Source organism: Thamnophis elegans, chromosome 1 (genome assembly GCF_009769535.1).
Source record: "Thamnophis elegans isolate rThaEle1 chromosome 1, rThaEle1.pri, whole genome shotgun sequence".
NCBI lineage: Eukaryota > Metazoa > Chordata > Lepidosauria > Squamata > Colubridae > Thamnophis > Thamnophis elegans.
In genome coordinates this window covers 7493188-7637366 of record NC_045541.1, presented here as the reverse complement: position 1 = coordinate 7637366, position 144179 = coordinate 7493188, and the positions used below count along the sequence as shown (strand labels likewise).

Below are 144179 nucleotides of genomic sequence, written 5' to 3'. Positions count from 1 at the left end.
CGGTTTCTGTGCTGTAACCAGGTCTGAAGCCGGACTGGAAGGGGTCCAGGTAATCGGCTTCCTCCAAGGACCGCTGGAGCTGATAGGCCACCACCTTCTCAACAACCTTCCCAATAAAGGGGAGGTTGGAGACTGGACGGTAGTTGTTAAGTACGGCTGGATCCAAAGATGGTTTCTTCAGGAGGGGTCTCACCACCGCCGTTTTAAGTGCGGCGGGGAAGTGCCCCTCCCGAAGCGAGGCGGTAATAACCGCTTGGATCCAGCCCCGTGTCACCTCCCTGCTGTTAGCAACCAGCCAGGAGGGACACGGGTCCAGTACACAGGTGGAGGCACTCACAGCCCTCATGGCCTTGTCCACGTCCCCGGAAGTAACATCCTGAAACTCAACCCAGCGATGGTCAACCAAATCGTCCTCTCGTGCCTCGGCTGGTTCTGCAAAGGTGGAGTCCAAATCCGACCGAAACCGAGCAACTTTGTCCGCCAAGAACTGGGCATAATCTTCAGCCCTACCCTGCAAGGGGTCTCCCGTGGTTTGACACTTACCCCCTCTCTTTTGTGTTACCGCTATCCAGCTTTCCTCCTGACCTACTTGTTGCCAGTTTGGTTGTAACTTAGATTCATACCACCAAATTTTGGGTTCAAAGATCCAATTCATGGGACAACACTCACTCTCCTTGTCATTATAACACCGAATTTGTGTCCAAGTTCCATCAGGTTCAAAGATTCTAGGCGGTTCAATCCATAATTCTCCCCCAACCGCCACTAGGGTTATATTCAAAAGGATATAAGTCACTGGTTTTTTTTGGTTTTTTTTTTAACACCAGTTTCAATGGTTCCTTTTGAAAGGCTTTCCATGTTTCCGACTCCTCCAAGTTGGCTCTCTTCGCTCTGGTGTAGTGGGTCCAGCCTTTTTCTTTCGTCCGGATGGCAGTGTCTGTGGTCAGCAACACCAGGAATGGTCCATCCCACTTTGGCTTTAGGGAATCGTCCTTCCAAGTCTTTATCCACACCTGGTCTCCCACTTCAATGGAATGTACTTTGAAGCTCAATGGAGGAGTCTGTATTAAATAGCCCGTTTTCCTGAAAGAATCAAAAGTCTGGGACAGTATTTGCAAGTATTGTATCAACCCTTTGTCTTTGCTAGGTAAATTCCCCATTCGTATCCCAGCATTCCTTAGTGGCATTCCAAATAATATTTCATAAGGTGAGACTCCCACATCCCTCCTGGGTTGTGTTCTTATCCTAAACAGGGCTATTGGCAAAGTTTTCATCCAATTCATTCCTGTTTCTAAATACAATTTCTTTAACATAGTTTTAATCTTTCCATTCATATTTTCCACCTTCCCACTAGAGGGCGGATGCCATGGACTGTGTAGGTCCCATTTTATTCCCAATACGTTAGCCACTCCTTGAGTAATTTTCCCCGTGAAGTGTCTTCCCTATTCACTATCAACTCTCTGAACAATCCCATATCTTGGTATAATATGTTCTAATAATAATCTAACAACAGTTCTAGCAGTTTCATCAAAACAAGGGTAGGCTTCTACCCATCCTGTCAGATGATCTATAATAACTAACAAATATTTCATCCTTCCCATCCTATTCTCCATCCTCATCCACAGTCAATATACTTGCTGTTCCCTCTCTCTTTCTATTTTCTTTTGTGGACAGTTTCTAGAAAAATGTCCGTCCTTTTCACATCTAAAACACCGAGTCCTTCCACTTTGTCCTGCCCACATTCCTCTTCCCCTTCCTTGCCACCTTCCTTTCCATTATCCTCAATTTCCAAAGTCCCTTCTCTTTCTTTTCTGGTCTCCTAACCTCTTATCCATCATTACTCCTACAACTGACAACAACACTTTCTTATCCTTTCTTCCATCTCTGTTCACATATACTTTCTGAGCTTCTGTCACAATTTCCATTCCACATTTCCCATCTTTTAGATTTTTTTTTCTAAAAGGGGCAACAACTTGTGTCTTGAATAAATATCTTAAATAAGATCATTTGTTTTAGGTGAGTTTTGCTGGTTGGATTAGACAAATTAACTCTCCCACCGCAATTCCAGTGTTAATTATTAACTAATATTTTGAGTGTAAAGGGCCTGAAATATAATTTTCAGATGTCTGCTCTGCTGTCTCATTTACGGAGGACTGACATTGAAGGACGCATAAGAATTTTAGGAACAATGTGCTTGTTATTTCAAGTAAATCAGTATCATTCCTTTTCTGATGTATTTTGCAGTCCTTCATCCCCACATAAAGTGAAATTGTGAGAAATGACATCATGTAAAAAGATACCTCAGACACCCAATTCTGTTACCCAATCCATTTCCCCCCTCAGACATGCAAATACAGTAATAATAAAATATGCTTAGGAAGGAAGTAGCATTTCCCCAGTGTATAAAATGTTTTCAAAAAGCTTTACTTCCTTCCCTCAAAATTCCTCATTTTTATGAGGAGACACACAAAACACATTATGGCATAAAATAATTACTACGGAGGATAGCTTCTCCTCCAAATTAAAGAATATTTTCTTATAGCATGATCAGCTCAAAGAGAGCCATTTTAAGGCCATTTTTCTTTAAATGAAAACTATTTAGGATAATCTCTTTTTCATCAGGGAAGGTCTGTCTATCTTCAGGTTCTCCATCCATTTATCACCTCCATTCTCAGTCATCTCTAAATACTTGGATCGCACACCACTGGAGAAAAGTATATCAAATTAGTCACTCCTCAATCTTAAATGCTGGCAAGGAGAGACTCAAAATTCTTTACTGCCTATTAATTCAAATAATTCTAGTTTGGGTAAGGATAGAATCTAAGGACTTAAAGACACTTCTGATGATCATATGTAGCACCCTTATTACGACTGCTTAGCTCACATTATAAAAATACCTGAATTGCAGCTGATATGGCTAAAGAAATAGAAATATGGAAATACTGTTGTGCTGTAAGAGTCTGAGAACTTCCATTTCTCATTCTGCTCTTTGGCCAACATAAATAAGGCTTTATTTCTTGTAAGCTTTTCAATTGGAAGCCAGAAATCAATACAATGAAGAAGAAGAAGAAAAAAAAAAACACCAAAACTTTTTGGACACAAATAGTTGGTTGCATAATAAACTGCAAACAAAACTCCATTTTCTTTATGGTATAGTACTGGCTTCATTTAAATACAACCTGCCTATTTTTCCCTGTCTCATTGCAAAGCACATTTAGGTGAAGGGAGTACTTAGATCAACATCTCGACTCCCTTTGGTATTTGCTAATACAATTACCCTGAGAACAGAACCCGAGGCAATCTAAATAGAGTACTTTGGGTCCATGCTCTGAAATATATTTGGATCAAACTTTTGTGTCAGTTCTCTGCTTTTAGTAAAATATGAGTTAGTTCAGATTCCATTCAGATGGAAGCATATTCTCATTTAGTAGGTTAAAACACGTACAAATGCAAACAAAATCTTTCAAAATCATTTATATAGGTTTAGTTTTACATCTTAAACCTCAAAACTTTCCCAAAAATAACAAAATTAAAATTATATTCAGAGCAGAAAAGAAAATATAAGAAAACCAAAACAATGAAAAGCAAAGCTACATGAGCAGTCCACCCAGTAGCCCCTCCTTTCTCAGACAGAAGGGTAAAGAGAAAAAAAAATTGTTAAAGAGAGCAGAAAAGCCAAGCTGCACTTCCCCCCCTTTCCTGATACTTGCTCTTTAAAGGGAAAAATATCCTTAAGTTAACAACCAACTTAAAATGGATTAGCTCAGGGTTTAATGATTCATTGACAAAGAGGGGGAATGGGAGGAAGCTGCAGACAGCTATTCTGCCTTTTAAAACATGTTTCTTCCTTATTACATCCAGAGAAATATTCTGCCTTTTCAATATTCCCTAGGTCATTACATTTTCTGGGAGAGGGCTGGGTGATAACTTCCTACAATCCCTCCTTTTTCAAAACATGTGAGTGGAACGCACGTGTTCTTGACAAAAGAGTAAAATTGGTCAGATGAGGGAGACCTAATTCTCCCAATGGAAAGGCATTGAGACAGCAGAAGGATCCCTTCAGTGGCTCAATTTACAGTATCCAATTTTCCATGCCAATTAATACCAGATATCTCTTCTGTGAGCTTCCAGCAAGCAACCACCCCCCTCAAATCTTCCAAAATTCTGCACAGCCATGCTTTCCCTTTAAATTACAGGCTGCCCATTCCGAAGAGATGGTTCTTGAATCTGCCCTAGCTCTTATTTTTGTGAGGCCAAATTGAGTTTAGCTAATGTGCAATCCAGGCTTTTCAGTATTTTTATTTTAAATTATACACAGTGAGCCCGGGGACTCCTACTCATGAGACCACCAGTGCAACATAATTTTGAATGGGATCTCTCTCTCTCTCTCTCTCTCTCTCTCTCTCTCTCTGCATTCTCTCAACAAATTTTCTCCATTTCTTTAAGCAAAAGGGAGTCAGTACATTTACCACCAACATGCTCACCTTCGCACTGCAATCAGACTGCTTGTGTAAATTAATTTCACACACAAATATCCCATTTCATTCTTTCTCCATGCAAAGCAGTTATTACAAGTATTTCAGGGAGCTGTACATAAGCCAATGAGCTCCATTTTCTATTATTAAGGGATCTCAACTTCCCTCCAGGTCTGAAAATGATTACACACACACACATACACACATATCATGATACAAAACTTTCAGGCCTGGGGGAGGTTCTGTCACTTTAAATCTTCAAATGTCTTTCCTTGGAGAACTTATGGCTCATTCTCCAATCAGTGGGGAAACTCAGAGAGCAGCTTAAATCCTAACTACTCTTCCCTCCCCCAGCTTCAAGCCCAAGCTGAGAAGTTTATTTATTCTGCTAGCTTGGTTAAACATATCACAATCAATTCAACGCCATTCAATTCTACATGTTATTAGTATAAATTCACATCTAAGAATTTTTTTTTTAACAGACATTACATCAAATTAATCAAGTCCAATTACCTAGGTCTTCCCATTCAGTCAGGCTTTACCTTATTACCTGCTAAATTTCTTACTTTTGCTCGAAGTTATGCCCGTTGTTCTATCTCTTTAAGCACTATTTTGTTAATACCTGTCTCTGCCCTGTGATGTTCCGTTTCTATCTTGATCTCCCAGCAGCGCTGGCATAATTTTAAAGATCCAAACTCTTAGCTCTCCCAGCAGAACGCTGGCATAGTTTTAAAGAGCAAGATATATAGATATTTTATTAACACATCATTTGCATCTGGGTGGGGCTCGAGCTCTACTTTTCTTTTAAAAGACACTATTGCTGCTGTGGCAGCTTTCTAACTATCCCTGTGGACTCCTCAGTCATTTTGGGTTAAAAAAAAAAAACACAACAACTAAACAAAACTCAGATAGAACTTCTCTTCAGTTCATCTGATGGTGGCCAGTTCCTGAGTTTGTTACAACTTGATGGACTAAGCTTATAACCCTAGGATCCAGAGTTCCCTCTGGGGGCCATCCTACACCAAAAGTGGGCCATTCTGACTCACAAAATATTTTTAAATTAGCCTGGGTTGCTGGGGGCCCCATAATCCCCATTATATGCCTTCTTAAAATTCTTCAATATACACTGGAGGGGTGTTCTCAGGACACTACCTCCTCCTCCCATGTTCTAAAACACTACCACTGACCCGCGGTGCTGGATACTCGACAGTCACCAACAGAAACTGCAGTGGTTTAACCTCCCATACAACCTAACACGGACTTCATTAGGATCGACGTCCCGAGTCCAGGGTGGTGATCAGGCACCCTCTTCTACTCTCTAGAGGAGTAGGTACACAACACTATATTAGCAGGTCTTGTATTCCCTCTCGTCCTGGCCAGGATTTGTTCAGATTTTCTCCTTTCCCTTACTCAGTCGACTTTGTATTACCCCCCCCCCCATCTCTCTTATGGGTGGTCAGCCTATCTTGAGTATGTGCTCCTGTGTCCCTCCCAGCAACTCTTTTCAATTCCACACGTCACCGTCTCCGGATATTAACAATATCCCCATCACTCACTCCGTCCTGCGAATCTCCCCTGAGATTCCTCAAAAGGACTTCCACCCGGCCCCGTTGCTAGTTCTCACATCCACACACTCCCTGACCGCCCTGGGTCTTGTATTCTGGTGTTTTCAAAACCAGTACTCACCAGGGTTCTGTGCACAGATGTTTCCCGGTCGATCTCCAAGTCGTCTCTTCCCCTTTATTCAACCCCCCCCTACTCCTCGTCTATCACACAAATTTTACGGGCTTTCAAGAGCTCCGCAGTTCTCTAGGTAGTTCCCCCTCCTCTCAAATTCGGAGAGGGGTGCACCCAAGGGAGACCCCCCTAGAGCCCAGCAAGAGATTGAATCCCGGAACGAGCCCCCAGCTGTTTGCAGAATTTTGAACCAAAAATCCAAAGACGAGTTTCGGAGTGAAAGAATAAAGTTACTTTTTATTATCCAAAAATCAGAGCTAATTTGAAAACGGTTTGCAAAGCGTTGGTGGGTCTCACCCTGACTTCACCTGAGTCACAAAGGAGAGCCACACCCTTTACAGAAGCGTAATAGCAATTATACCCTCCCTAACTCCTCCTATACCTACGTCAGCTATACCTGACGTGGCAGGTCACAAATCTAATTAAACAACACAATTACCCTAACTTTACCATGTAAACTTCCAATCCTTAATTAATGTTTGAGAGTTAAACAGTTGTAACTCCTGATTTAATCAACGCTTAGTTACAAGTCTGTGGTTGCTGATCTTATTTAGTGTTAAGGGTACTGATTTAATCAACGCTTGGAGTTGGACAGTTTGTCTTACTGATCTAATCATTGCTTTTAGTTTACTGATTTAATCATATGGTTAATTATTGCTTCTATACGTATGCCTGCTGTTGAATAAGGAAATTTTAAAACTTTTTCTGGAACATCCCCATTCAATAGGATTTCAAGATGTTACAGAGGCTGCACAGTCTGGGAAGGTGAACAGTTGTGTTTTTTTTCTACAGACTGCATAGCTACAATAACATAATAATTTAGCTCATTGTAGTAACAACTAATAATAACTGGATCTAATACATAGAAGCTTGCCAAGAGAGATCTAACCTAGAATTAAAAAGAAATCTCCTGTCAGAGAACAATAACCCTAATCAATAGGATAGCTTGCCTCCAGAAATTGTGATGCTCCAACCCTAGAGGTTTTTAAGAAGAGATTGGATGGCCCTTTGTCTGAAATGTAGGGTTTCCTACTTGAGAAAGGGGTTGGACTAGAAGACCTCCAAGATCCCTTCCAACCTGGTTATTCTGTATTCTACTACTATTAAGTTAAGTAGTTTCCTCACTATTGCCCAGTCTTCTACATTCAATTAAATAAATGAATATATTTTTTTTTTGGGGGGGGGGTACAATAGGATCAAAGATCTTGCTAATGTATCAAAAGGATCTAGAGTGCAATTCTGCTAAAAAAAATAGATTTTCAGAATGTTCTGTTTTCTTACTAGCTTTTTGTTCTAGAAAGGGGAATCTGTACAGAGCCAATATGAAATAATTGCACTCTAGATTTTAAATTTTGTTGTTGATGTTATCATCCCCAATTCTGTCACATCTTATCTATGAAAATATTTTGGCCTAAAAATGCAAGTGTAAAAGTAATATGAAAAGCAATGTGGTATTCGTAGATAACCATTCTTTTTATTTCAAAACTGTCTGCATTATTTTGTTATGCTTGTTTTTTGGAAGTATCATATCTTCTGCACATATTCTTTCCTTTAGTCTTTATTTTAATGAAATATCTATTTGGCTCACCTGGGAAAAAGAGAAATTACGAAAACCGGTCAGCTCTTTTGAGCTGGAAAAGAATAAAAGGACAGGATATCTTAACGGGAAGCTTTCAAATAACATAGCTAAAAAAACTTTTGTAAACAGACAACAGTATGATTTAGATCATGAAGTTAAATAGTTAAATATGACATTAAATAGTATTATATAATGTTTATACACCAATTTCCAAATTTAATTTTATTTCAGCTAATTATAGTATTATTCAGCAACATAGAAGAACTCTAGAAGGGAAATAATGTGTAATAATCAAAGTATGTTTAGAATGATATATTATTGATCTTTCAGTCACTGAATTAGTAAGAAAAGTAAATTTAAATTGTCCCAGTGTTATTTTCGAGTTACAGTTTCTTTGGTGATGGAAACAAATAACCAAATCTATTGTGTATTTACTTAAAAACAAATCTCATTATATCTAGTGGGGCTTATCTCACAAAAGAGTAAATATTTTTCAGCTTTCCTATATATTATGATACACTATTAAAACAGAGAAGTTACATACTTTAGCTAGCAATATTTGTTTCTTCTTAATTAGGGGCTATGAATATTAATTTTCAGAGCATTTTAAGTTTTTAATTTGTTCTCAGTCCATATAATAAAACCTTTCCTTTGCTTATTATGATTGACAGTTTCATTTTCTGCTTTTAAGTATGTATATATCCATTTTCCTTAATGGCAAATGCTATAATAGACCAAACTACCGAACCTTTGACTAAGCAGTTTCATTTATTTATTTATTTCATGTTCTTGTAGTAAAATAACTTTATTGTTATGGATTTCACTTTTCAAGTTCTTTTTAATGAAAAAAGAAGGAAACTCTAGAACCAAACCTACCCCATGGATCACACATAGGCTGAAATCTTGAATCTGGCTTATTTTCTTGTGACTTTCGAAGTCTTTGATTGCACAATTCATTTATTCAAGCAATCCTTCATGTAGGCAGTAGAGGAAGCCCAGTATAAATCTACTGGACAAGTGGCTGAAATAAATCTGCAAACCCCCTAAGCATCATTGTCCATGCATATCTCTGATATCCTGGAGAGTTGACACTCTACAAGCCCCCATCCCAGAGATCAGTCAGGTATCACGCTGGGCCATAAACCGTGACCCGACAAAAGCGTGCCGACAAAACTGTGTTGCTAAAACCGCGACATCATCAACGCGCCGACAACAGCACGCCGACAACAGCGCGTCGACAGAAGGGTGATTTAAGTTAAGGTAAGAGTTAGGTTTAGGGTTAGGTTTAGGGTTAGGTTTAGGGTTAGGTTTAGGGTTAGGTTTAGGGTTAGGTTTAGGGTTAGAGTTAGCGTTAGGGTTAGGTTTAAGGTTAGGGTTAGCGTTACGTTTAGGGTTAGAGTTAGGGTTAGCGATAGATTGAGGTTTACAGCGCGCTTCTGTCGGCGTGCTGTTGTCGGCGAGATTCAGCGCTCATTCGTCAGCGCGGTGTAGAACGTGCGGTTTTGTCACTGCGGTTTAGTTGGGCGCAGTTTTGTCGGTCGCCCTTTTGTCGGTGAACCCCATAAACAATATACAGGAGTGTTTCATGCAGGTAGGATCAGATGGGAAATGAAAGAACCTATCACATCACTGTGAGGGTCAAAACAGAACCAGGAACTAGGGAAGCCTGTCAAGGAGGAGTGTAGATTACAATTGATCCAACATCTCTGAGCAAATTATGTGGGTTCTTGAAAGAAATTATCCAATTCATTTCTGTTCCTTCCAGACAGCAGAAAAGTCAAGAATTCTTCCAAATATGTTAGAGGACTTCCTTTGATTCTCCATCAAAGAAGTCAAGGGCTTCTGAAGGGCTGTGATTCAAATCTGCTTTTTTTATACCATGCTTACAATCACCATGTAAGTGGTTAGGAGTAGATTCATATTTACTATGGCTGTAAAAAAAAAAAACATTGGGAGGGGGAACATTATGAAGCATAACTCTCCAAACCCATTGCTCGAATCCTCAAAGCAATGCTTCCTTCAAAGGCTCAGCATAGCTGCCTTGCTTTGGCTACAATTATAACAAAAGGCCATGTGTATATGCACACACATACACAGAAAAAAAGGGGGGGGCCTTGAAGCAGCTGCACCAAGTTTTCAAAAAGACGTAATTCTCCAGGAACTCTTTTGCAGAGCCTCTTCAAACAGCTTTCCACAGTCTCACTTTTAGGCAATGAGAAAGCATCCCGTCTTGCACGCTGGGTCAAAACATCAATCAGCTGAGGCATGTTTCCGTCAGGCCCATTTGGAAAGGACTTCAGAAGCCGCCACTTGAAAAAGCAAAGCCTCATAATGTTATGCCTCAGGACTTCCTCCCGTCTTCCAGAGCGGAAGTCACGAGCCACAGCTAAGTCTGGATAAATTACTCCTGGAAGCTATGATGATCCCCTGTGGATGCTGAAATGTAATCCCTCTTTCTGAGGTTGCTATCTTCTGACTCTGTCATCATGTGGGAATTGCAGGAATGGCCTTTGCTAACTGCCGGCAGCTTCTGGGCTCTCCAAGTTAGTCACATGATGTCCTCTCCTCGGTTTGATGTGTGCAATCCGCGCGATGCTCTTGAGAACCTTCTGGGTTCTGCTTCACTGGTCCAGAGAAACTCAAGCTGAGACACCAGAACTGTCTCCAGCTCTCTTATTTTTTATTTAAAGAGCAAATAAATAAAAAACCCTAGAGGATTCCAGGGATGGTTCCCAAATTGTAAATTTTAAAGTTATCATACAGGACCGGAGAGTAATCTTTATTTAAGTACAATGGAATAAAATTCAGTTTCTGATTTGATCCCCACCTATTACTTTGTTGGGAAATAGCTTCCAAGATCCTATTTCAAGGCCGTGGCACGACAAAACCGCGCTCGACTAAGCCGCGCCCGATTAAACCGCGTCACTGACGTCATCAACAGGGCGACAACAGCGAGCGCGGAGAAAGAAGGGCGCTTTAAATAGCGCTTTGAAAGCAAGCCGATTCAACTTAAGGTAAGGGTTAGCTTTAGGGTTAGGTTTAGGGTTAGGTTAAGGGTTAGGGTTAGGGTTAGGGTTAGGTTAAGGGTTAGGTTTAGGGTTAGGTTTAGGATTAGGTTTAGGGGGGTTAGGTTTAGGTTTAGGGGTTAATTTTAGGTTTAGCATTTACAGCGTGCTTCTGCCTCCGCGCTGTTGTCGCCCTGTTGATGACGTCGGCTACGCGGTTTCGTCGAGCGCGGTTTCGTCGAATGTGGTTTTGTGGTGGAACCTTTCAAGGCTTGGTCTATATTGCACCCACTTGAATTAAACCCTTCCCACAGTCCAATTCAGTGCTTATAATAAAAATTATAACTATTTATTTATTTATTAGATTCTCCAGCTGCATTATACCCCTAAATGGCTCACAAGCAATAGTAAAACATTTTTAAAAATCCTTAAAATCCAAATTAAAAATCTCCTATACCCTCCAAACTCAATATACCTTCCAAAATCCAGGGGGAAAAAAAATCATAGCTTCACTGGATGACAACCATTCCAATATAGTACGAATGCACTTATATAAGCTTCATATCCCTTCATTACGCATTTTACTAGATTATTTCTGTAATGAATAATCTCAAACTAAAGCAGAGATTGATGATTTGATATTGTCCGGATGGCGCAGTGGTTAAATGCAGCACTGGAGGCTACTTCAGCTGACTGCAGTTCTGCAGTTCAGCTGTTCAAATCTCACCGGCTCAGGGTTGACTCAGCCTTCCATCCTTCCGAGGTGGGTAAAATGAGGACCCGGATTGTTGTTGGGGGCAATATGCTGACTCTGTAAACCGCTTAGAAAGGGCTGAAAGCCCTATGAAGTGGTATATAAGTCTAACTGCTATTGCTATTGCTATTGTTTGGTTTATATGGCAATCTTTCACCCTAGTTAGAAGCAAAAACTTCTGGAGGTTATTAGGTAGCTAATCTCTGCTTATGGGAATATGTTTGATTGTCTACTTTCTTTATCACATTGTTTTAACGGAAGAGTTCTCCGCGCCTCAAACACCCCCCTCCCCCCATTACTTGTCTATTCTACAGGAGGAAGGAGATTCATACGAAATGAAATGTTTCCAAATAAGAAGAGAAAGCAGTTTTGTCAAATATGCTGCTGGCATAATTGGAAAAATTCATGAAAACATCTGCTATGCCATCTCACATTTTATTAATGTGATTGGTGCATCCTCTTCAAATGACAGTTGTTAACCATTCTCTGTGTGTGCGTGCATATGTGTGTATGCACAACAATGCCTTTGAGCCATGTGGCGCAGTGGTTAGGGTGTCAGTACTGCAGGCCACTTCAGCTGACTGTTATCTGCAGTTCGGCGGTTCTAATCTCACCGGCTCAAGGTTGACTCAGCCTTCCATCCTTCCGAGGTGGGTAAAATGAGGACCCGGATTGTTGGGGGCAATATGCTGACTCTGTAAACCGCTTAGAGAGGGCTGAAAGCCCTATGAAGGACCCGGATTGTTGGGGGCAATATGCTGACTCTGTAAACCGCTTAGAGAGGGCTGAAAGCCCTATGAAGCGGTATATAAGTCTAACTGCTATTGCTATTGCTATTGACTCCTGATCACTTGCCAGAGCAAATCCCTGCAGTTTTCTTGGCAAGATTTCAGAAGTGATTTGGCATTGCCTCTTTCCTAGGGCTGAGAGAAAATGACTTGAGCCAAGCTCTTCTTTGTCCTAAGAAGGATTAGAACTCCTATTCCCCCCAGTTTGTAGTCTTACGTACCAAACAGGCTGTCAACAATAGGACTGCCCTGTGCGATATGTGCAAATAGAAAATAGTATTATAAATGAAGGTGAATATACGTGTCCCAAGATAATGTTGCAGGATCCAATCTGAGACCAGAGGTTTTGTCTTCTGAGCTTTTGGACTTGTGCTGGAGCCTATCTTCAGGGAACCTCTCTCTAGCAGTGTGTGTGCTGTTCTGTACATGGTATTTATCAGTGACGTGCGGTGAGGTTTATGGCTGGTGAGGCACTGACACAGGGGTTTCAAAATTTTTTTAGACTTGTGGACTTCAACTCCCAGGATTCCACAGCCAGGCATGTTCAGTTCTGATTTAAAGCGACAGCATGTTTTTCTCCTTTGTGGAAAAGTTTTCCTTCATTCTTTTTCTTCTCCCTCCCCCTCCTTCCTCCCTCTCTCCCTCCCTCCCCCCTCTCTCTCAAACAGACACACGGACACAGAGAAGTTGGATCCCTCTCTCACTCACTCACTCTCAAACAAACACAAAAGTTGGATTGGATATATTTTTCAATAGCTTGAAAGCAGCTCCTCTGCCATACCCCCCCCCTCATTCCCCTGCTGCCTTCCGATCCGAGCCTTTGATTGCAGGTGGAGCCACATTGCCTTTTCACACTTGTAATCAGTGAAGCTGGGCTTATATACTTTTATCTGTGTGTATGTGTGTGTGTGTGTGTGTTTGTAAAGGCAATATAGCTCTGCATGCAATCAAACTACACTTGGGGAGGGATCTACACTTGAGGATGAAGTTTGAATTCCTCCCCCTCCCTCCAACCCACACACGTACCTTTTCCAGCTGTTTCAGAGAGGATTTCAACTCTGCTCTTGCCTGCCGTCATGAAAAGAAAAAAAAATGTAAAAGGAAAAAGGCAAGAGCTGAAGTCAGGCTGGGCTAGTTGCTGCCAGAGTCATCGTGTGGATGACTCTGCTTAACTGTTTAAAAAAGCCTCTAAAAAAACACCCTCTACAGGAGGCAGGAGAACGACATGCCTCATTATGTCAGGAATTTTTCGGCTTTTAACCCTTACTTAGCTCTGCTCGAGTGATCATAAAACACCAGACTAGATCAGGCACATGGTTCTCCCGCCTCCTCCTGTAGAGGACACTTTTTTAGAGGCTTTTTTAAACAGTTAAGCACTAAGCAGAGTCATCCACTGTGATTCTGGCAGCAACTAGCTCAGCCTTTTTCCTTTTACATTTTTTTTCTTTTCATGATGACAGTGGTAAGGCTCTGCCTCCCCTGACTGCACGTCCCTGGTATTTATATGGTGCCTACTATATGTGGCTTTTTACATGCTAATTGGAGTGTGGTATGCTGGTGGTAAATCAGCACTCCTGTTGACTGACAAAGGGCCTGTTTCCCAGGCTTCAATCACTTCCCTGGTTGTTTTTGTTCTTGCTCCTCCAACAATCTTAATAGCTGCAAAGTTGAATACGTCAAGTACTTAGAAGGCAAAGACTAGGCAGCACAAGCAAAGGACAGCCAATGGCTTAAAAGCCAGCCAACAACACACTCCAATCAGCATCTAAAAAGCCACATAAAATAGGCACCATATCAATACCACATACAGAACAGCCAGAGGTGGGTTCCTACCAGTTTGCACCTATTCGGTAGAACCGGTTCGTCAAATCTACCGAACCGGTTAGAAGAGGTTCCACCAGTGGACCCGGAAAGCAGGCCACACCTACAGAAGAGGTTCCAAATTTTTTTGAAACCCACCACTGCTAAAGGGTTAGGGGTGCAAGGATCTTGTAACTTGACTGCTTTAAGACTTGCATGCTTCAATGCCAGAGTTCCTGAGCCAACGTGACTGGAGAAGGAATTCTGGGAGTTGAAGTCCACAAGTCTTAAAGCTGTCAGGTTTGAAGACCCCTAGTTTTTTTTTTAAAGGGTTAGGGGTGCAAGGATCTTGTAACTTGACAGCTTTAAGACTTGCGTGCTTCAATGCCAGAGTTTCTGAATAGCTACTTGGACTGACCTAAGTGCTAATTCATAATTTCATATCTGGTCACATGGGCGGCAAGCCACTCCTACAAAGGAGGCCACACCCACAGAGTAGGTTCGAACAATATTTGAAACCCACCACTGAGAACAGCACACACACTGCTAGAGAAAAATTCTCTGAAGATGGGCTCCAGCACAAGTCCGAAAGCTTGGAAGACAAAACCTCTAATCCCACTGACCGACCCAGATTGGATCCTGCCAGAAAGTTGTATTGAATTTTTGTTTCTAAAATCCATTCTGTTATTGCATCTTCTCCTCCTTTTATTCATATTAGGATGACCTGAACTGGATGTCCTCTGAAGGCCTTTGTAATGTCAACAGAATACTGGATCACAGGCAGATCATGAAGGAGTACTGGGGGATGTGTCCCCCAAAAACATATTGCACAAGAAGAGGCACACTCTTTCTTTATTCGGAAGTTGTAGCCAAACCGTGGAAATGGAAGTTGCAGCGTGGATGTCGGAACAAAAGCCAAAAATTAAGCGTAGATCTTCACACACTTCAAGATTTGGCACGGGCTATCTTAGTGTATGGAAGCAAACAGGTATTGTTCATATATTTAAGATGTACACATGTTCCGTTAGGCTAAATGGCATTTATTTGAAACATTTCTATGCCACTTGTCGTTTTAAAAATTCCAAACCAGTTTACACTCATTAAACACGCAGAAGAGAAAAACAGGATGAAAATAAGAGATGCCTATCTCTGCAGCAGTTTGCTCTTAAAAGGAACAGGCCACATGGTCAAGGCTTTCCAGACATTTTAACGCTTAGCTTTTCCAGAAGAAATCGGTTCCACCACAAATCCGCAAAGCCCTTATCCGCGGAGACATAAGCGCGAAGACTAATTTGCGCCGTTCGAAGCGCTAAGGAAAATGCGACCCTACCGCGATGACATAATCGCGGAGGGCAAATCTGCGCATTCCCAAGCACTCAGTACCCTAAACCTAACCCTAAACCTAACCCTAAACCTAACCCTAAACCTAACCCTAAACCTAACCCTAAACCTAACCCTAAACCTAACCCTAACCCTAACCCTAACCCTAACCCTAAACCTAAACCTAACGCTAAACCTAACCCTAAACCTAAACCTAACCCTAAACCTAACCCCAAACCTAACCCTAAACCTAACCCTAAACCTAACCCTAAACCTAAACCTAAACCTAAACCTAACCCTAAACCTAACCCTAAACCTAACCCTAAACCTAACCCTAAACCTAAACCTAACCCTAAACCTAACCCTAAACCTAACCCTAAACCTAACCCTAACCCTAACCCTAACCCTAACCCTAACCCTAAACCTAACCCTAAACCTAACCCTAAACCTAACCCTAAACCTAACCCCAAACCTAAACCTAACCCTAAACCTAACCCCAAACCTAACCCTAAACCTAACCCTAAACCTAACCCTAAAACAAACCCCTAAAGCTAATCCTAACCCTTACCTTAATTGAAATCGGCTTTCTGCCGCGGCGCCGTTTTAAAGCACCCTTCTGTTGCCGCGCTGCTGTCGCGGCGGTGATGACGCGCGGTGATGACGTTGCGGCTTTAGCGACGCGATTTTATCACCGCTATTTTGACGAGCGCGGTTTTGTCGTGCCACGAAGAAATCATAGGCGCCTGCATAGAGCTCTGGATACAGTATTCTCTTATTGGACGTTAACGTCCATATTTTTGCTATTGAAGCTTTAATGCATAATTTTATTTCTTTGCTCTTTTAATATCACTGAATTATGTACAGACCTTGTGGGCTGACATGACAGATAAGTTGGACAGATGGATAGATATTCCTGAAATCACAAATACTAGGGAAAGGGAAAGGCAGAAGGAATAAGAATATTTAAAAGATACCTAAACCGTGCCATCACTGGAGTCTGAAAAATAATGGAAGGGAAGTCATTCCACAGGGCAACTAGGAAGCCCAACATCCTCTCACAGCAACTTGCAATCCACGTTTCTCACTTTACTATGCCTTGCCAGCTAACTCCAAGCAAGTAATAAATTCTATCGACTATTGCTAAATTAGGTTTGGCATTTCACATGACGAGAGTGAAGAAGTTGAAATTAAACCTAGTTAACATTAAGGGATTATGATCAGTGGAAAACCGTTTTCTCCACATTTAAGGTTCTGTGCAATTGACCTAAAACAATAAGTCCAGGAATTGGGAGTGCTGTTTTGACCCCTCCCCATCTATTTTTTTTTTTTTTTAGTGCAGGGACATCTTGCGATTTCGAAAACAAAAGATTATCAAAGAGAAACTAAGAGATGTGGAACTGCAGAATAACCTTGCAGCTGGTCCAAGCCTACCCTGGTTTTTTTCTTGGAGGATAATAAAATATTTGTTTCATTTAAAAAAAAACATCTTGCAATCTTTGTAAACAGGGTGGCCGAGGCAGAAGCAGTCCATACAAACAATTCTGTCCAATATCCCAGCTGCAACTGACCCTTAGCTGGTGATATAGTGTAATCATAGACCAGACTGAATGTTACAGTATTATTAGGTCATCCTAGAGAAGTCTGGAGGTGGCGCAGTGGTTAAATGCAGCACTGCAGGCTACTTCAGCTGACTGTTATCTGCAGTTCGGCTGTTCAAATCTCACCGGCTCAAGGTTGACTCAGCCTTCCATCCTTCCGAGGTGGGTGAAATGAGGACCCAGGCTGTGGGGGCGATATGCTGACTCTGTAAACCGCTTAGAGAGGGCTGAAAGCCCTATGAAGCGGTATATAAGTCTAACTGCTATTGCTATTGCTATTTAAGTGTTGCAAAGTGGAACATCCCATTTGCTTACCACTGCACAACACTGGAATTGTATTATGCCCAAGGGTGCCGATCACTTTTTAGTGGTTCACCGACAAAAGCGCGACGACAAAAGCGCGACGACAAAACCGCGGCGAGAAAACCACAAGGTTGAAACCGCGCCCACAGAAGAGCGCCGACAAATGCGCGACGACGAAAGCGTGCCATCAAAAAACAACAAAAACAATGTAATAACCCTAACCCTTACCCTAACCCTAACCCTTATCTTAACCCTAATCGCGCTTTTGTGGGCACGGTTTTGTCGGCGCTCTTTTGTGGGATCGCTTTTGATGTCGTGGGTTTTTCGCCGCGGTTTTGTCGGTGCACTTTTGTCGGACGCGCATTAGATGGGTCACACTTTTTAGTATAGTTTAGAGGGGTGTTTGAACATTTCAAGGCTGGCTGCTTGTCTTTCTGAGGGACTGCCCACCTCAATAAGTTACTGTAATGTCTCAATATGAAATATTAAAGTCAATAGGAAAGGCTGCCTTAGAGAAGCCCTCACATTTGGGGGTCCTTAGTGGAGCACCAACCCCACTTAAGAGAAAAAATGTAATTTATGATGATTTTTTACTTCTTTTATCAGATTTTACATTAGAAATGCTAGCTTTGGAAAGCAGAAAAGTGTTGTGTGTATTAAGTTAACACTAATACTAGCAACAGGAGCAGCAAATGTCAGTTTCACATCTAATTAAGCAAGAATCACTTCCATAGGAAAGAGGTAGCTGTGTATAAACATCTGTTGCTTCATGGCTTGGTTCCCCACAATTGTTTTTAAAAGTATCTTTGGGGAAAGTACTTTTGACTCATTCTTTTGTGAAACCCCTTGTTCTTCTGCCCAGAATTATGAGTGTCGGGTTTCCCTAAGAAGACAATCCAGCTCAGGCCGCTGTTTATACATTTGGGAGTTTGAAACAAATGCCCTTCAACGGCTCCTTTAAATGAGATCTCAAAGAGTTCAGGAATTCCTCCAGATGCTTCGGCTAGGGATTGCCAGAAGCGTTTGGCATATCTGAATACATTTCCCTTCCAGTCAATTCTCTGTTGAGTACTCTGGGAAGAGATCCATTCAGAAATACCGTCCAGCCCAGTGCAGACACCATGCCTCGACTGTGGACAAAAGATGCCTCTAAAAATCACTGCCTGTGTTACAAGCCCATCAGTGTACCCAAGCATTGCATCCGTCAAAGATTAAAGGAGCAGAAAAAGAGGACCGCTGTGATGAATCAGATGAAATCCTGTGCCGATTGCCGCCAACAATTAAGAGTGCAGCAGGGGTACTCCAGGGGCTTTCAATGCACGCTGCCATAAGAGGAGGCGGAAAATTAAGATAGAGCATAGACTGAGATCAGGCACAGGGTTGCATTCTTACCAGGAAATCGCCGTAGGAGGCTGCCTTTCTAGACCTCCCCTTTCAAAGTTACTCTTGAGTCTCCCAAGATGTGGATATAGGGTGTAGAAAATTGCTGCTTTTCTAAATCAATTACTGACCAGGGAAACAATTTTGATTTGTTGGTTAATTTATTAAATATGTGATTTACCTTCCCACTTGCAGTATATAAGATATGGAGAGTTTGCTTGACGCTGCGTTGTATCTAAATTATTATTTTTTAAATCCCTCCCTCCCCTAAAGGACTAACCTCATGCTAAGAGTTGTGATCTATGTAATGCAACCTGTAAGTTACTAGTCTACCCTACCTCAGTCAGGAAAAAAAAAATCTTGGACTGGATATAGCAGAGATCTGTCTTAAATAATGAATTGTTGCCTGACATCTACTTCAGAAAGACCGACTCAAAGGTTATCTGTAGATTGTGAGGAATTTGGGTGGGTGGGAGGCAGATTGGGCTAAGTTGCCTGTGGAGGTTTGGTTTATTGGATTTATATGCCGCCCTTCTCCCAAGGACTCAGGGCGGCCTACAACATTAAAAAAACACACATATTACAACAGTTTTAAAAAAAATTAGATAGAGTATACAAAAAAAAAAACCAATTAAGATTAACAATAACATTTAAAAAATAGATTAAAATTAACAATAATCAATCATTTATTTTATTTTGTTCAGGCCAGGCCGGCTTGCTGGAAAAGCCAACTTTTTAGGGTGCGTCGGAAAGACCGGAGGTCGGGGATTATACGAAGCTCCGGGGGCAGCTCATTCCAAAGTCGCTCCCATAGAGAAGGCTCTCTCCCTGGGGGTCACTAGCCGACACTGTCTGGCCGAAGGCACCCTGAGGAGGCCCACTCTGTGGGGTCGCACTGGACGGTGGGAGGCTACCGGTGGCAGTAGGTGGTCTCCAGGGCCGGATTTTCCTGTAGGCTAACTAGGCTTCAGCCTAGGGCCTCAAGATCAAGAGGGGCCTACATTCAAATTGTTAGCAAAATTAAAATTACACTATTCTAAAAACAGTGAACACTAAAACACTGAACCGAAAATAAGGAGAAATTCTACGCATATGACTAATAAACAAACATAAAAATGTATTGGTTAAGATTGTTCCAGCGCCGCGGCAGTTGGGGAGCCCGCCCACGTTCCCGGCACCGGCAGTCGGGCGAGAGGCGCGGCCGCTCCCAGTAGCCGCCCCGTCGACGCGGAGCCCACCAGCGGCCAGGCAGGTGAGGGCAAGGGGGCCGAGCCGGGCAGCTGAGCGCAGCAGGGGAGGCGGCTGGCCTCACTGCCTTTGCCACAGAGCAGAGCCGCCCTCCGTCGGGAGGCCAGCTATATATATTGATATATATTGATATATCACAGTAATGATGTATTATATTGTCTCTCACGTAATTTACAAACTTAAAAATGGGAGGTGAAAGGGCCTCATAAGTGGAATAGCCCAGGGCCTCTTTTCATCTAAATCTGGCCCTGGTGGTCTCGCAGGTACTGGGCCTAAGCCATGGAGCGCTTTAAAGTTCATAATTAGTCCCTTGAATCACAACCAGAAGACAACCGGCAACCAGTGCAGGCCGCCTAAAAGGGGCGCAACATGGGAGCACCTAGATGCCCCCATGGTAACCCGCGCAACCGCGTAAACAGCTGCTAATCCCAAATGGAGAGCTGAAGTAGCTCTACCCAATTGTTCTGGCCTTTTCTCCTTAACAATTTTTTTTCCATTAAAAAAGCGAGGAAGGAAATATTAGTAAAACACGGGAATATTACATATGTCAAGTAAATGTGTCCCGTTCCATAAATCAGTGTGTTTTAGTGTTAAAGGCCTCATCTAGATGTACCCCAAAGATAACATCCATTATAAGCACTCTCCATGGGCTGCCATCCTGTGTCACTCCTATGAGTGACATCTACCAGGAATTGCGTTGAGGTCTCTCTCCATTTTCATGAAAAGGAGCTAAAACCAAGAGCACCCAAAGGTAAAGTCAAAGAATTCAAGATGGCAGCCACAACCATTAAAGGAAAACCTCACTTATAGCAATAGCAATAGCAGTAGACTTATATACCGCTTCATAGGCCTTTCAGGCCTCTCTAAGCGGTTTACAGAGAGTCAGCATATTGCCCCCAACAATCTGGGTCCTCATTTTACCCACCTCGGAAGGATGGAAGGCTGAGTCAACCCTGAGCCGGTGAGATTTGAACCGCTGACCTGCTGATCTAGCAGTAGCCTGCAGTGCTGCATTTAACCACTGCGCCACCTTGGCTCTTCTTTTTATATGCATTCGTGAAACACCCCCCACCCCAGAGGTGGGTTCCTACCAGTTCGCACCTATTCGGTAGAACCGGTTCGTCAAATCTACTGAACTGGTTAGAAGAGGTCCCACCAGTGGACCCGGAAAGCAGCCCACACCCGTGGCACGACAAAACCGCGCTCGACTAAAGCGCGCCCGATTAAACCGCGTCACTGACGTCATCAGCAGGGCGACAACAGCAAACGCGGAGAAAGAAGGGCGCTTTAAATAGCGCTTTGAAAGCAAGCCGATTCAAGTTAAGGTAAGGGTTAGGTTTAGGGTTAGGTTTAGGGTTAGGTTTAGGGTTAGGTTTAGGGTTAGGGTTAGGTTTAGGGTTAGGTTTAGGGTTAGGTTTAGGGTTAGGTTTAGGGTTAGGTTAAGGGTTAGGTTTAGGGTTAGGTTAAGGGTTAGGGTTAGGTTTAGGGTTAGGTTAAGGGTTAGGGTTAGGTTTAGGGTTAGGTTAAGGGTTAGGATTAGGTTTAGCGTTAGGTTAAGGGTTAGGTTAAGGGTTAGGTTTAGGGTTAGGTTTAGGGTTAGGTTTAGGGTTAGGTTTAGGATTAGGTTTAGGGGGGTTAGGTTTAGGTTTAGGGGTTAATTTTAGGTTTAGCGTTTACAGCGTGCTTTTTCTCCGCGCTGTTGTCGCGCTGTGATGACGTCAGCTACGCGGTTTCATCGAGCGCGCTTTAGTCGAACGCGGTTCTGTGGTGGAACCGCCCACACCTACAGAAGAGGTTCCAAACATTTTTTGAAACCCACCACTGCCCCCTCCCCAAAAGAGCAGGGCTACAATCATCTGGTCACAGCCATCATCTTGCATTACTTTCGGTTGAAAATGTTCTCTTTGAACAAGTATTTTAAATGGCACAATTTGAAACACTTAAATTCCTTTTTTTTTTAATAGTTAGATTTAGCCCCTACGAACATGAATGATGATGAGGCAAAGTTTGAAATAAACTACTAGTAGTGCTAAGCTCCTTTCACATTAAACCGTTAACTTACTAGCCTTAGTGAAGATTTGCTGCCGAAACTATAAAGTACTGGAATGGAAATGCCTATACAAATACCCTGGAGCGCAAGGGTATAGAACTGAAACTTGAGAACTGAAAATAACTGGCTGATACGAAAGAAAACAAGCAGGTCTACGCATGCCTGCTTTGACTCAAATCCACTTGAGTCATTTTCCTTAACAAAGCCCCAGTACATGCTAGGAGTTAGGAGTACAAAGTAGCATTCAGCTTAGTTAGAAACCAAGAGGTTTTGTCAACTCTCGGCTTTTCAAATCTTGGTTCATATCATGAAAGGGAGGATAAAGGGACTGAAGAAGAAGAGGAGGCCTGCCTTGCCACCGCAATCTGGAGAAGGGAATTTGAATCAGGAAGCCTGTTTTCACGGGGTTAACCAATCTCAGTACCTTGAGATTTTGAAATAAAATAAAATAGAAACTAAAGAAAACCTTGATTTATTCCAGCTTCTGATTCAACGAAATGGTTTCAGTTCTGGGAAGATTTAATAGCAATTTGACCATAAAATTAAGCATTCAAATCAATTTCTCCTCAATAAAGAAAGGAGAAAGGATTCTGAACCAAACATCCTCCAGTCACCTCTAAGCACAATTCATTCTAGAGCCGAGGTGGCGCAGTGGTTAGAGTGCTGTACTGCAGGCTACTTCAGCTGACTGCAGTTCTGCAGTTCGGCTGTTCAAATCTCACTGGCTCAGGGTTGACTCAGTCTTCCATCCTTCCGAAGTGGGTGAAATGAGGACCCGGATTGTTGTTGGGGGCGATATGCTGACTCTGTAAACCGCTTAGAGAGGGCTGAAAGCCCTACGAAGCGGTATATAAGTCTAACTGCTATTGCTATTGCTAGTCTCTTCCTCGGGCTTCATCTGATCAGAGACAGGATGTTTTCTAGAGCCCCACGGAATCCGAGAAAAGTTGAAAATAACCCAAAATATTTTTCTACATTACATTTATCTATTGGGATGGATTCTTGTTCACAAGTACATATAATACAGTATGATCATAGTCAAAAATGTAACTTCTGTTCCCATGTATTCTTAAGTGTCCGAGATTAGACTCAATGTCAGCATGCAGTATACCTAGTAGTCAGTGACGTGCGGTGAGCTTTATGGCTGGTGAGGCACTTTTTAGACTTGTGGACTTCAACTCCCAGAATTCCACAGCCAGGCATGCTCAGTTCCGATTTAAAGCGACAGCATTTTTCCTCCTTGCAAAATAAGTTTTCCCATTCTTTTTCTTCTCCCTCCCCTCCTTCCTCCCTCCCTCCCTCCCCCCTCTCTCAAACAGACACACGCACACAGATAAATTGGATCCCTCTCTCACTCACTCTCAAACAAACACAAACACAGAAGTTGGATTGGATATATTTTCCAAAGGCTTGAAAGCAACTCCTCTGCCATACCCCCCTTCCCCTGCTGCCTTCCGATCGGAGCCTTTGATTGCAGGTGAATCACGTTGCCTTTTCAGTGAAGCTGGGCTTATATACTTTTATCCAGCTGTGTGTATGTGTGTGTGTGTTTGAAAAGACAACGTGGTTCTGCATGCAATCAAACTTTTTGAATTTCTCCCCCCTCCCCACACATGCACCTTTTCCAGCTGTTTCAGAGAGGATTTCAACTCTGCCCTCATGAAAGGCCAGAGCTCTGAGTCAGACTGAGCTAGTTGCTAACAGAGAACTCTAAAAAGCCTCTAAAAATGCCCTCTACAGGAGGCGAGAGAACACGTGCCTCCTTTGCATACGAAACCTTTTGCTTTTTTAACCCTTGCTTAACTCTTAAAGGCGAAAAATTGCTTATGCACAGGAGGCCCCTAATTCTCTGGCCTCTTCCTATAGTTAACACTAAGCACTGTTCCAAGTCACTGTGACTTAGAATCTGGCAGCAACTACCTTGGCTTAATTATTTTTAAAAAATTCTTTAAAATTCTTTCCTTTTCCTCGTGACTGGTGAGGCCACGCCTCCCCTGCCTCTAGTGACTGCACGTCCCTGCTAGTAGTACCAGGATTCCTGTGACCTGACCAGGCCCTTTGTTCCCTAGTTAGGGAATTGAACTTCCTAGTAATCCATTGCTGGTGGTTAGTGCTCCATCATTGGCCCAGGTCTTGTACCAATCCAACATCGTTACGTTTAGGAGGGAACTCCATGCTCTTCTCATTGCTGTCATTTCATTTCCCCTCTGTTGTCTCAGACAGAAAACAAATGGCACATTGAGGGGTGTGGAGTAGAAATAAAATGTTAGCTGCCAGAAAGGAAACCTGATACTCCTTTCATGAGTTGAAAACAAATTAAATTAAAAAAAAATGCAGTGGGAAGCTTATTAATGCACTATGAAATAAGCACTTCCTTAAAAACAAAGATTAGGACGGCCTATCAGCATGAAAGTCATTTTACCCAGCGGCTGACATTGCTTTATTTCCATTCAACTTAAAGTCACTTTAGAATCACTTAGGTGAGATCAGTGATGTATAACGTAGATAAAAAATAAAAGTATTTGTGGGTCATAAAAAAGTATTTCTCCTTTTCTCAGCCTTGCTTCAAGAATTAAAGTATGTTGTCTGTAAATATTACTTTAGGGCTTAGGCAATGTAAATAGTTAGCAATAGCAATAGCGGTTAGACTTATATACCGCTTCATAGGGCTTTCAGCCCTCTCTAAGCGGTTTACAGAGTCAGCATATCGCCCCCACAGTCTGGGTCCTCGTTTCACCCACCTCGGAAGGATGGAAGGCTGAGTCAACCTTGAGCCGGTGAGATTTGAACCGTCGAACTGCAGCTAGCAGTCAGCTGAAGTGGCCTGCAGTACTGCACCCTAACCACTGCACCACCTCGGCTCTTATAGTTCCCCTATAAGTCTACTATAACTGGGCTGAAAAAATCCACATAACCCACAGAGGCAGAGGAGAGCAAAATAAAATTCTAACTCTCTATTGCCATCTTGTGTTCTTCTGAATATTTACATCCCAGATATGGGAGGTTATTTCCCACTATCACAACTTGCATTTCCTCTTCAATGTGAAGATTCGCCATCAATCCTCTAAGGCAGTGGTTCTCAACCTTGGATTGGATTGGGTTGGATTTATTTCATTTATATGCCGCCCTTTTCCCCGAAGGGGACTCAGGGCGGCTCACAATTCAAGTCAGGGAAAGGGGTACAGACAGGGGGTAAAAAACAAACATAACAGTACACAATTTAAAAAACATACAACAACCATACCATTCGAGGAGGGGGGCAGAAGCTCTTTAGCCCCAGGCCTGTCGGAACAGCCAGGTTTTAAGGGCTTTGCGGAAGGCCTGGAGGGTGGTGAGGGTCCGAATCTCCACGGGGAGTTCGTTCCAGAGGGTCGGAGCAGCCACAGAGAAGGCTCTCCTCCGGGTAGTCGCCAGTCGGCATTGGCCGGCGGATGGAATTCGGAGGAGGCCTAATCTGTGGGATCTGATCGGTCTATTGGAGGTAATTGGCAGCCTTCCCAATGCCATGGCCCTTTAATACAGTTTCTCATGTTGTGGTGATCCCCAACCATAAAATGGGTGTCTCGGTTCCTAAGACCATCGAAAATATGTCTTTTCCCGGGGGTCTTAGGCGACCCCGGTGAAAGGGTCATTCGACCCCCCACAAAGGGATCCCGACCCACAGATTGAGAACCACTGCTCTAAGGAAAACAGTCATTTACTTTCACAAATACATCAGCTTTGTAAGACAGTCGCACTACAGAAACCAGAAGGGGGGTTGCATGTTACATACATTTGCAAATGTTTCTGGAAGTCTCGCAGGAATTTATCTAACTGATGCTGGACGATAGGTGCTTGCTCCTAATCCAGTGAGACATGGGATGCAGAGACAAGTTGTTAGCCGCCCTGAGTCCCTCAGGGGAAAAGGGCGGCCTATAAATAAACTCAACTACAACTACCCCTACGCATATTTATGAATCCTCACCTTGACCTGGATTTTCCTGAAGTCTACTTTACTTAGTTATTTATAATGTGTGAGCTGGCCATCTTACTATAGGTATTCCTATGGGAGGTCCCTTCTCTCAAAGAGAGAAAAAGACCACTTTTCTGGTGGATATGAGGTTGTTTTACGATGGTACAGATTTCATTTCAAACAAATTTGAAAGACTAAAGTATTCTTGCTTTGTTGTATAAAAAATTGCAAAGCTTTCAAGGCCAGTTGCAAACTGTCGAAAAGGCTGATTATTCTCCAGCTATTAGCCAAAAAGGCAACATTCTGTCGGGGCATGACAAAACCGCGAAGCCTTATCTGCGGAGACATAAGCGCGTCGCTAAAGCCGCGACGTCATCATCGCGCATCATCACCGCTGCGACAACAGCACGGCAACAGAAGGGCGCTTTAAAACGGCGCTGCGGCAGAAAGCCGATTTCCATTAAGGTAAGGGTTAGGATTAGGTTTAGGGGTTTGTTTTAGGGTTAGGTTTAGGTTTTAGGGTTAGGGTTAGGGTTAGGGTTAGGTTTAGGGTACTGAGTGCTTGGGAATGCACGGATTTGCCCTCCGCGATTATGTCATCCTTAGTGCTTTGAACGGCGCGAATTAGTCTTCGCGCTTATGTCTCCGTGGATAAGGGCTTCACGGATTTGTGGTGGAACCACATTCTGTTGGAAAGAAATGTCTATCTGGGTTCAGTTTAAGTGGGGAGAAAAACACTAGAAACATTGAAGCTGCTTGGAAAGATGGTTTAATGGTGGACAGGATCACACGGTTTGAGATCCTGGGCAAAAGAAAAGAACATGGGTGGGAGAGAGAGAGATTTATACCCTCTCTTGGTCCCCGCCTTGGAACTTCCTGTTCCTGTGTAAGAAATGTATTCTGATTGGTTGTCAGACTCCCATGGGGCAATGCAGGGGCAACTTTGTAGTGTCTTGAATCCCAAATTTGGTTGAATTTGCTGGGTGATGTAATCTCCCCCCTCCCTTCCCGGTGCCATGTAGTGAGTTTTGTTGCTAGATAGATAGAGGGCTAATCCTACTTTTGTTGGATCATGGCTGAGGGCATTTGCTTATGAATAGACCTAGCTATCTCTTTATCTCTTAAGTGCTGACATATGCTGTGGGCTATTCAGGAGGGTGGGGCTATTAAGGTGACCAGACGTTCCACTTTTGGCGGGACAGTCACGATATTTCACAATTTGTCCCGCGGAGTTTTAAAAGTCCCGATTTTTTTAAAAAATTTTTTAATGAAGAACACCACCACCACCACCACGTCAATGGTGTCCCTCTTTACCAATGTTAAAATCTGGTCACCTTATATTAAGAGTGAGTCTGCTTTCTGCCTAAAAAAAGTGTTTCTCCATTTCTCATCGAGGGAAATATAATATTCTGCCTTTTCAATATTTTCAAGAATATTTCATTCTTCTAGGAGAAGGACGGGTGCTAACTTCCTACAGTTCAGAGTTGATTTTTTTTTCCAATTCAAAATACACTGAAAATTCAAATTATTATTTTTTTAGCGTGTGCTGCAAAAGCCATATATGCCTGGCTGCTTTCTAACATGCTCTTTCAGTATACAATATGTCTACCTTCACACACACTTGGGTCTTTGTAGTTTTCCATTCTTTATTTATTTAGTAGGATTTATATGATGTTCCGTTCTGAAAGAATTCTGAGCAGTTTACTGGGGTTTTTTTTTTTCCAGTAAGAAGGTTAAAATAAGAACCAGGTGCAATAAAATAAACATTAGCAATTAAACTGAAATCATAAAAATTGGCATTTGAGAACACTCAGACATTCCCAAGCACAACCCATAATGAGGCTCTCTCCTTTATCTGTCTGTCTGAACCCACCACATCGTTTCCTCTCTAACTCAGTGAGCTGGTGACACTTTCAAAGAAATGTTTGGGGGGGGGGGAACTGAATAAACTCTATTGTTCCTCAGTTTTATGTAGAGACACCCATTTTAAGCTTTCGATATTTTGTTTTCATATGAAAGCTGTGCCAAGATAAGAAAGGAATTGCTCAGCAGCCATATCTGTACTTCCTGAGAGATTCAGACGGTGAGATGGACAGATCGATGAGACCAGGCTATTCAGCTAAGAGGTACCTCCTCAAACTCTCCCAAAGCTGGGACCCAAATGCTTTTGCAAAAGCTTCAGAATGCAGGTTAGTATTGTAAGAGAATAAAGCCAAATTATTAAGACGGTAATTCTCACCTTATCTGATGAAACCAGAAAATAAAATGGTAGAAAGTACCGTATATTTTCAGGTCAGTCTTGACCTTCCTTACATAATCAATTCAAATAAATAGGAGAAAACAGCATTGTACTTGAGAATACATTGGGCCCAAATTGCTGCATTCCTAGAGGACAAATTGTGCTTAATAATAATTTGCAGAGAGAAAATATTTGGCTCTTTCCTCGTATGCTATGCCCATCCTCTGTTGAAATAATTAAAACATATGCTTTGCGAGACAAAGGGTCTCCATTTCAATCCCTTTCCTGTTCCCAGATGATGTATTGTAGACAATACTCAATAGATAGATCAATGTTGAGTTATTTTACCCAACGGCAGGTATATGCTATATATTTTTCAGGATATATCAGTGATCCCTTGTTGTTTAAGGAAAATGCAGCCGCTCTCAGGAAGAAATTACAGGATCTATCAGCTATTCCACCAAAGTATAATCTACATATTTTCTACACTCCATGCTTGTACTCACGAAATGAACTGGAAGAACAGACCTATTCAGGTAGAGTACAAATACATATATTTTAACAGAATTAGTTACGATCGGATTTTAATTTTTGCAAAAACATCCATAACAATTTAGGATGGTGGCAAAGGGGCAACAGGCATGATACCATCACACAAAAGCCATAATTATATGCTTACATCACAATGATGATAGAAGTATGTTAAATTATTAGCTCTCCCTCTGCCGCTCTGCAGATGTCTCCAAGATTGTTGGCAGGAATGGTTTGGACTATCTGCTATATTTTGCTCCTGGTTTGGCCATGTTTTTATATTCATGAGATTGGAATTACTGCATCCTGGTTGACATTGGTTTTCAAACTTCAAATGTGATGGTGGGGGAGATTCTGGGGATGTGTGACACATTTTTTCCCCATCTGCTTGCAAGTATCTTTCCAAGTACAATTCAAGGTCTGAATATTAACTCTAACTCCGTAAGGCAGAGCTCTCCAACCTCCAGGCTGGGGCCTACTACTGGGCTGTGAGCAGTGGTGGGATTCAATTAATTTAACAACCGGTTCTCTGCCCTAATCACCACCTGGGTAGGTGGGGCTCGGTGGTCATATGACTGGGTGGGCTTGGCCAACTCAAAGTCACTCAGGTCGATGGGCACTTTGCCTTAGCTGTTACAACGTAATAAGGGTTAACCGGAGAGGCAGTTTCTGTAAGCAGGTCAATACAGATTAGGCTAGAAACAACACCAGAATGTTTCCTTCCTGTCTTCCTTACAGGATTAGCCCCGTAAAGTGGGGAAAAAAGGAGGTTTCTTCCAACAATCGGTTCTCTGAACATCTTAGAAAGTTACCAACCGGTTCTCCCGAATAGGTGCGAACTGGCTGAATCCCACCACTGGCTGTGAGCCATTTGGAACTGGGCCGCGGCAGCAGCAACAATTGTGTGGGCACATATCCCCACTTGTATTAGCAGGAGGCAAGCACAGGTGAGCACGGTCCATTTGCATAAGCGGTGGCACACATGACTGCTGCTTGCGCAAATGGAGCTCCACACATATGCATGCGCTTGCAGGCCACTTCTGCGGAACCATCCCCCCACACACACACAAGTCCACAAAACCAGAAAGGTTGGGGAACTCTGTCCTAAGAGGTTTTGGAACAGGATCCTGGAGTACCAGTGGTGCGTTTCAAAAATTGTTCGAACCTACTCTGTGGCCTCCTTTGTGGGAGTGGCTTGCCACCCATGTGACCGGATATGAAGATGCCGACGACACTTGTCAGAACCACCTTAAATTACCTCACACACAGCACTGGCATGCATAAGAATAGGATGTAAACTTGTTTTTTAAAAGGCATCTTTGGTTTGCGTTAAAACAACTTCAACACACGCAATGTTCTGATTGCACCACAAACGCAGTAGTCATCCTTGCCTTTCACAGAGGCACTGAGTTTTATAAATATGAGCATGACAGTGTAGAATAATCATATCCAAGGACCAGTGGTGGGTTTCAAATAATTTTTGGAACCTTTTCTGTAGGTGTGGCCTGCTTTCCGGGTCCACTGGTGGAACCTCTTCTAATCGGTTCGGTAGATTTCACGAACCGGTTCTGCCGAATAGGTGCGAACTGGTAGGAACCCACCTCTCTGGAGTACTGTATCCTGTTCTGTGTAATAAGCGTGCCAAACTGTTAAACTCTTGGGTGATAGCCTTGTTACTAAGAGTTATAGTCCATTTACCCGTGACTGACAGAGATGATCATATCTGGTGCATCATTTAACTACCCAACATACATATAACTTCTAAATTGCTGAGAGACTAATGAGATTGAGGCAGTATATACTGTACATTCTCTAAAAAAATAAAATAAATGTTGGTGCCAGTGGTGGGTTGCAAATCCCGTTTCAACCGGTACGGTTGGAACGGGGCCAGCGTCGTCCTCATGGACGCACGCAGCACGCGCGCATGCATCTAAGCACCTCTGTGACACTCCAGCTGCTCTGCGGAGCATCACAGAGGCGCTGTACGCACCAGTGGTGAGATTCAAATAATTTAATAACCGGTTCTCTGCCCTAATGACCAACTGGGTAGGCGGGGCTCAGTGTTCATGTGACTGGGTGGGCGTGGTCAACTCAACATCACTCACACCAATGGGCGCTTCGCCTTAGCTGTTACAATGTAATAAGGGTTTACACTGGAGAGGCAGTTTCTGTAAGCAGGGCCATAAAGATCAGGCTAGAAACCACTAGAATGTTTGCTTCCTGCCTTCCTTACAGGATTAGCCCTGTAAAGTGGGAAAAAACAAAATGGGATTTCTTCCAACAACTGGTTCTCCGAACTGCTTAGAAAGTTAACAACCGGTTCTCCCAAATGGGTGCGAACTGGCTGAATCCCACCACTGGTACGCGCCATGCACGTGCGTGGCAGCGCAGAACTTTAAAACACAGGTAAGAAACCTGGGTGGGCAGGTGGGCCCTCCGGAGCACCGTACCGGAACGGTATCTGGTGCTCCGGGCTGGCTCCGGTATGCCCGTATCGGGGCGTACTGCCTGCAACCCACCACTGGTTGGTGCATTATTCTTCTTTATTTCACTAAGGTACCCTGAGAACATCTTCCATAATATATCATATTGTCACATCATGTCATAATATTCATAAAAAAGAAAAAACTATCAGTATTTTCTAATTCAACTGAATATCTCTAGTTTTCAGCTAGAGCAGTACGGGTAGTCCTTCACTTACGACAGTTCATTTACTGACTGTTCAAAGTTACAACGGCACTTTAAAAAGCGACACGACTGTTTTTCACAGTTACAGCCATTGTAGCAGATCATGTGACCAAAATTCAGATGCTTGGCAACTGCTTCATATTTATGACGGTTGCTGTGTCCCAAGGTCATATGTTTACCTTCTGCAACCTTTTGACAAGCAAAACCAATGGAGAAGTCAGATTCATTTAATTCATTTAGCATCTGTGCAGGGGTGGGTTCCTGCCAGTTTTAACCTCTTCTATAGAAGAGGTTCCACAAATCTACAGTGCCGTTTAGAACCGGTTCCAGCTCCCTCCCCACGCCCATCCGCACATCATCAAGATGAAGAGCGAGAGGAGGAATTCTGGGAGTTGAAGTCCACAAGTCTTAAAGCTGTCAAATTCGAACACCCCTGGGGGTTTCTTTTTCCTAAAGGGTTAGGGGTGCAAGGGTCTTGTAGCTTGAAGTTTGAAGTTTAATAACATTTGTATGCCGCCCAATCCCATGGGACTCTGGGCGGATAACAATACAGTAAATTAAAAAAAAAGAAGAAGAAAGAAAAGATAGATTAAAAAAAACACTTCATGCACTCCATTCTGAGTGGGGTTGGACCATATTTTGGGGTCAACAGCCCCAGGCCTGCCAGAACAGCCAGGTTTTAATGGCTTTACGGAAGGCAGCTTTAAGACTTTCATGCTTCAATGCCAGAGTTTCTGAGCCAACATTTTGGTTGCTAAGCAAGAGCATTATTAAGTGAGTCTCACCACATTTTACAAGTTGGCCATGCCCACCCAGTCACATGGCTGCCAAGCCACTCCCATCTGGTCACATGGCTGGCAAGCCACTCCCACAAAGCAGGCCACACCTACAGAAGAGGTTCTAAAAAAAATTGAACCCCACCACTGCACCTGTGGCAAGAAATGAGGCAAAACTCACTGAACAAATGTCTCACTTAGCAATAGAAATATTGGGCTCAATTGTCGTAAATCGAGGACTACCTGTACTGTTTTTTAGGAAAACATCAAGTTTAAAGTTTCTAAAGCAAATGAATAGGATGGTCGTTTGTTAAGCCTGATTTGTGAAAGCTGCCCATCCTATTTAGGAGTGACCCACTGAATATGCGCAGACCAGTGGTGGGATCCTATTTTTTTTTTATTACCAGTTCTGTGGCCATCGCTTTATGGGCATGGCGTGGCTTCGTGGGCATGGCAGAGGAAAGATACTGCGAAATCCCCATTCCCTCCCCACCCCACTAACCTGCTTTCCAGCTCTGTTCTCCTGTTCAGGGCAACAAAAGAAGATCAGCTGGGAGGCAGCAGGCCAGCCTTTTTGCCGATTCTCCGGACTACTCAAAATTTTCACTACCGGTTCTCCAGAACCTGTCAGAACTGGCTGAACACCATCTCTACCTTAGAAGTATTTATGAATAGCACAGACAAGATTAGGCTGAATCGTAATTATTGCTTGATGTACAATGCAGCCACTCTGGTCATTTATTTTGGTTCCACCACAAATGCGTGCACAACAAAAGCGCGCCTGACTAAACCGTGGTGTCTAAAGTGCGGTGACAAAACCGCGCGATGAATGAGCGACTAATTAGCCCTAAAGCGCGCCGACAAAAGCGCGCCGACAGAAGCGCGCTGTAACGTAACCCTCAACCTAACCCTCAACCTAACCCTCAACCTAACCCTCAACCTAACCCTCAACCTAACCCTCAACCTAACCCTAAACCTAACCCTAAACCTAACCCTAAACCTAACCCTAAACCTAACCCTAAACCTAACTGTAAATCTTACCTTAAATGAAATCGCGCTTCTGTCGGCGCGCTGTTGTCGGCGCGCTGTTGTCGGCGCGCTGTTGTCGGCGCGCTTTTGAAATCGCGGTTTAGCGCCGCGGTGTTGTCGGCGCACTTATGACGTTCGCGCTTTTGACGGGTCACGTTTATTTCTGGACTGTGATGTTCCTTACTTCTTAGGTCTTGGTCCTCCATTGAGTAAAAAGTCAGAAAATAAAGCTTACGCAGTGAAAGGTGACACAGAAGATAATGCCAGAGAAACAGGTCGAATCCCTTTAAGAACTTCTGTAAGAAAACTGAGTTTCCATCTTCAACCACAGCATTCCAGAGGAAGCATCTGGAATCAGAACGAGGCACACTGGCAGATCTCGGAGGTATTTATACTTTCGTTCCCCATCGAATAGTTTCTACAGCTCCCAACTGTTTAATGATGTCCTGCTCCCATCAATAAAATAAACAAAGAGTTGAATGCTCTTGCAGAGATGCAAGCGTGGCTTGAATGCCTCAAGAGGACATATGTGGAGATGTGTGCATTTGCTGACCTGTTACACTGTTCCTATTGCCACCGGGTACTGAATGGCGTACATCTGCTATTCCATAATTGTTTTTCATCAAGATTGAATAACTGTTAGGTCACAGTTCCTTGCCAGGGACAATAAACAGACTCCGTTCAAAACAGAGTATCAGACCTCAGCAGGAAAACCTCGTGACGCGCCTGTCCCCGAGGCCCTTGCTGAAAAAGAAATAGTTGTGGCTTGTCTAGGGTCCACTTTAGTGGGGCTTTAAAAGGGAGACAGCAATTAAAAAGCCCCTTTACTTTAGTTAGGTCTCTAATAGCTGGCTGGAAAGGAGTATATCATAGAACGAGCAAGGGTGTGATGATGTCATGGGATAGGAGAGAGGGAACCTAGGGAAATTGGAGATGAATTGCAGCCTATCCTTCCCTCCTTTGTTTTAAGGTTATATTATGTTTCACATACAATTTACTGCAATCACAAGGAGTATTATAGGAAGAAGCTGCAATAATTTGACTTCTACTACAGTGGTGGGTTTCAACAATTGTTCGAACCTACTCTGTGGGTGTGGCCTTCTTTGTGGGAGTGGCTTGCCGCCCATGTGACCAGATGGGAGTGGCTTGCCGCCCATGTGAAGATGCCGACGACACTTGTCAGAACCACCTTAAATGACCTCACACACAGCACTGGCATCCATAAGAATATGATGTAAACTTGTTTTTTAAAAGGCATCTTTGGTTTGCGTTAAAACAACTTCAACACACGCAATGTTCTGATTGCACCACAAACGCAGTAGTCATCCTTACCTTTCACAGAGGCACTGAGTTTTATCAATATGAGCATGATAGTGTAGAATAATCATATCCAAGGACCAGTGGTGGGTTTCAAAAGATTTTGGACCCTCTTCTGTAGGTGTGGCCTGCTTTCCGGGTCCACTGGTGGAATCTCTTCTAACCGGTTTGGTAGACTTGACAAACTGGTTCTATTGAATAGCTGCAAACTGGTAGGGACCCACCTCTGTTCTACTACTACTATTACTATTACTGCTACTACTACTATTGTAATTGTTTGGTAGCAAACGCTTATTTGCTTCTCTCCTCCTTCTCATTTTTTATAATATGTTAGCCACCATATGTCTCCCTTTTTTTAGTGTGTAGGGATATCTGCATGTTAGGGAAAAATAGAGAGATTCAAAACAAAATGCCCCCCCTCTCTCTCCCTCCCTCCCTCTCCTCTCTCTCCACCTCTCTCCCCTTCCTCCCACCTTCCCTCCCTCTCCCTCCTACCCCTTCCTACGTGTGTTTCATACATACAAAGATAATATGCTTAAGTAAATTATGAAAGTGAGGCCTAACCGAGTACGATTGTTCAAGAGTAGGAAGCTTTCAAATATATGGATAATTCATTGCACCTCCCCACATGAACCAAATAAAACCTTTAAACTGTAACTACTGCTGAAGCAATGAGAACAGTATAACCACTAAATTTCCTCCTCTTTTATAAAGAGGAGAAAAATATCCTTTGTCCTTTTGCTTTCCTTTTCTCCTGATATTGCATTCTTCTGAAATAAAGGCAAGTGTTTTACCTTTCAATGGCAATTTGGAAAGTTAAGTAAACTACCCCAAATGAGGCTCCCTCTGTTATCTGGATTTCAAAGAGAAAGTAGGTTCTACAGCCTTTAGTTCATTTTTATCTCTTTTGGCCACCAAGAGGCATGACATTGCTGGTTTCACCTTATTGGGAATCATCAGATGTGGGTGGCAAGATGTTATTCTGTGAGGCTCAAATTCTTTACTGGGACTTGAACTCATGTCCATTTGCACTTGAATGAGTATATACAATGCAATAGCTTTATATGTTACCAGGCTGCTTACATTTAGCAGTTTGCAGGGAGGGATACACAGAAGTTACTAGAACATTACTATATTATAAAATTATTGTATTAACCAATTTCATTGTATTTATCTTGTACAATGACAAAACAGGCTATATGCATGCATGCATACATACATATATACATACATACCAGAGGTGGGTTCCTACCAGTTCGCACCAGTTCAGTAGAACCGGTTCGTCAAATCTACCGAACCGGTTAGAAGAGGTTCCACCAGTGGACCCGGAAAGCAGGCCACACCTACAGAAGAGGTTCCAACAATTTTTGAAACCCACCACCACCACTGACACACACACACACACACACACACACACACACAGACTCACATAGAGAGAGAAAGAGAAAGAAAGGAAGAAATAAATAAAGAAAAAAAGAAAAAAAGAAAGAAAAGTGAGAGAGAGATGAAAGAAAAAAAGGAAAAAGAGACAGAGAGACAAAAGGAAGGCAAGAGAGAGAGAGAGAGAGAGAGAGAGAAAACACATGGCCGGCAAGCCACTCCCACCAGGTCACATGGCTGGCAAGCCACTCCCACAAAGGAGGCCACACCCACAGAGTAGGTTCGAAAATTCTTTTGAAACCCACCACTGATACTTACATACATATATAGCCTGTTTTGTATGTATATGGAGAGCTTTATTTAGCTAGTGAATTGTTCTCTGTTGGCATCAAATAGAAGTGCTGGCGTTCCATTTAATGAAGCTAGATAAAAGGAAGTTTTACTTTACACAATACTACCCCACCAGCGTGAGAGTTTTCAAAGGGAATTAAACAGATCTGTGGAGAATACATCAGTAGCTGCTTAATGGAAGTTGAGGCTACTACTTCTACTTAATCACCGCTTCATTATCTTTCCAGTATTAGAGATAGTATTCCTCTCAATAATAGCTGCAGAGCAACACGACCAACATAATGCTACGAACTTCATATTGTGTTGTGTGAGCTTTTTGTTGGTATCTGGTTGACCATTGTGAGAACAAAGGGATAGGACAGAAGTGTCTTTCATCTGGACAGGCTAGCAATTTATAGCGCATCCAGTCATTGTTGTGGCGCTACTGTATATCACTTGCAGCTTTGTTCTTCCCATGGCGGTGGTTAGATGATGTTATAAACTGCCCGTGCAAGAGGATTCTTTATTTTCTTATGAATAGAACAGTTGGCTCCCCCCCCCCCCCCCGTGTCTTTGCTGGTTTTTAAACCCAGCTTTTCAAGTGGTCTTATTTACCTCCTTCTAGGACAGAGGGATAGAATGTCACCAAGGTGGAAAGACGAAGAAAGAGCCACATAATAACTGTGAAATGCCAAACCGATCCGTAAATTTTCCATTATTGGGAAACACGCGAATTGACACTTCTGAATTTTGGTGTGAGCAATCCCATGTGAATTTCTATGGTGGCTCCTTTCCAGGAAAAAAGATCAGCTACAGCGGTAAGGAGATGCTGCAAATTTATGAGCCAAATTGAAAGCCCCCGCTATATAGTTTTTTTTAATTTGAAGTGACAGTCGGGAGTTGAGAACCATTAATGGCACCAATCTTTCTGCCATTCAAATAAAAGTATTTAGAATTACAGAATGTAGAAATAAACGCAGGAGTGACCATTTTATTTTAGAAAGATCTTTGTATATTAAACGGATCAATGATGATGTAAGGAACAATTGATATATACATGAGTTGAAATACTTAACCACTATATGGATTAATAATTAATAATGGGAAACTATTCTTGGAATTCTGGATGATTGGTGACATTATGGTCAATTGAAAATATGAATGTAAATTAATGGGAATTCTTTGTTCTAATCTTTGCTTTTTCTCCTTAGAGATAGGTGACACTATAATAGTTTAAAGACTCATTGTTTATTTGATAGATAATTATGAATTTAAGGAAATAAGGATTGTTACAAATGAAAGAATATTAATGGTAATTTGAACACATAATGCTCAATGAGAGCATTAATAAGAGCCGAGGTGGCGCAGTGGTTAGGGTGCAGTACTGCAGGCCACTTCAGCTGACTGTTATCTGCAGTTCAGCGGTTCTAATCTCACCGGCTCAGGGTTGACTCAGCCTTCCATCCTTCCGAGGTGGGTGAAATGAGGACCCAGACTGTGGGGGCGATATGCTGACTCTGTAAACCGCTTAGAGAGGGCTGAAAGCCCTATGAAGCGGTATATAAGTCTAACTGCTATTGCTATTGCTAATGACAGCGAAATATTCAGTTATGTTTAATGCAAAACCAATAGCAATAGCAATAGCAATAGCAGTAGACTTATATACCGCTTCATAGGCCTTTCAGGCCTCTCTAAGCGGTTTACAGAGAGTCAGCATATTGCCCCCAACAATCCGGGTCCTCATTTTACCCACCTCGGAAGGATGGAAGGCTGAGTCAACCCTGAGCCGGTGAGATTTGAACCGCTGACCTGCTGATCTAGCAGTAGCCTGCAGTGCTGCATTTAACCACTGCGCCACCTTGGCTCTAAGATTAAGAATAACCAGTGATGTTATTCTTAATCTTAAAAATTGATGCACAAAAACTTGTAACCAAACGACATGCTTGATGAAATGGAGGAAAGTTGTTCCTTTTTCTTCTCTTGCTTTGTTTTGTATGTGTTGTTTTGTTTAAAAAGAATAAAAATATATATTTAAAAAAAAGAAATAAGAAATAAATGCAGGGATTAATCATGATGCAGGATGGTTGCATTTGTATATTTGTGTCCATGACACATTGAACCACAAACCGAAATGCCAACTACATTGTAGTTACTGTCTGGTAAAAATTGAGTGTGCATAATGTAGTGGTCCAGAAATGGGACTAGAATCAGGAACACCTAGATTTGCACTGGAGAAAGGAAGAACTATTTAATTAGCAAACAAATAAAGGTTCATAATATTATGTGGAATTTTTTTGTGTGTGTTTTAGTATATTTTATTTTCATTTTCATACACTCACATGTATACCCCATACAGTATTAAACAGTAATTGCATCAATTCCTCTTGTCGACAATGCTCCAGAAAATAAAAGCCCAATATACCTCTTCCGTTCTCCATACACCTCTTTCTTCCACCACCCTCCAACTTTCCATCTTCCCTCCATCATCCCCCTCTACCCTACTTCCCCTCGCCCTCTACCACTCCTCTCTCCAGATCCGCTCCCCCCCTTCCCTTTCGCCTTCCCCCTCACCCTCTCTCCCATCCCTCTCTACCCATCTTTCTTCTTTCCTACTCCTCCTCCCCTCGGTGTATTTCCACTATATGTTAATGTATTTGGCTTATCCTATTTTTAAAGAGAAAAATTAGAGAAAAAACAGTATACATGTGAAGTCACATTGCATTGAGATCTAACACATCATGTCTAGCCTAATGTATATCCCTCCCTCCCTCCACCCTCCCCCCGACCCCCCTCCTCCCCCCCCGACTTCCCAGAACCCGTACACGGTATAGATTTTTAACAAACACAGTCTAAAATCTATTGAGAAAAAAGAAATAAAGAAATTAATAACATCTCTACATTGATCTTAGCTTCTTCTTGAATATTATATGGATTGAGAACATTGAGCTAATTGAGTAAAACACAGCCAGGTAACAGAGAGTTAGCATGGTATGCAAACACAGTCATTATACCTCCCTCTGCTGGAATTTTTAAAATTAAGTAGAAAAACCAACAAATATCACCACGGGGCTACACTCTGCTATATTATACTTGCTTTCTGGTAAATAACCTCTTTTATATCGGAAGCAAATACTGCAACATCTGGAAGAGAGAGAGATACAAAAGAATTGGAAACTGGTTTTTGCCAGTCGGTATCATGTTTGGTTGGAAAGCACATTGTACAGTAATATAGAGTTTTATACCCCCAAAAGGTGGTGGTGGGGAGCATATCAGGGAAAAGAGTATGCTAGGTTTTTTTTTGCATCTAAAGTTGTAAAACAGTCATGCGGGCTCCGTTTCCAATGTAATATCTGCAGCCTATCACAGAATCGGCACTGATTCAATCTTCAGTTCAGCTATCGCAGTTTCCTTCATAGATTTTGATGAGAACGAACCATGGCTAGAGAGAAGGAAGGCAAATTTGGATCTCTGTTTCCCTGTTTGTTTCGTAGTTAACCAAAATCACCTGAAGAGCACAGCTAGAGGAGGAAGGGGACTCTCTGAAGACACAGAAGCATTCCCCCTGATTAATCCAGGAGGTAGCAGAGAGCAAGATGAAATCGCAAAGAAACACAGGAAGGAGGTCAGTTCTTCTGCCCATCTGCCAAATCCTACTATTCTGGGGTTGAAGGATGACTCTGAATGCCTAGGAACCATAAAAATAGTTCAAATATTCAGAATTTGTTAGCTTTAAGAAGGATTAATTCTGGAAAAAACTACACATATGTATATGGAATAAGTTGGATATTACAAAGTGCGCTATTTTGCTGAAGACAGAGGTCTGATGCAAGACTGATTTGCCTGGGAGATTTCAAGTATGCCCTTGTAGGTCTCCTGCATGAAAAAAGATCAGGAAGCAATTGTTCCAAGGTTAAGAAAATATTAAATCAATGACTTAATAAGTCTAGAAATGGAGGAGAGGCTACCAATTTAATAACTATGGCTAGTGATCTAGTCATCAGCCCTCGACATGGCCTCCTATTCTAACCTTGTATCATAGGTCAACTGAAATGCAATAGTGCGTCCAATAATTAATTATTCCCCAAAGTATATCCCAATAAGGGGAAATTGTGCTCTGGGGTGCAATATGATGTAATTCAGTGTCCCTGAGGCTGCATTTCAATTTTAATTGGAGGGAAACTCCAGTGAACAGTTGATCAGGCTGTGCGTCTCATTAAAATCAAAGGGAATTAAGCCTGTTTAACGGTTTATTGCACTGCGTCTTGAATACCTTTTTTTTCATGTTGTATATATAACAGACATTCTCCTAAGCATGGTGAAAATCTTAACACGGCCTTCCCCACTGGGTGCCCTCCAAGGGAATTGGACTTCAGTTTCTTCTAATCCCCAAGGCTTATATTGGCCATGCTAGTTGAATTATGGGCGCAATGCCCGGTATCAAGAGGGATAAGGCTGGGAAAAATGACACACATACACACCAGTGGTGGGTTTCAAAAATTGTTCGAACCTACTCTGTGGGTGTGGCCTCCTTTGTGGGAGTGGCTTGCCACCCATGTGACCGGATGGGAGTGGCTTGCCGCCCATGTGACCGGATATGAAGATCCCGACGACACTTGTCAGAACCACCTTAAATTACCTTACACACAGCACTGGCATGAATAAGAATAGGATGTCAACTTGTTTTTTAAAAGGCATCTTTGGTTTGCGTTAAAACAACTTCAACACACGCAATATTCTGATTGCACCACAAACGCAGTCGTCATCCTTGCCTTTCACAGAGGCACTGAGTTTTATAAATAGGAGCATGATAGTGTAGAATAATCATATCCAAGGACCAGTGGTGGGTTTCAAAAAATTTTTGGAAGCTCTTCTGTAGGTGTGGCCTGCTTTCCGGGTCCACTGGTGGAACCTCTTCTAACCGGTTTGGTAGATTTGACGAACCGGTTCTACCGAATAGGTGCGAACTGGTAGGAACCCACCTCTGATACACACGCTCCTTTTATAAAATCTGTCCATGGCAGGGTAAGTGCGTGTTTTTAGGCACATGATTTTGACGTGTTTTCTGTCATTTGCTGTGCAAAAACTGTCAAAGATGTGTGGCATTCGCTATATTAAAAAGTGGCTTGAAGCTCTGTTTTTCTCCAGGTGCCAGAATTTTGCAAGTTGCCTCAAATAGCTGAAAGCTCACCCAGCGCTCAAAGGGAAAAAATAAAACCCAGTGAGCTTTCAAAAGAACTCGTGATCCTTCCGCTGCTGGTTCAGTCGGAGTCTCCAGCTAAAGCAAAAAGCTCAAGAGGTACAGCCACACCCTTTGAATTGTGGGAAGTTATCATCCAGTCCTCTCCCAGAAAAATGAAATATCCTAGGAAATATTGAAAAGGCAGAATATTTCTCTGGATGTGAAAAGAAAGAAACATGTTTTAAAAGACAGAATAGTTGCCTGTAGCTTCCTGCCCATCCCCACTGTTAATGGGCCATTAAGAAGGCCAAGCTAGTCCCTTTTACATAATAAAGACTTCTCCACTGCAGCCCCAGGGGGGATGGGAGTAAAGGCATGATAATATTGGCCCTTTACTCAACTGACCACATGGCATCTGAGAACCAAATCTGGATTCAAAACGCAGCCTAGAGAGTTTCCCCTGCATGGCTCCATGGGAGTCTGACAACCAATCAGAATACATTTCTTACACAGGAACAGGAAACAGAGAGGTGGGACTGAACAGGTTATCAAAAGCCTAGCAAACCCCTCCCTCAGCCCTTCTCTTCTTCTCCACCAACACTGAAGCCTGTGATCACCTTTTCTGTTCAGGGCTCAAGCCATGTGGCCCTGTCCAACAATAAACCATCTTTCCAAGCAGCCTCCATGTCTCCAGTGTCTTCTTCCCCACTTGGAGCCGAACCTAGAAGGACATTTCTTTCAACAGAATGAAGGGGACTTGCTCATTACGAGTAGAAAGTCAGCAAAACAAACTTCCAGAATGAGTCTAATGGCTTTATGTCTGCTTAAAATACCTACCTATGGATAGGTTTGGCTTAGGTGGCTGTTTCCTTCTTGGCTGAAACACGATGCACACATCAAAGGCTCATTTCAAAGGGTGCTGCTCTCACCAGGAAAACATTTGCCAAACTCCAAACACATCTTTGTCTTGTGGGTCTCTCTGTTTTTATCTTGCCCTCTCTTTCACATATCTTTAAAAAAACCAACAATCTGACAATCTTAATCTCCTTTTCCCAAGAATTTCCTTGATTTTCTGGACTGGCATTGCCTGTTGACACTATCTTAACTAACTTGTTTTCTTTACTATTGAGCAGCAGACCAGCCTCTTCAGCGAGAGAGATTTTAAATTTTTCCTCGCTTCTAACCACCAAGGAGGTTTCACGAGCATAGATATTCATGACATAATAATTTCTTCCATTAGCTTACATTTATTCAAACTCTTGCACAATCCCCCAAATTATCCCATTTTTTAAAATTATCATAATTCACTGGATTATGATATGGAACTACCACAACCTATGAATTTCTATTTTCAGGTAAAAGTGTGTACAATGACCTATACTCTCCCATTCATAGCTTCTGATATACAGTTTCAATCCTTTGTTCATAGTTAAACCCGAATCTTTACTTCCCTGCCTGCATCTATCAACTCAGTTCCACAAAATCAGTTTAACTTTGTCCAGATCTATTACATTCCCTTTCTCTTAATTTCACAGATACGTGTTCTGACCCCCTCCTCCGTCCAGTAACGAATGCGGAGACAAGCTTAACTGGAATGTCCTTTAATTAGCAAAACACCAAAACCTCGGTGGTTGAAAGCCAAGCAAGCAAATAAGGATCTTGGCAGCAACTCAGTCAAACTCAGGCAGCAATAAACACAGATAAGGCTTGGCAGCAATCCAGCCTGCCAAGCTCACAGAACTGTCCTCCGACATTCAATCCTGCGTTGACTTCTGCAAAGAGGGCTGTGTGCATAAGTAGCTTTTATAGTCTGGAGAGGAGCCTAATGACCACCAGCTGAGTACAATCACCTCCTGTAATTGCGTAATTGTTCCTGATGCCTAGTAGCTCTTTGATGGCGTGCATCCAGGAACAACTCACTGCTGGCTTCTGGATCACTCTCCCTTGTCTCCTCCCCACTGGTCCAAGGCTCAGGCACCACCTGGTGGCCAACCAGTCTCTCTGCGCCCTGCTCGGAGTCGGAACCTTGTCCAGGGTCCTCCACATCCTCCAGAGCCTACTCATAGGGCCCCTCGCTGTCAGAGTCTGGTGGCAGCTCCAACGACTCCTGCTGGGCCACAACAGATACACAATATATGTAAACTCATATTTGTGGCAGATTTACTCCAAGGATATGCACAGTGTTCAAGCCAAGTTCTCTTATCTAGATTAACCTTGCAAGCTCAGAGATATATATGGTGTACTATTGCACTAGTTCAACTCTTACTTTTTTTGTATACGGATTTGCACATTTCTTTGGGGATCTCAATTTCAGTTATTTAGTCAATATTGTGCAAAATCCATGACGTTTTCCATTTTACTACAAGTTTACTTTCAGATCTCCTTTCAGCTTAGCTTATGCATTACAACAATAATGCTAAACAATTGCAGAAATGAACTAAAACTTAGCAATACTGATTACAGTGTGCATTGCAGTTTTCATTGTCAGCATTATATAATTCGTGTTTCCATACTTTCTGCAAGGTAGCTATCATATGTAGTTACATACTATATCTTTTGGAGTATAAAACACACCTTTTTCCCTCAACAAAGAAGGTGAAAATTTGGGTGGATCTTATGCACTGAATACAGCATTTTTGGCCTACTGAAAACCCACCCCATTGCAAAAATGGACGTGCAGAGGGTTTGGGAGGCTTGCAAAGTGCTTCTGGCGGCTAGGGAGGGTAAAAAAAGCAAAAAAATGGGCCATTTTTGCCCCCCCCACCCGCCAAGAGCACTCTACAAGCCTCCCAAACCCTCTGCATGCCACCCCCTTTTTTTTGCAAAAAAACTTTTTTTTTTAATTTAACTCTTCAAAATCATGGTCATCTTATAGCAATAGCAGTTAGACTTATATACCGCTTCATAGGGCTTTCAGCCCTCTCTAAGCGGTTTACAGAGTCAGCATATCACCCCCACAGTCTGGGTCCTCATTTTACCCACCTTGGAAGGATGGAAGGCTGAGTCAACCCTGAGCCGGTGAGATTAGAACAGCCAAACTGCAGCTAACAGTCAGCTGAAGTGGCTGCAGTACAGCACTCTAACCACTGCGCCACCTCGGCTCTATACTCCGGTACGTCTTATAGTCCAAAAATACGGTACATATTGACCTGAATTCAGTTTATTTCTGGGTAGACATATAGATAATTGCATTATATGTGATTATACATTAATCATAAACTTTTAGCATGTTAGTTTTAATTAGGGTATGTTCATAATTTGATTGTGGAGCAACAACTACTGTGATCTGTTCTCTTACTTTGCAGGGACTTGTTCCAAAGGAGTCAAATCTGAGACTGACGTCATTGATAAGCATTCAGCCCTTTTGCCAAATGATCTAGTTTTAGACACCAAGCATAGAAACCAGCAGAAGCAAACTATCGATGGTGGCTTCCTAAGGGCTTCCCAAGATACTTTTTACCTACCCCTAATAAATCCAGACAAGTTTGCACTGAATAATGGGAAAAAAAGAAAGAGAGAAGTGGCCACCGGAACTGACAACACAGAACAAATAGGTCAGATAAATTTTAGTTAATAATAGAATGAGCTCAAATGGCCATTAATTAGAACTGCTTGATTTTAAACACCTTTTCTTCAATGGTTCCATTTTCTAAAGATTACAAATAGCTGAGTTTTCTTAAATTATATGTCAGACTCGCAAATTTACAGATAGGAAAACTGCAGATAGTCATGAATATAATCACTAAAATACAGGTAGTTCTTAACTTACAACTATTTCTTTAGTGACTGTTTGAAGTTACAACAGCATAGGAAAAAAATGACTTATAACCAGTCCTTGCACATATGATACCATCACAGCATCCACATGACCAAAATTTGGGTGCTTGGCCACTGGAATGTATTTATGATATGCTGTGGTCATATGATCATTATTTGCAACTTTCCCAAGCAAGTTCAGATGACATGGGGCTGCCCCTGAAAAGTGTTCGGAGACTACAATTGGTCCAGAATGCAGCCGCGTGAGCGATATTGGGTGTACCAAGATACACCCATGTTACACCTATCCTCCGCGAGCTGCACTGGCTCCCTATCGGTCTCCGAACGCGCTTCAAGGTGCTGGTTATCACCTTTAAAGCCCTACATGGCCTACGACCCGGATATCTGCGAGACCATCTTCTGCCACACACCTCCCAACGGCCGATAAGATCACACAGGATGGGCCTTCTCCGGGTGCCGTCGACCAGACAATGTCGTCTGGCGACTCCTTGGGGGAGGGCCTTCTCTGTAGCCGCTCCGGCCCTATGGAACGAACTACCCCCAGAGATCCGGACCCTCCCCACTCTCTCTCGGCCTTCCGAAAGGCTACTAAGACCTGGCTATTCCGGCAGGCCTGGGGCTGTTGACCTCTTGAATGAGGTCCAGCCCTGCCTAGACTGAGTGCATGATGTTTTTTTTTTTAATTCTGCTTTCTTCTTTATTTTTTATCTTTTTAGAGATTTAATTCTGTAAGCCGCCCGGAGTCCTTCGGGATTGGGCGGCATATACATTCATTAAATTTGAATTTGAATTTGAACAAAGTCAATGTGGGAAACAGGATTCACTTAATAACTGCATAACAACTGCAGTGAACTGTGTAACAACCATGGCAGAAAAAAAGGGTGAGAACTGGGTGCAACTCATTTAACAGCCTTGTTAGCAATCATGGTTATAAGTCAAGGACTACCTGTAAGGGTTTGTTTAGAAGAAACAGCAAGCTACAGAGAAATATTTAGGATTTTAAATGTTGCTAATTTCCAATAAGGGTTAAATCTGAGATTTTTCTCTTAGTCTGGAGAATTTATTTCCATTGATATAATATTATTCCTCTTTCTCTCAATCTTCTTATTTTCAAGAAAGCCATAAAAGCACTTCACTCAATATCCTTCTGGCCGGTCCTAATGGAGAAATTGTCTGTCCATCACTCTTGAGATCTGTTGAAAATACAGATAATCCCAGGGAATTTCAACTAGCTGCAGATGAAGAAGGTAAGGACAAAACATTTGGTTTAAAAAGAACAAATTGCTCATATAATGTAAATGTCACGCAACAGGAATAAAGAGTGTAGCGAGATTAATAGATCTTCAGGCAATATTGCTTTTGGTACTAACAAAAATGCTAATGTATGTGTTCATTTATGTAAATTATTGTTACTTAATGAGGAGGTGGAGCTAAGATAGGGAAGAGGCATCATCCCCTGTAAAGTGCTCCTCCAAAGGAGTACTTTTTATCATCATACTTTTGATATTTGTTCAGTACAAGCAATATTTTCTTTATAGTAAATCTCTAAATAAGTGTTGATCGGTTAATAATGTTCTATCAAATCAATAGCACTTAGCTTATATAGCATTTCACACTGCTTTACAGCCTCTCTCTAAGCGGTTTACAGAGTCAGTATATTGCACCCAACAATCTGGGTCCTTGTTTTACCGACTCGGAAGGATGGAAGGCTAAGTCAACCTTGAGCCGGTCAGGATCGAACACCTGGCTGTGGATAGATTTATCCTGCAATACTGCGTTCTAACCACTGTGCCACCAGGACTGTGCCAGTGTTTACTCTTCGCGACCATACTGAGAGATTTTCTCCATTGCCACTGTAATTGAGTCTATCCCAGTGGTGGGTTTCAAAAATTGTTCGAACCTACTCTGTGGGTGTGGCCTCCTTTGTGGGAGTGGCTTGCCTCCCATGTGCCCGGATGGGGGTGGCTTGCTGCCCATGTGACCGGATATGACGATGCCGACGACACTTGTCAGAACCACCTTAAATTACCTCACACACAGCACTGGCATGCATAAGAATATGATGTAAACTTGTTTTTTAAAAGGCATCTTTGGTTTGCGTTAAAACAACTTCAACACACGCAATGATCTGATTGCACCACAAACGCAGTAGTCATCCTTACCTTTCACAGAGGCACTGAGTTTTATAAATATGAGCATGATAGTGTAGAATAATCATATCCAAGGACCAGTGGTGGGTTTCAAAAAATTTTGGAGCCTCTTCTGTAGGTGTGGCCTGCTTTCCGGGTCCACTGGTGGAACCTCTCCTAACCGGTTCGGTAGATTTGACGAACCGGTTCTACCGAATAGGTGCGAACTGGTAGGAACCCACCTCTGGTCTATCCACTTGTTATTGCTTGTTCTTTTCCCTTTCCTTTCCCCTTTGCCAGCTCTAGAACCTTCTCCTGAGAGACAGATCGTTGCATGTGTCTGAAGTTGGATAATTGGAGCCTGGTCATTTGCACACTGAGCGAAAACTCTTAAATTGATTTGTTCAATGCCCCCCTCGTTTGTTTCCTTGGCTGTCTATATTATTCCCAGGAGTCTTCCCCAACACCAAAATTCAAAAGTGTCAATATTCTTTCTATCCTGCTTCTTCAAACTTTCACTTCAATAGAGTGTCACAAGGAATACCATTACCTGCTCTGTTTTGATCTTTCTAAAGCAGAAGGCAGCTTATTTTTATCCTGGTCAGGTGGTGATATTCTGCGTCAGCCAGCCAAGCCTTTCAGGGGTCCTTTGATGTAATTTTCAGAATTTGATTGAGGTTGTTGGTGTGCAAAGGGGAAGAAAAATAATCTTGTTTTGTTTAATTTGTTTTATTTGTTATGCTCCACACTCTTTTCCAATACATATGCACATATATTAGCATCTGCACAAAATTAACAGAGCATTCCTGTGATTCTGTTAACAGGGGTGGTTTGCTAGTTAGATAGGAGCTATTGATTTGCACAGAGAAATGCTTTCCATCTCAGCCTATCTTTAGTAACCATCAGCAGCAATTTCATTCTATAATCTCCTTGATCTCATCCATCTGTGTTATTCCTGGTCTTCCCATTCTTCTATTTCTCTCAGCTTTGCCAAGCTAACTGTCTTTTTCTAGAGCATCTGTCTACATTATATATCCAGAGTATTGATATTGTTCCTGCTGTTCATTGCTTCAATTTTTTGTGTTTGGCTGATTGATTCAGATAGACATTAATGTAATGTCTGGCTCACATAGCTGGGCATTCTATGTGTGCGTATGCACGCGCACACCAGTGACGTGCGGTGAGCTTCATGGCTGGTGAGGCAAGCAGGACCCGCTCTATGGCAGACGGCGCCGGGACGCGGCAGCAGGGCTTTAAAGGGCTCCTCCCTCCCCAGCCAGCCAGTCCACCCAGCCCATTCCTCCCCCTGCCACCGCTGTGCCCAACAGGCCAGGCGTCTCGCGTTTATGGTGGTGGACATAAACGCGAGACGCCTGGCCTGTTGGGACACAGTGGTGGGAACGTCCCTGCCTCTGCTGTGCTCCGCCGCCTTGCCCCCCGCCTCCTCCAACCCCACCGCTGTGAAGAAAGAGACACACGCACACACATAAACACACACAAATTCCTCACAATAAAAAATTACAAATAATTTTGAATGCCCCCCCCCTCCCTCCGTCCGATCCTGTGGAAACTCTTTCAACTCTCCTCTTGTCTGCCTGCCATGATGAAAATGTAAAAAAATTAAATAAAAAAGCAACAAGCATGATTTGCTGCTCCCAGATCAGGAGGCAGGAGAATCACGTGCCTCCTTTGCATAAGGATTTTTTTCGCCTTTTAACCCTTGCTTAACTCTGAGCAAGGGTTAAAAGGCGAAAAATTCCTTATGCAAAGGAGGCCCATAGTTCTCTCGCCTCCCCCTACAGTTAGCACTAAGCAGACTCAGAGTCACTGTGACTCTGGAGTCTGGCAGCAACTACCTTAGTCTTTTTAATTATTTTGAAATTTCTTTTCTTTTCCTCATGGCACTGGTGAGGCCCCGCCCTTCATGGTATTGGACCTGGGTACTTGAGAGACCACCTGCTGCCAATTACCTCCCAAAGACCCATTAGATCACACAGAGTAGGCCTCCTCCGGGTTCCGTCTAACAGCCAATGTCATCTGGCCACTAACCGGGGGAGGGCCTTCTCTGTGGCGGCTCTGGCCCTTTGGAACGAACTCCCCGCAGAGATTCGGACCCTCACCTCTCTCCAGGCCTTCCGAAAAGCCGTTAAAACCTGGCTGTGTTGGCAGGCCTGGGGTTGATGAGTTCCCTTCCCCTCTCGATCTGTGTGGCTGTTGGTTGTTTTTAAATGGCCTGTACTTTTGTAGTTTTTGTGTTTTTCCCTTCCCCTCCTTGGGTTTGTGCGCCGCCCTGAGTCCCATCGGGAATAGGGCGGCATATAAATAAAATGAAACTCGAAACTCGAAACTGCCTCCCCTGACTGCACATCCCTGGCACACAGACACACAAACATCCCAGCAAATAAAACAGCAACACAATACCACTTTAAAGATAGCATAACATCTATCATTCCAGTCTTCATGGGATTGTCACTTCCAGCCACTTACTACCATATACTCCATGTTGACCATAACCTCCACATTATCCAGTCCATGTGCAATTATAGTACAATACTCATTGGTCTCTCCAATATACACAGGAAACACCACCTGTCCAATATGAGAGCATTACCTTATCAGAATACAACAACAAGACCAGAGCCAAGATTGATTTGATTTGATTTGATTTATTGCATTTCTATGCCGCCCTATTCCCAGAGGGACTCAGGGCGGCTCACAAACCAAAGTAAGGGGGGGGGATACAGACAGGAGGGGGGGGAAAAACAACGGACAACAACTACAACAATTTAAAAACAATCAACAAGCACACAATTCGAGCGGGGACGGGAACTCGTCAGCCCCAGGCCTGTCGGAACAGCCAGGTTTTAAGAGCTTTGCGGAAAGCCTGAAGGGTGGTGAGGGTCCGAATCTCCACGGGGAGCTCGTTCCAGAGGGCCGGAGCAGCCACAGAGAAGGCCCTCATCCGGGTGGTAGCCAATCGGCATTGGCCGGTAGATGGAATTCGGAGGAGGCCTAGTCTGTGGGATCTAATAGGTCTGTTGGAGGTAATTGGCAGCAGGCGGTCTCTCAAGTACCCAGGTCCAATACCATGAAGGGCTGGTTCCAGTGATACACATTGCAGGATTTTCTGCAGATATTCTTTTTGCAATAGCGACTACTATTAACACTCTTGTTAATAGGCAAATCAACCATACAAATAAGAAACGATGACTATTCCCATCACAGGCACAAGAACAAATCTAAACGGTGCTTCTTTTTCTCTGTATTGTCATATCTGACTCACTAGAATGACAACAATGCGCACTCAGCATTATTCTCATCAATGCTCTTTCTCTTACTTTTCATTTTTTTTTGGGGGGGGAAACTAGTTTCATTACTCTTTTCCAGTGATTGTGTTTATCCGATGCTGTCTAAGTTGTGTTCCAATATTCACCGACACCATTCAAAACATCAGATAAATAATGCATTAACCCAGCTGTCAAAGCCTTTGTAATCTCCTCAGGATACAGTACATCTTACTGAGCTAGCATGGAAGTTTCCCTAAAAGGGAGTTGTAGGCCTCTAATTGTAGAGATATAATATAGGGAGGCTCACTCTGGCGCAAACTTTGGATTCTAACGCTGCAATCCTTTATAGAATCACACCGAAGTTTGTGAATTTCCAGGGAACATCAGTGAGCTCTGTAAAGCAGTGAGGTGCTGCTATTCTTATAATTGGGCTTCTGTGCCTTTGAACGATATACAAAACAGAAGATTAATAATCCCAAATAAACGAGATACTTGAAAGAATAAAAAAATATATGACTAAAAACCCCAACTGGAGAGATATATTTCATTTCATTTCATTTTATTGAGTTTGTATGCCGCCCTATTCCCGAGAGACTCAGGGCGGCTCACAATAAAAAAGGGAGGGGATACAAAAAATAAAAATAAAAACAACAATTTAAAATTCAACAACAGCCGTAACCTCGAATGGGGCTGGATAGTTCAACAGCCCCAGGCCTGCCGGAACAGCCAGGTCTTAATTGCTTTGCGGAAGGCCGGAAGGGTGATGAGGGTCCGGATCTCAACGGGGAGATCGTTCCAGAGGGCCGGAGCAGCCACAGAGAAGGCCCTCCACCGAGGAATCGCCAGCCGACATTGGCCGGCAAATGGAATTCAGAGGAGGCCTAGTCTGTGGGATCTAATAGGTCTTTGGGAGGTAACTGGCAAGAGGCGGTCTCTCAAGTACCCAGGTCCGATACCAAGTAGGGCTTTAAAAGTAACAACTAGCACCTTGAAGCGTGTCCGGAGACCAATGGGCAGCCAGTGCAGCTCGCGGAGGATAGGTGTAACGTGGTGCACCCACAATCGCTCGCGCGGCTGCGCTCTGGACAAGCTGAAGTGTTCGAACACTCTTCAAGGGCAGCCCCATGTAGAGCACGTTACAGTAGTCCAGTCTTGGTCCAGTCTCTGTAGCTTCTCTGTAGCTTCTCTGTAATACAGAAGTTTTCACTGAAACTATATTCAGTAATGCTTTGCTTTGCTCAAAACTAAATCAAGGATCTTCCAAGCAGTGAGGCATATTAGTTAGAGGCATGGCCCTTCTGTGCTTTTCTGATGAGTTTTGCCAGGGCCGTATAGCCAGCCACCTATAGGCATTAACAACCTGCTATTTCGAGTCTGTGATTAGAACAGACTGTTGTTTGGGTCTCCTATTGTGGAAAATGTTCTGGGATGCAGAAACATCTCTATTGGCACTTTGTAAGACAAAAAAGGCAAAATAATATCCCGGGCTGCCTAAGAAGAAGAGTGTACAAATTATAGCAATAGCAATAGCAATAGCAGTTAGACTTATATACCGCTTCATAGGGCTTTCAGCCCTCTCTAAGCGGTTTACAGAGTCAGCATATTGCCCCCAACAACAATCCGGGTCCTCGTTTTACCCACCTCGGAAGGATGGCAGGCTGAGTCAACCCTGAGCCGGTGAGATTTGAACAGTCGAACTGCAGAACTGCAGTCAGCTGAAGTAGCCTGCAGTGCTGCATTTAACCACTGCACCACCTCGGCTCTATTATTAGTAATAGTAGTAAAAACAAAAAAGTTAGAATAATGGAGTCCTATTCGTCCTCTATTGTGTAAGATATGAGCTCCACAACTAAAGTTTATTCCTTTTTGGTATTGTGCAATGCTGTAAGTTAATCAGATGCCAATTTCTCTGATCCTTGGTGGCTGTGAGCTGAAGAAAGAGATTCTCCCTACAATTAAATTGCAAAGCAGCTTCCGGGTAGAGGGGAAATGGTGGGCTCTGTGCCTCCACAAACAGCAGAGAGAGTATGGCAAAGAAAGCCAATGGTGCTTCTCTGGACAAGGAAAGTCCAGGAGATTGCCCACTTTGCTCCAAAAGTCTGTTCCTCATAAGAAGACCCACACTGCTACACACTGGCCAAAGAAGCCAATGCAGTTCTAGGCTGCATAAACAGAGGGATAGACTCAAGATCACGTGAAGTGTTAATACCACTTTATAATGCTTTGGCAAGGCCACACTTGGAATACTGCATTCAGGTTTGGTCTCCACCCCGTAGAAAAGATGTGGAGACTCTAGAAAGAGTGCAGAGAAGAGCAACAGAGACGATTAGGGGACTGGAGGCTGAAACACATGAAGAACGGTTGCAGGAACTGGGTATGTCTAGTTTAATGAAAAGAAGGACTAGGGGAGACATGATAGCAGTGTTCCAATATCTCAGGGGTTGCCACAAAGAAGAGGGAGTCAAGCTATTCTCCAAAGCACCTGAGGGCAGGACAAGAAGCAATGGATGGGAATTAATCAAGGAGAGAAGCTTCCTAGAACTAAAAAGAAATTTCCTGACCATTAGAATAATTAATCAGTGGAACAACTTGCCTCCAGAAGTTGTGAATGCTCCAACTCTGGAAGTTTTTAAGAAGATATTAGATAACCAATTGTCTGAAGTGATATAGGATTTCCTGCCTAAGCAGGGGGGGGGGGTTGGACTAGAAGACCTCCAAGTCTCCTTCCAACTCTGTTATTCTGTTCTGTTAAGATCTAAAGAGATTTTGCAGGCATACTGTGAGTCTGAGTAACAGCAGCCAAGGAAGAGATAGCAAGCTAACCAGCCTGCATAAAGACACTGGTTTCGCAAACAACCCACCCTCCGCTTTTTAAATAAATTTGGAACGCAATTATCTTAAAGTTAAAGAGACCTTCAGAGGAGCCGAGCAATCAAGCCATCCAGTGAGTGATACTTCACCCCGGATTAAGGATGAACCAATTTAAAGGATTTAAAAGTGATTAAGGGCAAAAAGTTGCCAAAGGTTTAAACAAAGACATTTTGAGTGAGCATGAGCTCTCTATTCTGCCTTAAGGCCAAGATTCCCAGCACCAACTTGATTTGGAGATTTGCCCTTAGATACCCAGATCCTGCCATATACATCTTTATTTGCATCTGTTTTTTTTTTTCTATTAACTGCAAGATTTAAGGAAATCAATTGCAAGCAGGAGGAAGGATGCTGAAACGGTGCTTGTCAATTTATTATTACCATCCATGGTATGAGTGATACAAAGTAAACAGTTGTTGGAGAAAAGAAATATTTCTGAAGGAGCCATGATAGTCACCTAGGCAGAAGTGGGGACTCTCACATCCTAAAAATGTCCCTGAGCATTCTCATTCTCATTCCCAAATTAAATTAATATTCATTGTTGAACCATGGAAATTCTTGATACTAACCTCCTTTTTTCAGATGTGGTTGCTTTGCTTCCCAATAGCTGAGATGCAGAACATCAAACAAATAACATTTGGCCAACAATTCATCACCATACCAGAAAAAAAGCTTTACCTGGTCCCGTTTTGTGCATGGCATGTCTTGAATTTGCCAAACAATGCAAGATTTCAAAGCCAGAGGCTGGCCTGAGCTGGCAGAAAGGGATTGATCTTGGAAGATCCTGTATCTTAATGAATGAAGGCGTCTGCTGTCTCTGTTTCTTAGGAAGAAAAGGCACATAAAATAAAAATGGTGTTTAACAAATCCTAGATTTGGGCTTGGGTTTTGAAAGGACAATACCTCTCCTTCAGTTTTTTTTTTTTTTAAGCTTAGACAATAATTAGAGAAGAGCCAAGCTGGGGACTTTGATCAAGACTCATATAATGCTGCTACCTTGGATCTGGTGTATTTCTTGGCTCAAGCAGTGAAATTGCACAGCTTGAGCAATTAATTCTCAAGCCTTTGACAAAGTCAGATGGATTCTAGTAATGGCCTGGTTCATTAATGTTTGCTTTCCCTTTGTACTACTTTTTCTTAGAAAAAGGGGCCATACTTTTATACGGCTCTCAAACCCCAGAAGCCATGTTGCCAATTAGCCCAATGCAGGAGATGTTCTCAAATGCCATGGTCTTTACTCCAACCAGAGCCATAGTGATGTGCAAGATTAACTGGGTACAAATTGATGCAATCTTCCTGCTGTGCAGCTGAAAAGTGGGAACAGTGTGAATCATACAGTTTCTGGCTGAAAGATTCTTTCGCCACTAGATTGCCTTGAGCAAAGTATACTTTTACCACCCAGTTATTATCTGAACCTTGAGACTGACAGCCTTATAAGGTAAAGCTCCCTTAAAGTCAAGCTCAACTTCAGGTGACTCACCTATGCGGTTTTCATATCATGGGATATCTGTTACTATTGCCTTTTTTCTTGGATTTTTTTAAAAATCCCTATCTAGGGTTCTACTGAGATTGTTATAAAACTGTTCAAGAAAGTTTTTTAAAAAAAATATAAATCAAAAGCAGCTATTTTGAACTGAATGCCTATTACTGAGAGAGCCGAGGTGGCGCAGTGGTTAGAGTGCAGTACTGCAGGCCACTTCAGCTGACTGCTATTTGCAGTTCAGCGGTTCTCACCGGCTCAAGGTTGACTCAGCCTTCCATCCTTCCGAGGTGGGTGAAATGAGGACCCAGACTGTGGGGGCAACATGCTGACTCTGTAAACCACTTAGAGAGGGCTGAAAGCCCTATGAAGCGGTATATAAGTCTAACTGCTATTGCTATTGCTATTGCTACTTATGATACAGACAAGCACGGGGCCGCTTAAAGTATTCACATATTAGATATAATTATGCTTGAAATAAAGTACATAATAATATTGTAGTTATGTGATGTCAGTTTTTCCCTAAACAAACAAGTCAATACAGTGCAAGGACTACATGCTATTATTTCAGAATTACTCACTTATACAATAGCCAGATTCTTTGTCCAAATCATCCTTATGTTCTTCTGTTCTGCATTTGGTGACCAGTTAATTTTTTCCATTTTAAATTTTAAATTAACTTCTAAGTTTCATTGCCTTCCCATTATTGCAGAGGTGGGTTCCTGCCAGTTCTAACCTCTTCTATAGAAGAGGTTCCACAAATCTACCGCACCGTTTAGAACCGGTTCCAGCTCCCTCCCCCCACCTACCTGCACCACGCTTGCCCCGCCCACAACTCACTGATTGGCTGGCTCACTAATCGCCCCGCCCACCTCTAAGAGTCCTATCTAAACCTTAAAGTCTTAAGGCTGTCAAGTTTGAAGATCCCTGGGGTTTTTTTTCTAAAGGGTTAGGGGTGCAAGGGTCTTGTAACTTGACAGCTTTAAGATTGCACACTTCAGTGCCAGAGTTCCTGAGCCAACGTGACTGGAGAAGGAATTCTGGGAGTTGAAGTCCACAAGTCTTAAAACTGTCAAGTTTGAACACCCCTGGGTTTTTTTTTTTTCTAAAGGGTTAGTGGTGTAAGGGTCTTGTAACTTGACAGCTTTAAGACTTGTGTGCTTCAAATGCCAGAGTTTCTGAGCCAACATTTTGGTTGCTAAGCAAGAGCGTTGTTAAGTGAGTTTCACCACATTTTGCAAGTTGACCACACACACCCAGTCACATGACTGCCAAGCCACTCCCACCCAGTCACATGGCTGGCAAGCCACTCCCACAAAGCAGGCCACTCCTACAGAAGAGGTTCTAAAAAAATTCTGAAACCCACCACTGCATTATTGCTATTCTACACTGGTTACGATTTGATTTTAATGAGACTTCTCATGTACATTTTAATTGATTGCATGCTTATTGGATGCCTATAAACCAGGAGTGTCAAACTTGTGTCGTCATGGTGGTGTCATGACATATCACGATGTTTTTCCCCTTTGCTAAACCGGCCAGCGTGTGATACATCTGACCTGCAGACTGGGGATGTCAGCCTCTGCTTTGCTGCTGCTTCAGCTGCCATTGAAATGGGGAGGGGGGCATGGTATTTGGGGAGGGACTACTACTTGTGCTGGAGGAAGATTCTGGAGTTTCTGCTGCCTGTCTTACTGCGCATGCGGAGGAGGTTTCCCGCCAAGGCCAACGGCACCGACATTCCATCTTGGTGATGCCTTTCGACGTTATCTCACACCTGACACTTGGGAGAATTATGATTGGACTGTAATTGGGATGCCAAGGGGTGGGGAATGGGTTATTCTATATATCATTTGCTTTTGCGCCTAAATAATCAGTCTTCGCTTTGCTACGCTTCTGATCATTTGTAATTAGTAAAAGTACACTTGATTTCTATCAATGGAGTCTTGTGGTTTTCTTTCCTAATTATTCAATGGAGGAGTGCTGACAGGGAGTTTGACATCCCTGCTATAAACCATCATGAATCCTGATTGGTTTAGCAGTGTAAAATAAAATGAATGAATGATAACTTGGGAAAAATATAAAATGTTTAGAACAAGCCATGCTCAAAGCTGCAGTTGACCTCAAGAGCTCCTAAATAAGGGAGCAAAGATTTGGAGTTCCCCAAATTTTCAAGCATCCTTATCGCTTGGCGCTTTCTTGGTGTACCTGAATGGCTGCAAATAGAATATATATAGATAGCCTCTGCTGCAGAATATATTTTATTTTAAATGTGTTTTAATACAGTTTCTTGGAGACTGTGCCTATTTCTATTGCTTCATTCCTTTTGGAAGAATTGATCTGCCGTCTCTCACTGTAAAAATAAATTCATGTGGCATTTTCAGTCAGAGTATATACTGTATCAAGCTCAAAATTCATTAAAGAAAGTCCTTTAATTTTTCATGCCCGAGAGTATTTACCCTTGAACTCATGCCAAAGAATTAACATTTAATTAAATCTTCACAGCATGGTGTTGGTTCCCTCAAATCCAATTTTAGCCTGTTTACAGGAAATCTTTATTGGACTGCTTTCTCTTTAATTGTGGTTGCCTTTATCCACATTCCTGAGATTGCAAACATTTCTACTGCAATAAATAGAAGCTGGTTAAACAATATAATCCAGAGACTAATAAGACAGAGAGGATTGGTATTTAAATGCTTTGTTGTTTTTTTTAAGATAACATATTTATCTACTTGAAAGTAGCATTGGAACTTCGTGTTTGCATGTCACTGTGGTAGTTAATGAGATTCCAGATACGTTGTCTTTTCTTTTTGCAACTACCCAGCTATAGCCTTGAGATAGCCCTTGCTCTAAATTAGGATATTTATCTTTTTAGTTGAAAGATGTAAATCACAATTTTAGGTTTTGCAGTGGAGAAGCACCAGACATGTAAGTAAGCACAGATTCCCTGCTGCAAGCATGAATAAGTTAATCAAGGCCATCTTCTTGGTTCCAAAGGTTTTATTTCTTTTAAAAAACACAAATATTTCATCATTCGTCAATCATTAAAACATTGAAGTACAATTTTTTTTGTATGCCCCTCCCTCCCTCCACCCCCCCAACCCCCCTCCTCCTTCCCCCCCCCCCGACTTCCCAGAACCCGTACGCGGTATGGATTTTTAACTAACACAGTCTAAAATCTATGGAGAAAAAAGAAATAAAGAAATTAATGACATCTCTACATTGATCTTAGCTTCTTCTTACTGAACTAACTTTAAACAGTTTAAATCATTTCTGATCTTAAGCATAGGCTAACTGGAATTTCTTGGTCCCGTATTTATTTTGTATATAGTCAATCCATTTTTTCCAGTCTCGTTTATATCTCTCATTTGAGTGATCTTTAAGATATGCCGATATTTTAGCCATCTCGGCTAAGTTTGTGACTTTCAATGTCCATTCTTGGATTGTAGGCAAGTCTTCCTTCTTCCAGTATTGCGCCACCAACAGTCTTGCTGCCGTTACTAGGTGCAGAATCAAGTTAGTCTCTACCACTGTAAAGTCAGTACATATACCTAGTAAAAATAACTGAGGAGTAAACTTTATCCTTCTTTTAAAAATATTTTGCATAACCCACCATATTTTTATCCAGAATGCCTTAACCTTTTGGCAGGTCCACCATATATGATAATATGTAGCATCGAGAGAACCACACCTCCAACATTTAGGCTGTACATTCGGATGCATAGAAGCCAACTTTTTAGGATCTAAATGCCATCTATAGAACATCTTGTAAAAATTTTCTCTCTCTCCTTCTTTGCAGCCGGGAACCATCCCAACTCTGCTCCTCCACTGGCTTCAAGCAAAAGAAGGTCCATCCCTTGTAATACAGGTAGTGTATCTCGCAGAAGTGTCCTAGCCTTATTGCTTGGTCTCTGTAGCAGCTGTGTGTGCAGCATAAACTTATTATGAGTATTCACCTGTGTGTGTGCAAAGAAGCTAGCCATCACTTTTCTGCAAAAGGAGCTTTTAAAGCATGGGTTAGGTATTTCCCAAATGAATATGAATTTTTTTTAAAAAGGTTCTAGTGCTCACTACTCAATGCCGCAGTGCCTGTAACTCTGTTGTTGTTGTTGTTATTTTTTCCTCTTCAATTGATAGTCCTTCCTTGCCTGCATTACATATCCATTCTTTCCCTTTTTAACAGTAGACATGGTACTTTAGAACTATTGAATATTCCATAATATCAAGAATCAAAGGCTTCCTGCCACTTAGTAATATTTAGAAGATCTCCACATCAGTCATCTCCAGAGGTGTCTGTTAGACTATTTAATACAAATTTGTGCAGAAATTAAACACATTTTATTCAAAGAGTAAAGTACATTTGATTAATTTGTCAAAGCAAATATTACTTAATTAAGGAACTCAGTGATTACTTCCTAATTCATAAATATTAATTATGATCAAATGCTGTTGCCTAACACATTAAAGTCTTTACTTATTTGATGGTTTAGTTTTTGGAAATGGAAATCTTACAGTTTGAGATATTAATTAAGGATATAATAATTAAGGGGTATACTTCTCTGGCTTAATTAAGCAGGAAATGTTAGAATCCTTGGATTCAGCCATTGATTGATGCAATGCACTCAGCAATTTTAATTATTTATGGTTTTGGTTTTAGGAGAGGATGAACTATCTATTGAAGTAAGAAGGCCTGCTTCCAGTAGTCTGCCACAGATTTGCTCTGAAGATCAAACATCAAAAGAAAAGGTATCACCAATTACAGTGTTTGATCTGTGATATATAGGTGGTAGAAATATTGTATTTGTATTTATTTGTCTTGTATGCCGCCCACTCCCGAAGGACTCCGGGCGGCTCACAATAGACAAGGGAAGGGGGAAAACTAGACAAAGACAACACTTTAAAACAAAACCGCAACATTCACAATTTCCGTGGAGCTGGATATTTCACAGGCCCCCCAGCCTGCTGGAGCAGCCAGGACTTGGTGGCTTTGCGGGTAGTAAGGGTCCGGATCTCGACAGGGAGATCATTCCAGAGGGCCGGAGCTGCAACAGAGAAGGCTCTCCCCCGGGGGGTCGTCAGCCGACATTGGCTGGCAGATGGAATCCGGAGGAGACCTAACCTGTGAGATCTAATCGGTCTGAGGGAGGTAATCGGCAGTCTCTCAGGTACCCAGGTCCGATGCCATTACTGATTACTGGTAGTCCTTGATTTATAATTGATCACTTAGCAACTATTCAAAGTTATGACAGATCTACCCAGGGCTGATTACAACCTGGATTCAAAGTTTCAATGACTACCCGTGACCTGTCAAAACCGCGGTCCACTAAAGCGCGCCCGATTAAAGCGCGTACCTGACGTCATCAGCAGCGCGACAAATAAAATTAAAAATAAATGAAATTAAAATTAATTTTGAGACAAATATTTCATCCCTCAAATGATAGGATAGGCCTTGACACATTACATTTAAAGACCACTCATACTAACCTAATATTTGGGACATTCCCTACCACTACCTTAATGTATGTCTGCTTTGCCTGTTAGAAATAACCCTTCTGTGTGGAGCTGTTTGCAATATCAGTATATTTGTAAAATAAAGATAAAGTGTGTCAGCCCGCCTTTGAATGTGCTTAGTATATATAGAGAAAGATTCCAGTTGAAGCATACAAGAGACCATAATTCTGTTTTGGAGACTATAATCCAAATTCCAGATTCCTGGCACTTTCATACAACTAAAGTTCAGTGGTTCTTAAAGGAAAGTTCCAGTATTTCCAGGTGCTTAACTGCTTGTTTTATAACTTCATTTAATTGCATTAGTTTAAGGAGTGATTTTGTATGAGATGGTATTGCTGCAGATCAGAAGTATGCTAAACTGTACTTTAAATTCCCATAATCCTTCACCACTTTATTTAAAGTTTGTTGAGACTTAACACATTTATAGGCATCAGGATGGGAACACTGGGATGTTCCACGTGGCAACAACTTTTCTGGAGCATCAGGCAGGGTTCAGGTTTTTTTTCCCCACCAGTTATTATGAACCTTGAAAGGGAATAGCAATAGCAGTTAGACTTATATACCGCTTCATAGGGCTTTCAGCCCTCTCTAAGCGGTTTACAGAGTCAGCATATCGCCCCCAACAATCCAGGTCCTCATTTCACCCACCTCGGAAGGATGGAAGGCTGAGTCAACCCTGAGCCGGTGAGATTTGAACCGCTGAACTGCAGATAACAGTCAGCTGAAGTGGCCTGCAGTACTGCACCCTAACCACTGCGCCACCTCGGCTCGGAAGATATGCCCTGGATTGAAACAGTCTGTAAGACAAGTCTGTCTTGTTCTTCCTTCTCCTGCAAGAAGGCAGATCTCCCTGGCCCCTAAAATCCACCTGGCGAAAGGACCTCATGAAGCTGAACTGAATCCCAGCACGGGAAATCTCTCTTCAGCTGTGGGTTGACTTTGCTCTTCTCGTCTGGGGAAACTGAGTCAAGGCAAAGCTCCCACCCCAATGGCTGTTACCCAGATGCTTCTTTCATCACTTTTCAATAATGGCTTTCCCTCCCCAATCCGGCACTTCCTGTTTTTCTCATTTCATTTCAGCTTATTACCTGAGGGAGAAAATTATGAGAACGCAGGAGCCAAAAGAGCAGTCGGTGATTTGTACTCAGCATCTGCCTCTGAGACGGAATCAGGCCCATCTTACAGAATCATAGGGTCAGAAGGGACAGTACGGTGCTGACACATACTTAAGTGGTGGCTCACCAGGATACCTAGATTCCTCTCCTGGGCACTGCCGTTGAGCCAGGGGCTGCCTATCCCGTACCTATGCATCTTGTTTTTCCTGCTTAAGTGCAGAACTTTACTTTTCTCGCCATTGAACTGCCATCTTGTTGGAACTAGAGCCGTGCCTTCTTTTCAGGCCAAAAATGTGCTCTGTTCCTCAGAATAGCTGTTGCAGCAACAACCACATTAAAAATAAGCACCACACCAGAGGTGGGTTCCTACCAGTTCGCACCTGTTCGGTAGAACCGGTTCGTCAAATCTACCGAACCGGTTAGAAGAGGTTCCACCAGTGGACCCGGAAAGCAGGCCACACCTACAGAAGAGGCTCCAAAAATTTTTGAAGCCCACCACTGGTGGGTGTGTAATCTCCCGCAGTTATCTACCCGTTAATAATGATCTAGTAATATTTCCTTATTCATTTTAGGGACCTTTCCTTACATAATTAGTGCTTTCTTTCATACTTTTGGATTTCTAATTTCTGCTTCCGTTAGTTGGCAATTGCTAAAACCAATCCCACGTGAAAAAGTATTCAAAGCCTTCTTGATTTTAATTGTCAATTTATTTATTCCTGCACATTGTAATATTTATTCATTTACGTATCTCTGTTTTTCCACTGTTGTGCAAACACAATTCCAGCAGCTGCTAACATGTGTAAAATTAAATATATATTATACTCCCTTTCAAAGAGCCAACAAAATATTTCTGGTTTTAATTCCATATCTTGCTTTACGATTGCTTCTAACCACTAACTTCTGAATAGCTACTTGGACCAACCTAAGTACTAATTCATAATTTCATATCCGGTCACATGGGCAGCAAGCCACTCCCATCCGGTCACATGGGTGGCAAGCCACTCCCATAAAGGAGGCCATACCCACAGAGTAGGTTCCAACAATTTTTGAAACCCACCACTGCACCACACTGATGTGATACTATTGCACACCAAGGTGGAATTAACAATTATTTAATAGGAGTTTAGCCTCATCAGAATAAGCAAAGGTGAAAGTTGATTGGAGAAAGGAAAAGGGGAGCAAGGTTTGCATGCTAATAAAGTATGGGTAATCTCAACTTATGACCTTAGCGATTATAGCCATAGCAGTTAGACTTATATACCGCTTCATAGGGCTTTCAGCCCTCTCTAAGCGGTTTACAGAGTCAGCATATCGCCCCCACAGTCTGGGTCCTCATTTCACCCACCTCGGAAGGATGGAAGGCTGAGTCAACCTTGAGCCGGTGAGATTAGAACCGCTGAACTGCAGATAACAGTCAGCTGAAGTGGCCTGCAGTACTGCACCCTAACCACTGCGCCACCTCGGCTCCCCCGCCACCTTGGCTCCCCTGCCAGTTGTGTCCAATTCTAGAGGTGTGCTCATCTCCAATTCACAACCAAAGAGCCAGTGTTGTCCAAAAATGATTCTCTGGTCATGTGGCTGGCATGGCTATATCCCGAAGGTGCATGGAACATGGTTACTTTCTCACCAAAGTGGTATATGTTTATCTACTTGCATTGGTGTGCTTTTGAACTGCTAGGTTGGCAGGAGCTGGAACATGGAATGGAAGCTGACTTCATTACCTGGGACTTAGTCTCAAATTACCAGCTTACCAGTCAACACGTCTAGCAGTGGTCGAGTGGCTCACATTTACAAGATGATTTATGACAGTTTTGCCAAAAACTGTTGTCATATAACTCCTTGTGTAGGTGTGGCGGTCACCCATGGCCCAGTGCATAACAGGGCATGCTCAGCCACGCTGAACCACATAGGAAAAAACAAGTCCCAAAAGATAAAACATCCTGACCAGGATATGACCATATATAGACAGAACTTCCCTGAGCAGTAGATTAGCAATTGTAGTTTGACAGGCTGTCTTAAATCACATGCTGCCTTTGTCCTATCTCAATAAAAGGGGCTACCAGACCCCAATCTGGGTCGCCTCATCCCGAGAAAGCTCGTGTCCGTGTCTTTTTTCAACATTGGCCTCATGGGCGAACCACGGGTACTTCACAGAAAACCAATAATTTCCTCTGATTTTTGGCAAAAAACGCCCCATAGCAAATAATGGATTCACTTAAAAACTGTGATGTTCATTTTACAACTGCGACATGAAAAAGTTCATAAAATCGGGTCAGCCACATGATGACCCATTTACAACTGCCATGATTTACAGCCATAATTGTAAGGCTTAATGTAGTCGTACATCAAATACTATCTGTGTATGAAACTAAATTAAGACAGGATAACATAAAAATAAGATTAAATATTTACCGGACCTCTAGGGTTTTGTTCCACAAGAAGCAGAAAACTCAATGGCACAAACAAAATAACTTGTTAAAATGCAGAAATGAAAAAGAAATCTACCTAAAGTGCTGACTTGATAGAAATATAGTTTGCAGGAAAGGACGTAGGATGGATCTTTCCAAGAATGTTGCTATTTTATGTGCTGTAAGTGCTCGACACAACATAATAGACTATATATTGTTTTCCCCAGCACATACCTTATTAAAGAGTCAAGAGAATAACGTAACTCAAATTTGCTTATCTTTTCAAAAGGAACTTCCCCTAACTCAACAGACTCAACATTTACCAAGAAATGGGACTAGCTTTGAAAATCACGAAGTCATCACAGGTAAATTTACCTCAGCTTCTCTCGTAAAGTATTTATTTTTGCTTCAGGAACAGAAACTGGAATTAAAGCTGTATCTTGTCTTCTGCACTAGGAAATGAGGGTGTTTCTGCTGAGTTTGGAGAAAGACATCAGCCAAGTCAAACTGGTCTCTGCAGAAACAGCCTCCCACAGCAGAGTGAGGAGGAAAAGGGTTACTCCAGCTTGTTGCAAACACACAGCATGAAGCAGAGGAAGGCTAGTGATATTATGCAAGGTATTGTTGATTAATGCATTAAGGCTGTAGTTCTATATACCCATATATACTGAGAACTCCCTTGAATTGAACAATGCTAGCCTTGCTGAGTGATTATATATTGGATTCCATTGGAAAAGCATACTTGTGTCGCATCAATTGTTTTGTTACAGCTGTACCCAACAAAACTAGCTTCAGAAGCAAAATGCTTAGGCATTGGCCCTCTATAGGCATCACAAGTCCTATGGAGAAACCCCTAACTTGTAAATATCCATTCTGATTATGCAAACAGAACTCAAAGGAGTTTTCACTTTCCATATAGCAATAGCAATAGCAGTTAGACTTATATACCGCTTCGTAGGGCTTTCAGCCCTCTCTAAACGGTTTACAGAGTCAGCATATTGCCCCCAACAACAATCCAGGTCCTCATTTTACCCACCTCGGAAGGATGGAAGGCTGAGTCAACCCTGAGCCGGTGAGATTTGAACAGCCGAACTGCAGAACTGCAGTCAGCTGAAGTAGCCTGCAGTGCTGCATTTAACCACTGCGCCACCTCGGCTCTTGATATCCTACCATGCTCAGATAGTTCCCAAATTCTCCATCCATTCTATCCTCACAAACCACATGTATACATCAACACATATATTGCCTTTGTTTTTTTTTATTGAAAAATTTTAAAAACTTTTACAAATATTTACCTCCCTCCCCCACCCTTTCCACCCGAACCCATCTCCCCCCCCCAACCTCCCCCCCCCGGCTTCCCAGAGCAAATACAGGGTATAAATCTTTAACAATCATATTCTAAAATAAACTAAAAGAAACTTAGCATCATCTTTCATTTGTGCTTTACCTCCTCTTTTGTTAAGCTAACTCTAAGCAAATTATATCATTCCTTGCTTTTTCAGTCATAAGCTATCTGGAATTTCTTAGTCCCATATTTATTTTGAATATAATCAATCCATCTTCTCCACTCCAGTTTGCATTTCTCATCTGAATGATCCTTAAGATATGCTGATATTTTAGCCATCTCTGCTAAGTTTGTTACTTTTAATGTCCATTCTTGAATAGTAGGCGAGTCTTCCTTCTTCCAGTATTGCGCCACCAACAGTCTCGCTGCCGTTGTAAGGTTCAAAATCAAATTAGTCTCTATAAACAGTACAATCAGTAGTTATACCTAACAAGAATAACTGAGGGGTAAACTTTATCCTCTTTTTAAAAATATTTTGCATAATCCACCATATTTTTATCCAAATTGCTTTAACCTTTTGCAAGTCCACCCATATATGGTAATATGTAGCATCAACACAATCACACCTCCAGCATTTAGGTTGTAAATTCGGATACATGCAAGCCAATTTTTTAGGACCCAAGTGCCATCTATAAAACATCTTGTAAAGTTGCCTTTGTTTTTTAAAAAAATCTTCTCATGTCTCTTTTGAAGATCAATCACATGAGCTCCATCCAACCTTAACTATCCCAGTCTTCCCCTTCCTCTTGTTCTATTCAAGTTGCTTTGCAACTTGATCCTCATTCATTATTTCTAATGAGTGAGTCTCCTCAACATACTTCTATTCTTCTGGCTACCTTTTTGATCCACAGTTATTCAGTACTCATTCATTCTCGATCCTACGTCTCCCTATTTTACCATGCACATTTCTTAAGTAACCTGTTCCCACTGCATTCAACTTGTTTCTCCCAATATACCAATTCTCACTTCTCTATATCAAAGTGAGCAAGAAATAAGCTTTTTTGTCTGACAAACATTCATTCCATGAAATGGACCACATGCAACCTACTAACTTTTTACTAACATTTGTATATCTTGGATTGGATTGGATTTATTTCATTTATATGCCGCCCTTTTCCCCGAAGGGGACTCAGGGCGGCTCACAATTCAATCAGGGAAGGGGGTACAGACAGGGGGATAAAAAAAATGAGACATAACAATACAAAATTTAAAAACACACAACAACCATACCATTCGAGAAGGGGGGCAAAAACTCTTTAGCCCCAGGCCTGTCGGAACAGCCAGGTTTTAAGGGGTTTGCGGAAGGCCTGGAGGGTGGTGAGGGTTCGAATCTCCACGGGGAGCTCGTTCCAGAGGGTCGGAGCAGCCACAGAGAAGGCTCTCCTCCGGGTAGGCGCCAGTCGGCATTGGCCGGCGGATGGAATTCGGAGGAGGCCTAATCTGTGGGATCTGATCGGTCTATTGGAGGTAATTGGCAGCAGGCGGTCTCTCAAGTACCCAGGTCCAATACCATGAAGGGCTTAACATTTCTTAACATTTCTTAACATTTTCTCAGCTTTAATAAACATTCTACCAACGTACACTAATTCATCTTATTCTAGTTTTCACCACTGATGTACAATTTGCAATCATTTATTCCATTTACTCTATGAGACACAACTACAGCCCATGGTGATTGATACATTAATTTTCAGATCAGTAGTTCCGGTTATAATCATACAGTCAATCGAAAACTTGTATTATCAGCGGATAAAACTGCTTCAATAAAATACACAGTAAAATGTAACCTGACAAATGTAGCTGTAATCTTTCCCCAAAGAATTTCGTATACATTTACAGGTATCCCCAAATAACCAGAGACATCACATGTCTTTGATTTGCTCCTGGCTCATTATGGAAATATTGAATAATTCACTACGCGTTTTATTTATTCTCACAGGCTTTACTTCTATCAAATACGGCTCTTTCTATATTCAGCAACCAACCGTCAACTTTGTAGGCGAACAAACTATTTGATAACTCAAGCTTATTCACTGTCATCTGAATCAACAAACATGCAGTAAATACTATTTCACATTCATGCAGTCTTAATGACCTGCTGAAAAGTAAAAATCTGAAGCACTCACGGAACCCCTACCTGACACCGAGCCATACAGCACTCATCACATTGTTACCTCTTGTTATCATTCAGGCAGAAATCTGCCACAACACATTCCTGGGTACACATAATAAGATAATTCCCTTATAGTTTTGCATTCGTTCTTGTTACCTTTCTCTTTATTTTTGGAAAACAATAACCATATTCTTCCAATTATCAGGCACAGCTTCAGCTTTCACATAGCTATTACATTAATCCACAGTCATCCAATAAATAAACCACATCTTTATTTTAACACGTCTCCTGTTAAACTGCAACCATATCATTTTCCAGTGTGCTCAGAGCATAGATGACTTCACTTGCATAATTTTTTTTTTGAAAGTAACATTTATAGCATTAATTTCAATTTCATTCTTTGGCATATTATCACTCCCATATAAATCTCTAAAGTATTCCTTCCAGCATTTCCTCACCCCCCTGTCATCCCAGATCATTTCCAAGTCTTTTTTTTATTTCCACGCACTTTGTAGGAGGATTTTTGTTTATCCTTCTTCACTCCCCTGCCGAAGTTATTTTTTTTCCCATTTCTTAACAGTTCTTTGCTTTCTTTACATTCTTTGCAAATCTCTTTTTCTCTGTGTACAATAGAAGTCAGTCATCCTCTATTTCTCCAGCAATTATTCTCTTATGTGAATCCAATCTCCCTTCGTTCAGTTGACAGGCTAATCTCTCTCATAATAATTTTCCATAAAATGATTTACTTTCTCTGTCTGCAGCTTCTCTCTATTCTCTTTCCTTTTTTGCCAATGTCCTTTTTGCCCAAAGACCTACTCTTGACAGCACTAGAAAAAGTGATCTATCTCATATTTAATTATCTTTCATTATACTTGTAACCTTCGCTAATTCATTATAAACAATTAAACCAATTATTACTCATAGCCATTTAAATAAATAACAATTAAATCAAACATGTTTAATTTCTTTTCCATTTTTCGCCAGTAAACCTACGCTTAAAACACAAATTTGAAACAAATAAACCCTTTCTAAGCAAATATGCACCAAATTATTGCAATTCTCCTTGGCTCTTGGAATTCTTGAGCACAAACACATTTTCTATATACTCTGTTACTCTCACTAATTCCTTTATGCCTCCTAATGGAAAAATGTTTAAATGGATCACATTTATTTCAAATGTTGCAGAATTTTTTAATATACTCATCCATTACCATCCTTCGCTGGGCTGTACCAAATGTAACAAGTAATTATCATCAACCTGAAATGTGACTTTTATAACCCTTCACACAGTGCAAAATGATACTTAGCCACCCTTTTTGACATTCATTTGAGTCATTTCATTCATAGTAAACATTAATTCATTTTTCTTGTATGCATTTATCATTCTACAAATCCAGGCCACCTTTACTGAGATCTATTAATCCCTTTGACTTTCAGGCATATATTCTTTAGGCAAGAATTTGGAAAATTCACATTCAGATTCAACATTTTTCTTTCATTTATAATGTCATGCTTTCTACTTTTTGCTTCTACACATTCCAAGTAACTATCTTCCTTATGCTGTGGTCATCACGAATTGGGCTCTTAGATTAACTACAAGTTTTAATCATACTTATGACTTGGAGACAGTGGTGGGTTTCAAAAATTGTTCGAACCTACTCTGTGGGTGTGGCCTCCTTTGTGGGAGTGGCTTGCTGCCCATGTGACCGGATGGGAGTGGCTTGCTGCCCATGTGACCGGATATGAAGATGCCGACGACACTTGTCAGAACCACCTTAAATTACCTCACACACAGCACTGGCCTGCATAAGAATATGATGTAAACTTGTTCTTTAAAAGGCATCTTTGGTTTGTGTTAAAACAACTTCAAGACACGCAATGTTCTGATTGCACCACAAACGCAGTCGTCATCCTTACCTTTCACAGAGGCACTGAGTTTTATAAATATGAGCATGATAGTGTAGAATAATCATATCCAAGGACCAGTGGTGGGTTTCAAAAAATTTTGGAAGCTCTTCTGTAGGTGTGGCCTGCTTTCCGGGTCCACTGGTGGGACCTCTTCTAACCAGTTTGGTAGACTTGACGAACCAGTTCTACCGAATAGGTGCGAACTGGTAGGAACCCACCTCTGCTTGGAGAATTGCGTGCAAATAGTGTTGATACTACTAGTCGTTTGATGCATATCACCCAGAATATCCAATAGTTCCAATGCAAACAGAACTTGATTTTAACTCAGCATACTTTTGCTCTCATCCCAGCAATAAAGAGATATGTGGGATACCAATAATCCTGAGTTTTTAAATAAAACTCTATGGAGATTCTCAGTTATCCAGGTCATGGTTGTCCCAAAGGTGTTTTTACAGGAGGCAACTGGATTTTTCTTGTTCTTCTTTGAAGACATTTTGCTTTTCATCCAAGAAGCTTCTTCAGCTCTGACTGGATGGTGGGGAATGGAAGGAGTTATACTCCTTGCAGTGGTCATTTGCATTCTTTTAGAGAGTCATGGAGGACACCTGGCGGGTTATCTGTGTCCTCAGCGTCACTTGACTTGTGCAAATGTGCGTGGAACCTTCTTGGCTGCAAGATGTTTTCTGCCTTGTGTCCCTTGACTGTTGACAACACAAACTCATCCCGAACAGCCTGTCAGTGAAGGGACACAGGGAATCAGCCAAGAAGGCTACACAGACATTTGCACTACTCCTGTAAAAGCTCCTTTGGGACAAAATAGTTTAAATAGTACTTTAAGCTATTTTTATTTAGAAGGGGGACATTGATGTTGTTTATGTGCATATATGTATGTGTTGCGTATGCATGTGTACGCTAATAATGGTGTCATTCTGTTGAACAACAAGGCTGAGTACAGACATATGAAAAGAAGAATTTCTTTTTAATGCCAATTGTTGTTTTGCTTCCTTAATTATTTCCCCCTTACCATACATGCTTCATGTTTTATGCAAGAATGTTGAAACTTTGGGATGCTCTTTCTATACTGTGATTTTGCCTAGCATTACAGTCAGCAATATCTTTTCAGATTGACACACACCCTTGTTGACCTAGAATCGTGCAAAAAAGCCAGGTCTTCCGTGCTTTTTGAAAGACTGGCAAGGTTGTTGGGCTGTTCAAATCTCTTAAGGGATACTATTCCAGATGGCAGGAGTTGCAATAGAGGCAGGGTGCCTTCTATGTCCTATCAGAAGTTATTGCTTAACGGACAGAACCAGAATTTTCCATGCTCATATAACATGTATAACATGTAGAAATAGCAACAGCAATAGCAGTTAGACTTATATACTGCTTCATAGGGCTTTCAGCCCTCTCTAAGCGGTTTACAGAGTCAGCATATCACCCTCAACAATGTGGGTCCTCATTTTACCCACCTCGGAAGGATGGAAGGCTGAGTCAACCTTGAGCCGGTGAGATTTGAACAGCCGAACTGCAGCTAACAGTCAGCTGAAGTAGCCTGCAGTGTTGCACTCTAACCACTGCGCCACCTCGGCTCTTCATGCTTTTTAGTTGCATATTACCCATAATCAAACAATTGTTTTCTGTAAGCAAATGTTAATTGTCTATGTGTATAGTCACCATACAGACATTGTTAGCTAAGCTATGTCATTTGGTGTACTGAATATATGCGCTGAATATATATTTACTGCCATCATGTGTTAAATGGATTTGTAAATGCCATCAGTTGTACAACTTGTGTTCAGGCTGAATTTAACACAAAATTTCTCAGGATCCTTCCTAATTAGCCACAATGATTTGTTTTGTGTTTGCACAAGAATGCATCAGGAAAAAAGTTAAATTAAGAGCCTGAGCATATCCCCCTAGGAATTAACTCTAATCCCAATTTACTTGCAGTAAGTTTAAGCAGCTTCTGCAAAGGAAGATCAGTCAAAATATAAACTTTGATGAATTCTGAGGAGTGTGAGTTATCTAGGGCACAGTTATTACAAAGCCAGCTGGTTTAAGCTGTGATAGAACAATGTAGAATATATAGCAGCTCAAAAACATCTCCATGTCAACAAGATCAGAATAGTTGGGACTGGAGCCATTGATTGTTTCTCATCTACAGAAAAGTGAACGCAATCAGCTTTCTCAATTGCTTATGAACATGTTAATTAGGTAAGAGCTAATATTTATCTATTCATACCTACCTCTCTGCCAGGAATTCAAAGCAGTGTGCATATAAGGTCACCTGTTTATAGAATCATATCTATGACACTGTAATTAAAATGTTCGCAGATTTACAGTTCCAAAAACTGATGAAAATTATGACTGAAAAGCTTCTAGACGTGATTCACACATTAAGTCGAATCAGCATTTCAGAAACCTGGGCTGAAGTGCTGGTTCTAAGCACTGCTCCCTGGTTTCTCGAAGCCTCTTCACTTTCCCCTACTTTACTCCGGAAGTTCTTGGCGGGTTGAAAGAATTGGAGAGTGATTAAGAGATTGACATTTATTTATGTTAATAATGAGTGTTCCTGTTCTTTCCTTGTGAAATCAAATTAGATTTCTTTCATTCCTCCATCTTGTGAACAATAATTTTAACACCCTCATTTGGGCTGTAGGGAGGTGAACACTTGGCACTATGGATTTAAATAATATAAACACCTGTGCAAACCAGTGACATATTTTATATGAACTGGACTAAAGCACAAGGCATATTGACCAAAGAGCCAATTTTGTTTAAGAAACAACAATTATTTGAGTGCAGATAAGAACTTACGGTACAGCACTTTGAATTGGAGGGGGGGGGGACTTGCCTGTTTATATTATTTTTCTCCACAATATACACCAGCAATACTGACATAGTTCATTGTTCTGACCCCCCCCCCTGACGGCTCGTTAACAAACGCAGGCAGACAAACTTAAAAGGAAGTCTGTCTTTATCAGTTTTCAGTTCCAACTGGCTTCGAGCCCAGAAAATAACATAAACACAAATCTCCGATAAGAATTCAAAACAAAAGCTCTTACTAACTCCGCAGTTCTTCCACAGTCTTCACAGATCAAGTTTACATGAAACACCAAAGCCCTTGTCCAAGTGTAACAGGCATAAATCACGATTAGTAATCAAACAATGTTTTACCAAACACGGAACACACGAAGGAACGTTGACTCCAGCAACAGGGGCGTGGCAGCATCTCTCCTTTTATCCCCAAACCTCCTCCCACAAGCCCCAGCTGCATCCTGAATTTTGTATCCCGAAAAAACTCTCAGCAGAACTGCTGAGTCACAACACTGAATTTTGTATCCCGAAAAACCTCTCAGCAGAACTGCTGAGTCACAACAGTTCATATATTGCATTAAACCCACATAAGATCAATAGGTTTTTTACTTTAACCTCCTATGTGACCCCTAGCCATTGTAGTTTGAAAATTATAGTTTATGATTTTACAATCCTGGCTACCTGGATTAAACCAACAATATCTTATAGTATGAAAAACAAAACATTAGCTACTTCCTAGTCACAATTTCTCCATTTATCTTAAGAGCAGAATGGCATTTAGAAGTAAAGTACATGCACCTTTCACAATAGATGTATCATACCTGTCAATCAGATGTTGTATAAAGTCTGAAAAGATTTAGTTTCCTATACCTATCCTGAACTTATTCTCAGATTAAAATTTAGTTAATTATTTATTTTGCCGTCTTTGAACATTTAGAAGTGTTTTTTCAATATTTTGCTCAAAAAAAGGATCAATAAGAAATACTTTGATGTAAAAATGGGATGGGTTTAATGGTGAAACCATATTACAGGTACCTGGATCTAGAACAGGTTAGATTTCTTCTGCTTAATTTGTAGAATTATATTACATAAACCAGAATTCAGTCTTTCATGTATGTTTTTTTTCCCCATCCACATCCAGACACAGATGAAATCTCAACTCAGAATAGAAGTCACAGTATAAAAGTGCAGCTAAGGAATGACAGATGTTAGTTTTTAGAAAAGGAAAACAAATTTTAAATTAGATTTCTAAGGGACTTGAGCTAAGGCCTGTTTGTACATATCAGACAATAGGTAACCAAAGACCGTTTTCTTCTCCTGCTGCTGCTGCTGCTGCTGGCAGTGCTAAAGAATTGGTGCCGTGCATTAGCAGGGGAATTTCATTCTCTTGATCTGTGATTTTCCAACATTTGTTAGCTAAACTGCTTAACAACCCCAGCTACCTATGGCTCACACCAGGGAAGTTCCTAAAGCACACCTTTGTGTGAATCTTGGGCTTTATCTCTCGTTGATTTCTACTTCTGAACTTCACCCACGTAGAGATTCCTGTGAGTAAGATAAGCCTGCAACAGTGAGACAATTTCTGAAAACTCCCTACGGAGTTGTATCCAAAGAGCTCATTTTGTGTTAGTATTTCCCTTTTCTTCTTCCTACAAACAGCTAGCCCAACGAAGCCCAAGGGAGGGGATCTTCCCATCTGTCAACTGACTTTTCTAGTTCTACAGATATGCAGGAAAGGAGAGCTGCGCAGAAGATTTAAAAATCTAAGGGCACCTCAAAGGTGCGTGAAATCTGCTATTCTTCATCACCCTTTACGGTTCACCGACAAAACCGCGAAGCCCTTTTCCGCGCCGACGTAACCGCGGAGGGCAAATCCGCGCCGTCCGAAGCGCTCAGCAAAATGCGACCCTAGCGCGCTGACATCAGTACTACATTTTACTGTCTGTAATTGATAACTTTATTCCATTTGATGCAGCAAAATAAACTTTTACTAGCATTCAAAAGCTAACCCTAACCCTAACCCTAACCCTAAACCTAACCCTAAACCTAACTTATTTAGTGACATAATAAACTTAATAATAAATAATAATAAATAAATAATAATAAAACTAGTCCTAAACCCTAAACCTAACCCCTAAACCTAACTTATTTAGTGACATAATAAACTTAATAATAAATAATAATAAATAAATAAATAATAAATAATAAATAATAATAAAACTAGTCCTAAACCCTAAACCTAACCCCTAAACCTAACTTATTTAGTGACATAATAAACTTATATTTCAAAAGCTTCACTGTTTCTTCCTTCGCGCTTTCGTCGCCGCGCTGATATCGACGCGGTAATGTGGGCGCGCTAATGACGACGCGCACTTGTCGGCGCTTATTTGTCGCCGCTATTTTGACGAGCGCGGTTTTGTCAGGCCACGGCCCTTTACATCACAGGGGAAGAGAGTGACCAGTGAGGTTAGGGAAGCTATCGCTGATCATTTCAACTGATGGGGGAATGGGTCCTCCCCTCCCTTCCAGTCCTCTATTTTTGCTGCCTATAACCTTGTAGGGTGCAGGAGAGGGGATATAGCAAGGAACTTGGAGAGTTTGGGAGGAGATTTGCAATCAGGCATGCCTCATTTCTACTGCAGAATAAAGTTCCTACCCCTAGTGATGTGCCTAATGAGAGAAAGCAGCAAAACTGATAGAGTCAACCACATGCCTTATTATTTACCATACATTTGCATGCCCACAATCAAGACAGCATTACTTGACAGTGACTCAGAAGGGAGACAACAAATGTGGAAGAAGGATGAGCATGAAGGCAGTTAATTTTTGCTGATTGATGAATGGGTAGATAGCTTTTAACTCAGCAAAAGGGAAGGGCCTTTAGGCTCTCTTTAAATGGAGCTTCCCTAATTTCTCACAGCGAGAAGGGTTATAAACGGATACCACTAATATGCCCCCTTAGGGTGATAGATTCTTGGATCTGAACTTGTAAAGTTTCCAAATGCAGAGTAAAGTTGACTTTCCTACCCCTAATAATGTGCATAACAATGTGTTAAATGCATAACGAGGGTGTCTGTGTACGTATAATATACATAAATCCAAATCCATGCTAGGAAGTAAGTGCATGATGCGACCTTGTGTCAAATGTCTCAGTCCTTATCCAGAAACAATTAATTGACTTGGTGTCAAATCTCTCTCTATCCTTATCCACAAATGGTTTGCTTTTCAGTCCTTTGCACCAGCCAGTATTCATCAGTAAAATATGTTACACGTATAAATTAAACAATAGTGCTATGGCCTTATTTTTAAAACATATGACATAATTTGAAATCCAACTCTAATGGTTTTAGTAAATCATTAACCCATTTTAGATTTTTTTAAATGCTTTTTGATTACTGTATATTGTTATGTTATTGAATTATTCTTGAACTGCTGTCCGTTTAAACTTCAGGATAAATAGACAATTTATTTTTCGCCTTCTAAAAACAGCTACACACAAGCCCTGCCATATTAACTAATCTCCAAATTATTTTGCATATTGAGTAAGAACTCTTGTGTTTTTGTCACTGTGATCCTCAGTGGAATGGAACTAGAATACTTTGATTTTACCCAGGTTGTTATCATTCACACAAAATTCTCCATGTCACTTCTACTACTTTAGGCAGGAGATTGATGTTTGTGTGAAGCAAGTTGCTCTGCAGTTCCATCAGTCAGAAAGTGGGAGTTACCTCTGACAGATTCCTGCCTCACCAGCATTGGCACCAGAAGGAGCCATATCACGCGCCCCTCCTACGGGATCTTCCCATCTCCTGCCTTACAAGTGGTGCCTGGCAAAGAGCCAGGAAAATGTGGAAATGACAGTGCCAGGATGCCATAAATTCCCCCCCAAAAAAAAAATTAGATTTCAAACAACCCAAAGTCTAATTCAGTACCTCAGTGATTTACTGCCATTTAGACATGTCGGCAACATTATATTTCTCGCTCATTTTTGGCAATTATCTGGGCACATAGTGAAGCAATCAAAATATTCCATCACTCTGTGCCAAAATACCTTTGAAGTGTAATTCTCCATTTTGTACAGTATCTTTGTCCTACTATTAGCCCTGGGAAGCCTGACTATGAATGAAAGTTTCTATCTCTTAAATGGCCTATTTATCACATGGAGGATGAGGATACAAATCAGTGGTGAGATTCAAATAATTTAACAACCGGTTCTCTGCCCTAATGACCAGCTGGGTAGGTGGGGCTTAGTGGTCATGTGACTGGGTGGGCGTGGCCAACTCAACGCCACTCACGCCGATGAGCGCTTCACCTGAGAGACCGCCTCCTGCCAATTACCTCCCAAAGACGGATTAGATCCCACAGACTAGGCCTTCTCCGGATTCCATCTGCCAGCCAATGTCGGCTGGCGACCCCCCCCGGGGGAGGGCATTCTCTGTTGCAGCTCCGGCCCTCTGGAACAATCTCCCCGTTGAGATCCGGACCTTCCGTAAAGGTATTAAGACCTGGCTGTTCCGGCAGGCCTGGGGCTGTTGATTTTATCCAGCCCCACTTTAAGTTATGAATGTTGCTGTAATTTTAAATTGTTGTATTGTCTTATATGTTCCCCCTCCCTTTTTTATTGTAAGCCGCCCGGAGTCTTCCGAGAGTGGGCGGCATACAAAACTAATAAATACAAATACAAATACCTTAGCTGTTACAATGTACTAAGGGTTAACCGGAGAGGCAGTTTCTGTAAGCAGGGCAACAAAGATTAGGCTAGAAACAACACCAGAATGTTTCCTTTCTGCCTTCCTTACAGGATTAGCCCTGTAAAGTGGGAAAAAAACAAAATGAGATTTCTTCCCGCAACCGGTTCTCCGAACTGCTTAGAAAGTTAACAACCGGTTCTCCCGACTAGGTGCGAACTGGCTGAATCCCACCACTGATACAGATCTAATTTAATCAGAAGACTCTGACTTTAAATCTATCGCATCAGGGTTAGTTGCCTTCTCTCTAAGCGCTGATAAGGAGGTGCAGGTTCTCACAAACAGGCCATTATTGGGAGATAGTCCCTACCTGTAGTTTGGTGACATTCTCTGTACTCTCTGGAGCTGCTATATAGTGATAACCATAAGAACGACGGCTTCCAATAGGCTAGAAAGATATGGTTCTGTATCCCAGGGCTAAAAATAACTATGATTTATGCTGCCTCTTCTTGCAACCACTCCTACTACATCAGATATTATCTGCTGTCACACATTACATGGCTATTTATTTATTGGACTTTTTATCTGATTTAATGTTGGGCTGTTCATAGTATTTAAATGTTTTTGCCTGATTTAATGTTTTTTTAGCCGATTTAATGTTTTAGCTGTTTCTTATGCTTTTTTCCTAGTTTTGAACAGCCCCCCACCCCCACCACAGTCCATTGAAATTGGATGGCCAATACATTTTAAATAACAAGAAGTCTTGAGTACTCTGTTGAAGAGATTATTTTGTCTTTTTTACAGGGTGCCCACTAAGGCTGCACACAAAAAATAATTCTTCATATTTTTGTGCAAAGGTATCAGATCAGTACCTTCAGACTGAAATCTTGTGTCCATTGACAAGGCACCAAATTTGGCATTTCTTTCTTTCGGAGAGATCTTTTATGTAGATCTTGTAGGATCTTCTCCAATAGAGTCTTCTATAGGCAGTGGTCTCCAACCTTGGCAACTTTAAGACCTGTGGACTTCAACTCCCAGAGTTCCTCAGCCATCAAAGCTTGATTACGGCAGTGGTCTCCAACCTTGGCAACTTTAGGACTTGTGGACTTCAACTCCCAGAGTTCCTCAGCCAGCTTTACAAGTCTTAAAAGTGGCCAGGGTTGGAGACCCCTGCTCTAAAGGATCTAAGGGGGCAGGACAAGAAGCTGGCTGAGGAACTCTGGGAGTTGAAGTCCACAGGTCTTAAAGTTGCCAAGGTTGGAGACCACTGTTCTATAGGATCTGTAGATGTAGGATCTTCTACAGTGCTCATAAGGTATCTAAGAGGCTACTGAAAACAGTGTGTAAATTGTAGCTGGTTTCTCTTGACCAACTTCTTCTATAGCAGTTACATGATACAACAGAGCCAGAAGAGAACAGAATACCTCAAAATATATATTTTAGTACAAAGAGTGCTCTATTTATAAACAGAGGTTATGTTCCAAGCGGCTATTTGTAAATATATTTTATTTGCATGTCCAAACAAGCATAGATATTGTTATGTCCACGCAGGGACAAGCATATCCCTGCATTGTCCTCCCTCTTGCTCTTCTGAATTCCCACCACGATTCACTTTTTCCAGCCACTGCATGGCTCCAAAGTTGGTCAGTATGTCGGCGCCACTGTTGTCCATCCTTGAGCTCCACCTGATATGAATGGGGACCCGTAACTTCTGTGATATGTGCCGGCACCCATATAGGTTGACCGGTATAATTTCAGGCATATACTCGGTTACCTTGCTCAAATGTTCTGACCGTATTTTCCCAGTCTGAAAGGGTTTCTATCGAATAATCTGGATGTATTCTATCTAAGTTTGTTCTCAGGCGGCGACCCGTAAGTAATTCGGCTGGGCTCCTACCAGTGGCTACACAGGGAGTGACGTGTTGGTTGAACAAATGCTTATTAAGTTTCTCCTGGTAGCCCCCGGGGCCCATGTGAGTCAACGCCTCTTTCGTCGTTCGCGCCATTCGTTCCACCTGTCCATTACTTGCGGGGTGAAATGTCGCGACAAGGGCGTGACGTATTCCTTGATTTGCTAGGAATACCTCGAATGCAGTTGCCATAAATTGAGGTCCATTGTCTGTTACCAACACGCCCGGCAACCCATGTCTTGCAAACATTTTGTTTAATACCCTGAAAACAGCATCCATTGTAGTTGACCTCATCATGACCACCTCCAGCCATTTGGAATACGCATCGACGACAATTAGAAAAGACATTCCATTTATCGGCCCCGCAAAATCAATGTGAATTCTAGACCAGGAAGGGCTCAGTCCAGTGCAGAATAAAGCATCTGTTATTGAGGGTCGGCTGCCACGGCGTTCACCTTGCTCTTCTTCATCTCCAGCTGAAGGATATGCCCAGTTGGAGGCCTCAGAGAGCATTAGTAATCCATCTGATGTAGTTGAAGAAGCGCCGAGAATGCGGTCAATGGGTGGGGGCCCGACAGAAGTACAAGAGAGCCACAGGTCAACACGAAGCCATCGAAGACCAATGTATCTGGACGATTATGTTTGTGTAATACAAAATTAATGGAACATCCCGCGGGTGGGAAGGGGTATTATGTCCACGCTTTTCCTACTGCCTTGCAAGTGCAAGATGGATTTTAAAGTTATTGGTTAATTAGAGTTTCCCTTAAAAGGAGCTGTTGGCCAGAAACTAGATGTTGGTTTATAGTCTGCTCTTATCTTGAATAAACAGCATTGTTGGAATGTGGCTCCTCGTCTGTTCCCCACGCACAACATTGCAGATATGCGGCACACTGAAAACTCTCCTCAACTCTGGGGACAATGTCGGTTGTAATGGACAGGTTTATTCGTAATAGCAAAACTTCATAACTCCAAAGTTTGTAAGAAGAGCAATGTCTGTATTTCTTTAAAACAATATTTCCTAACTAGATGTCCTTTGGTTCTTTTAGGGGTTAACTAGTCCCTGTTGTCATTCTGGGCAGGGATGAAGTTAGATGAAATGGGGTTTATAATATTATACACCTGAAGGATATCAAACTGAGTCAGCTGACTTAATACAAAATCTTTGCATCTGCTCCTTTTCAATGTAAATCAAAGGGAACAGAGGAAACACTGTATGATTTTATTGTCTATTCTTGGATCAAGAGCTCCCTCTGTGGGTCATAGCCCATTGTTAACGTATCAGTCTGTTCAGTTTAGGATTTTGTCTAGTTCAGTATTTCTCAACCTTTAAGATATGTGAATTTCAGTTCCCAGATTTCCCCAGGTAGTATAGGCAGAAAAAACCCTGTAAAATTAAGCTTTTTTAATAAAGAGAATCCTCCAGTGACTTCAATTTTAAAACTACAACTCACCGCGCTTTGTGGGCATGCAGGGGGCTGGGATGGCAAAGCTGTTTCCTTCCAGTGTATAAGGATGTATAAATTCAATGGGAAGAAACAAAATCGTATCTATTCTACATCAAATAACCAACAACCTAAATTATATCTAGTTTGCTAAATAAAGTTGCACCTAATCCCACCTGTTAAGGGATCTGTCTATGTGACTAGGGTAGTCGCATATAAATTAGAAAAATATAAATTATTCTAATTTATATTAGAAACAGATATTAGAAATCCCTGCCATCTAATTTTGGCAAATGAGGTCACAGCATTCCCTCTCCTGCTGAGCAAATACAGTATAGTTAACATCACATTAAATTACTAAAAATTTACTGCTGTTCATGATACCAGGATGAGTTGCTTGAAGAGATCATTTCACTCTGCTTAACTTTGGCCAACTTTCTCAGAAAGGGATGACTTTTCTGGCTGATGATTTGCATGTTTACCTGGTCCCTTGCCAAGATTCAAAGTGTAACCTGCTAAAAGGTAGCTCTTTTACCACCCCTCTTCCTTCGTAGATGAAGGCGAACAACTAGATTCCTCAGCTCGATCAACTAATCTCCTCCACTATAAACCACGTCTTGCTCCTTTGAAGATTTCTACATCTGAAACGTAAGTATATGGGACAGCTACTAACTTGTAGAAGAGCTCAGTGTAACAAAATAAGACATAGACCTGATGCATTAGGAAACTTGGACAAACATTTTAAATTATCGATAGTTAGAAGATGTATTTCGATACCTGAGAGGTATACTATGGGGTTCCACCACAAATGCGCGCACAACAAAAGCGCGCCTGACTAAACCGCGGTGACTAAAGCGCGGTGACAAAACCGCACGACGAATGAGTGACTAATTAGCCCTAAAGCGCGCCGACAAAAGCGCGCCGACAGAAGCGCGCTGTAACGGAACCCTAAACCTAACCCTAAACCTAACCCTAAACCTAACCCTAAACCTAACCCTAAACCTAACCCTAAACCTAACCCTAAACCTAACCCTAAACCTAACCCTAAACCTAACCCTAAACCTTACCTTAAATTAAATCGCGCTTCTGTCGGCGCGCTGTTGTCGGCGTGCTGTTGTCGGCGCGCTTTTGACATCGCGGTTTTAGCACCGCGGTGTTGTCGGCACGCTTATGACGCTCACGCTGTTGTCGGGTCACGATACTATGGATGTAGCAGAGGTGTGTTCCTACTGGTTCGCACCAGTTCGGTAGAACCGGTTCATCAAATCTACCGAACCGGTTAGAAGAGGTTTCACCAGTGGACCCAGAAAGCAGGCCATACCTACAGAAGAGATTCCAAAACTTTTTGAAACCCACCACTGGTATGTGGGTAATGTTCTGGTGGTTGTATATTTGCCTATTTTCCAACTAGTAGTCTTTGAGACACTCCAACTATATTGGACTATAAACTGTAGAATTTCAGACTGTCTAAACTGACTGCCAGTTTTGAGAATTTTGAGTCCAACACATCTGGTAGATGCTACATTGCTAAAATAGATAAGAACAGTCAACTTTTGCAATATTTGGGAGAGGTTAGATTTCTTTTTAAGCTCTATCTCTATTGGTTCATATAATTATAATATTATTTTCTTTGCCATAGACTGCCCTGAGTTCTTTTAGAGTAGAGATGCATAAAAAATACCAGTAATAAATGAACAAGAAACAAACAAGCTACTTTCATCAAACAGTATCAAAAACCTCAGGGTCTCTTCAACCAACTTGGGCCACAAATTTGTGCTGTACTTCTGTGGATCCAAAACAGGATGGACTTTCAGGACTATCTATTTCCACCCACCATATTTTCATATAAGAATATGCATATTTCACATGCAAGAATACAAAGATTTCATCAGACTGAATGTGCAGTAACTCTAGGGAATTAAATCAGGTGGTGCTTCCCCAGAAAAGCTTGTGGCTTTGAAAAGACCTTTTGGGAGATTCAGAGATTAAAATGGCGTAGGACCATTTTAATGGGGTTCTCAACCTGTAGTTGAGCTTGATGATGTCACTGGCAATCTGAAGGCTTGAAGAAATGTTAGGATTTAAATTTTGAGTTAAGTCTTGGGGGTCCATACCCATGGTCCTTGGCCACAAAAGATATTTAAAGGGGGTCTGTTATGAAGGAAAGGTTGAGAACCACTGGGGTAGAATATTTCTGTAACTATCAACTGGGAGGTCCATTAATATTACATTTTTTCCCTTTTCCCAGTAATGATGAGACGGGTTAGGGCTCATTCCTGAGTTATAGCTCAAGAAATATCAGCACTTGAAAGTGGTTCACCGAAAAAAGGGCGAACGACAAAACCGCGCCCGACTAAACCGCGGTGACAAAACCGTGTGTTCTAAAGCGCTCCAACGAATGAGCGCTGAATCGCGCCAACAACAGCACGGCAACAGAAGCGCGCTGTAAAACTAAACCTAACCCTAAACCTAACCCTAAACCTAACTCTAAACCTAACCCTAAACCTAACCCTAAACCTAACCCTAAACCTAACCCTAACCCTAACCCTAAACCTAAACCTAAACCTAACCCTAACCCTAAACCTAACCCTAACCCTAACCCTAACCCTAAACCTAAACCTAACCCTTACCTTAAGTTAAAGCGCCCTTCTGTCTCCGCGCTGTTGTCTCCGCGCTGTTGTCTCCGCGCTGTTGTCTCCGCGCTGTTGTCGCCTCATTGATGACGTCACGGTTTTAGCGATGCGGTTTAGTCTGGCGCGGTTTTGTTGTTCGCCCTTTTGTCGGGTCACGCTTGAAAGTAAACACTAAGAGAACAGTATTAGGAAAAGGTCAATCCAAACTATCTGTCCTTTGATTGATATTGCTAATTTTACAAGGTGGAAGAATGATGATGTGCTTGGGAGCTTTCTAAGAGTTTATCTGATCTAAATATGATACTCTGATTGTATTATCAAAGAAGGCAAGCTCCAGATCCTGAACATGCTTCCATAAAGCCTTTTGACTACCCTGAAGACGTTATGGAGAATCCAAGAATTGACCTGTATGCTTCTGAAATCTTTGGCATGGAGGAAGATGTGACAGCATTGTCAGAGTCAACCAGCCAGCCACCTGGGATTGCCCGCCTCAAACAGGTATGGGCTGGGGTTTCAGTCTTGTGCCTGCAACACAAATAAAACTGATCTGGATCTGGGTTATTGAGGAAATGGGGAGGGAAGAGAGAAACAAAGGTAGATTGGATGACATGGACTTATTTGGTGATAAATTTCAGAGTACCATTATCTCATCATTTTTAGAAAAACTGGAACTTGTCAAATGTAATGCTTCATGTATTCTTTCTGCCAGCAGTGGTTCATTTATTATTTATCCTTTAATTGTCAATACACATAGGAAGGTTGGTAGTTGGTTGGTCAGTTAGTAGATTTGATGAAAGAAATGTCCTTCTGGGTTCGGCTCCAAGTGGGGAAAAAGACACTGGAGACATGGAGGCTGCTTGGAAAGATGGTTTATTGTTGGACAGGGCCACATGGCTTGAGCCCTGAACAGAAAAGGTGATCACATGTTTCAATGTTGGTGGAGAAGAAGAGAAGGGCTGAAGGAGGGGCTTGCTAGGCTTTTTATAACCTGTTCAGTCCCACCTCTCTGTTTCCTGTTCCTGTGTAAGAAATGTATTCTGATTGGTTGTCAGACTCCCATACCCATAGGGCCATGCAGGGGCAACTCTTTAGGCTGTGTTTTGAATCCAGGTTTAGTTGAGTTCTCAGATGCCATGTGGTCAGTTGAGTAAAGGGCCAATATTATCATGCCTTTACTCCCATCCCCCCTGGGGCTACAGTGGAGAAGTCTTTATTATGTAAAGTAGACTAGCTTGGCCTTCTTAATGGCCCATTAACAGTGGGGATGGGCAGGAAGCTACAGGCAACTATTCTATCTTTTAAAACATGTTTCTTTCTTTTCATATCCAGAGAAATATTCTGCCTTTTCAATATTTCCTAGGATATTTCATTTTTCTGAGAGAGGGCTGGGTGATAACTTCCCACAGATTGATGCAGTTCACTTCAAGGGTGCTCAATGCAGATGAGAAAAAGATACTGCTTTCTGGAAAAATTACAATAGGGATGAATTGGACTAAGCCCAGCCTCTGCTTTTCTTCATGCACTCGCTTCCCAGACAGAGGGTAGGGTGACATTAAAAAGGAAATGTTTTCTGATTCTTCTTTTCTTGTTTCTAGGCTGAAGGAGATTTAAAGATCAAAAGGACTGAAAGACCAAAAAAACAGCCAATACAGAAAGCTGGAGATGGGTTGAAAAAACAAAAAAAGAGTTTGAAGAAAGAGAAACACCAAAGTCAGACAGAGTTTGTTGTAGGTACGACTTTTTCTGTTGCATAACAATTTAGGAAGAAGGGGAGAGGGAGGGAGAAAGAGAAGAAGGACAGAATTTCCTAACAGTTTCTCAATAAGCAAGGGCTTGATTGATGGCCAGGTAACCTGCTTTACCAAAACTAACCCTTTGTCAGGTTCAAGATAAACTGAAAGAAAGATAAAGGACAAATGGGAAACTGTCTATCCACCAAGGAGCAAGGAGTTTTAGTGAGATTATATTTAGTTGCATTATTATTCTAAAGCTGAAAATACTCATTTAAATTGGCAGGGGCAAGATTTTGGCACATTTATGCCATCTTCGCTCTCCTTTCCTGATGAAGCTTCCTTGGTTTTCCTTTAGTTTTTTCTGGCCACGACGATAAAGCAGTCATTAGTAAACTAGGGCATTGGTGATGTTACTTAGTTGGGTATAAAACATCTGCAACCAAAAATTAAATATGGGACCAAAAAATTCCAGATAGTTTATGACGGAAGAAACAAGGAATGATATAATCTGTTTAGAACTAGCCTAGCAAAGAGGAGTTAAAGCTCAAATGAAAGATAGTTTATAGTTTATAGTTTTATTGATTTGTATGCCGCCCACTCCCGAAGGACTCCGGGCGGCTTACAATAAAACAAGGGAGGGGGAATAATACACAAACAACATTAAAATATACAACAGTCACAATCTCTGGGGGAGCTGGATATTCCGAGAGCCCCCCCTCCCCGGCCTGCTGGAGCAGCCAGGACTTGGTGGCTTTGCGGAAGGCCGGGAGGGTAGTAAGGGTCCGGATCTCCACGGGGAGCTCGTTCCAGAGGGCCGGAGCTGCAACAGAGAAGGCTCTCCCCCGGGGAGTCGCCAGCCGACATTGGCTGGCAGATGGAATCCGGAGGAGACCTAACCTGTGAGATCTGATCGGTCTATGGGAGGTGATACCAACTTTTTTAAAGTTTATTTTAGAATATCTTTGTTAAAGATTTATACCCTGTATTGGTTCTGGGAAGTCGGGGGGGAGGGGAAGGTTGGGGGGGTGCTGGGGGGCAGGGTAGGGGGAGGGAGGTAAACATTTGTAAAAGTTTTTTTCCCCAAAAATTTTCAATTAAAAAAAACATCTAGAATCAAACAACCAGCTCAAAGACCACCAAGGACTCCACAGTTCAACCCTGAGCTACATATAATCTCTTCTATTAGATATCATTGGCGATGCCTCTGGGGAAGGAACGCCATTGTAAGCATTCAAAAGATTGTGTGGATCAGTCAGACCTGTTGCCAAAATAACAACGGTGCACCATTTAAAGTACAATTTTTTTTCCAAATCATCTACAAATAAAGCACCATAGAAGGACTCACTCTCCTTCCACATACAAAAAAGTAGTTAATGTTTTGGGGAAAATGCATCAGAATTTACATGAGGGAAGCACCTCTGTGTGACGTGATAAATCAGCACATCTTTTTCAGGCTCCCACAAGATGTGGGATTTTTGACAAGCCAGCTCATGAACTTCAATGGCTTTTTTAAACCAGTTTCATTTTTCCCCGGTTGAGGCAGAAACCTAAATAAAGATCAGCTGCTTTAAAGAATAGATTGGAGGTGCTGCTCCCCTGTGAGTTCTAAGGTTCTTAATTTTCTAAGTGCTCAGCCCTAATGATCTATTGGATAAGTTCTCTTAACAGAAAGCTTTGGTGGGTTGACTGCCCATTTTATTAAAAATAAAAGTATAAGAGTAGATAAGGTGCTGATTCACAACAGATCGGGGTGGGGGATGAAGCAGATGGAACAAGGTTCCTTCTGCGAGACCACCTACTGCCACCGGTAGCCTCCCACCGTCCAGTGCGATCCCACAGAGTTGGCCTCCTCAGGGTGCCATCGGCCAGACAGTGTCGGCTAGCGACCCCCAGGGGGAGACCCTTCTCTGTGGGAGCGCCTTCCCTCTGGAATGAGCTGCCCCCGGAGCTTCGTATAATCCGCGACCTCCGGTCCTTCCGACGCGCCCTAAAAAGTTGGCTTTTCCAGCAAGCCAGCCTGGCCTGAACAAAACAAATCGAAGTATTGATTATTGTTAATTTTAATTTGAATTCTTTTAAAAAAAATGTGTCATTGTTAATTTTAATTGGGTTTGGGGATATCCTATTTAATTTCTTTTTAACTTTTGTAGCATGCGTTTCTTTTAATGTTGTATGCCGCCCTGAGTCCTTGGGAGAAGGGCGGCATATAAATCGAATAAACCTCAACCTCAACCTTAAGGTATAGATTTGGGGAACAGAAAAACTCAATTGTTTATCACTTTGCTCCCAAATGCCTGTGCAGGTACTATGGCACAATTCTCTGTAGCATTGGCCTAAATCCTACAATTAATAATTTTTAAAATCTTTGTGAAGTCATCCCCCACACACCCACAAATGATTTACAAAAGGTAATTTTAGTCCCAACTACAGATCTGTGGAATAAAGCGGAATAAAAATACATCTTCCTTACAGGGAAGCCCAGAGAGAGAAAAAATATTAGGAAAACAATTGCTCACTCCAAGGGAAAACCCACAGTTGTCAAACGAACATCCAGTGTGGAAGAACGAACCCACGAGAGAGATTCAGGGCAAGAAGACATTGAAGCAGAAACTATTAGATGCCTTGTAGAGGAACAAGGAGAAGAAGGAGGAGGAGGTGACCAAAGTCTTCCTGATTCTAGCATTTTTATGGAGGAGCATCCCTTGACACTTGATATGAACCAAACATTTGGTGAAGAGGTTGCCGATACTTCTGGGTTTCATCCAGGACCTGCTAGTGAAACGTCCATTGCTACCTACAAAGCAGTCTCCACTGGAAATGGTTCCCAGGCTGATGCAGAGCAGGGAAATCAGCTAATGGAGGTAAGGTTTACTTTCACACACACCAGTGGTGGGTTTCAAAAAAAATTTGGAACCTACTCTGTGGGTGTGGCCTCCTTTGTGGGAGTGGCTTGCCGCCCATGTGACTGGATGGGAGTGGCTTGCCGCCCATGTGACCGGATATGAAGATGCCGATGACACTTGTCAGAACCACCTTAAATTACCTCACACACAGCACTGGCATGCATAAGAATGTGATGTAAACTTGTTTTTGTAAACAACACACTCAATGTTCTGATTGCACCACAAACGCAGTAGTCATCCTTACCTTTCACAGAGGCACTGAGTTTTATAAATAGGAGCATGATAGTGTAGAATAAACATATCCAAGGACCAGTGGTGGGTTTCAAAAAATTTTTGGAAGCTCTTCTGTAGGTGTGGCCTGCTTTCCGGGTCCACTGGTGGGACCTCTTCTAACCGGTTCGGTAGATTTGACGAACCGGTTCTACCGAATGGGTGCGAACTGCTAGGAACCCACCTCTGTTTCACACCCACCCACCAGAATAAAGGGTCATTTAAATTTCCCTTACATAATCTGTGTTTACGGAAGCTTATGGTAAAAAATGAGAAGCTAACTGTTCATCGCCACCTTTGCTCCGGATTGTGAGGGTTGTAAATTCAACCCTGTGTTTGATGAGGGGTGAATCGTGGTTTTTCCTTGGAGTATACCTTATGATTAAGTAAAATAAACCCGAGATAGATTCTAAGAAAACACATTTTTTATTGTAAAATAAATAACAAACAAACTTACTGGCTAATAACTACATTCCGGTAAAGTTCCTAGCCTACCTCCTCATGGCAGGCAAACAGAAAGAGAAAAAGAAAGAAAAAGGCAAAGGAGACATGCGTAGTAGGCTTACCGTGAAGAGTGAGCCTACCGTATGTCTTAGAATATAAGCACAGCTGGCAAAACAAAAAAACACCGTGACACAGATTTATCTGAATTAGTAGGGGACACTGTTTATTGTTTGCCAGGCTAACAGCAGATTCTCATGAATGTCTTATGAAAAGTAAGCTCCATTGTCTTAGTAGGATTTCCTCCAAGTTCCTTTATGTGTGGAACTACAGCGCTTACTGCAGTGGTGGGTTTCAAAAAAAAATTTGGAACCTACTCTGTGGGTGTGGCCTCCTTTGTGGGAGTGGCTTGCCGGCCATGTGACCGGATGGGAGTGGCTTGCTGCCCATGTGACCGAATATGAAGATCCCAACAACACTTGTCAGAACCACCTTAAATTACCTCCCACACAGCACTGGCATGCATAAGAATATGATGTAAACTTGTTTTTTAAAAGGCATCTTTGGGTTGCGTTAAAACAACTTCAACACACGCAATGTTCTGATTGCACCACAAACGCAGTAGTCATCCTTCCCTTTCACAGAGGCACTGAGTTTTAGAAATATGGGCATGATAGTGTAGAATAATCCTATCCAAGGACCAGTGGTGGGTTTCAAAAAAATTTTGGAAGCTCTTCTGTAGGTGTGGCCTGCTTTCCGGGTCCACTGGTGGAACCTCTTCTAACCGGTTCGGTAGATTTGACGAACCGGTTCTACCGAATGGGTGCGAACTGCTAGGAACCCACCTCTGTTTCACACCCACCCACCAGAATAAAGGGTCATTTAAATTTCCCTTACATAATCTGTGTTTACGGAAGCTTATGGTAAAAAATGAGAAGCTAACTGTTCATCGCCACCTTTGCTCCGGATTGTGAGGGTTGTAAATTCAACCCTGTGTTTGATGAGGGGTGAATCGTGGTTTTTCCTTGGAGTATACCTTATGATTAAGTAAAATAAACCCGAGATAGATTCTAAGAAAACACATTTTTTATTGTAAAATAAATAACAAACAAACTTACTGGCTAATAACTACATTCCGGTAAAGTTCCTAGCCTACCTCCTCATGGCAGGCAAACAGAAAGAGAAAAAGAAAGAAAAAGGCAAAGGAGACATGCGTAGTAGGCTTACCGTGAAGAGTGAGCCTACCGTATGTCTTAGAATATAAGCACAGCTGGCAAAACAAAAAAACACCGTGACACAGATTTATCTGAATTAGTAGGGGACACTGTTTATTGTTTGCCAGGCTAACAGCAGATTCTCATGAATGTCTTATGAAAAGTAAGCTCCATTGTCTTAGTAGGATTTCCTCCAAGTTCCTTTATGTGTGGAACTACAGCGCTTACTGCAGTGGTGGGTTTCAAAAAAAAATTTGGAACCTACTCTGTGGGTGTGGCCTCCTTTGTGGGAGTGGCTTGCCGGCCATGTGACTTGGTGGGAGTGGCTTGCTGACAGAAGCACTCTAAAAGACCTGGGGAACAATCAGAACATTGTTGTTACAGCATTTGAGTAAAATAGGGTGATTTGAGTTCTAACGTGACCCGTCAAAACCGCGTTCCACAAAAGCGCGGTCGACGAAATCGCGTATGTGACGTCATCACAGCGCGACAAAAACGATCGAAAAATTGAAATAAAAATTAAATTACAGCAAGCCGATTCACATAAAGGTAAGTGTTAGGTTAAGGGTTAGGGTTAGGGTTAGGTTAAGGGTTACGGTTAGGTTTAGAGTGTTAGCGTTACGTTTAGCATTAGGTTAAGGGTTAGCGTTAGGTTTTTCGTTAGGTTAAGGGTTAGGTTAAGGGTTAGGTTTAGGGTTAGGTTAAGGGTTAGGTTTAGGGTTACGTTTAGGGTTAGGTTTGGGGGGGTTAGGGTAAGGTTTTCGCTTTATTTTTACATTTTTCGATCTTTTTCGTCGCGCTGTGATGACGTCACATACGCGCTTTCGTCGACCGCGATTTTGTCGTCCGCGGTTTTGTGGTGGAACCGAGTTCTAATCTCCATACCAGGATAAGTCCCATTGGGTGACCTTTGGCCAATCATCTCTCAACCTAACCTATTGAACAGAATTGTTGTGAAGGTAATAGTGTGGGGGGGAGGGTTGTTTAAAGGCCCTTAGAATAAATGTAATAACGCTTGCTATAAACGTGATAAAATTTGCCTGAGTTTTGACAGTTTAAATAAATTCCGTCTTCTTCAGATACCAAATATATTGGAAATGCCCTTCTCTACATTAGTGACATCCAGGCCAGGTTTAGTGTTTGAGCAGCCTAATCCTCTTTTACACTCCTTTTTCAATTGAACAGGATTTGTCTCTGCACAAAGAAGAGCTGAAACTATCCCGGGACAGGTTAATAGCAGAGAGGGCAGAAAAGCGACGGCTGGCAGTGGAGACAAAGCGAAAAGAACAGGAAGAGCGGAAAAGAAAAGAACAGGAAGAGCAGGAGCGTATGGAGAAAATGAGAGAAGAAATGGAACAGGAGAAGCAAAGGAGGATTGAGGAGTTTCGGTGAGCAGAAAGAAATTCGACTTCGGCGCCCTTCCCTTTCCCACCACCATGCAAAAACTGCCAAGAAACCATGGATACCTGTTGTGGCCCAGCAGGAGCCATTGGAGCTGCCACCAGACTCCGAAAGCGAGGGGCCCTATGAGTCGGCTTTGGATGATGTGGAGGACCCTGGACAGGGTTCCGACTCCAAGCAGGGCGCAGAGAGGCTGGTTGGCCACCAGGAGGCGCCTGAGCCTTAGACCAGTGGGGAGGAGACAAGGGAGTGTGATCCGGACGTCAGCAATGGGGAGGAGCCAAGGGAGTTGTTCCTAGATGCCCGGCACCGGAGAGCTAATAGGCGTAAGGAACAATTACGCAGTTACAGGAGGTAATTGCACTCAGCTGGTGGTAATTAGGCTCCTCTCCAGACTATAAAAGAAATGCTTGTGCACACACCCCTTTTGCAGAAGTCAACGCATTAACTAATGTTGGAGAACAGTATTGTGAGCTTGGCAGGCTGGATTGCTGCCAAGGCTTATCTGTGCCGGTTTGCTGCCAAGGACCTGTCGGTCTATTAATAAATTCCATAAAGTATCTTTGGCTTGGAGTGCTTTGGTGTGGAATGAGGGGGGTCAGAACAGATACCTATGGTAGCCTTTTCTGTCCCCATTTTTCCAAAGTCTTTTGAAGCTTCAGAAATTAAGAATAGACAAGGACCATCATGCATCAGTCAGTATTCCCTCCAGATAACCCAGTGAAGGCTGTAGAAATGGTTCTTAGCTATCATGCTACTCCTAGAGTTATTGGAACAAGTTTTTCTGCCCCACCATATAGGGGAAAAAAGGGAAAAGTAAATTGCAAATACAATGGCTCTTGACATATTTTCAAGCTTGGGCTTGAGAAGAATCGTTTCTAATTTTTATTTCCAGTCTTACCTGTTTCATCTACAATACATTCCAGGGCAATACTTAATCTGAGTCCTACTGGACTTTTATGACCAACTTTTATTTTCTCTCAGTTTAAGAAAACAGCAGCTTGAAGCAGAGCGGCAGCAGCAGGAAGAAGAGGCAGAAAGGGAACGACAAGCTGAGAAGGCGGCCCAAGACCAGGCTCGGTGGCTACAGGAGGAACAGCGCCGGAAGTTTTTGGAGATACAGAGGAAGAAGCAGGCACAGGAACTGGAACGGGCAGGTAATCTAAGATGTGTCATGATGTCAGAGGCAACCCCAGCTCTGTGGAGATTCTTAGCCAGACTGCCATGGGACTCCTCTTTCAAACTTCCGAGAAAGTTCAAACTTCCGAGAAAGTTCCTACCGTTAAGTGCAGAGGTGGGTTCCTACCAGTTTGCACCTATTCGGTAGAACCGGTTTGTCAAATCTACCGAACCGGTTAGAAGAGGTTCCACCAGTGGACCCGGAAAGCAGGCCACACCTACAGAAGAGGTTCCAAAAAAAATTTTTTTTAATAAATGTTTTTTAATTTTAATTTAAAACAGGTACAGCATCTTTCTTTACATCTGTAAAAAATGTATCAATCAATTACAGATAAGTTTTGGTACATCTCCTCCACAGTCAACCAACATAGCTCATATTAACTCAAGCATTATTATATATCCATTTTCATTTAACTGTAATTATTATTTAGAAATATTAATAAAAGTAATAATCTTGAACAATACCTGCCCACACCGGTGGGAAAAGAAAAAAAAAAAAAAAAGGGCAAATAAAAAATAAAAATTAAAATAAAAAATAAAAATAATACAAAAAAAGACAAAAAACGACAAGAGACAAGGCAGGAAAACAAAACAAAACACAGGTGTCTATTATGAAAAAAAAAAGAAGTATATCAACTGGTTACAACATGCTTTGGTGCTTCTCTTCCATTAACTCATATTAATTCAAATATCTTAACTCGGATATTTACCGTATCAACATCATTATACCTCCAGTTTTAATTACCTATGGTTATTTAAACATCCTTCATCCTTAGCTATGCTAAAGAATTAATCCATAACACATGCTGACAATTCATTTACTTATTTGTAAAATCCTCTATTATCATCAAATCCTCATGTCCTATTTTAGCTGGACATCCATAATATTTAATTATATCATATATCATAACATTTTCCCAGTATTGATTAACATTTGATTGTATGTATTTTATTTAGTTTTTTAATAGTGATAATTATTGTAGTTAATACTCTTTATGTATAATCTAAAGATGTTTTCTCATATCCAATTGTTAGTTATCATATCAACTCCACATTATATACATTACTATCAATATCAATTATTATTCAACTATATCTGTTACAAAAAAAAAACAATTAGGTTTAGCTAGTTTTCAATTGTATTCTTCAATCTATCAGCCAGTTCCAAATTATATATATTACTATCCATATCAGTCATTATTCAGCTATATCTATTACACATTAAGGTAATCAGATTTAGCTAATTTTAAATTACGTTCTTCCATCTGTCAGCCAGTGTCTCTCCAATAGCAAAATCTTCTCAATCCAATTGCCACACGTTGGATAAATTTACCAAATGTTTTCATAAGCAAATCCAGACAAAGATATTTTCGCACCTTTGGACTCTGAATGTCAGTGATGAAATAATAATGTTGTCCTGGGCTTGTAAAATTTTCCAAATTAACTTTAATTCTCAAGGGTGGATTTTCCATTCCTCCTGCACTCTGTCTCTTTAAATGAGTCTTCTTTATAGCTCCCCCCCTCCTTTCTTCCTCTGAGATAGACCAGACACCATTTCTCACATTTTCCATTTGTATTTCAGGAACATTTAAACATTCAACGATCTCAGTTTTTACTTCATATTTTAAAATCAGATGATCCAATTTTCTTTCCAGCCTTTGATAAGAGTCAAAAAGCCCTCTACATGCGGAAAAAAGAATCTGAAATGAAATCTTAGAGGTATTTTGAGACACCATGATGTGTCGCAGTTAAAAATTGCAAGCTCTTTTTTTTTTTTTCCACAGACTTCGAAGCACTTTTCTTGGTCTCTTGCAGACTGTGCAATCTTATCTGATCGTAAACAGAGCCAAGTAATAAAGTAATAAAAATGTCGAATCGTGACGGGCTAATTAGTAAAAAATAAATTTTACGATCCACTTAGGGAGAGTCAGAGGGGGGAGGATGTCGAGGAGTTTCTTGAAGCATTTAAGAAGTAAAGTAACCACCAGCCATAAATCCATTAAAAAAAGCCAATTCGCCGCTAAATTTTCCTATTCTTTGGTTTCAGTTAGCTTAAGTTTTTAACGCGAACAGTCTCTCTTGGATAATAAAATCAGCTTACCAGATGACATCACTTCTACCATTCTTAGGGGCAACCTGCAGTTTCAGTTAGCACGCAGCTAATCCAGAAAGGAATTGGCACGAGGAGTTAATACCCCCCCCCAGAGACTTGCGGGTGTCTCTGAGGTCCTGGGTCTCTCCTCACCTTCACTGTCGTCTCCGGGACAGCTAGAGTTCAAAGAACCCGTCCAAAAATCCTTCGGTATAGAGGAATTTCAGGAGTAGCCTGAAACTCCATCTTCTCACTGCTAAGCCCCGCCTTCTTCCATTTCAAAATTTTTTGAAACCCACCACTGGTCCTTGGATATGATTATTCTACACTATCATGCTCATATTTATAAAACTCAGTGCCTCTGTGAAAGGTAAGGATGACTACTGCGTTTGTGGTGCCATCAGAACATTGCGTGTGTTGAAGTTGTTTTAACGCAAACCAAAGATGCCTTTTAAAAAACAAGTTTACATCATATTCTTATGCATGCCAGTGCTGTGTGTGAGGTAATTTAAGGTGATTCTGACAAGTGTCGTCGACATCTTCATATCCGGTCACATGGGCGGCAAGCCACTCCCATCCGGTCACATGGGTGGCAAGCCACTCCCACAAAGGAGGCCACACCCACAGAGTAGGTTCGAACAATTTTTGAAACCCACCACTGGTTAAGTGCCTGGCTTTGTGATACTTGGGGATCGTCAAGGAAGAGAGCAGGGTCCACTAGATGGGAATGCTACTTTAGTATATCTTACAATGCCTTGGGCTTTTAAAAAGCAAACTGTATTTGTGTTTGTTTTGAATAGAGGGATAATATTAGTCAAAGTTGCCAATCAGTTCAAATATACCCATATTTCTTTTCAGTTTATCCGGTGGATTTTAAGAATTCTTATTTTTAATTCCACATTTTATTTATTTCTTTCTCCAAAGAAATCTTTAAGACAAATTTTGTCATCGTGCACAACTCTCTTATTAATTTTCAACATTTTATACTGTTTTTTTCCTAAAAACAAAATGATTGTTATAAATATAATAAATTGTACAGAAGTTTAAACCAGTTTAAACTAAAAACAATTTTGATGTTAACAGCAACACAATAGCTGAAGGAAATAAAGAAGTGTTCAATTTCTGGTGAAAACACCAAAGAGTTCAACTTCTTATCAGCTAGAGGTTTATTTTGATTCCACTTCACCACACTCCTGTTTCATCTCCACAAGAGCAGATTGTACCACAGTGCAAAAATATGAATGTTTTGCAATAAAACATCAAATCAATCGTGCACTTGAGGTTTCCCCTAAATACAGTGTTTTCCTATCTTTTCACTTCAGTTACTTTATTTCTCCAGAAATAGAAATAGCTATTCGCTCACTCGCTCGCTTGCTCTTGTTCATCAGAAGCAGAAAAACGCAGACAAAAAGAAATAGAGATGCAGCTGGAGGAAGAACGGCGACTGCTAGCAGAGATGGCCGAGGAGCAAAGGTTGGAATATGAGAAGAGGAAAAAGGAGGAAGAAGAGAAAATGAGGCTTGAGGCTGAGGAGAGAAGGAGAAGAGCTGAGGAAGAGGCTAGAGTTGCTTTGGAAGAAGCAAGAAAACAAGCGTTATTACTCGCAAGGTAGGCAGAACTTCCTAGGAAAAATTCATTCTTAATAGTGAATGCCCGTTTTTGGGTGTTACAATACTGGATCTACCAGAAACATAACTTAACATCAGATAGTTTCAGTCTTCCTCTTAGTTTAAGTCCGGAAGGGTCGTTTTAAGTGCTCCGGAGGCTTCTTGGATCGGGAGGCACTCCAAATGGTCACTCACGCCCTAGTCACCTCAAGGCTGGATTACTGCAACGCCCTCTACATGGGGCTACCCCTGAAAAGTGTTCGGAGACTGCAACTAGTCCAGAATGCAGCCGTGCGAGCGATATTGGGTGTACCTAGGTACACCCACATTACACCGATCCTCAGCGAGCTGCACTGGCTGCCATTTGGTCTCCGGATGCAATTCAAGGTGTTGGTTATTACCTTTAAAGCCCTACATGGCTTAGGGCCAGCATACCTCCGAGACCGCCTACTGCCACATTCCTCCCAACGGCCGGTGAGATCCCACAGGGTGGGCCTCCTTCGGATGCCATCAGCGGGACAATGCCGGCTGGTGGCTCCCCAGAGGAGAGCCTTCTCTGTGGCTGCTCTGACCCTTTGGAACGAACTACCCCCCAGAAGTCCGGACCTCACCCACTCTCGTGGCCTTCAGAAAAGCTGTTAAAACCTGGCTATTCCGGCAGGCCTGGGGCTGTTGACCTCATTGTTGAGGTCCAGACCCGATCGTAACGAATGTATGCGTGTTGATTTTAATGTATTTTTATTTTTATTTTCATTTTTTATTATTTCTTTCGTTGTAAGCCGCCCGGAGTCCTCCGGGATTGGGCAGCCTATAAATCGATTTAACATTCAACATTCAAACATTCAGGGAAGTCTGCTGAAGGTCTCTGAAGCCTCCAGAGAACTCAAAATGACCCTCCAAGCAAACCGGAAGTCACTTCTGGTTTACTCGTAGGATCTTTTTTTGCCCTCTGGAAGCTTCAGGGAAGCCTCCTGAAGGTCCCTGAAGCCTCCGGAGGGCCTCCCGGGGGAGCGGGGGAAGCGGAGGAGGCTTTTTTCGCCCTCCCCAGGCTCCTATAAATCCTCTGGAGCCTTAGGAGTGCGAAAAAAGGATGCAAAAAAATGGGGGGGGGGTCACGCCTGCAGTGCATTTATGCACACTGCGAGGGGCCGTGCATTGCATTATGGGTGCAGCACGCCCGCGCATGACTCCCCCTGTGAACTGAGTCACATTTCTAGATTAGACCCTCTTCCTGCATCCAGTAAATATAGTATTATATTCAACAGTCACATTACATTCACTGGGCCAGGAGCAATACTCAGTCTTTACCCCCCACCCCACCCCAAAATAAATGGAAAGAATCTTAAATCACTTTCAGGCTGATTTCATAGGCAGGAATCATCATGAAGCTATATCTTTCATTTAAATGTCCAGGCAACCAAACAGTATTCATCATAGTGATGATAGAGGAACCGAGGTGGTGCAGTGGTTAGGGTGTCAGTACTGCAGGCCACTTCAGCTGACTGTTATCTGCAGTTCAGCGGTTCAAATCTCACCGGCTCAAGGTTGACTCAGCCTTCCATCCTTCCGAGGTGGGTGAAATGAGGACCCAGACTGTGGGGGCAATTTGCTGACTCAATTTGCTAAAAATCTGTAAACCGCATAGAGAGGGCTGAAAGCTCTATGAAGCGGTATATAAGTCTAATAAATAAATAAATAAATAAATAAATAAATAAATAAATAATAAATAAATAAATAATGTGTACTGCCCTTTGGGGGCAATTTGCTGACTCAATTTGCTAAAAATCTGTAAACCGCTTAGAGAGGGCTGAAAACTCTATGAAGCAGTATATAAGTCAAATAAATAAATAAATAAATAAATAAATAAATAAATAAATAAATAGTGTGTTCTGCCCCTTACCAGTAAATATGCTCCTGTAGTTTGTGATAAGAATGTTTTTTTAATTAGCAATACTCTTCTACCAATTGATAATTATTAATGCTTAATGTTAATGGCAGTGAGTTTCCTGTGAAATTCCCCCTAATTTCTAGCTGCTCTCAAATGCTGTGGCAAGGATTTTTAATGGAACACATACTGTAATTCTTATTTTACAAGTTACAAATTGGTGATTATTGCATTAATGCTGCATATTGCTTGAGATCAAGATTTAAGAAAGAAGGCTTGAAACTAGTTTGCCCATAACTGAAGGTATCATGAGGAAGCTTTGCTCTGTATCCCAACAGGGGATGAGTTATAAGAAGTCCCTATATCTTCCTTGTTCAGCTTTTCAACCCACTTCAACTTTCCATCTCTGTTCCCTATAATATTGTTAAAATTACAAAAATTCTTTTATTAATTTATCTGGTTACAGACACATGGCAGAACTGGAGAAGGAGCAACAATTTCAGTATCAAGTACTTGTAGAAGCCTGTGGACTGGGTCGAAGACAGGAGATTTCGCGTCCGTGGGTTTATTCCTACTTCCAGAATCCTTTTTTTACAACAGATGATGATTAAATTCCTAAAATCCATGGTCAAATATCTTTTTGGGTAGTGTGATAAAATCAAGCTTACATTCTGAGAAGTTTTCCAACAGACTTAAGAAGTAAAACGTAGAACGACTAAAAATTCTTTTCTCCAAATTTTGTCTGACACATCTAGACGATGTTCTAAGTAATTTTTAGCCCATACTGGGATGTGTGTGGATATATGTAAATATAATCTATTTGCTGTTATTGCAAACATGCTGAGTTTCCTTTAATACTGACACAACCACAATCAAGCTAGTTTGATGAGTGGTAGTAAATGCCATCTGTGGGTCCTACTTTTGATTGGTTCCTATGCTCTAAACTTGCTAAATTATTTTTTCTCTATTTCTTTTTTAGGCTATAAGTAGGCTTTTTCCTTTGAAAAATCCTAAAGCATACAAGACTGTCTTTTAGGTTATGAATCTCGAGATTAAATTTAAAATATGAACTATATTTTTATTTGTAAAATAGAAATGTAGACGTTCCTGATGAGTAACATGTTTGAAATAGCTAGGTAATCTCTAGAAATAGGGGCCTTGGGATTTCTATTTAAGAGACAATCACACTCTCATTTCTGCAGTGTTTTGTGTTTTCACTGTGAATGAATTTTTATGGTCCTAGAAATTGGTCTGGTGTAACGTACTGCTCCGGTGTAAGGAATTCTCAGCTGCACATGTTCTTCTAAAGCAAGTTCGGCTGGCTCCAAAATTTTCTTTCAGACTAATTATGCTATTACTTTTATTTTAAAAAATGAAATCTGATTTTAAGTGTTTAATCTTTAGTAACTATGGGTTTTATTATAGATATTTAAAACTTTTCTCTTGCAAACTGCTGCCTGCCCTCTAGGGGGAACAGCAATGTTAAGGGGCAAATAATCATGTTACAAGGATCATGTTACAAATCTTCCCCACTTTCATTCAAATATTTAATGCTAAAGATATGGATAACACTTAAGCCCAGATTTTGATTTTTGAAAACAAGTTTTAATTTTTAAAAAAAGTTTGGCATGCGTACAAAAAAGGCATCAGAAGTGGGACATGGAAACTACAAGCATTGGAGAAGATCCATTTAACACTTTACAGTTAAGTGCCTGAAAATTAAATACAATTAAATGGCTTGTTAAAGAATGCTTAAGAACATTGCAGTCCTAATTTCTGACCTTTCCCATTCCCCTGGCAACAAAAATAAACCCCGAGGTAGAACAGCGTTTCTACTCCTGCCAATCAATATTGCAAACCTGAGCTAAAAAAAATTTCTAGCATTGACAGGTTTTCTATGACAGTTCTGCAATTGGCTAAAAGAGATATGAAGATAGAATGTTTTGAATTAAGACAATCACTTAGGGGGAAAAAACGGTTTTGTTGATCAGGCCTCATTCCAGAACACTATTTCACATAATTTCCAAACACGGATAATTTATTTCCAGAAAATTAACTTATTTTCAGAGGTACTTACACTCTAAGATTGCCAATGGGAGCTGTCTGAAAAATAAACTAGTTTACTTCTTTGTACAAACAGGATTTAATGCCAGGTTTTCAATCCTAAACCTATTGAAGTCTTGAATTCTAAAAAGTGAGGATATTGATTTTGGATCAGTGTTTTTTTCAGTGTTTCTAACCTTTATCACACTAATAGTGCATGCATATGGGATGCACGTAACTCCTCAAAGTATCTAAGTTTTAAAAGACCCAATACAGATTACAAGGTAGTATTAACGTATTAACACTAATTAATGTTATTTGGTATTAATTAAGAAATCAATAGGTTAGGTTATTCATATCTGAGTCCCAATATTTTCTGTGATTCTTTGAAACTGAAGAATTGGTACACCCCTGTTTTTTAAACACCAACCAATGAAGGTGTTTGGATAGCATTTTTATTTTTTCCATATTTATTCTTCATTACTTTACCATTAATTTTCAGAGTTCCGGATCTACAAATTACAAAATACAACTCCCAGTGAAAGATAAATTCTTGATTTCTACTTATATACTGCGAGCAAGCAGCAGGGAAAGTGCTAATTCTCAAAGGCGAATCAATTTTTTTTCCTGTGTAACATCCTCCAGCATTGATTTAAAAAAATGATCTTCTTTAAATATTCACTAGTTTTTCAAATAATCTTCCAAATATATATCTTAAAAGAAAATGCAGAGGTTTATGAATTTGTTTCCTCTTATTTATTTAATGGGAAGCCAATACAATCTATGTCCATTGAAAAACCACATTCCAGGCAAACAGGTACAACATAAAAATCATAACTCTTGCTGCATGAAGGTGTACATTAATTAGAACTTTCCTAGGATCTTCTGTTGACAAAACCCCAAACAATTTCCATATTCAGTGAAGCCATTTCAAAGAGAATGTTACCATAAAGAAACCACATTTTTGCCACCAGTATTTGGATACTTCCCAATAAAATCTGCAGAGAACTCTTCTTAATATTAGGGCACAATCCTTCCGTTTATATTTCAAAAAAGTTTCCATATCTTCTTCTCTTAAAATCCACAAATAAAAATTCACACACCTAAATTTCAGGCTAACGTGAATAGTAAAAACCTGCCCACAGGTAAATAGTCAAGGCTTGGATACATGGCCCTCGCCAACACGTAACTGCAAGTGTAGACAGCTGCTTTTCTAAAAAGGAAATGGGAAAAAATTGGAAAGCACAACTGCAGGAGGATCACCAAAGTCAGACACAATTGACAGTGTATAAGGAGCACAAGAATTAAAAACAGACAACTTGGAAATAATATTTAAAAACATAGGAATGTGGTGTTGGTTTTAATTCAGTGTTATATACCACATTACAAAAGAACTATTATTTAAAAATAAAAAAGGAGAAAGGGAAAGGGGGGGGAAACAAACATTCTAAATTGTTGAATGGCCTCCTGTCTGTTCCTGATAAACCTCAATCACATCTTCTTCTTCCATTCCAAGCTGTAAAATAAGAACCACAATTTTATTTTGAAAAATCCAAAGTATACACAGTCATATTGGAACGCTTACCATGCACACTGGTTTTGTGGATATTTTTTTTTGCAGAAGAGTTGACAAATAAGTAAACAGTATATATTTAAAGTCACAAGTCTCATCAGTTAGCCATGCCCTTACTGGGATTCGAACCTGGGCTGTATTACATATTAGGCAGATGTGTTAACCACTAAGCCACAGGCTCTCCTCCGTTATCAGCTGAGCCAGGGAGAAAGGTATATATTTAAAGTCACAACCCCTGGTATGCCCAAATATGGGAGGAAGTTCACTGCTTCCATTCTCTGTCCGTCGGCTCGTCACAAGAGACCATCCAGACAGAAACCCAATATTTTTACTGTTGCCTTTGTTACATTTGTGTTGTATTTGTGCTGATAAATAAATAAAGGGAGACTAGTATAGATCTATTTCAAGCTAAACAGAGAATGGAAACAGTGAACTTCCTCCCATATTTGGGCATACCAGGGGTTGTGACTTTAAATATATACCTTTCTCCCTGGCTCAGCTGATAACGGAGGAGAGCCTGTAGCTTAGTGGTTAACACATCTGCCTAATATGTAATACAGCCCAGGTTCGAATCCCAGTAAGGGTATGGCTAACTGATGAGAGCTAAATAGCTTGAAATAGATCTATACTAGTCTCCCTTTATTTATTTATCAGCACAAATACAACATAAGTAAACAGTGCTTATATAAACAGATTCTCAGCAAGTATCGGATTTACTAAAACTTTATTTAAACATATAAATATGCCACAATACACAATCATTAAAAATCTTATACCACAAAGCATGATTTAAGCCCTAATTTTAAATTTAAATAATATTCCCATACATATTGGTAACTTACTCTTTGGTTATGTCTTCTGCACTATAGGAAGATAATGATCAAACTGTTTATATAATCTATAGATCTGTTTCACTTTCTCCATGCATAAGAGAGTAAGAAATTATTGACTTCTGTGAAATGCAGTGCTGTTTAATGATAGTATAGTTATGAGCTTGGTTAAGATGGATGGACACATTTTAAATAAATAATTGTATAGATTATAAATATTTTGCAAGGCTTGGGTAATCATTTCCTATATTTTAAATTCTTAAGTCACCTAGAATCACACACTTGGGATGGATAGCAAATAAATTTAATAAATAGTTATAGAATGAAATAAAAGGTCGTTCTCATGAGTTTTGTGGATAATGTAGGGTGATAACTCCAGGAATAGCAGGTACGTTTTAGTGCCTTGTCAGTTTTTTAGTATTATCAGTTCTTATGTATACAGGTAATCTTCACAATGCCAGTAATTGTAACTGGGAGTTCTCTAAGTGATGGAAATGCTGAACAAGCATTTAATAAGAGTTACAATTTCCTGGGAATTTCATGGTTTTCATAGCAACAAAATGGTTTGCCACTGCCATCTTCTAGGAAGTTTTTTTAACTGTCCTGTCTTGTACATTTTCTTAATATTCCCCTTTCATGTACTAGTCAGGTTTCAGCCTCCTTAGTAGGTTAGATCACTAAAGTTGACTATTGTTTATATATATATATTAGATTTTTACAACCCCACGGTATGCCCAATTATGGGAGGAAGATCACTACTTCCATTCTCTGTCCTTCGGCTCGTCACAAGAGACCATCCAGGCAGAAACCCAATATTTTTTACTGTTGCCTTTTTGTTACATTTCCCCAAAATTGAATTATACTATTTACCTAATAAAATAATCCAAACTCTGTTGTGAAACCAATTCTAAATATATTTTAGAGGAACACGGGTTGAATCCAAAATTCCAAATATGAAAGAAAACAGATAAAGTAGATTTTCATGTGCCCTGCCTTCCAATTTTTAAAGATCAATGCATTTCTCGTCAAAAGCCAGCACTTACCAGTTTAATGGATAAATGTTGAAAATCAGTTTATAAAATGCAAATGTTACTCTGCTGTTTTACTTAATTCAGGTAACATTTAAAACTGTTCAGTTTTTAGAAAATATAGTTTTAAAAATCTAGGACTAACTTTTAAAAGTTACAGATACAGCCCTTTACAACAGATCAAACAGAACTGTCATAGTAATAATCACATGGATTGCACCTGCAAGAAAGGCTTCTTAATAGCACCTTGCTATCTTTAAAATATCTGGACCTCATTTTTTGGAAAGTGATATATTTTATTCCATCATGTATCAACAAAAGCAAAACATGAATTACACATACAAGTTTTAATTTACAATTCAAACAGAACTGTATTAACTGTAAAAAGGTTTTAACTAACCTACTTGAAAATAAGTTCTGTAATATAATGGGACATCATTTTTATTTGAATCCATTTGAGTCATACAGAACAATTTTAGAACCACAATTTAACCTTCAGAATGTGTCTTTTCAGGCAATGTTTATTTCTGTAAATTTAATCAAAATTTATTCACCATTCTGTATTCTAGTATACAGATGAAAAAATGACTAGATAAACTTTGTGCCAGACAAAATACAAGCACAATAGATATCTAAAACTGTATACCAAGGGAACTTTTAAAAATCAGTATCAATTATTTTTCTTTGCCGAAAAATGAAAATGTAAGTTTTATAGAGTAATACTATACAGTCAAATGTTTTTGAACAATTCTGGAGAACCATGTTCAAACATGAGAGCGTTAAAGCATAGTTCACATTTGGACATATGGGAAGTAGGAGTTGCTTTTCAAGAAAACATGTCTTGAATATTGTTGTGTAATACAAATACTTGAGTACATTTATATGAGATAGAAGACATCCAGAATCTAATTTAGTTTTTCTAGAAGCTTAAGATGTCTCAATTAAGAGCCTGGTACAAAAGATAGATATTTACAAATAATAAATATCCAGAATTTTGTTTTGTACTGCAATATCTGAAAAGTGCTGACAATTCTTCAAAGCAAATATCCACCCCAGATTTCCTCAAGCTTTATTCAATTCAGCAATATAATTTAAAAATGGAAATCTATTTCGTTAAATTAATTAATTTCTATTCTTAAATAACCAGGATTGGATGGCTTGCTTGTTTTAGGTCAATCTAACTCCTTTGAACAGCTGTTGCCAAAAAGCTATACGATGCTGAAATAACTACAAACAATATTATGTATTGACCTCCAAGAATACTTGCCTCTTTTGGAGTATGATTATCAGTAATTCTCTGACCCTCAAAGAGAAACCTGAGTGAATTCATTGGGACTCCCTAAAAGAAGAGAAATGGAAAAAGAGTCAATTTAAACTGATTGAACAAAAACCCAGATATTCACTACTATCTCCCATCCATTTCTTTTATTTTAATTTTTGGATAATGCAGTAATACCTTCAGTCAGGTGCAGAGGAGCATAAAAATTGAACTTATATTTGACATCATGTGAGCAAGGAAAACCTCAAGTCACAAACCTGTCTCTGACAGTATGATTCTTTAAGTTTCTTTAGATGCGTTGTCATTTTCACCTTGAAGTGAATTTCACTGCTGTCCTACAAATTGAACACAGAATATAATAATTCTACATAGTATCAAGATGGCACTTATTAGAGATATGTAAAATGTTTTGAGCTTGGAACCAATCCTTTTTCCTTAAGTATGATCCTATGCTTGAGATATAACAGAATGTTTAATTCCACACTTGAGTCTCAAGCTTTCTTACACCTCACAATTTGCTTTTTCTTAAATTCTTCCACACGCAAGAGATTTGGGGAAATCATTTTCTAATAAAAGAGGGTACATCCCTACTGCCACTAGCTTGCAATAGGGTTAGGAATAAGAATCCATGAGTTCAATGATCAAGAACCATTTTGGGCATAAAAGAGAGACTGCGATCTGCCCAAAAGCAAGGTTTAATTGTTAATTCTTCTTACTTATTAATAAAAATATTTTAATAAAAACGTTCCTGTAGATAAAGTGCAAGTAACTTAGTATAGGTTTGGTAAGTAAATGTAATAGATTTTTACTGTCAAGATTCTTTATTACCATTGAATCCATACTGAAATATAAACTTGCAAGTAAAATCTTCCATTATAAAAACAATGTTAAAAATAAAACAAATTAGGAGGTACACAATAACATTTTGTTCCAAGTTTGCAACAAAGCTAGAAATTTTTCGAATATCCTATTATAGGAAACATTTTCGTGACTTTAAATCATAAAAACCCGTAACACGTTGATTCTTACTCATCAACCTGTTTATTTTTCAATATCTATTTTGAAGCTTGCATAGAATGGCTACATCTGTTTTGTTTCTAGAATTTATAACTTGTACAATATCAGCAAAGCTCAAATTCAATACGAAATCAGACTCCTGATTATGATAGGACTGTTAAGGATTTTTTGTAGTCCTCTTATGCAAGAGCCGAGGTGGCGCAGTGGTTAGGGTGCAGTACTGCAGGCCACTTCAGCTGACTGTTATCTGCAGTTCAGCGGTTCTAATCTCACCGGCTCAAGGTTGACTCAGCCTTCCATCCTTCCGAGGTGGGTAAAATGAGGACCCAGACTGTGGGGGCGATATGCTGACTCTCTGTAAACCGCTTAGAGAGGGCTGAAAGCCCTATGAAGCGGTATATAAGTCTAACTGCTATTGCTATTGCTATAATACTTGTGTTTACAAAGTATAAACACCATTTACTTGTCTACATATATATAGTACTACATTAAAACATATTTTAGAAGACAAAAAAAGGCAGAGCTTGTACTTATTAGAAAGAAAAAGAACTCATGTACTGTATAATATTATCTATATTGTTTTCCCTATAAATTTAGGAAGGATAAATGTTAACTATCCCCAGGAGAGAAATGTTTCTTAGGGCAAAATACAATAGAAAGTTAAAGTACTTGATGTTACACATAATAATGGCATAAGATTGCTTTTGCGCATTATATTGGAAGAAAGATAAGATTCCACCAGAGGGATTAGTAATCCAAAAAATATTTGTGCAGAAATGGACAAGCTCACATTTGAGTTAAAGGAAAAGGATGATTCGGAATACTATGTGATATGGAAGAAATGGTATGAATGAATTGACAATAAAAACAAGAAATGGAAATGTACATAGGGTTAGAATGTTTGGAAACAGAATGCATATAATGTATCAAATACTGATTCTAGTTGTATGAATAATGCCACAGATCTGTTAAATATGTCATAGAGACATGTAAAGAAAAATTGTGCAATAAAAATAAATATTTTTAAAAATGTTAACTAGAATGCATTAGAACTCACCTGCCCAATGACCTTAAGTTTAATATATTCTCCCTCTTTCTTATCACCCAAATCCTCTGCTGAAGGTTTGGCTTCCTGCAATAAAAAAATGGTAACTATGAGAATATTCTTTTCATGCTTCTCTTTTTTTCATATTTTTCATAGTGAATTAGTTCATAATAGGATTTTTTGGAATTTCCTCTAGCTCTTTTGTGCTCCGGAGTCCTTTCGGGATTGGGCGTCCTATAAATTTATTAAATACTCAAATCCTCCTTAGACAAGATTAGAGGGGGGAGAAGAAGACCATAAAATAAACTCAAAATGACTAGCTTCATTAATAAAAACATAAAGCATCTGTTAAAGTTACAACTAAATGCCACAAAGAACGAAACAATTCCCAATTTTTAGAATTCTAATTTCATTCATTTTATAGTTGATTATATATATTTTTTTTATAAAAGCATCAATTCAGAGCTTCAAAAAAAGGCTCTAAATTCCAATTTTAATACCTGGGTGATAAACAATGTAGTTACAAAACCGAGAAGAAAAATCACTGAAATATCTCAATAGGCAAAATTATAGCTGTCTGGGTGCTTGGTTCAATCTTCAAAAATCTAAGAAAAGATTACAGTCAGTCCTAGACTTACAACCAAAATTGAGCCCAAAATTTCTGTTGCTAAGTGAGAGAATTGTTAAATGAATATTGTACCGTTTCACAAAATGGGTGCAAAATTCTTACCAGAGTTGTTAAGTGAATCGCTGTAGTCATTAAGTTAGTAACACAGTTGTTAAGTGAATCTGGTTTACCCATTGATTTTGCTTGTCAGAAGATGACAAGACCTTCACATGACCTCGGAACAGGGTAACTGTCATAAATATGAATCAGTTGCCAAGCATCTGAATTTTGATCTTGTGATCATGGAGTTGTTACAACAGTCATGTGAAAAACGGTCATGTTTTCAGTGCTGTATTAACTTCAAACAGTCACTAAATGAACTGTTGTAAGTTGAGGTCAAAGCGACCCATGACCAGTTGTCAATACCTACAACCTTTGCAGCATTCCCATAGTCAGGTGATCAGAATTTCGGTGTTTGGCAACTGGCATGTATTTATGACAGTTGCACTGACCAGGTGTCACGTGATCACCATTGGTAACCTTCCCAGCCAGCTTCCACAAGCAAAGTCAATGGGGGGGAAATCAGATTTGCTTAATGACAGCGTGATTCATTTAACAACGAGAGTGATTTGCTTAAGAAGTATGGCAAAAAAGGCAGTAAAAAGAGGCACAAATTGCTTAACAATTGCTTTGCTTAGCAACAGAAATCTTGGGCTGAAATTGTGGTTATAAGTGAAGGACTACTTGTACCTGCTCCTTTAACTCAAATCCCAAGATAAAATATAGCTAGCAATAAAACAAGCTCAGCCTTTCTTCACTACAGAACATAGTTAAATTACAGCTTATTTTGCAATGAATCGTGAATAAGAGGCTTTTGTTAGTCACAATTCCAGATGGAGACAGAATGTGCAACTACCTAAAAATACGGTAAATACATAAAATGAACCTAGACTATTTATTCACCCAAAAAACAATCTATTAGTAGTGCCTAATTAAATGTAAATCCCCTTACGTTTCTCTGAAGTGGAGAGTTTGATCTCTTTAAGTTTCAGTTTTATATACCGTAGTTCAGAACTGGCTATTTATGTTGCTTTTAATGGTCTTCTTACTGATTCCGTTTCATTCCTATTTAGTATTTATTCTGAAACTAGTAAGTTCTAACCTGTAAGAGAAATCCCATGAAATACTCCAATGAAGTATTTGGACAGAGCAAGTTCTAAGTCTTAACTGACCTCAGAGGCCCCTAGGATTTAGTGCTCTGAAGCCCTGTCCCTTCCACATATCTAGTTCTCTAAATAAAAAAATATGAATTTCAATTAACAGTTATAAAAACCAGAAAAAAATAATAAAAACAAGCAACATCACATACATATAACCAGTACTATTTCCTTTTGATACTGAAGAAAATCTGATGTGCAGAATTACGGACTGACATGGCACTGGGGTAATATCACTGGTTGAAATATTTTTTAAAAAATGTTTTTTAATTAAAAAAAAAATTAACAGCCCAATTTCTTCCCCGCTTTAAAAGATAGGGCTTTCCTATGCAAATTCACAAAACAGTCCAACTGCTCAAATATAACACTTTATGACAACATTATATGAATCCTGTGTCCATGCTGAATCTCTATTTGCTTGCAAGGAGACTGGAAGTTTCCACTACGATCTTTAACCCTTTCAAATTACTATTTCCTGAAACAAGTTAATTTTAAAACAAGATTACCCATTGACCTTATCACTGTTGTTCTTAAAATAATCCAGGATCTGCATTAATTGCAAGAAAGTGAAAACGAAAGCAACCTTTTGTAATTTCCAGCTCATGAAAATCCTGGCTGAAGACCATCTCATGAAGCAAAGACTCACAATAGGTACAAGTTAATGTTATGATTAAGAGAGTTCAATGATAAAACTGGGCAAGTCATTGCATTTAATTTCCTAAACAAATTCAGCTCGAATTAACGCCTAGCCACTGCATGTAGTATGCTGCCATCAAAACGCAACCAAAAAGGCTATTCTACCATATCTTTAATTCTGGTGTGATTTTTTTGCTCAAACAATGTCAAAAAGCTTCATGCAATTTTAAAAAAAAGGCTATTTCGGGCAAGAAGATAAGGATATGTTAAGCATATTGATATGAAGCGGAAATACACCAATGAGAGGAGGAGTGGGAAACAGAAGGGAGAAGAAAGATGGGAAGAGAGGGATAGGAGAGAGGGGAAGGGGGGAAGATGAGGAGGATAAGAAGGAGTGGAATGTAGAGAGAGGAGAAGGAGAAAGGAAGGGGAAGTAGAGTAGGAAAGGATGATGGAGGGAAGAAAGGAGGTAGGAGAGAGGGTAAGGGGGGAAGATGAGGAGGATGAGGATAAGGAGGAGTGGAATGTAGAGAGACGAGAAGGAGAAAGGAAGGGGAAGCAGAGTAGGAAAGGATGATGGAGGGAAGAAAGGAGGTAGGAGAGAGGGTAAGGGGGGAAGATGAGGATAAGGAGGAGTGGAATGCAGAGAGAGGAGAAGGAGAAAGGAAGGGGAAGTAGAGTAGGAAAGGAGGATGGAGGGAAGAAAGGAGGTAGGAGAGAGGGTAAGGGGGGAAGATGAGGAGGATGAGGATAAGGAGGAGTGGAATGTAGAGAGAGGAGGAGAAAGGAAGGGGAAGTAGAGTAGGAAAGGATGATGGAGGGAAGAAAGGAGGTAGGAGAGAGGGTAAGGGGGGAAGATGAGGAGGATGAGGATAAGGAGGAGTGGATGCAGAGAGAGGAAAAGGAGAAAGGAAGGGGAAGTAGAGTAGAAAAGGATGATGGAGGGAAGAAAGGAGGTAGGAGAGAGGTAGAAGAAAGAGATGTATGGAGAGCAGAAGAGCTAATAATGGGTTTTTATCTTTCTGGGCGTTGATGACAAGAGGAACTGATGGAATTATTATTTAATACTATATGATATTGGCTATGTAATAGTATACATGTGATTATATGTTATGAAAATGGAAAATAAAAAAGTATTTTGAAAAAAGGAGAAGGAGAAAGGAAGGGAAAGTAGAGTAGAAAAGGATGATGGAGGGAAGAAAGGGGGTAGGAGAGAGGTAGAAGAAAGAGGTGTATGGAGAGCAGAAGAGCTAATAATGGCTTTCTATTTTTCTGGGCATTGTTGACAAGCGGAACTGATGGAATTATTATTTAATACTATATGATACTGGCTATGTATAGTATACATGTGTGTGTGTGTGTTATGAAAATGGAAATAAAAAATATTTCAAAAAAAGGGGGGGGGCTCCCCTGCCACAAAACACGCTTGGAGGCAAGCTAAACAGGAAACGTCAGGTCGTGTGAACGAGTCCTGATTGTCCCCGGTGCAGTCCTTGCAGAAGATCTCTCAAAAACAATGATTCGTTTTACGACCCTCGCGGTCGTTTCTAAAAGAAGGACATTTCGGCCCCTTTTCTGAAAGTCAAGACTGGAAGGAAAGCAGCATCGGGGTGGTGGTGGTCGTGGAGGTGGGTTTTTTTGGGGGTGGGAGGGGGTGGGAAGAAGAGACAAAAAGAAAAAGGATCCCAAACAGAAACTTTGGCCTTTTTTTGTTCTTCCTCCCGACGGGATTCCTCCATTGGGACTCCGTCTCCCCATCTTTACCGCGGGGGGATTCTATTCCATGGCCCAGAAGCACGTTACACCCGAAACAGATGCGGAGTCGCAGCCGGGGGCGCCAAGCCAGCTTAGGCTCGGCGGAGGGAGGGAAGGAAGGAAGGAAGGAGAGGGGCGTCCCATGCCCGTGAACCCCTCCGGGCCGAGGGGGAACCCGGCTTGTTGGTGGCTGCCCGGGCGCCTCTTCGGCGGTTGGGGCGGCCGACTACGAAGCCGCTTCCTTGCCTACCTGATCCGACATGTCTCCCTCGCAGACGCAGCCGCCGGGCCCTCCGCCACCCCCGGGAGAAGCGCCTGGCCGATCTCCGCTCCTCGGCGTCGCCCACACGGGAAGAGAGAGAGAGACACACACACACAACACACAACACAGGCCGGGCGCGGGCAGGCGGGATTTCCTCTGCGCCCTGAGCTCACTTCCCGCTCGGCCCAGGCACGGCCCACCGGAGGAGAAGCAGCGCAGGGTTAGCTCCGCTCCGCCCCCGCCCAGGGACGCCGCGGGAGGAAGAGTTTTGCGCGAGTTCCAGAGCTCGCCGCTTTTTGCGCTTTTGCAAGCGGGTTTGCGACGGCCGCAGTCCTAGCGGCTGCTCCGACTTTAACGCACGGGGGGCTGGGGGACGCCTTGCAGCCTTTCCGCGGTTTTTTGCACCGCTCCTCTCTCTCCTCCGAGGTTGCAATGCTGTCCTTTCCTAAAGCAGTGTTTCTCAACCTTGGCCACTTGAAGATGTCCAGGACTTCAACTCCCAGAATTCCCCAGCCAGCTGGCTGGGGAATTCTGGGAGTTGAAGTCCTGGACATCTTCAAGTGGCCAAGGTTGAGAAACACTGTCCTAAAGAGCGGCCAGATTAGAAGACGGAAAGCGGCGCATTTTCCAACTTTGCTGGGGGGGGGGAAAAAAACGACCCATCCCTGATTTATTTCTTCCCCCATCTTCCCCCATAGTATGGAGTGGAGCATTTCAGACATGATGAGAGGGAGATATAGAGAACCTATTTATACCTCAAGAGCATTAAGTGCGTCTACAATTGTAATTTTCATTCTAGGAAACCATCCAACTTTCTGTTACACTGAAGAATGGACACTATGCCACACCTGCATATAATAATAAGCTGGTATGTTTAAGCATACATTATTTTCAACCATAGTTAAAGAAAACTAAATATGGAAATTGTTTTAGTAAGTAAGTAAAATCTTTATTACGGTCAAAGACCAGCAGTGTACATTTGTCTTTACACTATATTAAAAATACTAACATTAAAATATTTATTTATTTATTTATTTATTAGACTTATATACCGCTTCATAGGGCTTTCAGCCCTCTCAAAGCGGTTTACAGAGTCAGCATATCGCCCCCACAGTCTGGGTCCTCATTTCACCCACCTCGGAAGGATGGAAGGCTGAGTCAACCTTGAGCTGGTGAGATTAGAACCGCTGAACTGCAGATAACAGTCAGCTGAAGTGCCTGCAGTACTGCACCCTAACCATTGTGCCACCTCGGCTCTCTTATGTCTTTATTTAGCAATAGCAATAGCAGTTAGACTTATATACCTCTTCATAGGGCTTTCAGTCCTCTCTAAGCGGTTTACAGAGTCAGCATATCGCCCCCAACAATCCGGGTCCTCATTTTACCCACCTCGGGAGGATGGAAGGCTGAGTCAACCTTGAGCCGGTGAGATTAGAACCGCCGAACTGCAGATAGCAGTCAGCTGAAGTGGCCTGCAGTACTGCACCCTAACCACTGCGCCACCTCAGCTCCTATAAAGAGTTTAGAGTTTTTTAGAGTTTTATTTCATTTGTATGCCGCCCTTTTCCCTAAGGGGACTCAGGGCGGCTCACAACTCAAACAAGGGAAGGGGGATCCCCACTTGGAGCCAAACCCAGAAGGACGTTTCTTTCATCAATGAAAAAACATGATTGGCTGACATGCTGAACTATCTTCTAGGTGCCAACAAAAATGCAGATTTTGAACTTCAATGGCATGTTCTACTTTTTTCTCATCCCATCCCCTTCCATTTATACAGCTCCTGAAACATGAAAGCTTGCTGTTTGAATGTCATATAGTTCGACTTTCTAAAATCATAATTTTATCATGTCAAGCTAATAATCTGGGGAGTTGAGCAGCAGGAGTTGCAAAAAAGAAATGTGGAGCAAATCACTCTGTATGTTCTCACAATTTGTAGGTTTGCACCAAAGGGGGAAAAAATTCAGAGATCAACTGATGAAGCAATCTAGATCTACAGATCTAGTGTGTCTACAAGTAGTGTTCAACTTGCAACCACAAATGAGACAGGGCTGGGTTTCTCACCCCGTTCCAACCGGATCGGTTGGAACGAGGCCGGCGGCGTCCTCACGCACGCACGCGGCATCCTCGCGCACGCACGCGGCGCGCGCATGCACACACGCGGCGCGCGCATGCGTACTAGCATCTGCGCGATGCTCCAGCTGCTCCTGGAGGATCGCGCAGGCGCTGTATGCGTTCTGCACATGCGTGGAAAGCGCAGAATTCGTAAAAACCGGGTAAGGAGCGGGCGCGGGTGTGCGGGAGCGCGCGGGCGTGGGGGGGGGGGGCTTCGCCGTTCCCGGAAGTTACTTACTTCCGGGTTCGGCGACCAACTGGATCGCAGGGACCGGTGCGAACCGGTTGAAACCCACCCCTGAAATGAGACCAGAACAGCTAGTTGATCTAATGATTAAAGGCATCAGGCTAGAAAACAGGAGACCACGAGTGACTTTGGGGAAATCATTTTCTCTCAGCCGCTCACCTTACAGGGTGTTTATGAGAAAAATGGAAGGAAGGAAGGAATATTAAATATGTAATGTAAGTTCTAACTCAAGGTTATCAGTAATTTGATCTATTTGTAAAAATATAAAGTAATAAAGGCAGATATAAAAACACTTAATACAATATATAAATAGAATTGTAACTTTGAATGTGAAATATACTATTGCATTTTGTTGCGGTTTTTTCACTTATTTTAAGCATTTATGTATACATTTGATAATGTATTTTTGCATTTTGTTCCTGTAATTTGAAAAGCAACAAAAAATAAATTTTTAAAAATGATTCTTTTCTGATTGTCCATATTATCAGTGTCAATATATCTGACATTTTTCATATCTCTCTTTACACCAATGTGGTCTTGGTCAGTTATTTAACCATAACCCCTTTGCAAGAACGATGCAAAAAAAACGGGATTAAATCATTAAGTTTTATATCATTTTCAGGTTCAACATAGCTGTTAAGACATGTCCATTTTTATCTTCTAAATTGCACAATAAGATTTTAAATAGAGGTGCTATTCCAAGGTAATTAACGAGGGTGCAGGCATATTATATCTTATGATATATTTGTTTAGGTCCGAGTCTAAAGTCCATACGAGTATATTTTTTCTTAAAAGGCTTTTTTTGTGACAAAGCCACGCAAAGCCATTGTTTTATCATCCAGATAATCAATGTATTTAATGTTGCGATGAATTATTGCTGTTGTAGCGAAGCTCCCATCGAAAAATACACGTTTTGGTAAGAAGAAATACTGAAGTAAATATCTTGGTCAATTTATATACACTTTAGAGCAGTGGCAACTTTAAGACCTGTGGACTTCAACTCCCAGAGTTCCTCAGTGGCAACTTTAAGACTTGTGGACTTCAACTCCCAGAGTTCCTCAGTGGCAACTTTAAGACTTGTGGACTTCAACTCCCAGAGTTCCTCAGTGGCAACTTTAAGACTTGTGGACTTCAACTCCTAGAGTTCCTCAGTGGCAACTTTAAGACCTGTGGACTTCAACTCCCAGAGTTCCTCAGTGGCAACTTTAAGACCTGTGGACTTCAACTCCCAGAGTTCCTCAGTGGCAACTTTAAGACCTGTGGACTTCAACTCCCAGAGTTCCTCAGTGGCAACTTTAAGACCTGTGGACTTCAACTCCCAGAGTTCCTCAGTGGCAACTTTAAGACTTGTGGACTTCAACTCCCAGAGTTCCTCAGTGGCAACTCCCAGAGTTCCTCAGTGGCAACTTTAAGACCTGTGGACTTCAACTCCCAGAGTTCCTCAGCCAGCAAAGCTGGCTGAGGAACTCTGGGAGTTGAAGTCCACAGGTCTTAAAGTCGCCAAGGTTGGAGACCACTGCTTTACAGTATTTACTTTGGGTCCGGATTTAAAATATACAGAAACGAAAAATCGACTTTTACTGAAACCTAGAAAAGCCTAGGAATTTTTTTTGTTTAAAAAAAACCCTCCCTTAGACTTCACAAACGATCACGGGACGAAACGAGGGAGCGAGCCCCGCGGTTTCAACTATCGGAACGCCCGCCCCCTTTCCCCCCCCCCCGCCTTCTGCTCCGCTCCGTCTTCCCGGAAGGCCATCCAAAAAAGAACACTTCCGGGTGAAGCGGGCCCGAGACTTCCGCTTTGTGCGGCGCGTGTTTCCTGCGACCGCGTGGTCCGGTTCGCTCCGCGCGCGTTTTCTTCCGCCAGCCCCCCCCCCCCCAATCCTCTCCTCGGCTTTTCCTGAGGGGAGCAGCGGCGCGGCCTGCTCTCGTTGACCCCGGCGCAGCGATGCTGGTTTTGTTCGAGACGGCGGCTGGGTACGCCATCTTCAAGGTGAGGATGGGGCAGCCCATGAGCCCCTGGGCTCCTCGGGTGGGGTTTTAAAGGCTGATGGCGGGAGTGGAAAGCAGGAGGCCTGTTTTCGCCTTCGCTGAGCTGAATGGCAGAAGGGACTGTATACATTAAGTGCTGACCGCTTTTAGATGACCAGCCTTCTCAAGCTTTCCGAATCCACTTTGAAATGAATTTGAATTTACTTTACTTGTATGCCGCCCTTTTCCCTGAAAGGGACTCAGGGCGGCTCACAATTCAAGGGAGGGGAAATGCCCCCGAAATTGATTGGTGGTGTCCCGCCTAAAGTAGGACGTAAAGTGAGATTTGGACATTTAAGTGTGAAACCTACTGGGTCAGGCTGGACAGCCTCTCGGGGCCCCTTTACTTCTATATTAAAAAGCCACAAAGGCAGACATTAATTTGGAGGCATACAATTGCTCTCTAAACCTGGTTCTATCTTTATCCAATTGGATAAAGGTTTAGAGCAATTGTATGCCTCCAAATTAATGTCTGCCTTTCATCTCTAGGGGACTCAGCTCACACCAAACCAGAAATGCATTAAGTGGGAATGTTCCAAAGCTTAGGTAGGTAGGGTGGGTGGGTGGGTGGGTGGGTGGGTAGGTTAGGTAGGTAGGTTGGTAGGTAGGTAGGTTAGGTAGGTAGGTAGGTAGGTTAGGTAGGTAGGGTAGGTAGGTTAGGTTTGGTAGGTAGGTTAGGTAGATTGGTAGGTAAGGTTTGGTAGGTAGGTTAGGTAGATTGGTAGGTAAGGTTAGGTAGGTAAGGGTAGGTTAGGTTGGTAGGTTAGGTTTGGTAGGTAGGTTAGGTAGGTAAGGTTAGGTTAGGTAGGTTGGTAGGTTAGGTTTGGTAGGTAGGTAGGTTAGGTAGATTGGTAGGTTAGGTAGGTAAGGTTAGGTTGGTAGGTAGGTTAGGTTTGGTAGGTTGGTAGGTAGGTTAGGTTTGGTAGGTAGGTTAGGTGGTTAGGTAGGTAGGTAAGGTTAGGTTGGTAGGTAGGTTAGGTTTGGTAGGTAGGTAAGGTAGGTAGGTAAGGTTAGGTAGGTTGGTAGGTAGGTTAGGTTTGGTAGGTAGGTTAGGTAGTTGGTTAGGTAGGTAGGTAGGTAGGTAGGTAGGTATTAAGGCAGTTGCTTTTAATCCGAGAAGGGCTCTTGACCTTTTGTATGCTGGCTCCGTAACTTCCAAAGAAAGAGAGCTCCGTAACGAACTACAGCTAGCCCACGACTTACAATAGTTCCATTTAGTGACTGTTCAAAGTTACAACTGCAATGAAAAAGTGACTTTTGACTGTTTTTCATGCTTATGACTGGTGCGGCATCCCCACGGTCAAATGATTTATATGCGGATGTTTGACAGCTGGTTCATATTTATGATGGTTGCAGTGTCCCAGAGTCATGTAATCCCTTCTGCTGACAAGCAAAGTCAGAATGGGGGAACCAGATTCACTTGACACCTGGGTCAACTTATCAACTGCAGTGATTCACTTAACGGTGGCAAGAAAAGTCGTAAAATGAGGCAAAACTCACTTAACAAATTTCTCACTTAGCAACATAAATTCTCAGCCCAATGGTGGTTGTAAGTCGAGAACTACTTGTATATTTTTGCAAACAAAAACCGAACCCTGCATTATATTCTCCCATGCAACTTGGCGCTCATATATTTTTTTCCAATTAATTCTGGTGAATTGTATGGACTGTGTGTTGCAAGGAATTTGAAAGTTGCAAGGAAAATGGATCCTCAAAGGAATTTGGATCTATTTTGGAAAGATAAACTAATCTTTCTCTTGCAATATTATTATGGGCTCATTTTGTATTAAAACTGAATCTAAATAAGCTTTTTAATTCACCTGGACATTCTTGGTAATACTTAATTTCTCTGTAGCTTGAAGGAACCCCCCCCCCCAAAAAAAAAAACCTTGTCTGAGGCAGGAGTACCTCACTCTGTTATTGTATTCATTCAGTATATGTCCTGCCTCTCTACTGATGGACGTTAATTTTAGGCTTGATTCATAAACTCGGCTCCAAAATTGTGACTTTGAATAGCAGTATATAAAACTTCATATCTTTTTATTCATAGAATAACCATGGTTAGATGGTTATTCTATGAATAAAAAGATAGGCACTTTTATATACTGCTATTCCAAAGTCACAGTTTTGGAGCCAAGTTTTAACCCAGCTAAATAAACATTAGTAAAAAGGTTTACAACTTCCCACTGGACTTTATTCTAATGGAAGTTGGAAAAATTAAGTGGCATGGATATACAGTTCATCAAATAGACCTTTTTTAAAAAACTCAAAGCGGTTTCACATTTTTAATTGCTCATAGTGACAAATAAGACATATTTTATTGCCAAATGTTGCATATATTTCATTAACCTTTATCTTTACCACAGGTTATAGATGAGAAAAAGCTTCAAGAAATTGATAACTTATGGAAAGAGTTTGAAACACCTGAAAAAGCTAATAAAGTGTAAGTAAAGTTCTTCAAGAAATAGTGACAAATATTTCAAGAACGTGGCCATTAGATTTTTGTCTTTCTTGATCTTTTTCTAAGGGGTTTTGGAATTACTTTATATTCTTGAATACAGGATATAAAACACTTAAGTCATGTTCTCATTGATAGAAAAACCATCTATAAATCAACTGATTATCGTTATTATGTCTTAGCCATCTTCCAGAAGATGGTGAACTTGAGTTTTTCTGATGGGAATTTGCATTATGATGCCTTGCTGTTTGGCATTGTATCTTTTGATGTTTTGTGTTTTTTCTCTTTTTGTAGTTCCCTATTTTTGTTTTATTGCACCTGTAAACTGTTATATTGCAAAGGAGTAAAAAAATCTGACAAGTAGGTTGACATTTTTAGCCACTTAGAATTTTTAGAATGAAAAAGCTACTTTATTCTAAAATAAAGGTTTCTATAAAGTAGGCTGTACAGATAATCCTCACTATAGCAATCAGAATTGGGACCAAAAATTCCATTGTTAAGGAAAGTGGTCACTAAGTGAAAAATCATGTGTCTTCAACTACTTACATTTTACATTGGACAACACATACTAATGGACTGTAATGGCAAATGGGACTGAGAAAGAGATCAATCAGAGTTTGTAAATGTGCACATTGGTCACAGTTATTTTTTCCTCACTGTCATAACTGCAAATTGTTTTCTAAGGCAGTTGGTAAGCAAGGACTACATATAATTATTAGATGGATGGCCAACTTGCCTAAAAGTTAATTAACACCTGAAACAAAATCTTTTAAAAGATAGTTTTCTCTTTGTATAGGAGACACTGACCTGATGGACTGGGAGTTTTAATTAATAATTTTAAAAAAGCCTGAGATTGCATGCTTATCAATTTTTGACTTTCCTGAAAAATGTTTATAATTGATAGCAATTGCTCAGTTCCTGATGATAGTTGCAAAAACATTTTGATGTTTTTATTTTAGCGTAAAACTGAAACACTTTGAGAAGTTTCAAGACACAACAGAAGCTCTTGCAGGTAATACTTTTACTGTTAAGGTTATTGATTACTTTTAAGGATAGCATTATCTTAAAAGTAGATTCCAGACACTGAGTGCAATTTTCAGGGATGCATAAGTTGACCTTCTAGAGCTGTTATTGTAGAAGAAACAGAGTGATTTACTTGAAGGAGGTGGCCCTCCAGTTAGTTTAACAACGAGCTGCTTAAGGTAGGAGAAGTACTGGCCATCTGGGATGTTGGATTCCAATTCTTGATTATTAAAAATTTTTAATTTTTAATTTAAAACAAATACAACATCTTTCCGTACATGCTATAGAAAGTGTATCAGTTGGTTACAAATAGATTTTGGTGCAGGATTCCAATTCTTAACAGCTCCAATGAGTGTGATCAATGATTACGTGTGAGCAGGATAAAAAGTTTTAATTTTTTGTAAATTAAATTTACTGTTTTAAATTGGATTTGGAAGTAGCATTTAACCTATGCTGTATTGAGTCATTTTGTACCCTACCTTCCTTTCTTTCTTGCAAAGTTTATATAATGAGTCTTTCAAGCTTTGTATAGCTTTACTTACGTCCTTGAAAATGTCTAACTTTGCAAATAAATTCCTGAAAGGTACACATGCACTTCCAACTATTTTCACATATTTATTTATAAATTTATAATAATATATAGATACATTCAGTATAGTGGAATTTGTATAGTATTAACTAGCTTTTAGTAAAACTAGATTACAGGCCGGAGAACTGAAGATGCAGGCTTCCTACCAATTTCTGTTGTCAATGATGCATTGTTGGTGGACTGAATCACTGTGATTGCATACAACATTTCGTCACTACCACTGAGACAACAGAGAAAATGAACTGTTTTGTGAGCTATGTTTGGTACTTTCTGAGCTTAGTTGTTGCAAGCATTTCATTACCTAAACCAATAACATCAGTGCATTATTCTCCTATCAAAAGTATTTTGTAGTTAGAACTTAACTATATTATTCCATGATCATTTTTCTGGCTGGGTCTTTTAGAAAATTCTAGATTTTTTGAAGCTTTTTGTTTTCTCCTCAAGCATCCACAGCATTGGTAGAAGGAAAAATCAGCAAAAATTTAAAGAAAATCTTAAAGAAAATAGTAGCCAAAGATGCCCATGAACAGTTAGCTGTAGCAGATGCCAAACTGGGAGGTGTAATCAAGGTGAGTCTTAATATCTACATTGAAACGGCTAAGTGGTATTCCAATAACAGCATGTACTAAGGCACTGTGATAATTTCCTTATTTCTTCAGTTATTCAATGCACATCACACTATATGCATTTATGATATGATGGTGCCCCATCACACCATAAATTAATTTATTAAATTTATATGCCTCTCAACTCCTAGCAACTCTTGAGTGGTTTACGATTTTTATAATATTTTTAAAACTATATAAAAAACACAAAAACAGCATAAGACAAATAGAAATATTAATCACAAGGACATTAAATCGAGAAGGGAACAGAAAGGAAGAAAGAGACATTGTCCTCTCCAAAGGCCTGTGCAGAGAACAGGAAGGAGCATTTGAAATCCCAGCTGGCAATTATTCATAGTTATTCTAGGCAGCTAATAGTTAAAAAAAAAACCTGGCCAACTGCAAAAACCAGCACCTGGAAACTAATGAAACTATGATTATTATAGCCCCACCACAAGGCTAGGTTTCTGGGTCCCACCAGATGACATGTTTTGATTGGTGACAGGCGCAAAGTGCTTCTTCTGCAAGATCTCATGGGAAAGGCAGGCTCTTAAAATCTTACCATTTTTAAGTATGATTCTCTGCAACCCAGTTATTGTTATGGTTTATAAAGTGTGTATATGTTACTAGGAGCTATGTTGAGATAAAAAGTTAAAAAATCAAGACATTATTTATCCACAGGGTTCTAATTTAATAAGCATTATACAATAGGAAAAATGAAAATTTATATTTATATCAGTCTGTCTGATTTCTCCTTGTTTGAATTGATGGTGTCATTTTTTCTGGAAGTTTGTAACTTGTTGATTCTTTTTTTTTTTTTCAAAATACTTTTTTTATTTTCCATTTTCATAACATATAATCACATGTATACTATTACATAGCCAATATCATATTGTATTAAGTAGTAATTACATCAGTTCCTCTTGCCATCAACTTCCAGAAAGATAAAAACCCATTATTAACAGTAACCTGTTGATTCTTATGTCATGTATGAATATGCGTGAATAGACACACTGGAGACCAACCAGGATTGCCATTTATAAGTCCTTTGACGTTGGCCTTCATGGCTAGTTAGACTGGAGGGCAAAAACAGTCTGGGAAAGAAGTTTGGGAAGAAGTATGGAGTATACAACAATGTAGTGCATTAGTCTTGGGCAAACTTATATTTGTTATATACTGAACAGTAAATATTTCGCAGCTTCGACTGTATTGTGTGCATTGATCAAAATGATGCGATTTGAATTTCTGCAGGAGAAACTGAACTTAAGTTGCATCCATAGTCCAATGGTTACTGAGCTGATGAGGGGCATTCGCACTCAGATAGAAGGACTTATCAGTGGCCTTCCATCCCGGGAGATGGCAGCGATGTGTTTAGGATTGGCACACAGGTATTGTTTTCCCAAATTTGATGACTATATCAGCTTTTTGAAACTGGAGCCATATCTCTAGTACAGTGTTTCTCAACCTTGGCAACTTGAAGATGTCTGGACTTCAACTCCCAGAATTCCCCGGACATCTTCAAGTTGCCAAGGTTGAGAAACACTGCTCTAGTATATTAGATCTCATCCTCAACACAGAATAATTGTAATTAATTGGATTAATCATTTGGATTCAAGATGAAAGAATCCATGTTGATAGGGATTCTTTTCAGCAAGTATACCTCAAGGATGTGAACGAATATATGAAGAGATGAAAGTTGCCACCTACTGTCTTGCTGTACATGCCTGACTGATTAAGATATCCTCATGGATATGAGAGGCAGTTCATATATTCTGGAGTGAGGGATGTTTTCCCAAAAGGAGAAAGTTGTATGACTACAATCAAAAATCTCATCTCCATGAACCTGGAAGATTTTTGTAATTATACAACACTCTGTAATCTAGTTAAGATGACTAAGAAGTTGGTAGTCCCATAGCTCCAGATGCGTTTTAGTGGAACTGATTATTGTAGACGGGTGTGTGTGTGTGTGTGTCAAACTCATGTCGTCATGGCAGTGTCACATGACATATTGGGACTTCCCCCCCCTTTACTAAACCAGGCAGGTGTGTAGTTAGCATGTGACGCATCCAGCCCATGGGCAGGGAATTTGACAGCCCTGATCTAAACCCATTTCAATTTGCATTTTGCTAATTGAAAGTTCTTTTAGATTTCTTGGTTGTATTTGATTCCATCATATTCCAAGGAAGCCGTTGACTTACTTAAATATAACAGGCTGAATGAGGAACAGCAAAGGTAAAAGTAAATCCAATCAGATGGTTGTGATCTTGGAAAAGAGGAAGCTCATTTGAAGCACCTGGATCCAGGTGGATCTTATTTCAGGTGGGCTTGCCCTCCTCTAGACACAGCAGTCAGCGGCCTTGGAGTGGTTCATGAGTCCCAGCTGCAACAGTATTTGTAAATAGTAAAGTGGTGGTGAGTGCCTTTGCACAGCTACATCTGATGCACTAGCAACAATCCTTCACAAGTTAGTTGGATTTAGTAAAAGTTAGCTATGCCAGGATTCCATACCCTTTTGATTTATGCAGCATGCTTTATGTTAAGCTTCCAATACAGGGAATGCTAACAATGAATTAATATGAACTTTCATCAGTGTTGTCACCAGCTTGTATAGAAAATAATTTCTTTGGTGTGTTTTATTTTAGCCTCTCACGATATAAATTGAAATTCAGCCCAGACAAAGTTGATACAATGATTATCCAAGCAATATGTAAGTACAATTTAAATCACATTAAAAGAATTCCTGTTTCTGTCGTGTTATCATAGTTATAATTGAGTCTTTTTCAGAAAAGCGAATTAGGCTTTCCAAGTGCTTTTCCCTAGATTATTAAAGAGATTCTTTATGCTCAAGGCAGCCGTTTACATAAGATAAGACATCATCCATATCTGGAAAAACTTTCGTGATTGTAAGTTGCTCCAGCGCAAGACTGCATAACTTCTAAAACATTTCTGCATTCTTGGGAAGCTCTTTACAAATTAATTGGTTAAACTCTATATGGCGAACATATGGCATAGGTGGCAAGCAGTGCCCTCTCTGCGGGCATGCCAGTTCCATCTCGTATATGTGTGTGCCTCCCGCCTCCCAGCTGGTCTTCTGGCATGCATGGTGGGTAGGGCCTTTCCTGTTCTCCACAGTTACACCCCCCACCCCCCCAGCATGCCCTACCTTTCTGCTGCCCGTGCCTTTCCCGCAGGTTCCCTTTTCCGCAAGTGCTTCTCCGTCGCAGAAATGGGGGAGAAAGATAGGGCGCACTGGGGGGGGGACAGAGACATGCGGAGATCGGGGAAGGCATGGGCGGTAGAAATGCAGGAGAAAGCTAGGGCATGCTGGGGGGGAGGGGGAACTGGAGATTGGGGAAGCCAAAACAGGAAGCCAGGCCCAAAACGTTCCCCCGTTTTGAATTGAGGAATAAAAATATGAATGGCAGCTTTTTTCCATCTTCTCACACTTGATGTTTTTAGGGCACCATACAATGTTAAAAGAATTTTCCTTTTATATCTTGTAAACCATCAGAAATCCTTTGATAACTATAAATTGCCATGTTTCACAGGAGTTTTGAAGAAATAAATATAATTGAGGCATTACGTGATACTGATACTATTTTCAAAAACGTTTATTTCCAAAATATAATTGAACTAAACGAAACCTGTATTTTCCCTTTTCCAGCTCTTCTTGATGACTTGGACAAAGAATTGAATAACTACATTATGCGTTGTAGAGAATGGTATGGATGGCATTTTCCTGAACTGGGCAAGATTATCACAGATAATCTAGCATACTGTAAATGTGTACAAAAAATTGGTAAGTAATGCTTAAACTGCAAATGGTGAACAATCTGACTATTCAGTATTTCTGAAATTATACAAGTTTTCCTATCGGCTGTGAGGACCAGGTTGTAACAACAGCTATAGAATGTGCAAACTTTCTTTTCTTATTTACATAAATACAATTCTTACATAAAGACCAAAACTCTCTTCTGTATTCTGCTGACTTCTTCAGCAATTTAGCAATAAAAAATACTACATATAGTGTTACTCTATTTTCCAGTTGTATGCAGGATGAAATGAAAAGACTAGTTATTGAAAAATTGTTCTTAATTGTATAGATTCTTATCTAAACTATTAAGTAGAAATTCCTTGTTAGATATAAACAAATGAAAATCATCCATCCCCTTAATTTCCTTTTCATGCTCATCTTGGTGTAACAAACCTATAGCTAGATGAACTCATAATTTCTGTTTGCTGTATGTCCTTATTTCTATATTTTTACTCCCCAGGAGACAGAATAAACTTTTCCTCTTCTGATCTGTCTGAGATCCTTCCGGAGGAGGTGGAAGAAGAAGTGAAAGCAGCTGCAGAGATCTCCATGGGGACTGAAGTCTCGGAAGAAGATATAAGCAATATACAGCATCTTTGTGATCAGGTGATGTGTAGTGGCAACTTAACAGAGGCAGCAGTTTGCTGGTTAAAAGAAGTTACCAGTCAGAAGACCATTTAACACATCTAAGTGCCACTTGTTTTGGTATAAATCTGTTTTAAAGCTAAAAAAATAGAATCTGAGTGGATTAATTCCGTTTGGTTGATCATGTCTTGGTTTAATGAGCTCAGGCATGAAGAAGGACTTGTATACAAATAGTCAAAGTCCTTGTAGCTGTTTATATCTCATGTTCTAATTAATCTAGAAAGCATATATTTAACCACAGTTTATTTAGAAATGGTGGTTACTAGCTTTGTTAATGATAGTTAAGGATGGGTGCCCCAGGGGTTAAATTGCAGTACAGTAGGCAAACTGCCCATATTCTGGAGTTCGATCTTGACAGGTGCATTTGACTCAGCCTTCCATCCTTCCGAGGTCAGTAAAATGAGGACCCAGATTGTTGGAGGACCCAGACTGTATGCTGACATGGTAAATGGCCCAGAGAGAGCTGTAAAGCACCATGGGGTGGTATATAAGTCTGTTGCTATTGCTAGTTTAATATGCTGATTTGTATAAAGACTGGCAACCAAGGTTGTTTTTTTTTTAATTTTGGTGAAACCACAACCTGTCGTGCTTTAATTGGTTTACATGAAGAAGAAAGGAAATACATAGGTACTGTATTTTCCAGAGTATAAGATGCACCGGAGTATAAGATGCACCAAGGTTTTGAAGAGGCAAATGTTAAAAAAAGTTTTTGCACTCTGCAAACTTCCCAAAAAGATCAGTTTTTTGCAAAAATGGGCCCATTTTTTTAAAAAAAGAGCATGAATGGCCCTTAGGAGGCTTGTAGAGTGTTCCGGGGTGGGATGGGGGCAAAAACGAGCAAAAAATGGGCCAGTTTTTGCGAAAACGGGCCAGTTTTTGTTTAAAAAAAGGCATTAGGAAGCTTATAGAGTGCTCCTGGGGGCTGGGGGGGGGCAAAAGTGAGCAAAAAATGGTCCATTTTTTGCTCATTTCTGCCCTCCCCATCTCCCAGGAGCTCTCTGAAAGCTTCCTAGAGGCTCTGCACGGCCATTTTGATGAAGGGGCGGGGTTTCAGGGGGGAAAAAATGCTGTATTCCGTGTATAAGACGCACCCAGATTTTCAGCCTCTTGGGGGGGGAAGGTGCGTCTTATACTCTGAAAAATACTGTAATCCTTGCTTAACCATTCAAAGTTATGATCTCCCCTTGAACACACATGTACAGTACACCATGGTCATGCAATTACATTTCTGGCACTTGTCAACCAGCTCACATGTACAATCAGTTGTCCCAAAATGCTTTTTTCAGGAGGCAACTGGACTTCCTTTATTTTTTCTTTGAAGATGTATCGCTTCTCATCCAAGAAGCTTCTTCAGCTCTGACAAGATAGTGGGGAATGGAAGGATGTATATTCCTTGCAGACAGCTGGTCATTTGCATCCTTTTAGAGGGTCATTGAAGCACTTGGAGGTTTAGCTGTGTCCTCAGGGTCCCCTGAATAGTGCTCCAGGTTCCTATAATCTACACGTTCCTGTAGCCTGCAAGTAGCACTCCTGGTTTCTGTAGTTACGACCTGGATGACTGAGAATCTCTATAGGCTTGTACGATCAGTTACGATATCCTGTGGTCACATGACTGAGATATGCTTACTTTTTTCTGTTTTCCAGTAGAAAATTGCAAAAACAATCACTCATTGGATATGCTGGATTTGCTTAATGCAGTGTTTCTCAACCTTGGCAACTTGAAGATGTCCGGACTTCAACTCCCAGAATTCCCCAGCCAGCATTCGCTGGCTGGGGAATTCTGGGAGTTGAAGTCCAGACATCTTCAAGTTGCTAAGGTTGAGAAACACTGGCTTAATGATCACATGATTCACTTAACATGGTGATCCACTTAATGGCTGCAACACCTTAAAAACCAAAATTCCAAGTTCAGTTGTACTCGGTTTGCTTACTAAGCAAATGTATGAAATCAAGATACGATTGCCCCCAAATCTTGTGGTTTGTTTTTAATCTGTTTATCAATTGATTGTGTTAGGAAATTTTTTTAGAAGACGAACCAAATGTGGAAATTATATTAGTTTCCGGTGGCAAGTGATGATTCTTCTAATGATGCTTTCCTGATGTACAACCTATGAGGGTTGCATAGTCACTACCTCTTCTGATGCCACCGCAAGTAACTGGTTATCATAATTGGAACACGTTCAAGACAACAGCTGGGTTGAATATATATATACTTGCTTGTTTCTTTCTGTTCTGAGATCTGCAGAAGCTTTTCTAAGATATAAACTAAGGTAGCAGAATCGTATCTTTCAGCGTGACCCGACAAAAGCGCGAACGTCATAAGTGCACCGACAAAAGCACGGCGCTAAAACCGCGATGTCAAAAGCGCGCCGACAGAAGCGCAATTTAAGGTAAGGTAAGGTTTTGGGTTAGGTTACAGCGCGCTTCTGTCGGCGCGCTGTTGTCGGCGCTTCAGGGCTCATTCGTCGCTCCTTCGTCACGCGGTTTTGTCGGCGCGGTTTAGTGAGGTGCGCTTGTCGTCGTTCGCGCATTTGTGGTGGAACCATCTTTCAGTTAGGTCATTATAGTGCCAGGAGGCCAATGCAACTTAGTGCTAATAGGGCAAAAATATCACAGTAAAATACTGCTGTTTTATTTCTTTTATGCTGGATTAGATTTTTTTTTTATTGAAGTATTCATACTGCAAACCATTATTCCTAGTAATAGTATTAATAATAAAAATCACTATCAGTTAATTACAAAAAGTAGCTTTACTTGGAACAGTTTGCATCCCGTGACAATACCTTGAACAACAACTCCTATCCCAGGCCCTTGAGTAGGACTCAATTGATGGATAAAAATGCCGATTCCAGTCTATAAACATCTTGACTGATTGCGTGTAATAATAAATTATCGTGTTCCGGATGCCTTAATACCTGTTAAGGAATATCATTTCATTCCCAGCTTTCTTTGGCAATATTCCATAGTTTGAACCGTCTGTTATTTTGTTTTTTTCAGGTTATTGAGATCTCTGACTATCGAGCAACGCTATATGACTATCTGAAAAACAGAATGATGGCTATTGCACCTAACCTCACTATTATGGTGGGAGAACTAGTAGGAGCGAGGCTTATTGCCCATGCTGGTACGTTGCAATTCTGAGTTTGTGCATTGGTTGTGCGCCGCATCCTTTACCATAATTACCTTGGAGATTAACTAAACAAGAAACCATCATGCAGAGATTGCATTGTCAGGTCAAGAAGTTGATGATGATGACAGTATTTGAACTTTGCTGGATTTCCGCTTGGAAGGTGAAAGCAACTTTAGTCACTACCTCTTCTGAGAGACTTCTTGAGCCGTTCTCTGCTTTTCCCACTCATTCACTCCCAAATGCCAGATTGATGCTGCCCTTAGGTTATTTTCAAAACATTTAATGGGGAAGATGAACTTAGGTTCAGGATTCTCCCTACAGTTCTCAGAAATTGTACAGTGATGCCCATCCCAATGAGGCCTTTGCTCCTGTTACCTAGATATCATTAGTCAGTTTGGAGGGTAAGTAGGCATGGGGCTTGTCATTTCCAAATCTTGAACGTAATGAATTTGTAAAGGGCCTATTTCAGAGTTTACGTCATTCATATAATCTTCTATTATATCTTGTCTGCAATAGGTTCCCTGCTGAATCTAGCGAAGCATCCAGCGTCAACAGTTCAGATTCTGGGAGCTGAGAAAGCACTTTTTAGAGCACTGAAGACCAAGCGTGACACTCCAAAGTTTGGTCTGATTTATCACGCTTCCCTTGTAGGACAAACAACAGCTAAAAATAAAGGAAAGGTAAGAAGTTGGACAATCGCTTGTTCTTCTTGCTTTTGTTTCTGAAACAGGCAGATTGAGATAAGTTTAATTTGCAGGGGATAAGAAAATAAGTAAGGAAGGGTGCTTAAAGTTCGGCTTGATTTTCAGTGAGGTTTTTGTGCATCAGTCAAATCTAGCGTACTTCCAAATAATATACAGTGCTTTTGCTCTACATCACCTCTGAATAGTTCAATGGCCTAAGAACCATTAATACAATGGTTCCTGTTCTGACCCCCTCCTCTGTCCAGTAACGAATGCCGAGACAAGCTTAACTGGAATGTACTTTAATAGCAAGACACCAAAACCTCAGTGGCTGAAAGCCAAGCAGACCTTGGCAGCAACTCAGACAAACTCAGGCAGCAATAAACACAGATGAGGCTTGGCAGCAATCCAGCCTGCCAAGCTCACAGTAATGTCCTCCGACATTCAATCCTGTGTTGACTTCTGCAAAGAGGGCCGTGTGCACAAGTAGCTTTTTATAGTCTGGAGAGGAGCCTAATGACCACCAGCTGAGTACAATCACCTCCTGTAATTGTTCCTGACACCTAGTAGCTCTTCGATGGCGTGCATCCAGGAACAACTCACTACTGGCCTCCAGCTTACTCTCCCTTGTCTCCTCCCCACTGGTCCAAGGCTCAGGTGCCTCCTGGTGGCCAACCAGCCTCTCTGCGCCCTACTCGGAGTCGAAACCCTGTCCAGGGTCCTCCACATCCTCCAGAGCCAACTCAGAGCGCCCCTCGCTGTCGGAGTCTGGTGGCAGCTCTAATGGCACCTGCTGGGCCACAACAGGTTCCTATATTAATCCAGTGTTTATGTGAAAAAAATAAAAACAAAATCACCACCCCCGTCCATCAGTTAAATCATACCCAAAGAATGCTTGTTTAAACAAAGAAGCAGGGCTGTCTGAACTTGTCTTTTCCTAGTCAGTTTGGCATGAGTAACCAGAACAAATGGATTTGTTCCAGCAAGCATAATTAAATATTCACTGCCCTGAGCATTCAGCTTGCATGGGTCTTGGCTGATAGATATATTCTGGTCCTCTCACCTACATTGGTGCTATGCAATCTGGTCCTCAGATTAGCATCCTCATCTATGAGGTAATTTGTGACGTTACCAGATTTATTTCACTTTTTTTTCCACAGATTTCACGTATGCTAGCAGCCAAAACAGCTTTGACTATTCGTTATGATGCCCTTGGAGAGAGCACAAGCGCTGAGATGGGAGCTGAGAACAGATTGAAAGTAGAAACAAGATTGCGGCACCTGGAAGAGAAAGGAGTATGTTTATAAAAGTCTTGTATTTTTGGCAAATGGACATTTGAAGATAAAAATGAGTAAAATAACTATTTGAAGTGGTTTCAGAAATACCTCAGGCTTGTGTGGTTAAGCAACTGGTGGCTACAGGGTGAACGGGAAGGATACGAATCCTTGTTTCAAAAGGTTTATGACTTTAGAAAGTTATAAAATTCACTTGCCCACGATCTCCCTATGTTTTAGGAGACTGATGGCTACAATAGCTTGGAGTTTGAGAATGGATCAAACACATCTGAGTAGAGAGAGAGAGTTGGGAAGGCTGCTCTTTGCCCTAGCAATTTCCTCCCTTCCTTTTGGGATGTAGAACTAATATCCTGTATTGATTAATATGAAACTCATTATAATTGCAAAGGAGCTTTTATTCCCATCAAAACAAATAGATATGGAATAGCGTATTTTTCGGAGTATAAGACGCACCGGAGTATAAGACGCACCAAGATTTTGAAGAGGCAAATTTTAAAAAAAGAGTAGGTCGGTGGAGGATAGTGAAGGAGAGAGAGAGAGAAATACAGTAGATAGGTAGAGAGAGAAAGTAGGTAGGTAGGTAGGTAGGTAGGTAGGTAGGTAGGTAGGTAGGTAGGTAGGTAGGTAGATAGATAGATAGATAGATAGATAGATAGATAGATAGATAGATAGATAGATAGATAGATAAAAGGATAGAGAGAGAGAAATAGAAAGAGAGAGGGAGAAATACAGTAGATAGGTAGGGAGAGAGAGAGAGTAGGTAGGTAGGTAGATGTTTCCAGGTGTATTTATCCATGTGCTGGAGAAGGAAATCGCTGACAATCTGCAGCACCTAAGACCTTGTTTCTGCTGGCACAGCACTTGAGCAATCTAATTCTCATCAATCAGTTGAAGAGCTTTCCAAAAGGGGAAAAAAGTTTTTGCACTCTGCAAACCTTCCAAAAACGGGCCCATTTTTTTTTTAAAAAAAGACATGAATAGCCTTAGGGGGGGCTTGCAGAATGCTCCTGGGGGGGGGCAAAAATGAGCAAAAATTGGCCTATTTTTCACGAAAACGAGCCCTTTTTTTGTCAAAAAAAATTGCATGTATAGCCTTATGGAGGCTTATAGAGTGCAGCGGGAGGACGGGACCTGTTTTTTGCTCATTTCTGCCCTACCCAGCCCCCAGGAGCTCTCTGAAAGCCTCCATAAGTGTATGCACGGCCATTTTGGTGAAGGGGCGGGGCTTCGGGAGGCAAAAAATGCTGTATTCAGTGTATAAGATGCAACCAGATTTTCAGCCTCTTTTGAGGAAAAAAGATGCGTCTTATAATCTGAAAAATATGGTATATATATATTAACCAGTTGTCTATTTTTTTTTACCTGTAAGAACACAGAGTACTTGGTTCCCTTGCCGATTTAAGCTTTGTGTCCATGATTACAGGGTTCTTTTCTTCTTTCCATTATCATCTATTCTTAACTGTTAATCTTTAAGGGACTGCATGGGTTGTATCAATTTTTATTTTATTTTATTCCCCTCCACTCCTGTCCAGATAAGACGAATAAGTGGTACTGGAAAAGCTGTGGCCCGTGCAGACAAATATCAGCACAAAAGGTGGGTATGTGAATGTTCACTTTACTCATGGATAACTCTGCCAAGAGTATTTAATTTTCCCGCTCAGATGCTTCACTTTCATAGAAATGTCCCTTTTGTCAAAATAAATATTTTCAGGCCCGCCTAGCTTGGTTGCTTTTCCAGCCATTGGGAAACCGTAGATTGTAATCTTTTTTTAAAAAAAAAAAGCTTTCCCAACTTTTGCCATAATGAGCTGATAAGATTTGAGTATACCTAGCCGTAAAGTTTGCTTTTCTTAATTAGCATTTCTGTATTCAACATTGTACTAATTTCCCATGGAAACATGGGAAAAGATTTGGGTAAGAAATGTAAAATTTACGCAAGCTCAAAATTTGAGAGAGAATTTTTATAAGATGTTTTATAGATGGCATTTAGATCCCAATAAGTTAGCTTGTATGTATCCGAATTTATAATCTAAATAGCAATAGCAGTTAGACTTATATACCCCTTCATAGGGCTTTCAGCCCTCTCTAAGCGGTTTTACAGAGTCAGCATATTGCCCCCAACAACAATCCGGGTCCTCATTTTACCCACCTCGGAAGGATGGAAGGCTGAGTCAACCTTGAGCCGGTGAGATTTGAACAGCCGAACTGCAGAACTGCAGTCAGCTGAAATAGCCTGCAGTGCTGCATTTAACCACTGCGCCACCTTGGCTCAAATGCTGGAGATGTGATTGTGTTGACACCACATATTATCATATATGGTGGACTTTTTAAAAAGTTAAAGCATTTTGGATAAAAAATATGGTGGATTATTCAAAATATTCTTAATAATAGGATAAAGTTCACTCCCCAGCTGTTCTTGCTGGGTATAATTACAGACTGCACAGTTATAGAGACTAATTTGATTCTGAACTTAATAATGGCAGCAAGATTGTTGGTGGCGCAATACTGGAAGAAGGAAGAATTGCCTACTATTCAAGAATGGACGTTAAAAGTAGTAAACTTAGCAGAGATGTCCAAAATCTCAGCGTATTTGAAGGACCATTCAGATCAGAAATACAAGCTGGAATGGAGAAGATGGATTGACTACATTCAAAATAAATATCGCACTAAGAAATTTCAACTAGCTTATGAATGAATGAACAAGGAATGTTACAATTTATCTAAAGTTAGATTAATAAAAGGGGAGTTAAAGTACAAGAGGGAGGTAGGATGCTATAGTTAGCTTATCTTAGTGTATGATTGTTAAATGTTTATACCCTGTATTTTGCTCTGGGAGGTTGGGGAGAGGGAGGGTTGGGGGGGGAGGGAAGGGGAAACATTTGTAAAATCTATTAAAACTCTTTAATTAAAAAAAGAGCCTCTGTTTTACACTGTAAAACTGTTGGTATAATGTAGCCAATATCTGCTCCTTTAAGCTTTTCACAAATAGCCACAAATTCGCAGAAGCTGTTTCACAATCTCCATTAGATCCCAGAAGAACTCTATGGAAACAGACCTATGGTCCTTATGGGTGCTGTGGCATTACTTCTACTTCACTTTGCCACCCAGCAATTGGCATTGATGGGGTTTCCACTCATTTGCCATTCGCTTCTACTCCTTTTAATATTCCAGCGAAGTGAAGGTCTACGATCCTTCTGGGGAATCTACGCTCCCTCTGGTCCCAAAGAAGCGCAAGGAACGGGAAGAGAATGAAGAACAGGCAGTTCCACAAAAGGCAAAGAAGGCTAAAATGGAAATCAAAGGTTGGTTTAATGATGTTTATTGGTGGATCCGTAAAAGGGTTTTGTGCGGTTGAATGCTGATTTGCTGAATTGCATTTGTCAATAAGAGTAGGCCTTTTTTTTTCTCTCCCTCAATTTGGTTGGGGGGGGGGATTTGCTAATTGGAAGTCCAGAGAGAAGGGACAATCTTGGTTATTTCCCCCAACTCCTTGTTTCCCATAGTCTCTCTTTCCCTTTAGCAATTTTGGGGGTTTCTGTTTCTAGGCCTACTTCAAATCCTAATGTACTTTATCCCACTGGGTAGTCAACTAATTAAATTTAATTCCATGATACTAGGTCCTGGCATCAATGTATTTTTAAGGTGTTAAATATATATTTTAAAGGAAAGTTGTTTGTTAACTACATTCACTGCTTTTCATACAAGGCTACCAGCTCCACCTGACTTTTTCTTAGATTCTTTAAATTATAAATAAATAAATGGAGAGCTGGCACCCTGCAAAGGTACAGCTCCATAGACATTATTAGAACATAAAAATGGTGGGTGGCAGTCCAGAATATTACATTGAATTCTCCTTATCAACCCAGAGGGGGGGAAAAAACACCAAGGTCAGTTGCTGGGGAGTGAATGGAGAATGGGATGGGACACAACTGGATGAGTTTGCCTTCTAGTAAATTGCTGTTTTGTGACTTGGCCACGTCCCATATCATAATGCACTGTGAATAAGGAAATCTTCCTCAAGGTAGCCATAACACATGTGTGCAGACTAGCACACAGTGTTCTTCAGCATTTTAGTCTTTTGCATGCCTAATTAATCTTAGGGTAGTCTTCTGGGTCTTGTGCCCTGAATCTTGGGTACCTAACTGAGCATCTCCAGAAGAAAAAAAACAGCTGCTTTTTTTGTATTTTCTTTCTGGCAAAGCCTTTAATCAACTAAGCTTTAGTTGGCAACCTGGGAAATATATTCATTTCATCAATAGATTTTTAGTTAACTTAGGAACTGTGAATTGATTATAGTGTAAAGATACATTGATGGTATCCAAGTTATATAAGATGGTAGAAAATATGTGGCTTATACTACCTTACAAATGAATTGAGTGTTGTTAGTCCAGATGTTGGATGTTAACTCCCAGCAGTCTTAAGCAGCGTGATGAGAGTTGCATTCCAACATCTGGAGTAAAACACATTTTGCTGATTTGTGTCCTACTCCATAGCATCTATATTTCTATAAAATGTCTCTATATTACCCTCCATTATGAATGGAAATGAGGCTTGTATGATTAGTGTACAGGTATGTTTGAAAGTTGCATATGATAACCTTGGTGTGTATCAGGACACCTAGGTAAGCAGGTGTACGAAGCCCTTAAGCAGTATTTCATAGACCAACACTTTGAGATAGATAGGTTTAAGCCAAGATTGAGAAGGAGAGGCTCATGGGTGCTTTTCACAGCCTTATTGTTCCTGCTTTATAGCAATTTTGAAGCTGAAGAACTTTGTTTTGCTTTTGGTGAATTAAGTCACACCTCTAGATTAAAGTTTCTTGGTGAAAAATTTGAGAAGTGATCCCCATCTCTTTTACTCACACCTCCACAGTAGAAAAGATTCTCGATCTTGGAAGGACTTCCAAAGATGTCTTCAACAAGAAATAGTCTTTAAGACTTTCTGTTTTAGATTTTGTCAGTTATTTGACAAGATGTTTAGTTTAATGGGTATTAAATATACTCTTTCTTTTGAATCGTTCAAAGGGGAAACACATTCTTAAGAATAACTATAACACTGTATGATAGTTCACAATAACACCAAACAATCTTATCTTTCGGGTATAGTACAATTTACATTATGGGCAGTTTGAAACATTCCTCAATAACTTCTTCCAGTTGAGTTCCATGAATGTAAACGCTTTAGGTCTGGAACCTTCAATGGAATGCCTTCTCACCACATCTCTTCCTCCCCAAAGACATTCGTAGAAAGTAGCAAAGGTGGCTGCTAAATGTATTCAATTTGGAAATTGTTTGCCTACGTAGGCAGGCAGAAAACACTTGCAGAGGGATAAAGCAGAGTATGTCTAAAATACTAGATCAGTGTTTCTCAACCTTGGCAATTTGAAGATGTCCGGACTTCAACTCCCAGAATTCCCCAGCCAGCATTCGCTGGCTGGGGAATTCTGGGAGTTGAAGTCCGGACATCTTCAAGTTGCCAAGGTTGAGAAACACTGTACTAGATGAAGTTGCAGAAAACATCTCTTATCAGCTTGTTTTGCCAATATCTGGCTTTGTGATCATCCATAGCTATTCCTTGATGTGTCAGGAATGGATCATGGCCAGCAGCATGCTCCCAGTTTTCAAAAATGCCCACTAACAACTTTGGCTAGCTCCTAGAGCCGAGGTGGCGCAGTGGTTAAATGCAGCACTGCAGGCTACTGCTAGATCAGCAGTTCAGCGGTTCAAATCTCACCGGCTCAGGGTTGACTCAGCCTTCCATCCTTCCGAGGTGGGTAAAATGAGGACCCAGATTGTTGGGGGCAATATGCTGACTCTCTGTAAACCGCTTAGAGAGGGCTGAAAGCCCTATGAAGCGGTATATAAGTCTACTGCTATTGCTATTGCTAGCATTTCTGCTTCGTTTAACTTGTTTTTGTGATTTTTTTTCCTTGCATGAACACCAGAAGAGGAACAGGAAGAGGATGAACAAGTTGAACAAGAGGAGGAACCTGTGAAAGAGAAGAAGAAGAAAAAGAAAAAACAGAAAACTCAAGAAATGTCTTTTTGCGTAGAAGACAGCGCAGAGGAGCCATCGACCAGTATGGTGGTGGAGGTAGGACACTGAAAACAGCCTTCCCCTGCTTGCTGCCCTCCAGAATTGTGTCTGCTGTGCACCTTGAATATGAGTGATGCTGACCAGGGCTGTATATTTTCCGGTGCAACAAATCTTGGTTCCACCACAAAATCGCGCACGACGAAAGCGCGTATGTGACGTCATCACAGTGCGACGAAAAAGATCGAAAAATGTAAAAATAAAGCGAAAACCTTACCCTAACCCCCCCAAACCTAACCCTTAACCTAACCCTAAACCTAACCCTTAACGTAACGAAAAACCTAACGCTAACCCTTAACCTAACGCTAAACGTAACGCTAACGCTCTAAACCTAACCCTAACCCTTAACCTAACCCTTACCTTTATGTGAATCGGCTTGCTGTAATTTAATTTTTATTTCAATTTTTCGATCTTTTTCGTCGCGTTGTGATGATGTCACATACGCGATTACGTCGAGCGCGCTTTTGTGGAACGCGGTTTTGACGGGTCACGCAAATCTTGACTGCCTTAACAAAGCCATCTTTACTACTAATGCATGCACCTGGCCTGAGTTTTTTAAAAAAAACACCAATTGTTTAGCTAAACGTAAGACTATTGGAAACATGTTTGATTCACAGGTGAGCAGTTTAGCAACCTCATCCCAAGGATATCTAGCCTAGAAGAATCTGGACTATCAGATAGAAGGGGGAAAGGCATATATATGTAGTTAATGCAATAGTTAAAGGCCTCGGGCTAAAAGTGGGGAGGCCATGAGAATTTCCATGGTCGTCTTCAGGAAGCCAACCGAGAACCGCAGGCACAACAGAGTAGGGTAGGAAGGCACCAGGTAGCCAGATTTGTTTTCTAGCTTCCTTGTTTAAAATCTTCTAAGGTTATAATACAGTTGCTGCAAAAGGTGATCGCAAAAAAAGTTTTACACCAATAGTAATTAATTCGTAATTTAATGAGCTTATATGCTGCCCAATCCCGGAGGACTCCGGGCGGCTTACAAATATGAGATAAAATAAAATAACAAATAGGGGAGAGAAACAAAAACGGTTTTAAAAAACCACAACATACATTCGGCTTAGCTGGGGGTTGGACCTGATTTATAGATCAACAGCCCCAGGCCTGCTGGAACAGCCAGGTTTTGGTGGCTTTTTGGAAGGCCGCGAGAGTGGGAAGCAGAGGTGGGTTCCTACCAGTTCGCACCTATTCGGTAGAACCGGTTCGTCAAATCTACCGAACCGGTTAGAAGAGGTTCCACCAGTGGACCCAGAAAGCAGGCCACACCTACAGAAGAGGTTCCAAACTTTTTTGAAACCCACCACTGGTCCTTGGATATGATTATTCTACACTATCATGCTCATATTTATAAAACTCAGTGCCTCTGTGAAAGGTGAGGATGACTACTGCGTTTGTGGTGCAATCAGAACATGGCGTGTGTTGAAGTTGTTTTAACGCAAACCAAAGATGCCTTTTAAAAAACAAGTTGACATCCTATTCTTATGCATGCCAGTGCTGTGTGTGAGGTCATTTAAGGTGGTTCTGACAAGCGTCGTCGGCATCTTCATATCCGGTCACATGGGCGGCAAGCCACTCCCATCCGGTCACATGGGCGGCAAGCCACTCCCACAAAGGAGGCCACACCCACAGAGTAGGTTCAAACAATTTTTGAAACCCACCACTGGTGGGAAGGGTCCGGATCTCTGCGGGCGGTAGGTTGAGCCTCCATGTTGGTGTTCTATTGATAGCCTTCTCTCCAGTTAAAAACAAGGTTTTAAATGTTATTTATTGATTACCGTATTTTTCAGAGTATAAGACGCTCTGAAGTATATTCTCCATTTAAAATCCCAAAGTACCTAGTCTTAAGTGAGTCTGATAGCCTCTGTCTAAATTGCAGAAGTGGAACTGTTCCACTAAGATGCTTGGAGATTAAAAAAAAGCTTTCATATTCTACTTTGCAGTTCCATTGACTCATTAATGTTACATCAGTGCTAATCATGCGTTCCTACAGTTAGGTAAGCTTCTCTACCTAAAGATATTATCTTGTAGAAGGAAAACCAGACCATGAAGTGCTACGCATTTCTTTCTTGCAGGGAAAAAAAAAAAACTTTTTAAAAATACTATCTATAATATAGATATTATATTTTCATTTATAATAGTGAAATGATGAAACAATGCTTATGTTTCAGAATACAGAAAAGAAGAAAAGAAAAAGAAGAAAATTAAAGAAGAGCCAGAAAATTAAGAACAAGGAGTTTCCTTGGAGGGTTTGGCTCAACGTTTGGACTTCAGGGACATTAATTTTTGAATTTTTTCTAACAATTAAGATTAAGAAACTGTATATTTTCCTTCAATGTTTTGTTTTTAAAGCTGATCTTAGTTTTCACATTGCCCTGTTAAATGGTCATAGTTTTGCTTCAGTACTACTATAAACTGTTGTGAAATTGCTTATCAAAAAAGTAGTATGATTGCTTGAAATAAGTAACAATGTGTCTCCCTGCTGGGATGAATTGGATTGCTAAATTAATACCATTACTATCAATTTAATTTTATGAAGAGAATTTTCAAAGATCCTTCCTTGCAACAACATTTAGCAGATAGGATGCTGTTCTGACCCCCTCCTCCATCCAGTAATGAATGCCGAGACAAGCTTAGCTGGAATGCCACAGCACTTTATTAGCTGAAACATAAATCTCGGTGGCTGAAAGCCTAAGCACGACAAATAGATAAGAACCTTGGCAGCAACCCAGACTCCGACAGATACAGATGACAGCTGGATAAGTTGAATCCTGCAACCAGACTCCTCCCAGAGACCCTCCTTAAATACTATTTGAGAGGAGCCTAATTACAACCACCTGGGTCCAATTATCTTTTGTATTTGCGTAGCTGTTCTCTACGTCGATCTGCCTGCCGTTGCCAGGCATCCAGGACCACCTCCCTTGTCTCCTCACCACTGCCTCAAGGCCTGACGTCAGGAGCACACTCCCTTTGGCTTTCACCGCTGCTCCGTGCCTCAGGTGCCGCCTGGTGGCCAACCAGCCTCTCTGCGCCCTGCTCGGAGTCGCAACCGTGTCCGGGGTCCTCCACATCTTCCAGAGCCGACTCAAAGGGCCCCTCGCTGTCGGAGTCTGGTGGCAGCTCCTGCTGGGCCACAACAGGATGCAGTGTGGTTCTGTTATAGAACATGCTAAAATAATGCATACATACTCTTTTTCTCTGAAAACACGATCCACTCCAATAATAAGCACAACCCTAATTTTCTGGTGGTGGGCCTAATATCCCCACCCCAAAAATAAGTCCAGGGAGGTGGACGTGGCCAGCCTGAGTGGCGGAGGGGGGGGGGAACTGTCCAGCTGCAGCCCACTGGTTAGGTTTAGGTTAGGTTTATTGGTTTGGTATGCTGCCCACTCCTGAAGGACTCCGGGCGGCTCACAATAAACGGGAGGGAATAAATAAGACAATACAAACAATTTTAAAATCCACTGGCTCCTTGGGGCAGTGCAAATACCGCTTTTGCCCTTCTCTTTCTGGGCACAGCGCTTCTGCTTGTTGGGCCACTTCCCCAAAGCCGGCAGCAGAAAATCCCCCTGCCCATTTTCCTCCCAGTTGCCAAAAAGCCCCCATTCCAAACATTGAAGGTTCGGAATGCAGGCAACAGTGCTTCCACAGCGCGTCAAGCCTAAAAAGAAAATAATCATAAGACTTGGTCTTATTTTCTGAGAAACATGGTGATAGTTTTATTGGATATATACAAATAATGGCCTTTTAAATTTTTAACAAATTGAACTATGCCCAGTTGATACAGAGAAACAGCATTTGGCTTTGTTTTTTTAAAAGTGCAATCAGCACTACTCAGTTAAATCCCTTTACGGGTAGTCCTTGGGTTATGATGGAAATTGGGAGCAGAATTGTGGTCATAAAGCATGATAGTTGACTTGCCAGAGCAACTACAACCTGCTCCCCCCCCCCTTTTCCCCATTGACTTTGTTTATGTGAAGCCAGCACCTTTATAAGTGTGAACTCATTGTCGAGCATCCAAATTGTAATTATATGACAAGTATAATAGTTGAAACATCAATGAGTGGGATATAAGTCCTTGTTCAGCAACATCGCAACTTCAAATGGTAGCTGTGCTCATTGTTTGGTAAGCAAGAAACCAAGAAGTTTCCTTTCTCTTCTCCTCACTCTTTGTACTGCTGGCTGAGAAGCAGGAACCAGCCCAAACTCACATGAACTGCTGCTCCCATGATTTCCCCGAGGAGCAGCAAGAAAGGGCCAGCAGAAAAAGCAGCAATATCAGGGAAATTAAAAAGTTCTCTGCAAGAATTTCTGGGTCCTAGTGCAAACCACAATCTTTAGCGGGCAACTTTAGCATGTAAAGGGCATGGGAAGACACACAAGTGTATCCCTGAATAAAAGTGAAGTGGCAGCTTTGATGTTTCACTGAAAGGCATTTATGGTAGATGGTTTTCCCAACCAGGCATCCCTTTTGAAATCTCATATCCAATATTTTCTTCGCCGTGACCCAAAAGATAATGATTATTAAGAGAAGATTGGTCTATAGGTCTGGTTCTTCTTGAGTCAAAACAGCAGGCTGCATTTTGATCAGGGATATAGTTCGACCAAAAAGCAGATATTTTGGCTGGGCCTACAGAACATTGTAGTCAAAGATTTATCTGGAATGGGTATGCTGAAAGATTGGTAACTTCCATGACTTAAAATTGTTCCAAGTATGACTGGAAAATCGGCATGAAATAACTGCATATTCAAAGAATATTCTGATTGAATTACTTCAAGAGTGAGTCTTGGCATTACTTTGGACCATGAAGAAAACAGATGGAAAATTCAGTTCGTGATCTTTTCAGCCGTCACCTCACTTCCTTTCTGCTAATAAAAAGATGCTGCACTATCTTTAAAACATGTATGGAAGAATGTTGCATCTTTGGCCAGGGTATTACTGTTATTTTTCGCTAAACTAGTGTCAAAAATGATAAGTTTTGAGTGCTGGAAATGATCTTTTGATTGATGCATTATTAAAGAAACAAATCGGCTGTTAAGGATGGAGCAACATTTATCAAGTGCCTCAATCCTAAACCAATAGTATTTTCTGTTTGGGGGTGGGAAATGATTAAACCCACCTTTAAAAAGAGTTTGACAGACTGATGGAGACTACAGCTATCTGTGAGGAACATATGCTGCCTCCAGATTCAGAAGCTGCATCTATAGTAAAAGAATAGATGAGTGGATTCTTTACGTCATGCCTATCTGTTTCCTAGGGACATATGGCTAATTGGCTGCTGTGTAAAATGGTTGCTTAGCTGAATAGGCTGTGATTCACTCTATTTTTCTCTTCTAAATTGATGGGGGGGAAACCTGTTGCTATTTTTCTTGCTAGAACCAAATGAATCCCCTTTTTAAAGCAACAAATTGCTTGCTCATGGAAGCTTGGGGGATGCAGCAGAGATCACATACCATTTGCAGGGGGAGAACAAAATCCCAGATTAATTATAAACACAAGAAAGCTGTTGCAGCCAAGTGTTCATGTTCTACTCTAAAGACTATAATTGCACATTTTCTCTCAAAGTATGCTCCGTGCAGGAGCTGGGTTATCCAAAATAATGCATCGTAGATATATCCCTTATATTTAAAAATGCAGTATAAGCGTGCATTGCACATTAAAATAATAAGTGAAGCAGTTGTTACTCCAGGGCGCAGATAGTTCTATTTATTCTCTGAGCACCCGGATGGGAAAACAATATTGGGAAAACTACAAATGTTATTTCTTCCTTGTGAAAAATTGGGGGGAAAACGAGGCTTCGCTGTAAAGGAAATCCTTGGAAATATTTTCAGGCATATGGTTGGATGTGTTCAATAACCATGGTTATAAACAATTAGCTATATATGTTTTACTTATTGGCTTTTTTGGTTGGTTTTTAAACGCCTGGTAAAATACATTGATAAAATGCCACATTTCTTAATCTGAGCACCCGGGTGGGAAAAAAGATTTAAAAATTTAGTGGAGGGTTTTACAACGTTTTTGAAATCCTAATTGTTCCTGTGCGAGGCAGTATAAGTCAAGTGATGTCACCATTTTTTCCCCTATCAATTAGAATCATCTTGTTCTCCATCCAATTGTATTGAGGCCCTGAATTATATAATGGAGCACAGCTTTTGCAGCAAATTTACCTAAACTAGTTCTTCAAGCTTCTGCAAGCTCCAGCCCTATATTGCTTGCAGAAAATATTTCCCCGTGGATTTGAATGGGACAGAGAATTTTCCCGGAAGGTTGGGAGTTGTGTTTTTCTCCCTGGAAGAGGAAATGCGTCAAAAAAAATAAAGAGAGATGTATAACACAGGTAAGTGCTAATTACATGTAATTATGTAGTTAAGAGAACCGGGCTTAAAACAGGGAGAGTGAGTTCTAGGTCTGTCTTAGGCATGGAGCCAATTGGCTGATTTCGTGACCCGTCAAATGCGTGCAAGACAAAAGCGCGCCGACAAAACCGTGGTGTTAAAACCGCGATGTCATCAATGCGCCGACAACAGCGCGTCGACAGAAGCGCGATTTAACGTAAGGGTTAGGTTTAGGTTTACGGCGCGATTCAGCGCTCATTCGTCGGCGCGGTTTAGAACTCGCGGTTTTGTCACCGTGGTTTAGTCGGGCGCGCTTTTGTCGGTGAACCGGCTGACTGGGCCAGCCATTCTCAGCATTAGGCAGGGGCAAATCTGTTGTGAAAAGCATTGCTAAGAAAATATACAAATGCCCAGAGTTGAGGGTGTTTTATAAATTAAAACAAAATACGTCTTGGCTCTTGCCAGTGGAGTAGTGTGACTGCTTTGTGTGTTTTCTAGCTACAAATAGCAATTTTAGGACTTCTTCCATCTTATTTATTTGTATCCTGCCTTTATTATTTGTACAAAAAAAAATCAAGGCAGTGAAGATATCCAACACACCAACACCTCTTTTCGTCACAATAACAACCTTGTAGGGTGAGTTGGGCTGAGAGAAAGGGTGTGGCCCAGGATCACCTAGCTTATGGTTTTATTTTTAAAACAGGTCAGACAATACTTCAGTTATTTGTAAAATTGACACATACTGTAGAGATTAGTCATGTTTATCTTCCTTGTTTTGGGTGTCTACCTGATAAAAAGGGAGAGGACAGGCACTGCGTCAACTGAGCAGAGAGCACTTCGTTCTATAACCAAAATATTAAAATATTTTCAGGGAGAAGATCCCAAATAATAGGTGTTTATGCAGATTGCAACTCAAAAAAGGAGAAGGATAAGTACAAGTTGGAAAGTGGTACAGTGGTGGGATTCAGCCGGTTCGCACCTATTCGGGAGAACCGGTTGGTAACTTTCTAAGCAGTTCAGAGAACCGATTGTTGGAAGAAATCTTTTGTTTTTTCCCACTTTCCAGGGCTAATCCTGTAAGGAAGGCAGGAAGGAAACATTCTGGTGTTGTTTCTAGCCTAATCTTTATTCCTGCTTACAGAAACTGCCTCTGCAGTTAACCCTTATTACCATTCTAACAACTAAGGCGAAGTGCCATCGACCTGAGTGACATTGACTTGGCCACGCCCACATGATCACATGACCACTGAGCCCCGCCTACCCAGCTGGTCATTAGGGCAGAGAACTGGTTGGTAAATTATTTGAATCCCACCACTGAAGTGGTATCTGAATGGTACTGCAATATGTCTTAAACCATGGGGTCATTTTAGCACTCTTTCAAATGTTTTTAAGTCTTGATGATTCCTGAACTGGCTTGTCCAGCATGTTTACATAAGCAACTTTTGTTAGTTGGATCATCAGGGAACCCACAGAATGAAATTAAAGTGGCACTCCTTGAAAACCTGGGTCACAAATGTCTTAATTATGTTAACATGCTGTAAATGATAGAGGTGAAATGGAAAAAATCTCAGTACTTTTACAGCTAGTTGGTTTCAGTATTAAAAACTTAAAAGAAATATTTAACTTATTCACTTTAAAACCAAGAAAATATAATAACACTTAGTTTTGACTGGATTGGGCTGGAAACTGGAAAATTATGGCAAAGTATTTTAAAAATCCACAGAATCTACAGTACATGGTACTTTTTAATTATGAAAGAATATACATACAGCTCTTCATAATAAATTTCCTTTTTGGTAGAATTATATTATTGTTAAGATTTCCAAATTGGTATGAAGTGAAACCCCAAAGATGGTTCTGTAAATGGTCCAGAGCATCTCACCCCTGTGTAAGAAAAAAAGGAGTGGGACCTTTTGTTCAGTAAATGTATTGCAACACATTGTATGAAGCAATCGGATGATATAATTGTGTATATTTTGCTGTCTAGTGTAGCCTTTTATCAGAATATGAGATTGAAGGATACAGGTTTTCCTCATTAGTGACAGGTTAATTTAGCAACCATTTGCATTTTGCAGTGATGATGAAAAAGTAACTTTGTAATCAGATCTGTAAAGCAAAGGAAAGCTGAAGTAAAATAATAAGCACAATTGCAGTTTCACTTAGCAACCGGTACACATAACCAAGCTGTCCCAAATGTGATCGCTATATGAGA

General features: G+C 41.1%; 3 protein-coding genes and 3 non-coding genes across 6 annotated transcripts; 5 read left to right on the top strand and 1 right to left on the bottom strand.

The window, feature by feature from the left end:
• Nucleotides 1-80799: 80799 nt before the first annotated feature.
• KIAA2012 (KIAA2012 ortholog) lies at nt 80800-100774 on the top strand. Its single transcript, XM_032219770.1, has 8 exons — nt 80800-80901; nt 83210-83384; nt 84482-84617; nt 87092-87480; nt 90633-90835; nt 91833-92005; nt 95508-95727; nt 98078-100774. The coding sequence occupies exons 2-8, from the start codon at nt 83271-83273 to the stop codon at nt 98220-98222; spliced, it is 1380 nt and encodes a 459-aa protein (XP_032075661.1). The 5' UTR covers nt 80800-80901; nt 83210-83270; the 3' UTR covers nt 98223-100774.
• On the bottom strand, nt 100640-111094 carry SUMO1 (small ubiquitin like modifier 1). Its single transcript, XM_032219782.1, has 5 exons — nt 110892-111094; nt 106439-106513; nt 104622-104699; nt 104353-104424; nt 100640-101170 (listed from the first exon to the last, which is right to left on the bottom strand). Exons 1-5 carry the CDS (start codon nt 110901-110903, stop codon nt 101102-101104), a joined length of 306 nt encoding a protein of 101 aa, XP_032075673.1. The 5' UTR covers nt 110904-111094; the 3' UTR covers nt 100640-101101.
• A 3955-nt stretch (nt 111095-115049) lies between these two features.
• Nucleotides 115050-138263, top strand: NOP58 (NOP58 ribonucleoprotein). The gene is made up of 15 exons (XM_032228764.1): nt 115050-115255; nt 117660-117736; nt 118711-118763; nt 119808-119932; nt 121220-121356; nt 122611-122675; nt 123633-123767; nt 124243-124388; nt 127425-127551; nt 128074-128237; nt 129401-129535; nt 131068-131129; nt 132707-132837; nt 135480-135628; nt 137803-138263. Exons 1-15 carry the CDS (start codon nt 115211-115213, stop codon nt 138043-138045), a joined length of 1794 nt encoding a protein of 597 aa, XP_032084655.1. The 5' UTR covers nt 115050-115210; the 3' UTR covers nt 138046-138263.
• Nucleotides 119512-119599, top strand: LOC116523737. Its single transcript, XR_004257108.1, has one exon. It is a non-coding gene; the product is annotated as a small nucleolar RNA SNORD70 (small nucleolar RNA).
• LOC116523743 lies at nt 126489-126576 on the top strand. Its single transcript, XR_004257113.1, has one exon. It is a non-coding gene; the product is annotated as a small nucleolar RNA SNORD11B (small nucleolar RNA).
• On the top strand, nt 127669-127754 carry LOC116523740. The gene has a single exon (XR_004257111.1). It is a non-coding gene; the product is annotated as a small nucleolar RNA SNORD11 (small nucleolar RNA).
• Nucleotides 138264-144179: the final 5916 nt, after the last annotated feature.

Coding starts and splice junctions, on each gene's coding strand:
- SUMO1 (XM_032219782.1), bottom strand. Junction 104,700..106,438: donor AACTTAAGGTCATTGGGCAG/GTGAGTTCTAAT, acceptor TTCAATTTGTAG/GACAGCAGTGAAATTCACTT. Junction 101,171..104,352: donor ATAATCATACTCCAAAAGAG/GCAAGTATTCTT, acceptor CTTATTTTACAG/CTTGGAATGGAAGAAGAAGA.
- NOP58 (XM_032228764.1), top strand. CDS start 115,211: ATGCTGGTTTTGTTCGAGACGGCGGCTGGGTACGCCATCTTCAAG. Junction 115,256..117,659: donor CTGGGTACGCCATCTTCAAG/GTGAGGATGGGG, acceptor TCTTTACCACAG/GTTATAGATGAGAAAAAGCT. Junction 118,764..119,807: donor CACAACAGAAGCTCTTGCAG/GTAATACTTTTA, acceptor TTTCTCCTCAAG/CATCCACAGCATTGGTAGAA.
- KIAA2012 (XM_032219770.1), top strand. CDS start 83,271: ATGGAGAATCCAAGAATTGACCTGTATGCTTCTGAAATCTTTGGCATG. Junction 87,481..90,632: donor AGGGAAATCAGCTAATGGAG/GTAAGGTTTACT, acceptor TCAATTGAACAG/GATTTGTCTCTGCACAAAGA. Junction 90,836..91,832: donor AGGAGGATTGAGGAGTTTCG/GTGAGCAGAAAG, acceptor ATTTTCTCTCAG/TTTAAGAAAACAGCAGCTTG.